The sequence below is a fragment of the Scleropages formosus genome, chromosome 21 (genome assembly GCF_900964775.1).
Source record: "Scleropages formosus chromosome 21, fSclFor1.1, whole genome shotgun sequence".
Taxonomy (NCBI): Eukaryota; Metazoa; Chordata; class Actinopteri; order Osteoglossiformes; family Osteoglossidae; genus Scleropages; species Scleropages formosus.
In genome coordinates, this window is record NC_041826.1 from 4299303 (window position 1) to 4443481 (window position 144179).

At 39.6% G+C, this 144179-nt stretch overlaps 1 protein-coding gene across 1 annotated transcript; it reads left to right on the forward strand.

Moving 5' to 3' along the window:
- Positions 1 to 11176: 11176 nt before the first annotated feature.
- Positions 11177 to 107593, forward strand: LOC108924280 (contactin-associated protein-like 5). Its single transcript, XM_018735549.2, has 24 exons — positions 11177 to 11443; positions 38936 to 39046; positions 42372 to 42565; positions 58674 to 58821; positions 61737 to 61940; positions 62678 to 62862; positions 66358 to 66501; positions 70217 to 70481; positions 71765 to 71908; positions 77057 to 77228; positions 85133 to 85239; positions 85724 to 85843; positions 86644 to 86844; positions 89819 to 89975; positions 91198 to 91325; positions 91601 to 91771; positions 92514 to 92732; positions 93566 to 93805; positions 95273 to 95500; positions 97924 to 98057; positions 99537 to 99624; positions 101462 to 101665; positions 102850 to 102924; positions 104213 to 107593. Exons 1-24 carry the CDS (start codon positions 11263 to 11265, stop codon positions 104407 to 104409), a joined length of 4017 nt encoding a protein of 1338 aa, XP_018591065.2. The 5' UTR covers positions 11177 to 11262; the 3' UTR covers positions 104410 to 107593.
- The last annotated feature ends 36586 nt before the right edge of the window (positions 107594 to 144179 follow it).

Here is a 144179-nt window from a genome sequence, read left to right on the forward strand (position 1 = left end):
AAACTCTGCCATGAGCAAAAGTCACTTGGCCTTTCAAAAGTTCATTCTTTTGTTCTTTTAGAAAAGAAAAATGCTGAATGGATAAATCAACTCTGGAAACTTTTCTATAAAGCTTTAGCTGTGATAGCCAGATTGAGACTCTGGAGTTCCACATAATCCCAAAATGAAATGATATTATCATATAAAATCATGCTACACAGATTACATTCTTTAAGAATAAAATAACTGCATGGTCATATTAAATAATACAGAGAAGGATATTGGAGAAAAAAAAAGGTTTTGATTTTGGAAAAAAAACTTTTCAACTATTGTTCAGTCAGTCATGATCCAAGATAATTATAATTTCCATGATGGTCATAGAAAAAAATACCAGTAATGCATGAAATACCTGTAATACCACTTTAAGGAAAAAAAAAAAAAAAAACCTTAAAGTGTTACAGGATAAGGTTGGAGAGTTGAAAATATAACTTTCAAAAATAAGAAAACACATTACACTTTTCCCATTTTAAGATTAAATGAAAATTGTCTTTTCTTACAATAAATTAACTAATACAAATGTATAAAGTGATACAATAAAATATGCAATTCAGTAATTTTTGAATACTATATTTAGTTAAATTCAATTTATTTTCCTAGAGCAGCAGTGCTCTTTTTCACCTGTGACAGAAGGTGAAAAGTTACGGTACTTAATAAGGTTATTGAAAATATTCCGCAATAAGTTATAACACACATAAATAAAATATTAATAGAGTAAACCAGCTGACAAGAGTAGAGAGGAAAATTTAAAAAATTCTAATCATAACAAAAGGGAGACAAATAAATCTCTTGTGGTTCCAACAGCTTCCCAACCTGCCTGAGCATTTTGTTGTGGTGAGAGTGACTCCAATGCTATTGTAGGGGAGCCCGGACAGACACACTGTCTGAAGCTGCTTTTCCCAAGCAGGGTCACAGCAAGCTGGAGCTTAACCCAGCAATGGCACACAGGGCGCAATGCTGGAGGGGGGGAGGGGACACACCCAGGATGGGCCGCCAGTCCGCCACAGGGAACCCCAAGCAGGACTCAAACCCCAGACCTGCCAGAGAGCAGGACCCAGTCAAGGCCGCTGCACCACCATGCCATCTTGACACCCGAACAAAAAAAAAGGGGTGGCACCTGACACGGATACAAGGTAATTTCACAGGTAAACATTCAACAACAGTCCTACTGAATATGACAAGTCTCCTGCAGATACGCAAAAGGAAAAAAGTCAGCATTAGCCCTAGACTTAAGGGCTGAAACGGGAGGGGCATTCTTGATACTCGTCAGCAGATTGTTTCATAGTTTAGCTCAATTATAGCTAAATTCATGCCCTTCTGCTGAAATCTTATTAATTGTAGTATGTGAAGAATCAGGCATGTAAGGACTGTAGACAAAGTTCCAAAATGTAGGAATTCATATCACTAAGGTAAGAATGAGCATGATTATTAACTTCTTTATTAAGGAGAATTTCACTGGAAGACAGTGAAAGGACTTAAGAACCAAAGTTAAATGGTTATATTTCCTGGTTTTTGTGACAATCCTGGTAACAGCGTTCTGAATCAACTGCAGGGTGGACATAGTCTGATATGGACAGAGACAGAGCAGAAATTATTTGCTTATGGGTGCACACCACATAATAGTAACAGGTGTACTGAAGAGAAAGTTTGATCTCTCTTCATTCAGAGCCTCAGGTAGGCAGTATAATTGAAGCTCTAAAGGTATCTAATTTATTACTGAAAAAGATCACAAAGTCATTATTTTTAATAAGAAGAGTAAAAAAATGCTTTTTTGAATTCCGTCTGCTAAAACTGTCAGCTTTGAGAAACAGTGCAAATATTGGTTGTATGGTGGTATGCTGGTGCAGGGAGAGAACATGGGTTCAATGCCTGCTCAGCCTGTGTGGTTTGTATTTTCTCATCATGTCTGCATAGGTTTCCTCCATGTACTCTAGTTTCCTGCAACAGTCCTAAAAATTCAGGTGAGTTGGTGACTACAAATTGCCCATAGTGTGCATGTGTGCATGTGACTACTCTGCGATGGACTGACGTCCCACCCAGGGTGCAGTCCCCTCAGGCTTGCACTTAATGCTTCTGGGATAGGCTCCAGTTCATGGCAACCCTAACCGGGACAAGCAGCTGTTGAAACTGGATGGATTGTTTTTCTTCTCATCAGTTAATCTAGAATAATTCAGATCAGGCTGCAAAAAATCCTTTCTTATGTTTTTTTAAATATATTCTGTTCATATTATATGCTAAACATGCAGCTTAGTTGATCTCTATTTATTAGACATTCTAACTTTAGAATTTACATTTATTTAGCAGATGCTTTTCTCCAAAGCAACTTCAAATCTACTCTATATAGTGTTACAGCCCACATGCCTTATTCACCAAGATGACTTACTCTGCTAGATACACTACTTACAATGGGTCACTCATCCATACATCAGTGGAACACACCCTCTCTGTGTCACTCGCACACTGTGGGTGAACCTGAACAACATGTCTTTGAACTGTGGGAGGAAACCAGAGCACCCAGAGGAAACCCACACAGACACGGGGTCAACATGCAGACTCCACACAGACTGAGCAGGGATCAAACCCATGTTGTCTTGCACTACCCAGGCACTGTGAGACAGCAGCGCTACCCGCTGTGCCACCACCCCAAGCATACACATAATTTCAGTGAACCATGGTAAGTTCATTATAGTTTTGATTACTGTGGTGTTAGGTGGAGTCACAGAATCCAAAGCATGTTTTACAATATATTTATAATAGTCAGCTGTTCCACGTCTGCTGTTCATCTCAAATGCAATAGATTTTTTTTTAGTACTATCATCATCTAGATGTTGCATTACACTGGTTGTATTGGAAACAAGTGACACCGGGAGGTTCAGATCAAGGGCTTGTAGATAATGGTCAGAAATAGTTTAATTTAATTTATTTATAGTTACATTATAAACATCAACGCCATAAGTAATGATAAGATTGAGCATATGATTATGAGTCTGACTTTTGGCAATTTACATAAATTCTTTAAGAGCGATATAAAACCTTTGCCAAGAGTGATCAACCTTTGCCAACTCCTCATCAACATGAATATTAAAATCACCCAACAAGACTTCTTTGTCATGGATGAGGACTAAATTACAAAGGAGATTACGAAGTTCAGCAAGGAAAGAGAAATAAGGCCCGGAAGGTTGACAGCTACATAACATAATTATGCTAGGTTTGGATTGAACATGTATTGTTTAGGCTTCAAAAGGAGAAAATTTTAAAGAGATTTCTAGAAGCAATGTGTAGTTCATTGTTAAAGAGAATGCCAGCTCCTCCTCCTCCTCAGCCAATGGTACCATAGTTGCAAAAATAATTACATACAGTATATGGTACAGCCTCAAATAACAGAATCATATCAGAATTAGAAAGATAGGTTCCAGTCAGAAAAAAAGAGATAAATTGCTAAATCGCCAGCACACATACTCCTCTTGCCAGGTCTGGTTGTAATCTGTTGTCTGTTTTTTGGTTGTAATTTTTTTATTTTTAGTATGAAGGCTAACATTAAATAATATGCTGCGTGGGAGGTCCTACAAACAGTCAACTTTGCAATTTAGCTGCCATATTTTTAAAAAGAACAAACAAACCCCTGCAGATAGGGTGGAAAACATCATCTATAGAAAACCTATCTTTTCCAAAAACGTCACCCCTGTTATCAACAAAAAGCATACAATTAGTCACACCACATTGCTAACCACTTGTTCAAAGACAGTAGCCATGTACACTACATCACCCATGAACAATCTTGGTTAGGGTGCAGACACAATAGTAAACACTTTCTTTTAACCTTTTTTACATAATGACATGGAACTTGTATTTACTACCTCTGATTGCTCATAATGAATATTTGTGCCAAGATGCAGTATGAAGGTGAAAACCTTATAAGCGAGTCCAACATGCACATACAAGGGACACACTGCACTTAAACATTTCACTTTACTATACACATTATGAAGTTTATTTGGTTTTACTTTAAATACCATCCTATTTAAATTGTCAAGTTTCCTAGTTAGGGTCCCACTCTGTGGCAGGTCTGGGGTTCGAGTCCCACTTAGGGTGCCTTGCTACAAACTGGCATTCCGTGCTGGGTGTATCCCTGCCTCAGGTTCTGGTTCACCGCGTGCGTGCGTGCGTGCGTGCATGTATGCCTCTCTCTCTCTCTCTCTCTCACACACACTCTCTCTCTCTCTCTCACACACACACACAGTCTGAACCATTTGTCCCATACAGGGTCACGGGGAGCTGGAGCCTAAACCAGCAACACAGGGCATAAGGCTGGAGAAGAAGGGGACACACCCAGGATGGGACACCAGTCCATTGCAAGGCACCCTAAGCAGGACCCCAGGACCCCTCAGAGAGTTGCTGGAGTGTGAGTGCTTCCTAGTTAAATTGCCATGAGCCCTACAAGCAGTACCTCCATTGACCACTGGGTCCCACTCAGGGTTACCTGGCTGAGACTAGCACACCTGGTCTCTATGAACTAATGAGCCACTCAGTCAATAATTAGCTCTATGAAAAGGAAGAAGGTGCAGTGAGGAATTGTGGATCCTTGGTCGGTGTCGGTGTCGGTGTCGGTGTCGGTGTCGGTGTCGGTGTCGGTGTCGGTGTCGGTGTCGGTGTCGGTGTCGGTCTTGGGATGAGACCAAATGCCAGGCTGGTATATTTTATTCTGTGTGCCTGCCTTTTGTTGCAAGTGCCTGTTCTTTTGTATTCCTAAAATAAAATAATTTCCATGACTCCAAATTGCTGCATTATCCAACTTTTGTGTTCATTGGATGTTAAATTCCCCAGTTTCCTTGTTTCCAAGTCCCCCTGGTCATATATCTTTAGGCTCCAGAGTGTTGCTATTCAGCAGTCATAGGATCAACACAGCACCTGTCCAAACTGTCACTACACCAGGCACTTGTAAATAAACTTTGCACCTGCATTCACCCAAATTCGAGTCTGTCTGTTGTGAGACTGAGACAGACTAACCCAAACCCAATAAAAAATGTTAATCTAAAATATGTTTAGTTAATAGTGATGTTTAGTTTAAAGTTATATAAATAAAAACTTAATACATTTTGTTCATTTCAGATTTAAAATATCAACGTCATGGCTGCAGAGCTGGATTATATTCCTTAGCTTTCTTTGTCTGTCTTTTCTTCTACTTTTTTCATTGACCCTCTGTGGTGGGTCTGGGGTTCGAGTCCTGTTTGGGGTGCCTTGCGATGGACTGGTGTCCCATCCTGGGTGTGTTCCCTCCTCCTCCAGCCTTACGCCCTGTGTTGCCAGGTTAGGCTTTTGGTTCTCCGTGACCTCGCTCGGGACAAGCGGTTTCAGGCAGTGTGTCAATATAAGGTGAGCCCCTCTGCCATTGTGATAGTTAAGCTTAGTGAATACTTCACACATTAAACTGAGGACCATGGGGTTTCATTCAGCATAAAATGGAAACGTAAAAGAAAGAATTAGTCCACTTTAATTTTGTGTGAGTGGGGTGCGGTGGCGCAGGGGGGCAGTTGGTTGGATCAGGTCCTGCTCTCCGGTGGGTCTGGGGTTCAACTCCCCCTTGGGGTGCCTTGCGATGGACTCTTATCCCATCCTGGTTGTGTCCCCTCCCCTCTCCAGACTTTCGCCCTGTGTTGCTGGGTTAGGCTCTGGCTCCCCGCAACCCTGTATGGGACAAGCGGTTCAGGCAATGTATATGTGTAATTTTCTGTGCCATCAGGCATTCATTCATTTCATTCTGTCAGCTTCTGCATAAACTCTTTTTTTTCTTTTCAAAAATTACAAGGAAAGGAATAATCATTTTAAAAAAATCACTGAAGAGATAACTTCATTATTGTCAGCTGGCTGCATTAAGGAGGAGGTTGTTCTTGTAGCCTGAGCTGCTGCCTGAACTGCTGCCTCTAAAAGACGAAAAACAAGCCATGAGCTGCTGGCAAAACTGCTCCAACTGCAGTTTACTACTTTGATTGATGGTAGCTCTTAAGTGGAGGCTGCTCTTGTTAGAACGATTACCATCAGGTGCTGGAATTCATCTTGCAAGAAAACAGCTCAGATTAACTCTGAGTAACTGCCCGTCACTACCCTCATCCATATCTCCATACCAACTGATCAAATGCAGAACAAAATAAGGTCTATATGCAAATTAAGTATTCTAACATGTTTATTGTAATTAAAAAGAAATTATGAAATATAAACCGTAATTCTGTAGTTCAATGAGTATTCATTTGTTGAAGATTTCTGTAATCCTCGGTTTCTTAACATTCCCAAGCTGCTGTAAACCATCATACTCAGTGTGAGGTCCTGAAAGTAGGGTTTATTTTTATTGTCTATTTATTTCATTTTTTTTTTTTCTAGTTCATCTGGAAATTTCCTTCTCAGAGTGAAGAGAATGGCAAACAGAAAGACACATTGAAATATTACAGTACAGAAATGGTTTGATTGCATTTGACAAGGACATCAGTAAACAATTTTATTTAGCCTTTGCTGTAAGGACCCAAAAAAATCACATCATATTTCATGTTTATGTACTGATTAGTAAGTGAAATACCTGAGGATTGAAAAAAAAAAAGATACTCCAAAATGTTTCAGTACATTTAGTGGTTTATATGGGCAATTGTCTGGAACTGTGTTCTTTCAAAATAGTCTCAATACCTGATATGTTTGAGAATGTTTGCTTTAATTGCATGGAATGGATATGAACTTTTGTACTGTACTCTTATTTAATTCAACACTGTCAAGGTCGATACCGATAATGACATTTGAGAAATAAATATATAATGATAAAAGCAGTGATGATAAATGATTGCACTCTAGGAGCTCCATTGAGCATCTAAAGACACCTTCTAATTATCGAAGCAAGCAGATGTGATTCACTGTGTGAAATAGCAAGGCTGTTATTGAAGCTTTTATATTTGACCCTTTTCGATACGCAAACACTGAGTCCTATTGTTCCACCTCCCTGTTAACTACATTTTTTGTGCATTGTGTCAAACCTCAGAATTAATATCATAAGTAATTCCATGAGTAATTCTTCTTTTTAGAGTTCTCTATATATTTCAGTATGATGCCCCCTTGTCACTCTACCGGAAAGAGACAGTGTGACATGGCCAACAGTTTTGTGATGTGTCCTATATATGAGTACTGGACCCCTCATGACATTGCTGTTGTTCAAGAAGCATGAGATTTTTTCAGCGTTTTAAAAAAATCTAATCAATAACAGTGCCAAGCCCACACCTCCGGGCCAACACGGAACACCTGGGACGCAACGCAGACTACAGCATAAAAGGCTGCGTCAGACCACCAGCTGATGCGGAACCTTGATCTGTCTCCTCTTTAGCGGCCTTCTCCAGCCATTTCCTGTTCCCGAACGCCTTCCCCGAACCCATCCCTTGTTCCCCCGATCTACTGCCTCTTTCTGATCATCGACCTCTTGCCTGTGTCCTGACCTCGCCTTTTGGATCCTCCCTGTTACGACGTTCACACCTCGAAGACCCTTTGTCCGTCCTCTGACCTCCTCTCTTGGATTTCCCCGAAGACACCACCACGATTACCGCTCTGCACTTGGGTCCGCCGCTTCCCTCAGACCCGACCATGACAAACAGTGTAAGAACCTGTCAGCTGCCATTAGTAAAGTCCTCTGTATAATAGCAATTTCTTTATCTCACATCTAGATATTATTTTCCATTAGTTATCTTTATTCTTTTGTAATAAACATATTTATGTTTTGTGTTATATCTGAAGTATTGAAAAAATGGAAATAAAATAAATGTTACAAAATTCTTAGTTATATGGTTCCTTATAGAAACATACAGTATCATATGTAATTCCTCCAAGTGCATCTGGTAAGAACAGCTGTTAGTGTAGTGGTTGGAGCTACTGCCTGTGGACCCAAAAATTGTAGGTTCCATTCCCACCTCTTGCTGTAGTACCCTTAAGCAAGGTATTTGCCCTAAGTTGCTCCAGGAAAAATTACCCAGCTGTACAAATAGATAAATAATTGTAGGTACCTTAACACTGTAAGTCGCTTTGGAGGAAAGTGTCAGATAAATGTAAATATCTCTCAAGTTCTTCACCGTTAGACCAGTGTCCTGATAAATATAACAATGTGGCAGAAGTTGAATGAGTTTGACAGGGCTGGAGATTAAGCCAATGTCACAGCAAACACAACCTGATCAACCTCCTAGCATGACAAAGGATTAGCTTACCAATTGAAAGAATGAAGTTGCCACCACAGGAAAGGTATCAAAATTTTTTTCAATGTTGCAGACCATGACATCCTGTCTCTGTGGACTTGTTCAGTTTCCACAGTTCACATTCTGTGGTACCAAAAACTATTTCTCTGTAGATTTTCCCCAGAAAATTCCAGGGGACATTTATTTATTTATTTAATATTATGCTTCTCGATGTGTGCAGAATGTGAAATATTAGTCTTGCTTAAAGGGTTTATCTAGGGGGTGCGGTGGTGCAGCGGGTTTCGCTGAGTCCTGCTCTCTGGCGGGCCTGGGGGTCGAGTCCCGCTTGGGGTGCCTTGTGACAGACTGGTGTCCCCCCCCCCCCCCAGCCTTACGCCCTGTGTTTCCAGGTTAGGCTCCTGCTCACCGCAACCCCGCTTGGGACAGGTAGTTTCAGACTGTGTGTGTGTGTGTGTATGTATGTATGTATATAGTATTGTAGTATTGTGTTTGATTCAAATGGGGAAAAAGAGACAGAGAAAAGGGAATGGACTATTGTTAGAGCCCGCCCTTGAGTTCTTCAAGGAAATTCTGAAACAAATTTACGGCTGTCAGGGTATCTTAAGCAGTGACATTTCTCACATCTACTAACGTGTTTGCAGGAAGAAATGTCAAAAGGAACAACATATTTATTATGTTCTTATTTCTAGTGATGTAAATTACAGACATGCATTTTCAGTTAGTGATGCTCTTTTTCATGATAGTCATCCTTTAGCATTCAGTCATCAGACATCTAATCCTCATGGAAGAGTTTTTTTTTTTTTTTATATAATCTTTATTCATTTTTTTCTGACACTTCTTGCCAAACCAGTTTACAATGTTAAACCACCCACAGCTGTTTATGTATCTGGATAATTTTACTGGAGCAGTTTTGAGTGCGTACCTTGCTTTAGGTACTACAGCAGGAGGTGGGATTTGAGTCTGCAACTTTCAGATCCAAAGGCAGCAGCTCTAACCACTGCTATCAGCTGCCCCAGGTGTTTCTGACTTGCATGTGAGTGGTTTTATCTGAGGGTAAAAATGACGTAGGTTTACTGGGCAGAAGTTAAATTTATCCTTTGTCAAATATAAAAGAGTTTTGCAGAAACTGTTCATGTAACCCAATATTTCACCCATGAAATATTTCATATGGCTAGTTGTGATGCCCTGATCTGATGTAATAACCTTTATTAAACTTACATCTTTGTCTAAGGCAACTTGCAATGTTAAATGACTCTATCCTGATTTACTCTTTTCGAATATCCTTACTGGAGAAATTCACATTAGTACCTTGATCAAGGGCTCTACAGCAGGAGTGGGTTTTGACCTCGCCTGGTATCTTCAAATTACAAGGTGCCAGTCCTTTACCATTGTGTTACCTGTTGCATTGTACGGTCATAATTATTTATTATCAGAAACAAAACATCTGTTGTGAGGTGAATGTCACTTTATTTTAATACAAAACATAAAACATTGAGTTTCATTTCCTTTTTAAAACCTAGCTGGAGAATTTGGCATTACTTAAAATAACAAGTTTCAATGACTCCCAGGAATATAGTTCAGTATGAAAAGAGTTAGCAATAGGCAGATGGAGCTGTGGGAGGAAACCAGAGTACTCAGAGGAAACACATAAAAAATAATAGATAAATGGTGGGAACAGGAGAATGGGGGGGGGGGGGGGGGGGGGGACTATGCAGATCTAATTCTGAGCATGTTGTTTTTAAGATGGATTTAAAAGTTTCCATAGCAGTTCTGATATACAGAGCATGGTTTTGAATTGGATTTCCTCCACATTTAAAAGACAATGCTGATAAAAAGAAACTTTTTGTGGCTCAGAACACATTTAAAAATTTTCCCATGTAAATTCATGATAATGAAGAGCTATATGTGTATGTATTTATTTATTTGTGAGAATTCATTTTGCAGGCAGATCTGCAGATTGTCACTTACAATTGTTATGCAAGGTAAGGATGTACTTCTGTGTGTACTGTGTACAGTATGTGCTTTTGGCTTCAAGCCCACCATAGGAATCAAACCTGCTGTAAAATAGAGGGTGAAACAGCAGCCACTACCTACACATAGTGATTTGAGGGTGAGAACAAGGTGGAAGCTATAATCCACTACAAGAAGAATAGGAAGTGAAAGTAGGGATGGATGGTAGTGTGGTGATTAAAACTTCTGCCTTTAGACCCAAAGGTTGCAGGTTTAAATCTTCCCTCTGGCTGTAGTACTCTTGAGCAAGGTTTTTGCTCTAATTTGCTGCAGTAAAGTTACCCAGCTGGGAGAATATTTGAAGGTAGATCAACACTGTAAGTTGCTCTGGAAAAAAAAGTGTCAGTTAAATATATTACTTATTATACTTAGGGTCAGACCACAAAGCTTAAATTACATTATTTCAGTCCATCAGCTAATAACATATGGCATCTACCAAAACAAATTAATAAAACGGCCATTCTGTTTAAATTGTGGTGGTAATAATAATAATAATAATACACATGCACTGGTCTTTATACTGAAGCACCAGTTTGATCATTTTTACTTATCTACTACTGTATTAGTTTATTTCAATGCATATATTTGATTATTGGTTATTTTTCATTGCAAACTATTCTTGTCCATAAAACTGTTCAGCCATAGCGCTGATGACATGTTTAAAATTTGTCATGCTAATAAAGCACAGTAAATTGAAAGTGAAAGGGTGAGGGAGCGAGCAGGAGGCACGGAGTGTGGAAAAAAAAAGGCGAGACAGAGGAGAAAGAGAACGACAGAGGGAGACAGACAGAGAGGCAGGATGGAAAAATAGGAGGGGCAGAAAGGGGAGGGGGGATAGAGTGATAGTGAGAGAGAGAGAGAGAGAGAGAGAGAAGGAGGGGGGGGCGCTGTGCGCCCTGGGAGCGCCGCTCGTCTTTAAGGCTCTGTGGAGGGGAGTCTCCACTATATCGTCGCTGCTGCGCGCGCGCCAGAGCGCGGACTCCTCTGGAACTAACGCCTTTGGATGCGGCGGCGTCTGGACGTATTTGCGCACAGAGTTGGGATACAAGGCGGTGTGGATAGCGGAGGGAACATGGAAGGGCCCAGCCCGTGTGGGTCGTGTGCCCTTAGTCTCACGCTGCTCGGTGCCATCAGTGTGTTCAGTGTGCTCGGTGTGTTCAGCTCCGCGCTGGCGGCCACTAACTGTAAGTAATCAGCAACCCGGCGGTGTGGAAGTGCGTCGCTCTGCGTGTGTGGAGCCGAGAGCCGCCAAGTGCGCGCCTGTGTCTGTGTGCGTGTGTGCCAAATTGCATATGTGTTCATACTGTCACTGTGTCACTGTCACTGCTCACGGTCACATTATTCTTCTCATAAGTTAGGGTTTCAACTTTAGTTTTCATTATTATTATTATTATTATTATTATTATTATTATATGATGTAACACCGTCTCCAGTTTTTTTTTTTTTTTTTAAGTTTCTGGCATTTTGTTTCCTCTGATGGATGATGCCAAAATAAGTTCTCAGGGTCAGTATATATATAATATATACACACACACACACACACACACACACACACACACACATATATATATGTATGTATTTATGCATGTATGTGTAGGAGAGTTTCTCCCGGTTCCCCTGACATCCGACAGATGCTGCTCACTTACAGAGTATTTAAAGGTCTTCCAAGGCTGTTACATTTACCGTTACAGTGCTTGGTTGTATGATCCATTAGTTGTGAGAACAGTAAACTTGCAGTGGAGTTCAAAGGCACTGCAGTGGTTACCATCGCGGGTCACGACTCAGTTGTACACCCCGGAGGTGACAGTGTGGCGCAGTGATCAGTCTTTAGCCCTGATCGGACCCCGGACCGGGAGCGTGGGAAAGGGGCTCCTATCCGTGGCACATGTTCGCAAAAGCGTCAAGGGAGTTCATTGGCACTGTGGCACAGACATCGTTCGGCTAGAAAAACAAATACAAATGAATGATTTTTAATCACCATGGCTCCTTATTATTATTATTATTATTATTATTATTATTATTATTTTTATTATTGGTAATGATGGCGATTATGATAACGATAATAATTTTTAATGTGCAATCTCTGTTGTACCGTCTGATGAGACGTCCTGAAGTTGTTGTAGGAACACACACGTGAGCGCAAGGCGAGGTCGGAGGTTCGGAGGTTCGGTTTGCCCGTCACTAGAGGTCAGTGCTCCTTCGTGTCTCCGCGCTCCTGTGAAATAGCGGAGGAACGGAACGCGTCCGCACACACAGAGAAGAGACGATCAGTGCCGCTGCATCCCTTCTCTTGACAGGCATGCATTGTTTGTACTGTCGAAGCAGCGCGTTTTGCGCACCGAACATGTTTAACACACACACACACACACACATATATATTATATGTATATATAATATATACATATATTACTTTACATGTACTGTTTTTTCATATTGAAATTTCAATACTTGAAAAGGATTTTTCCTTCTGATTTCATATGACAATCATCAGACAATTAGAAAAAAAAAAAAAAAAAAACAAAAAACTTGAAATAAATATAAATAGGTGCCAGATAATTTGTAGAAACGGATGTACACAAGTAAAACTATATGTATATGTATATACTGTATACATACATTTACTGTATATATGTATGTAACTCTTTTGTTCACTTAGTCACACTTTAGGTAACCACTTTACTTGGTCAGAGTCGAGGTGGTTTATGTCAGTAAAGCAGGGTTCACTTATGGGAGCATATGTACAGACCCAATGTAGCACAGGAAACGGTCTGTGCAATTTGGCCACTTTTCTGAGCTGCCATGTGTGTTGGGATCTCCACACAGGCACTCCACTGACACTGTGATAGACACAAGCCACACCATCAGGTGTTGGGAAGGCACCTTGTCATCTGCACCGGTTTGTTAAATGCACAGCATCTGTTCCGTCACTGCTTTGCGTGCCTTTATTTTGTAAGTGACAGGTGGTGATGGAGTGTCCTTGGAACAGTGATCATCTGGTCACTGCTTTGCCACAGGTCAGATAACTTCCAGAGACTGACTGTGTATGTATGTGTGTGTGTGTGTGTGTGTGTGTGTGTGTGTGTGTATGTATGTGTGTGTGTGTGTGTGTGTGTGTGTGTCTGTGTCTGTGTGTGTATCCCCTTGAGACAGTGAGAGTGACCAGCTGTTGAAGCATACATCCCTGCAGTGTTTGATTCTGCTGAAGGATATGGCCACTATGGATTTCTTCTATCATCTGCATTTATTTTCCTGGAACAGCTGGCAATAAGCTTCAGTACATTTGAAGAGCAGAAAGCACAGTCATGGTGTACCTGAATCCTGTATATATATATATATAATATTCTTTTTTCAATGCCACCGTCTGATGTTCATGCAGGGGAGTATTGGACAAGCACACTGCTCAGAGTGTCAGAAAAACAGGCTGCATGATATTTTCTTGAGAACAGTTCAAAAGCACATGTGATGTAATTCAAATGAAGACCATTTTCCTTGTCATTAGTATCCCGGAGTGGCAGCGGTTATCAAAGAATCAGGTGTGTTTTTGTCCTCTGGTGGTTTCTCACAATGCAAAAGATCAGAATGTTCAAAAAACATTACCTGCCTCCTAATTTTTTGTTGTTATGCATTTTAAACATAAACAAGGAAATACTCACTCATTAAATTTTATATTAATAACTTCAAATATATAATGCATAAGAGGCCGCTTTTGCATGTAAAAACCAAATTCAGCCATTACACAGCGATGACTTGAGCTATGTAACAAGACAATAGGAACAAAACTGATACTAACATAGAATAATCATTTTTTAAAACGCATAAGGACTGAATTGGTGCAATACTTGTGATTAACCTTAACAAACAAGACATATAAACAAAGAAATTCTCTTCTCACCACTGATTCCAAACAGTTTAGCATATTGGTGCTGAAAAGCACTTAAACACTATGTAGCTCTACCTATACAACTGGTCAACAAAGAAAACTCATTAAAATCTAAATGGGAAAAATTAAGGAAAACTGAATTATTTCTTTTTTTTTAAGGGGACAACTGGAAATAATAGGTGCTAAATAATTTCTGCTGTCCTCAGCACCAGTTTTAGAATATCCAGCTGGTTTTTCTTCTTCTGAATGAACTCATGCAACATTGCCCTTGAATGAAGACCTCAGCTGCAGAAGGTCCCACCACACATGCTCCTGTAACTGAACTACTGGATAAGGGATGTTATTAGAACTAGAAGGGAGCGCCCACAGTCAGTGATCAACACTGACCAGAGACAAAGAAGAGCATTGTAGTGGAGTTCATAGTTGAGATGCCAATTTGCTTGCCATTGCTTAGTTCTGGAGCTCTTTGTCACCATAGTCTTTTGCATCATAATCAGAGCCTCTCCAGTACAATTCCATAGTATTAGAAAAAGAGAAGGTGGCTGGGAGAAGTTCTGACGATGCTTGGTATCTCCACATATCTCTAAAACCAATCCTTATCATTTTCTTTTCTGATGTTTGCCTGAAATCTGACCGCAGTTCCAGCTGAAGGGTACCATGTGACTTGAGCTTTTCCTTAGTCCTTGGGCAGCATTGCAACAGAAGCCTCATTTTGTATTCATGATCTCCAGATTTGCTCCCAGTAATTGAGAATGACAAGTAAACAGTTATGAAAGCAGCAGATTCACCTGAAGGACGCACAAAATGGATGTTCTTTCGTTTACAGCGCAAAAATAAAGCCGAAAATCCATTTCAGCAACTGTGTGCTGTCAGTGCAGGTTGAGGAAGAAAATGCAGCATACAGCCGCACATCCTCTGTGGCTCAGAATCACATAATCAAGTGTATCCCTCTCACGTCGGTTTTCCAACAAAGTAACTCTGTTAGGCCTTTGTGGATTTCCATAATCTGAAAACCCCTTAAGGTTTTATTTCTAATTTTTGTGTGTGTATATAAATAGAGGGGCATGCGGTGGCACAGCGGGTTTAATGGGTCCTGCTGTCTGGTGGGTCTGGGGTTTGAGTCCCACTTGGGGTGCCCTGCGATGGACTGGCATCCCCCGTCAGCCTTGCACCCTGTGTTGCCGGGTTAGGCTCCGGTTTGCCGCAACCCTGATTGGGACAAACGGTTTCAGGCAGTGTGTGTGTGTGTGTGTGTGTGTGTATAAATATATTATATATTATCAACTATATATGTGGAGAGATAGCGAGAAACAGAGCAACACACAAAACAGAACTGAGATCTGCCTATGCAAAGTTCTTATTAGCATTGTGTATAGTATAATGACAAAATGTGTAAAATTAATATTGGCCATGTATTAATTACATTTCCTGGAGCTAATATTTCTGCTGAAATGTTTGCTTGGCCTAATAATTTGAGTATCCTGACCAGAATGGAACCAGTATCCAACAATCATAAATCTGTTTTTTTCCAGAGCATCAAGTGAAAAAGGTACCCTACTGAGAATGAACGTGAAATTACAATTTTATGCTTTCCTTAGGGAAGGAGAAAGGGAAAGTTTCATATGAGAAGCTCGTTTTGAAAGAGGAATTCATTCTGATGCATGTGGCTGGCAAAAAAGTGTGTGTGTATTTTGTACATATTTCCATGATTATGGTGTTAAAATAAATTTTAAGGTAAGGAAAACATCAGAGTACACTTCTTGCATAGAAGAACTCATTGTACAGAGAGTATAAAAAAGTTAAAAATATTAGAAGTAATTTCATTGTAATCGGTATCCACTGAGTTCCATTATAATCAATAATATTAGTTGTTTCAATGGCATAACTGTGATGTGTTAATGCAGTCATTGGAGATATGTATACAGTAACAGAATAGCACCTACATCATGCTTCCCTCGGCTGGGGGCTGTAAGGAACTGACATGATGCAGACAGTGCTGTACTTTTCCTGTTGGCAGTTTTGTTCTGGAGCCCTTGTGAGCAGAGTAATAGCCCTTACTGATTTCCAACACACATTTTACATCTGTATTTGTTAATTTATCAGACAGTGTTATATCAAAAGCTTTGTCAGTGGCATAATTTGCAGCTTGGCATGGAATAACACAGGTGAGCAATTTAGCGAAAGCAATTTAACAGCTTTTTCATACTGAAACTGAAATTCTTTACAGTGCTTCCATTAACAGCACACAATTCATTTATATTAGAACTCTTCATGCAAAGTTCAGAGGAGGTGTAATAATGTAAAATATGCAAAGAAAAATGAATGAAGTACAGCAGTGAAGCTATTAAGAGGTGAATATATTGAAAGAAGAAAAAGCTGACTGAAGCCCAAACTCCCTTTTCGGCGGTGAAGAGTTCATTACGGTCAGTTGACTGGGTTTTTATTGGTTATATGACTAGGTTTCCTGGGATCGGAATTGTGTAACCCAGCTCTGAAAAGTAATTACTGAAAATGCATTATTCACATGACCTGACAAAGAATTAACATAAGGACCAATTTTATGATGACCCTAGTATGTCGTGCAAAATAAAGGTGTTACTGTTACAACTTGTATATGAAAATCCTCATCTGACTACTGTACACATCTTTGAAATTACATAAAATTACTCAAACTTTATCTTCAACTTGATTCTTGATTTCATCTCTGATATCCAATGCTTCAAATAATAATAATAATAATAATAATAATAATAATAATAATAATAATTTCAAAATGCAACCCCCAGGCTTTTCATTGGTATGATCGTGTTTTTGTGAAATGTTTCCCATGGTTGTCTTTTACATAAAGCCAGTGGAAAGACTGAATCACTGAAATAAAATATGTCTCATAACCTGAAAATGAACACGTTGAGATAATCTTGTAGGCCACAACAGGGCTCTGTGTGTGTGTGTGTGTGTGTGTGTTGCTCGTGTGTGTTGCTCGTGTGCAGTACTTCTAGAGCTGTACCCACAAAGCTACTTGTGTAGGTTGAGAATTATTTAGTTCAGCAGTTCAGCCAATGTTATATAACACATATCGAATTTGCAGTAAATGGGGGAATGCTTAAAACCTGATCATCTTTTGCTCATCTTCTTGTCTGTTACAGAAGTACAGTAACACCATTATATATTATGGCTGAAATGTTAATCTATTTAGACTTTGAATAGTAAGTATGTATTAATAAAATAGTGATGATTAATAGATCCAAATAAATCTCCATCACTCTGAAAGATAAGCAATTAGAAAAATCAGTTTTGCTAAAAACTATGCAGAACATTGAAAACAGCTGAAGAAATACAATGAGTTGGATTAGAGAGCTTCCCTTTCCCTCAGCGGTTTTGTCGATGTAGTGAATAAACAAGAAGGCCTCACAGGGTGAACATGGCAAGTGTTTCCAGGCTCTCATGCATTGATGACACTCAACATATTTGTTTGAATGCTGTAAACAGACAGCGACCGCCTGTGAAAACTCATGGCTGAAGGTCGAGAAGCATCCTCACTGTTAAATATTGGACTCCTTAAGACAAGAACAGTCCTTTTTGCATTTACGGGGTGATGCAAAAGTATTCATATTCTCTCAGTTAACCAAATAACAAATGGTGTATTGAAATTTTATTCTTTGCGATATCATTTTTGGATACCAAACTATTCTATCCAGTTTCAATGACCACTTGCCCTTAGCAGGGTCGGAAACACTGTGGACAAGGCTGAGATGGGACACTAGTCCATTGCAAGGCACCCACTCACCCATTAACCCTATGAGTCATTTAGAGTCACTTATTCATCTGAACTGTGTCTTTGGACCGTGGGAAGAAAGCCAATCACACAGAGGACACCCACGGAAACACGAGGACATCATGTAAACTCTACATAGGTTCAGCAAGAATCATAACCACCTCCTCTTGCACCACCCAGGTGTTGAGAAGTGGCAATGCTACTTGGTGCGCCACCATGATGCCCGACCAAAATAATGAAAACAGCAATTTTGTGGGTGTTTTTTGAGGAAGGCAGGCTTTTATTAGTTTACTGTATATAACTGAGCAGTTAATAGCATGAGTTCTCTTGGGGCTCAAATTACCAACCTTCGTTGTCACAAGTCCATATCACCAGCTGTCTGCCCAGTAACAAACTTCCAAATAGACCATTTTTTTTTTGCTTTTGACTGCAATGGACTGGCATCCCGATCAGGGTGTACCCCCCTCTGCCTTGTGCCTAGTGATTCTGAGATAGGCTAAAGACCTCTGTGGTCCTGACCAGGGCAAGATGTTGCTGTAAATGGATGGATGGATGGATTTTTGCTTTTGAGTTCTAAGACAATGAGCACATAACAAAAACACCTTGATTATCTTTATCATATATACACACATCCATTTCCAGCGATTTCAGCAAGTCAGCATTTGCCTGCTTTCACCAGAGCAGTCTTGAAATTGTGCAAACTTTTCAGAACAGAGCTTTCACATGTGAACATCTGCAGCACTGGCAATAAAGAGAATATTTATTGTGAAGGCCATCTGTCCTTAATAGGGCTGGTGTATAAACTCAAGTAGGATAGTGGTGGTTACTGCTCATATCATAGTGATTGCGGGTCAGATTCCTTTGGGAACATAGCTTGGCACGAGTCTACATGATATGCAAACAGCAACACAAATGGGTCTGACTATTGGTAAGTCACTTTTGGTTATAACTCATGCTGGCTAATTACATAAATACTCTAGCATTCTGCAATATGGGTTTGGAATGGGGCAAAGAAGGGCAGATAGACACCCTTCATTGCAAATGTCTATTGGAACACTGGCACACAGAGAGAGGTACAGGCATGAACCCAAGGAAATGATGCTCCCAGTCCAAGGACCCCTTTTCCTCAAAGACCTGCACCTCAAGCCACACACACACACACACACACACACACACACACACACACTGTTTACAGCCACTTGTCCCAAGCGGGGTCACGGCAAACCAGAGCCTAACCCGGCAACACAGGGCACAAGGATGGAATGGGAGGGGACACACGCAGGACAGGATGCCAGGACTTGAACCCTAGACCCACCACAGAGCAGGCCCCAGCCAAACCCACTGCACCACCACACCCCCTCACACCTCAAGCCACCCTTTTTTTTTCCCCCACCTTCCCAGTCTGCTTAGCACCTCTCAGAATTTTTTTCCTCTTCAAACTGGCCAACAGACCCTCACCCCCTTATATTCCCTGTGAGCCCCCACAGCGGTTGAACAACTAATTCACATTTTACCCACAATTTTCAGCTATTAAGAATAAACCCATTTTTTCTTGCTCCAACATGACACTCCCAAGTAACACAGGTTGCTGCAATATAACTTTCTCTCTATAGCATTCATCGGAATCTATACAATTTTCAAGCTCAGTTGCTGATTGTATTAGACTGGGATTGTGTGTTTGAACAATATATATAATGTATTTTCCATCTTAGAGTCTGTTGGAGTGCCCGTAGTTGATGTCGAGTAAGGATGTTAAGCCCCTTCCCCACTTGTTTGGACACTTTTGGACTAAAGAGAGGAAGAGGTCAGGTGGTGGTGGGTTTTTAAAAAGCATGGGTGTGAAGGTTGCTGGGCCTGCATATACTGATTATATATAATATTGATTGGCAGTTGCTCATGGCCAGGGGTTTGCCCTAATATTTTCCTTCCAAATTTTACTTTTTACAAAACTCCAATACGTGTTTAGACAGAGCCAGCCATTTAAATAGGCCCTGCGTAGAGTGCTGTAAAACCATAATGCAAGCATTGTTGGTTATCCATTGAAAATCAGGCTGCAATGTTAGTCTTTAAGAGTATTATTCTATTTATTATTTTTTGCAGACATAACTCATTGAACATTACTGAGTACAACAGGTATACTGATTCATCCAGCATCCAGCATCCACCTGACATTGTGCTGATGCCTTTGAAGAGACGGCATGGCAAGTAGAGTTAGAGTTTCAGAGTTGCAACAGGACTTTTTCATTCACCTGTAGGTGTCATTAAAAAATAGATATATTTTGTTTTGCTTAAATAAATAGGCTTTGTCATTCATTCAGTGACACAAGAGCAGAGAACCAAGCATCAGCATCAGGGTTAGTTTGAAGTAAAATAAAATAAAATGAAATAAAATAAAAGGAAAGGAAAGGAAATAAAAACAGCACACCATGGTTTCCTGAGATTTCTGCAGACTACATAATGTCCTCAGTCAAAGCCAGGAGGAATACAGCTATCCACCAAATAATTTATCATCTTCTTATTGATTTAAAGGAAGTGTCATTGTAGGTGCACATCAATCTCTGAACAGGAAAGCAGCAGAAATAGGTTCATGTTTTAGCCATAAATCAGAGTTTGGACCTAGATAGAAATCTGTTAAGCAGGCAAATCACAATGAAGTGGACAGAAGCTGGCCTTTTACCTGTTTGTAAAGCATGCGTTCCTATGTCATTCCAGATCATACTGTGAAAGTGCCATGAGAAATTCTGAGGTATGGGAACCTGTTCTCTTCCTCTAAATGCTGTTCAGTATTTAAAACCCCGTCTTCCTCTGCTAGAACTGTTATAAGTCTTTTTGTGTAACAAACTCTTGTGTCAATATGAGAATTTTAGTTCTTTCAGTCTATCTCTATTTAAGATAAACTTCTTCATTCTTCATTTAATAAGCACTATTCATTTGGACTCATCTCGGTTTTAACCCAATAGTGCATGTTGCATAGAGTTAATTGTTAGTGTTCTTCAAAGCTGAACTTTTTTTTTTTTTTTTTAATAAACAGAGAGGTAAAGTGTGGCAGGGAGGCTCATAAAACGGAATACAAAGGACATAGGTGATAAAAATGTGTGAGGTGAAATGACATGACATATTTTGCTTGCAGAAAGTGCTTTAGAGAACAGGACTATGTGCCGTTTATAGAGTCCTTTGGAAAGTGACATGCATTTTTAATAAGCTAACGCTCCCATTTTTATTTATGTGTGCTTGTTCTGTGCCACATTTCATTTTTCTTGTCGGCATTTCCCTTTGCTTAGAACACATTGTGAATTCCTTATTGACCCTGACTCTTACATTGAGAAAAGCTTGTTTCCAGATTTGGAGCAACGACACGTGTTGACCACAGCTTTAAAGTGTTTTGGCTCCATTGGAAGAAAGAAGGCTCGATGATTTCAGTGTCCACACATAGCAACAGCATTCATAATTTCACAGCTAATCTGGTCTCGCTGAAATCTAATTGGGGCCTGTCAAATTAAAAAAAAAAAAGGGAATTTACAGCACCATATCAACACGGACGCACATTACTGTTCTGAGCTCTGCATCATTTCCTGTATTTGCTTTCAGGAGTTACACGGAGAAGCGCTCTGTCTCCTAATCATAACATCAATATGCACTTCCCAGAAATCAATCTGTGCTGGTTGCTAATTGGCTGCTGGCGCTGTGGCCAGGGGCCGAGATGAACAATCACGCGCCGCAGCTCCTTAATCTGCGTTGCGTATCTGTTTCGCCTCTATTGATTTTGCCAAGGACACTGGATGATCCCCATGTACACGGTTCCCTTGTTCTCCAAGGACATGCAGCTATCATCAGACACTGAAATCTCCCAACTCCCAGAAGGCTCTCAGAGTACACATTGTTCACAATATTACTCATCTCCATATAATTAAAACTTTTTTGTTAATTCCATCCATCCATACAATTTCAATAACTGTGTGACTGTCTTGAGGGTCACGGTGTGATAATTTTATTCTGATTTTAATTTGAAACTTTTTTTTCATTACATCATCACTTAACAGTGAAATCGTTATCATTAAAAAGAGGTAAATATGTAAAACAATTTTATATTCCTGTAGAAAAAAAACACTATATTTATGATGATCACTTTCAAATTGATTTTGCACAGAGTTCAGAAATGGAGCCCTGAAAAACACTGTACGTTGTGGCTATTTAACAGTATGGATTTTAAGCAGGCTTTCTGCCAATGGACTTCAGAAAACAGCTACTGGACCTGGGTTATATTGGAGCAGAACGCCAAGCCCTTTGAGGTTTAAAGAGTTGGATGCTGCCAGTTTTGCTGTTCATAGTATGTTGTTTCTTGAAGCACACTTCCCCAATTTTTTTGTTCAATCAGGTATCAAACTGTTCCTGCCATTTGCTCTGTGTAAGGCTCAGAGCAAGGCATGCAAAGGACCCGTAAAAGGCATCAAGCAGGAAGCTTTCACATCTCAGTTACAATAGAACATTAGACAAGTTTAAAAAACATCACTCTCTGTGGTACATATAGGACAAAATGGCTATACTTAGAATTGGTAAGAAGTATAATTGCCATGCAATAATTAATGTAGCTCTTGATTACAAAGAAGGCCGTTGACTCTCCAGGGCTTCAGATGACTTTAATTACTCATTCTCCTTCAGATAAGCAAGATTTTTTGCCATTAACAAAATAAAAGGTTTAAAAAAAGTGTAAAAAGTCAGTGGACTTGTCCAGACCCCATGGCTGTTGTAATACCACTTTTTAAACATCACTGCTTAGGGATGAATAAATGGGTGATCGTGTTAAAGATGAAAGTCCCCTTTTCTGTAACTATGACAGCATAGAAGAATATCCACCTTCAAAGGAGATCATTTCGTTTTTCTTAATAGACTTGAGCATGAAAAAAAATTAAATATTGTCAGTGTAACGCAACAGCTATAACTTGAGTACACCATAGGTAGGTAACTGCACCATACGTAAGTATGCTAAGAGCTGACTTTAGAAAAACTGTATTATAATTTTGACTTTAGGGTAAACTGTGTCTCTGTGCCCTGCCATTGTCTTTGGTCTACCGATTGATTCAAAGCCAGTGGACTCCTACTCAGCCACATTTTCCTGAATATGAAGAATGAAAACACCCACATACTGTGCACTTTGTTTCTTTCAGCAGGAAAAAAACGAGGTCTAGCAATACATTAAAAATAAGCATACACCCCTCCCACAGAATTGAAACCCATAGTACCAGTTAAAGGAGTGAAGTTTTCACCTGGGCAACCCAGGCAGCACTTGGATGGGATAAACTGGACCGAAGAGGAAAAGCAAAAGAGCCTTCATAACGTGCTGATGTAATTGCATTTTACTGAAGTGGGTGTGACATGTATATTCAAGTGGCGTGGAAGTTTACTGATCATTTTCACAAAAACATGAAAACGGCAGCCACAGAGTACTTTTTGGCAGTTTGTTTGTCAGTAAATTAATGATTGGTTTTGTACAGTAGACATAATTTAAAAAGAATATTAAATTTGTAAACAGAAATGCAACAGAGTAGGTTGTGGATATAGCTTATCAATATCTGCAGTTAGGACTTTGGCTTTAACATGTTAGAATATAAGGAGAAAGATGGGTTTTACAGCACTTTGAGTGGTAGATATAGTTACCATTATAACTCTTTCTCTCAGTATGCTTCAACACTTTCTGTAAAAAGCATAATGAAATCAAAACAAAAATGAAGAGAGTACAGAAATTAATGTCACTAAGGATGCAAACATGAGAAAACAATAAAAATGTTGTGTAAACACAAGCTGAGACAACGTCTGTTACGAGTATTCTCAGCCTGTATTCACAGCAGTTTGTGTGATCATCTGCTGGGCCAGGTTACCCATCTGAACAGAACTGAACAACCTAAATGTCCAGACAACTGGGGTCAGTCTCTCTACCACACTATGTGGCATAAAGTCCAGATAAGTGAATGTCCGCATAGCAGTTGTCTGTATAACAGGGAAAGGTGTTCTGCGTAACACCCTTTTGAGTTGAAAGTTAATCGTCTGTAAAACCTTTTTGCTGGTAAAAAAACAATAGCCTAGTGTATAAATTATGTGTAGTACTATAAAGCTATACAAGTCTATATTTTACTGGAATTCAGTCATTTTTTGCAGCTATAAACAGCAAGACAACTCCGTCAGGTTACCACACTATGTCTTCAAGCACTACTTGCTTCCCACTGGGTTTTTCTAGCAGGTTGAGATGGAAGTCAGCATGATATCCTGTAGACTGAAGCAGCCACTGGGGGTATAGAAGAATAAGAAGAAACAATTTGAGATGCGACAGAGGGGATGAGAGGGCATAAGAACAAGGTGTGGTGTGCATTGGCTTTAGATATTGTGGACCCTGCTCTTTGGGTGTCCAATGTCATATGCAGACACTCATACTTCCTGAGGATGGGAAGTTCTTTGGCTATCCCACATCTGTCTTTAAAAATGGGATGTGAGTAAATAAAAAAAAGCAGAGGTTTACCTACTTCATCTCTGTCTGTTCTGCTGTACTCTATTTTACATTCTTCTTCTTCTTCTTCTTCTTCTTCTTCTTCTTCTTCTTATTATTATTATTATTATTATTATTATTATTATTATTATTATGTATTTTCTGCATTGTACATAGCGTTGCATCGTACGGTGACTTGCATTTTTATATGTCTTTGTATTTGTGGCTTCATAGAACGCAAGAAGAGGGTAGCAGTTCATAAAGAAAATAATAACAATAAATCCGCCTGGTTGTTTAGTGAATGCAGAATTTTATATATATATATGAATAATGAACATAGATAGATATTACATTTCTGACCTGTATATATAGCTTTTGAAACATCATCTTGATGCACTTCAGTCCCAGCAATGCGCACATTTGTTGGCCTCAGATCTGAGTTGCAGTCTCTTTAGATCAGATTAAATCTATTGCGACCTCACAGGGACTTTGTTATGTGTAACATAAACTTATAGACATTTTTATTTTCATTTTTTAATTAGACAACACATGACTAATTTGTGGTCATCGTGAACCAGGATTTGGGTTCAGTTTGGATGAAATACACTGTGAATGAAGGTAACAAATAATGGTTACAGTTGTAAAAAGTGATATTCTGCTGTGTTTTTAATTATGGTGAGTTTAGAGTAAATATAATATTTTGAACATAGTATTGTAATATCTGAAACCAAACAAAGAAAAATTGACTCACTGACATTTTTCAATTTAAAATTCAGGAAAAAAAAGAAAATTATGGTATAATTGTATAACACACAAACAAAATTTGAGTAGCAGATTTTAATTAAAATCAATTAATTGTACTAAATTAATTACAGTTATTATATAGAAAGACAATGGCAATGCTAAAAAAAACATGAGACAACACTATTTTGTTTGGGGCAATATTGTACAATGGGTGACAACTAAGTTCTCTGTGTTGGCCTGGGCTCTTGTGGATGAGTGAGAGGAATGTTGATGAGCGAGACATGAAAGTGAGATAACCTGGCCAAATTGCCACAATCAGAGACTTTAGCTTTGTGAAATGCTGAAGGGAGCATAAAGGACGTTGCCTCCTATAAGCTCTAAAGCTCAGGCCATGTCTCGTTGTTTGCCTGGAGCCCAGAACACTTTAAGCGTGGGAGCTGCTGTAAGCCCTTGGTCCTCCCAGTCCAACTGTGCACATGGGTTGGCACTTCACCCAGGGTCTTTGGTGGTTTGTACTGGCCGTCATTAAGCAGGCACTACTTGCTGTGAAAGACATGTGCTTGATAGCTGTTTGTGCCACTGGAGAATGTTTATTGTACTCTATTTATTTAGCTTTCCTTCAGTGTGACTTATAATGTTAATCCGCTTACAGTGATTTAAACATTTGTATAGGTGGGGAGTTTTTTGCTGCAGCAACTCATTGTAAGTACCTTGCTCAAGGGTACTACAGCAGGAGGTTGGATTCAAACCCGTGTCCTTCAAATGGATGGTGGCAGTTCTAATTGCTATGCTATGTTCTGTCCACGTAACACATTAACTGTACTTCTTAGCCCTTAAAAAATTGAAACAAGCACTTTTTTTGTTTGTAACTTAAGCAGATTATGCATCCAGATGCAGATTTTAGGAACTGAATTAGCCATGCTTTAACATTTTTTTTCTGAACCAGAAACAGAGGATAGAATAAAATGAGTGATTTCTCATTTCCTTGTGGGAGGCAAATTTGAAGAAATGTGATATGGGTGCTTGTATTTAAATAACACTTTCAAGTCAATACTTGAAAGCCTCAGCTGGAATACATAAAAAAGAACATCTCTGGGATTGTGTGGGAAAAGATTATTACTGCACCAGTGTGCCTCGATATCACTTGAAAGTCTTGCCCCCCTTTGAGGCTCCTATTAGTTTGAACAAATAAAAATGATAAATAATATGTCTCCTTGGGCGGAATAGACATGCTTTTCCCTTTTCTGTAATGTATTATTTGTACACACTCAGCTAAATGTTGGGGATTATTTACCTTTACAATCAAGGCAGAGTTTGCACAGAGCTCCAGCTGAGGTAATTTGCTCAGCCAATTTGACAGAATTACTCTCAAGGCCATATTGATCTGGTTTAATTACCCAACTTTTTTTATTATGAGAAACTTTTCCGCCCTCTTTGACTCCACACCCACACGGAGCATAGAATACACATGTAAGGAGAAACGAAAAGAATTTGTCATTTGTATACATGTGGAGTGAATAATACTTTGCATTCACTTCAGTACAATTAAGTTAAGTGCTTTTTTCACAGAAATTTTAAATACCTCTTAGAACATATGTGCTGTGATGCACAACTTAACCGGGTCTATGCCTAGCAAGATTGAAACAGGTTTTGACTGAGAAAGCCCCAAACCATTAACTGTACCTTTCATGTTATTAGTATTGCACAAGACAGGCCAGTGAGAAAAAGGACATCTATTATTAAAGCTCAGGGGCAAGCAAAGTTTAAATAAATCAAGCCATTCTGTTAAATAATTGGCTCTGGTTATGCATAAATTATTTTGTTATATGCACGTATTTTTTTCTAGGGTAATGCTTTAAAAACAAATAATGAAATAATTTTAAAAATTACAAATGCAAATGTGCAACTGATAAAACGTCAGAAATGATTCCTAATGCAAAACTGGAAACAAAGCTAAGCTGTTATTTGGAATGTTGACGGTGGTGGGTGGCAAACATTCACTGCCGAAAATATAACTTGCAAAATATAGCAAAAAATTAGAATAATAATGGCTGGGACATTTAGATCCATTTCTGAACATGAAGAAAATGACACAGTGCCTAATAGTCAGTAATGATGTGCTGTATGGGCAGTTTATTTTGAGAAATTACTAGTTGCATTAGTGTCATGAATGATCATTTTACATTAGGCCTAGAGAAAGAGTAAAGGACAGTCTCTGCATTGTTAATTATGTTAGTTATAATGCTTCAAAAAAGGAATAAAATGTTGCTGATGAATGATGACAAGGTGCATTAACATAAATTTCTTAAGTCAAGGGTCTGCATTTTTCTTATCAGTCCAGCTGAATCCTTAATGAGGCACTAAACAGGCTTTTAGAGTTCAAGGAAATGGACATTGTAAAGTAACTGGATTATAAGTTGAATATAAATCAGAAATGCATTGTTTGTACGAGCACCTCTGCAAAACTGCACGGAGCCCAAATCCTTATGGTTGTGTGTTCAGCTTCTGCTGTTGGGTTGACACCCTCCTGGCACAAAACATTTTTATTCATGATGTCTCCTCAGAAGGAGCCGAGAGAGGCGGAAGCTAACCAAATGCAGCAACCATACAGAGAAGGCTGACAAGTCTGAAAATAGCCCTGATCGACCCAAAGTGGCACACCACTTCCTTCTGGCCCAGACAAGGTCCTCAGATTGTCTATGCAAGCCAGTGTTTGTCTCTGTCCTCCTATATCATGTCTGTCCCCCAGCTGCTAATCTGACCTCCTCACGTCACAGGTGGTGACAGCGCACTCAGAAGGGTCATTTGTAGACTCCTGAGCCCCCTGAGCTGGAAACTAAACAATTTCAGAGCAATTTTGTTTGAACCTAATAAAAAATGCCAAACCCATAAATTCTCTTGGGGATTTCAACTGGGCATTCATATGGAATTAAATTATTCATGTAGCAGATCCAGTAATGTTTAGTGCTCTGCCTTCTGTGGGTTAAATTGTGCCAACAAATAAGAAGCTGTGTGTCTACAGATAAAGCCATTTTTTGGGCTGTGGCTCTGCGAACTAGTGCATCAGGTCTTTTGTTGTTGTGCTATGAATTCCCTGTGCCTGACCAAGTGCTTAGCACATCATGATGCCTTCAAGTTGTTCAAGTTGTCCTACCATTGTAGATACTCAGCACTGTCATGGAAACATGAATGCGCTTCACTGGTATCCATCACTGCAGCTGTGTCACTTAAACGTTCCTTCATCTTTGGGTGCATTTGTTACACGCCAAGACATTTTATACAAATATTTGTACCAAAAATGTGGATACACTTTCACTGTGACATCCACAGGGGCTGAGAACAGTAGGAAAGTTTCAGATAAACCTTCAGTGATTTCTACGCTAGCTTTACCAGGTGTCCCATGATTTCACATCTGTCAGGCCTTTGATAAACACTTGCCATACATCTCAGCGTACTTTATCCTTTTAAACTTTTTTTTTTGTCTATTCTTTTATTTTTTTCTTTAAACCATTTGAATGTGTCTTTTGGGGAGTTTTTCTTGAACTTTTTGCATGCAGTGCTGGTAGAAAGTATTCACCCTGGGATATTTCAGCAGTCTTGTTGAAAATCTCAATGAGGAGATGTTTCTATACAGATTTTTGTAACTCTTTTAAAAAAAAAAAAAAAGAAAAAAATAAAAATCAGTCCATCATCAATAGCAAATGTTTTCTACTTTATTTTCCATTTTGTAATTACTTTGTCTTTTTCAGTAATTGTCTTTGTCTTGTTTTATTTCAGCTACTAGTGTTATATTCATAATCCTCACACTGTCTTGGTTTTCTACATATTATGGCTATCTGCATTTATCTACATTCAGTCATTGGCTTTAGCTGTTTGTTTGATAAATGTGAACTGTAACGTGTCTTATGGATTGTATAAAGGCCTATAATGCCCTTTACTTACTGTACATGCACACCTATGAAGGCATTTAGCTGAAACACATCAGGGTTTTGTGCAAATTGATCTGTTTCACAGTTTTGTCCCAACCATTTTTTTCTAATGGATTGAAGATGGGATTCTACCACCCAAGCTTGTTATTTCAAGCTTACTATTTCATTGTCAGGGGGCGTGGTGGCACAGTGGTGCAGTGGGTTGGACCGGGTCCTGCTCTCCGGTGGGTCTCGGGTTCGAGTCCTGCTTGGGGTGCCTTGCGACGGACTGGCATCCCGTCCTGGGTGTGTCCCCTCCCCCTCTGGCCTTATTCTCTGTGTTGCTGGGTAGGCTCCGGTTCCCTGCGACCCTGTATGGGGCAAGAGGTTCAGAAAGTGTGTATTTCACTTTTTTACCTTGTCGATATTCTTTCTGAAAGCTTTTTTAAAACCTGTCCTTTGAATTTGAATGATGCTATCTACACAGCCAAGTCAACAGAATGGGAAAAAGTTATTCTCCTAGTGCATGTTTGCATGCAATAAGACAAGATAAGAATAAAATAAATAAATACATACAGTAAATAAAAGACTGAAATTTAAGTTTTGGTTATACTAGAACAATTTGTAGGCTAAACCAGTGCAACGATTCAATGTACTTGAAACATTTCCTGCTTTGAAGGGCTAATAGGCCTTTAAGTGATATTATGGAGGTGGGCAGCTATAGGTAAAAATAACCCCCAGAAGCACATCTTTGCACATTGTAACTATACAGTGTGTTGACTAAAGGAGTTAACATGAGGGCATTCATAAAGGAAGTTACCGAGAAACCAGAGGCATTGCTTCACAGCAATGTGTTCTTCAAGTTTTCTCTTAGCTAAGTCTATAATGTATTTTTACTCTCTTTAATATTTTTTTTATATAATTATTTTAATTTTATGGGGGGGCGTGGTGGCGCAGTGGGTTGGACTGGGTCCTCCTCCCTGGAGGGTCTGGGGTTCGAGTCCCGCTTGGGGTGCCTTGTGCGGACTGGCGTCCCGTCCTGGGTGTGTCCCTCCCCCCTCCAGCCTTATGCCCTGAGTTGCCGGGTAGGCTCCGGTTCCCCGCGACCCTGTATGGGACGAGCGGTTCAGAAGATGTGTGTGTGTGTGTGTGTGTGTGTGTGTGTGTGTGTGTGTGTATTTTAATTTTCAATCGCCATCTTATTTAATTTTATGTCTTTTTTGAACACATTTAATACAGAGATGTTTCAACCAGTGAGCCAGGGCTAGAGCTGAATACTTCTGGTGTGTAGAGTTCTACAGATAAAAGAAAAGAAAATGTGTGTGTATAAATTGTAATTAAATAACTTCACAAATCTGGCTGGTTTGGAAGTATATACAGACCCCTCTAAAGAAATTAAATGGATGGTAATTAAAAAAGCGAGACTGTAAGAAATGTAGCAAAAGGTTGTGACAAAACAAAACTAGGCTAGAATATCTAAATTCTCCGTGCAATATGTACCAAAAACCAAATATTACACATCACTCGGGTAGTACTGTCATTAGTGTGAAAACTTTTCAGCATTAGTGTGAAAGAGGATTATTTGTGGCATGAGACAGGTCGACACTGGTGATAATTGTAGGGGCTACAGCCGTTGCCTTACAGTTGAAGGGCCTGGATTTCAATCTCTGTTCCTTTTGTAACACCCTTGAGCAAAGTACTTACCTGGAAACTGCAAAAATTACCCAGCTATAAAAATGAGAAAATAATTGTAAGTAGATTAGTATACAAGTTGTAAATTGCTGTGGACAAAGAGGATGGGGTTGCTCTTTAGGAAAGTAAATAAAGTGGTCCAAGAAAAATTCAGGCACATATTCAAGAAAAACCTTGGAAAAAAAAAAAAAAAAAACATCAGTCAAGGTCTTGAATAATGAATTTATGATATGACTTTAGCATTTTTTTTCCATCTGCCATTTTGATTATGCTTGACCGAGATTCAGTTTAGCTGGAAAATGGGTGTCCTTGGCATGATCAAAATGTACAAAGCTGATAGATTCACAGTTGCCAAGTTTTAAATATTTTATTTTTGAGGCCCTAGTTAATATAGTCTAGTTGTATCATAAATATCTTAAATTAGTGAGTATGGTGTGCAAAATTGAGAAGCTTAATATAATTTAAATGCATCTATACTGCAGGAATCAAACTGAAACAAAATGAAGGGGTTAAATATTTCTTATAGCTGCTGTATCGGTATCATATTAGCTATATGTGCTATGCATTATCACTTTAGGTTCCACTAGCACACAGAACATGTCAGCAGTATGAAAGGAGTTACCAGGACAACCTTTGTCATCATGAAGAAAAATGACAGTGGCAAAGCACCACACGTCTTGTTGCAGTATTGAAAGAAAATTCTGTTTCTCCTTTTTTTTTACCTACTACTAGTACCTCAACTTTAGCTTGGCTGTTAGGTTCACGAGCTTGCAGAACATGTCTGCATTATGAGAGAAGTTACTGGGACAACTTCTTTTTCCATCATGAAGACAGATGAGTGGCAAGCCACCACACCTCTTGTTCCAGTATCGAAAAATAAATTCACTGTCTCTACAAGCTAGTATCTATATTTACATTTACATATATTCATTTAGCAGACGCTTTTCTCCAAAGCGACGTGCATCTCAGAAAATACAATGTGTGCATTACATTAGGAGAAAGAGAGACATAGTTGCAGATGTGTGATTCTTAAGTACAATTAGTTTCTTTCCAGCATATGCACAAATGTTGATCACACGAGCAGCTGCATAAAACTTTCAGAACCTTAGAAGCTAAGTATCCTTAACGTACTTTCAATACCTTAGCTTTAGTTTGTCTTAGCTCAAAAACATACAGAACAAAGTCTTTTCCACTTAATCAACTGTCTTGATGTACAAAATCCGACCACCTTGAACATATACTTACAGCAACCTTCAAAGCAACAGTTTGTGGCCTCGTGGAGCTGGGAGCCCATGGCAGACAGAGGTAGCCAACGAGCCATGGACAATGTGAGCTGAGAGAGGAAACAGCCATTTCACCTATTCAGCCTTTGTAGTGAAATCCTTTCTTCCTCTTCCAGAGGGAAATTTCATTCAACTCAACTGTATCGGCCTTTGTTCGGCTTTCAGGCAGCCTGTCACCGCTTGAACATGAAAATGGTTTCAGAAAACCCATGTCTTCTTTTTCCACCCGTACGTTTTATTTGTTACGGACCATAGAGGCAGAATGTCTCCTTCTTAATTAACTTCCTTTCTGGCTCCTAGAAGACAGCAGGCAGTTCAGCAGACATTTTAATTCACCGTGTTGACTGAATGACTGAAATAAGTTATGAACTCTGTTGAGTTTTGGTATGGTTTAAGCAATGCTGAATAATTTTTTCCCAGGCAGATGGAAGGTTGGCAGATGAGTCAGTGTCTTCTGTTTGTGCCATGTTTGGATTCATATCCACCTGAGCACCTCTCTTTCATCCACTCTTTTTCTTTCTTCATCTTCCTTTCTCCCTTCTGATCCTCTATGATCAGGTTCAGGAAAATGACTGTAGAATCCGTTAACCGTTTTTGGTGTCAGGTTCATTCTGTGGGGTCTCTGAAAGAAGGGTTAGCTGTATAACTATCTAAGAGCAATTGAACTGGAATAGGAACCAAAGAGGCTGCAGACACGCTTGTTTTTACATTTCATTCCGTTAACGGAGGGCACAATATGAATACATGCAATCATACAGCACATAGACAAACAGAGCTGTAATACATCTGGGCCACGGACACTGTATAACACATTTTTTCCAGTCATTTAATGGTATGATGAGTTCCCAAGGCCCTATGATGGATTTGTACTTGCAAACTGAAGAACATTAACCACAGTTTTAATGGTTGTGAGGTTGTGGTGCCTGTATGGGCAGAAGAAGGTGAAGGACAGATGTGACTCAAACAAATTCAGGCCCATATTAATGAAATGTGAAAATAAAAAGCTGGGGAAACAGGTCCTATTTCGACATAACATTTAAAAGCGCAATCCAAGAACAGTCCATAAATAAACACTTAATAAGCAGAGCTTTCTTCTGACTAATGTTATTTACACAGTTTATAGACAACATGCCTGATATACCGGTTTTAGCTGCCATTTAACCAGGGGTAGCTGAGCTATATTATTTGGAAGAATTAGCACATAATGGGCACTGGGGAGCTGTCCATCAGGCTCATCCCTTTCTAATGCTATGGATTTACTCCTGATAGCTCATAGCTGTTACTTCCTTAATGTAACATAGATGCTGTAAGTCACCTTGATGGATGGTTTCAGTGAAATGAAATAAATAAGAAATAATAATAGTGAAAGGAAATTTCAGAACTGCCTCAATGTGTGGAAATTACACCAGAATATCTCAGAAGGTTCCACACTGAGAGAAAGGCAGAAGGGTAGAGTGCTGGGAGGTCATTAGCAGGTCCATGCTGCTGCAGTATGTGCATGAGGTCAAAGCTGATAGAGGGGATACGGCAGTTGAGCTGTCACCAGTGAGATGTGCACAGCAGGGCCTCCGGTTCAGCAGGGAGGCAAAGGGTATGAGCTAACAAGGGAGAGGCAGAGGGAAGCCAAGGCCTCGAGGAAGCTGAGGATTAGACAGACTGGGCTGTCCTTGGTTTCGCATAGACTCAAGATGAGGTACAGAAGTGACAGAGGTACAGCACACAGTGAGCCTGGAGAAGAGATAAGGCTTGACTAGTGCTGTTGTCTGCACCAGATGAAATGCAGTTACAGCAAAAGCCTGTTTGTGCTAGGAATGCCCAGGAGCCACTGGGACTTATCTTTTCTTATTTATGTGTGTGGTTCAAACACAGGAAGTGTCTGATGCCCGGCTTCCTCTGTTGTTTAATCTCAAACTCGTTTGCCATGGGCCGTTGTTTAAATGTACTCCAAATTTTATTTTGTGAATTTCACCCGTAGAAAAGACATGCCTTTAAAATTGGTTTATTGCATGGCTATATCTCCACCCCCACTGACATTTTGTCATTACAATAGTTGGAAAGTGAGAAAGATTGCAGTTTTATTATTTTTTTCTACTTCTTTTAAATTCATGTCAGTTCTCATAGAATAGAAAAAAAAAGAATCTGGGCGTTTACACTTATTCTGTTTTTATTAACTGATCTATTATGCCAACCATGTGTTGATCCATCTGACAAGACTCTAGACACCAATTGAGAATCCAAATTGGTTTTTGGTTGACTGCACAATCATTACCACTTATGAAAACGTTCTATAGCTGAGAGGTGCCCCACTGATGAATTGTAAATATTAAGTAAGTCATCCTGAAAGTATGAATCTTAGACTTCTCATAAAAGTGTTGAAATGGCCACAATGGGCGAAGAAACTTGATTGAGATACTACACCCATTTAATTGTCTGTTAATGCAAATCTCTGAATATGATGTCAACCATCAAGATGATATGAACATTTCAAAGACCACTGTAACGTGGTTGAATGCAAAGGTCGCAGACAAACTTATCAAATATGGTTTAAATTTTTTTGTTTGTGCTTTAGGGGGGTGTGGTGGCGCAGTGGGTTGGACCACGGTCCTGCTCTCCGGTAGGTCTGGGGTTCAAGTCCCGCTTGGGGTGCCTTGCGACGGACTGGCGTCCCGTCCTGGGTGTGTCCCCTCCCCCTCCGGCCTTACGCCCTGTGTTGCCGGGTTAGGCTCCGGTTCCCCGTGACCCCGTAAGGGACAAGCGGTTCTGAAAATGTGTTTGTGCTTTAATGTTTCTGTACAATGTTTTTTTTTGTAGTGTTTATGTATGTTTGTATATATGTATTTTATTTATTAACTTGACTTCTCAAGCATTTAGAAAAAGTCCCAAAAATGCACTGATGGCTTTAGACTAAAGAATGTATTTTCAACACATTGATCTGCGGTAATAATACAGTTTTTTTCACACCAGTGAGAACCACAAAGTCACTGTCTGGAGAAGGATAACTGCTTCACTCTGCCTTAAAAGAAAATGATGATTGCTGTATAGCTCTGCTCAGAAGTCTACAACATTTTGTATGAAATTAAAGATTAAAGGAAGTCCTTGTCTCCTTTGGACTGAAAAAATATTAAATCAGAGCTTTGATCTCTACAGTGACAAAAGATATCAAGATCCTGCTAAATAAGTGAGATGGTACAGAACAAACTAGGTATAGCCATGTAACACAGGCCTTTTCTAAGAAACTTTTCTCAGTTCTTCCTCCAGCAATTCGATAAAAAGACTGGTGTCTGGATACTTCAAATATTACGTTATTTAAAATAATTTTATTTATGTGTTCACATTAAATATTCATATGTATTGAAAGTAATATATTTGGTGTACAGCTTTTCAATAACAACATCCATTGCGCCAAAGACTATTGTAAGAAGAGAAGCACCAACAAATGGTTAGTTATGGCACCTGCACAGCTGTGATGAATCTATTTATACCCACTACCTCCATAATCAGTTGCCAAAGAGATGCTGTAATGTGAGATAATGTATTTTATTGTATGTGCTCTATTAATTACATGTTACAGTACATTTACTTGTATGGGATACATTTCTGTAAGTATAGTTCGTACACTTAGCACCTCACTTGTGTAAGTTTGCTTGCTTATTTATTTATCTTATTTTACATTTACAGGCTTGATGTATGTACGTATGTTTCTTTACGATATGTATGAATGTACATGTATGTATGTTGTACATCATATGCTGCTGGAGCTAAGTGTTTCTCTCAGGGGTGAATAAAATTTCATTCATTTGTTCAAGAAAACAAACAATTTCATGCATACTGTGCAGAAGTCTTAGGCACTTAAATGTTTCACAAAAATATTTCTTTTAGAAGGTCATTTAATGTCTTCTGAATTAGTATCAATGGGAAAAAGCATATTTAAGATTTCCAAGCATTCCTTTTGTAAAACGTTACAGCATTTCAGTAAGGGTTTTGTATGTCGTTAATGAAATAAAGCACACACACACAATGTCTGAGACCGCTTTTCCTGAGCAAGGTCGTGGCGAACCAGAGCCTAACCCAGCACCCTAATCCAGCGCAAAGCTGGAGGGGGAGGGAACACACCCAGGATGGGACGCCAGTCCATTGCAAGGCACCCCAAGCAAGACTCGACCCCCAGGTGCCCCCAGAGAGCGGAACTCAGCCAAGCCCACCACTAACCCGCTTGGAACAAGCGTTTGTTGATGATGGATGGTTACTAAGCTTTGTAGGAAGTTTATTAATTAAGAGCATTTCTTTTGGAACCATTCTGACTTTACAGCTTTTTTCCCCAACCATGTGCCTAAAACTTTTGCACAGTACTGTACATAAAGTATATAATCTGCTTGCCAGTTGTAAAGGAATCTATCATTCTTTAGAATGTATAAGTGTTAGTATAGTTGTTACTTAAAGCACGGGCACCATCAGTTTTGTGGTTCTTACGTACAGACAAAGCATTTTGGGTTGTTTTACAAACAGAATAAGAGTATTATATTGTGCTGAAAAAGTTCACAAACTGAAAATTCAATATACAGTACACTAAAGAAAACATCACACAAATTTGTTTTGGACATTTCCAACGAGGCTGATCACAATTTCTTTTGCCATGTGCATTTTAGTAGACAAATGGATCAGTTAGGAGTCCTAGCTTTGTAGGTCTTTGTCTCCATTTGTATTTCAGTGATTCATTATTAACAACAACATTAACTGCATCAAACATTATTTTCAATTTGAGTAGTATGACAATGTCATTAGGCAGTGGTAAGAGGTATGCATATCATCATAGACGGATTGAAGTGTTAAAGCACAACTTCTTCTTCAACCAGGGATGGAAAACATATGGACAAAGCTGCTTTATTGAAAATTATTGAAAACTTATAAATGGTTACAAATAATAATTTATATTCATGGCCTTTTTTGTTTTCAGTGTTTCACATGAAGCACTAAAGTTAGTAACAATATTAAAAGGGTTTTGAAGATGAGTTGCAGAGAGATACAATACCTCTGTGAAGTGTGTAAACAGTGAGAAATCAAAGTGATTTTATGGTCAGTTATCTGCTACGTGAAAACGGCTGAGACAAAGTCAGCCCTCCCACAAGTTGCACGAGGTGGCGGTGTGCTCACAGAGAGCTGGACGTGCAGCTTTCTGGCAGGTAATCCTGTACTGCTAGGTGGTAGGACTTGGTGTTAATGTGCCAGCACTCATCAAGTATCTCTGGGTCCCAGAACTTATTCAAGTCAAAATGTTCTCTCATTGAGAAGTTAGTAGCCCAGTGGTAGACTCCCCAAGCCACTGTGGTACAACGCAAACACATTGTCTAAAACCGCTTGTCCCAAGCAGGGACGCGGGAAGCCAGAGCCCAACCAGAGCCCAACACAGGTCACAAGGCTGGAGGGGGAGGGGACACACCCAGGATGGGACACCAGTCCATCACAAGGCACCCCAAGCAGGGACTTGAACCCCAGACCCAACCAGAGAGCAGGACCCAGTCAAACCCGCTGCACCACCGCACGCCCCTGGCAGAATACAGTAGAAGCATAAAAACTAGTTTGTTAGAGTTGCGTCATTTGTTTGACATCTGCTTGCATGAAGTTCAGTAAAATGTTCCATTATAATTTTTTTTTTTCTTTCAAAAATAAAAAACAAACATAAGAAAGCTGAAGCTGTCATGAGGACAGGAGCAGTTAAAATCTCATTCTACCTCATCCATCCTATCCATTGTTGCTAAGCATGTCTGCAGATGCATATCTATCTATCTATCTATCTATCTATCTATCTATCTATCGTGTGAAAGAATGCTGCCATACATTTCATGGTCTCAAATGTTTTCTAGACCTTTATCACACTCCATATAAATAATCAAGAAAAATAGCAATTTTGTACCAAAAACATACATTTAGTTTTAAATTTCAATGGTTAAAATATACCTGGCAAAGTTTTGAAGGGGCAGAATTGGAAACCTTCAGACTAAAGTGAAACTTAGATTGGTAAAACACAAATTAGATGAGTTATACTCCAGGCTGTTAACTACAGATTTTTACATGAAAGGATCTAAATGTTTCTCTTATGCTGGATCAGCAGTCGTCAGCCTCAAAACTTTTCCAGGGTAACCAGATACAAGGGTGCAAATTAATCCCTTTAAAAGGATTTATTTATTTGTTTTTTATTTTTTATTTATTTTTGCTTAAAAAAAATCTAGTTAGCCGAAAGACAGTTCCTACAGCTCATGTATGCAAACCAAGGCTGAGAATCTGATACCACATTGCTTCAGAATCACTGTAAAGTTAAGATTTTTTTATCAATTCAGTCCTGAAATAATGTATTATGGTGCAAAAGTCTGTATAATGAATGCATTTAATCCACAAAAAAATGAGACACCGCACAACAACAAATTAACCTTTTCAAATTTTCTTTAAAAAATAAAAAAAATTTTTTAAAAAAAGTAAATGTCCATAGTCCTAGGGCATCAAAATTATACCTTCTTGTACAATCATGGGGAAAAAGTCAGTTTTACTATTAATTGTCCAATATGACAAAAGTTGCTCTGCCTTTTTTATAATTTTTATCTGATTGCTGAGGAACACAAAATGTGTGTGTATAATATATTCTGTTTGCACTTAATTCCTCTGTCCAGGTGTGTGCAGTATTTGGGAACTGAATCTTTGGCGACTACCATGATGGTTCCAGGAAGCATGTGTTTTAGATTTGCATAAAGATTTTCCTTCAAGAATGTATACTTGGTTGAAAGAGGATGTAAATGTAATACTCACATTACCCTCAAAGCTGTTCTGATCTGCACGGCATCTATTGCTCAGTTCAGTAAAATGTTTCCATATTAAGCCTCAATGAACATGCTGAAGATGATTTCTTCCTTTCTTGTTCTTGTAGATAATTGTGAGAGCCCGTTGGCGTCCACGCTGCCTGCGACATCCTTTGAGAGCTCCTCACAGTCGTCCGACAGCCACTCCCCACGTTTTGCCAGGCTTAACAGAAGAGACGGTCAGTGCGGCATCAGACAGTCAATCAGTCTTTCAGTATCTTTGAGTTTCTTGTTTTGATGCCTAAAAAATGGTAGTGAAGTGAGAAGACATTGTATTCTGTGAGTGAACGCAAATGTTATCTTGAACTTGTCAGGACATTATTTATAAAGAACTTGTGCCATAAGGTTTTGTTTCCTTTCAGCTATAATATATCTTAGCTTTGTTAACACTGGGGTTAGGAATTGAAAAAGAGAAGTATTGATGTGAAGGGTTTGTGAGGGTGTTTCTCATGGGCTCCAGGATGATGAGAAGGCTCATGTGAAGTTGAATGACAATGATGTTCTCATCGCAGACCCAACACCCCAGTGATGGCACAGTCATGCTTATTTGAATGTGATGAAGATTTTATGGGAGAAAAAAAAAAAAAAATATATATATATATATATATATATATATATATATAATATATTTTGTTATTCAATAAGACAGTGACTTGGTCATCGTTTGTTTGGCTTACCTGTTTCTTGCTTGCCCCTGAAGCTTAATCAAATCTCCAAGGTCAGGGTTTGCATATTCATTGGAAATGCAAATGAATTTGACTTAATCTACATAATCCGACCTGTTGAGGGTGATAGCAGCCGGGGGCGGCATGTCTCTGCACAATGAACTAAACGGCGAGTTATTTTTAGCAGCGCTGAGCCCCCCACTGTTGGGGCCGGTAACAAGCAGAGCCTGCCCCATACCCCAGGGGAGCTTGTAAATGATGCTTCCGTTTACGGTGGAGCCCCGGCTTTGGTATTCAGCCCTCGTTCGCTTCCATTGCAGTGCCCTAGCCCTACGGCAGCCGAATAATGAAGCTCTCTGCCAGTGTTACCCAGGTCCTTCAGCTTGAAGGCTGGCTGGCATTTGTCAGGGAACCTGTTGATGTTATGGCAGAGCCTTGAGGTCGATTTTTTTCTTTACATTCTGTCTAATGCGGCAGGTTGTTCTCGCTCAAAAATAAGGTCGTGTCCACCATTGACAGATACACCAAAACACTAAGGCATTTTATTTTGGAAAAAAAATGCTGTTTCTCCTAGGACGAAGTTGGTTCTTTAGGCAGTTGGATTATAGGGTATAAGGATTACACATATCACATTATATAGGTGTTCCTTAGTATATAGCTGTTCCTTGCGCTCATTACAAAAAATAAAAAAAAAACAATGTAGCCATTGCTTAAATCTGACATGCTTTCCTGCTGTTTTCATGTGCATGATTGGCTTGGGCAGGAATGTGACTGAAACTTTGCTTTACTATACAGTTTTATGAATAAATGCACATAAGAGCTTAGTTATTAATCGTTTTAATCCTAATTCATTTTTCAATATATATTGTCCGAAAATATAGAACAAATAGCTATCAATGCTGCGTGTGAACTTGCCGAAGCAATACTTTCATTTCTGTCTTGTACATATGTCAATCCAAGCTCTATAATAGGCTTTATCATGACTTGTCTGCACTACGATAAGACTCAAAGAGTTTTTCTTGTTTGCTGGTCATTCGTCAGCTGTATTTTTGCAGATTACATGCACAGCTGCTGGCTTTTAAAATGGTTTGATAAAGAAATGTCTCATTCCAGTTACCACACATGCTTACAGAACAAACCAGTTGTTCGTGTATAAACTGTGATGTCCATTCTACCATCACAAGGCATGTAACTATCATTCTAGCACAAGCTATATACCAAAAAAGAAACAAAAAACATGTTGAACAAGCTAGTTTCGTTGCAAATTCTGAATTATCAAGTCATGTTCCAGCTTGCAAGCTGGTTGAGGAGATAAGCAGTATCCAAAGAGGATGCCAAAGAAAATCTTTCATCATGTTAAATCTCACCCTGTATTCATGCTAAAACCCATCATGTTCAAGAGAAACCTAGTTGCTCTGTGCTGTCTTTGCTGCACCGAGGACATAAAAATACAGAAAGAACTTGACAGAAAACTGCTCATTAATCCATCCAGTGATCCATTGGCAACAACCGCTTGTCCCAAGCAGGGTCACGGCGAGCCGGAGCCTTACCCAGCAACACAGGGTGCAAGGCTGAAGGGAGAGGGGACACACCCAGGATGAGACAAGGCACCCCAAGCAGGGCTCAAACCCCAGACCCGCTACACAGTGGACACCAGCTGTGGCTCATTAATGTAAACTGCAAATATGAAATATTTTGTACATTATATAAACACCCGGGGGGGGTGACACAGCGGGTTTGGCCAGGTCCTGCTCTCTGGGGGGTCTGGGGTTCAAGTCCTGCTTGGGGTGCCTTACGTTGAACTGGCCGGGGTGTGTCCCCTCCCCCTCCAGCCTTGCGCCCTGTGTTGCCGGGTTCGGCTCCGGTTCGCCGTGACTCTGCTTGGGACAAGTGGTTTCAGCAAGGGTGTGTATGTATAAATACCTCGGGAACCTAATAAAAATGGAGGAAAAGACACAAAATACACATTTTAATTAACCTGAAAACAGAGGTGGACCATAACTGTGATTAAACTTCAATAGGTTGCGACTCAAAATCCAAGATGCACACAGTAACTTTGAGAAACGTCCTCAGCTACATAAGCATATTCTCTAAATATCCAGATATGTGTGTGAGTGAAATACACACTGCATAAATTTGCACATAAATGTCTAAATAAAGATATGTGTCACTTTTGAAAGAAAAAGGTTTCTATAGTGCAAATGTGCATTTACATATTTAGCAAACACTTTTCACCAAAGTGACTTCCATTGAGCTCTATGTAGTGTTATCAGCCCACACACCTATTCACCAACATGACTTACACTGCTAGATACTCTACTTACACTGGGTCACTCATCCATACATCAGTGGAACACACTCTCTCTGTCACTCACACGCTACGGGGGAACCTGAATAGCATGTCTTTGGACTGTGGAAGGAAACCAGAGCACCCAGAGGAAACCCATGCAGATACAAGGAGAACATGCAAACTCCACACAGACTGAGCGGGGATCGAACCCATGTTGTCTTGCACTACCCAGGCGCTGTGAGATAGCAGCGCTACCCGCTGTGCCGCCATGCCACTAAATGTAAAATGGTAATACATGTACACTAAGTGAAGAGAATAAATTTTATTTAATATTTGGCAAAAGCAGATGTTTGCTCACAGCGGTACTCAACATGGATGTTTTGTAATGTCTGTTCTTCCGTGTTCCCCCTGTGATGTAGGTAGGAATCCATGCTGTACACAGTAATGTATTAGTGTTTATGGAGTCTGCTAAGACCTTTACACTCTGAAATTTATTCATCATGAGACCTCTGCTTGATTTGCTTCATGTTGTTTTCTTCCTGTCCACAGGCGGGGGAGGGTGGGCCCCCCGGTGGTCGGACAGGAGTCGGTGGCTGCAGGTGGACCTACGGGACAGAGTGGAGGTGACAGGAATCGCCACGCAGGGGCGCTATGGCAGCTCCGACTGGGTGACAAGCTACATGCTGCTGTTCAGCGACATGGGCCAGGCATGGAAGCAGTACAGGCAGGACGATGGAGTTGGGGTGAGGCCCTGTTTATCCAGCACCCCTCACTTACTAACCCTTTCTCCGCCAACCAGCATGTTCTGAGTCTGTGTGGAACCATAGCATGTTTTGTAGTTCATTACAGTTAGGAACTGATTTCCTCTAAAGGGACTTACAGGTTGACTGCATACAGAAACAACATAAATAAATGAGACATGCACGAATGAATAATGGATGATTTTTGGGGAACAAACATGCTGCGGCCTATAGCATTTCGAAGGATACATGAGGCAGTGTGTGTAAAAAAATGCATATGGGTCAGAAATATTGTGATAATTGAGGTTACGTCATGAATGTATTGCTTCTGACTAAAGTATGTTCTTAAACTGCGTATAAAGGGTTTAGTTATTCATTGAAAGACACAGCTGATTAAAAATGTTGGAAGCTAGGAAGGTTTGACTGTAAAAAAAAAGCAAAGAAGGATTTATTGATTTATTTATTTATATATTTATAGTTCATTTGAAGTCTCATAACCACATGTCATGTTTACAGGGCAAATATCTAGGACTTCTCACAGGTGCTGTATCATTCTGCTTTTGAGGTTGCTGGAAAAAAAAAAAAAAAAAAAAACACTGGTGGGACGCAGACACACAAATCCCTTAACAGCAATAATGTCATTATATTAAATGAACTGACTTAAATGATCACTGTTCGTTGTTCAGCAGAGTGGGGCTTTCTCTGTGTATCTGTCATTTTCTATTTGTGCACAAAGATCAAAACCAGTGGATTTTTAGAAAGTCTAGATGGACTGTTTGCACGCGCTGTTGTAAGATGGGTTGCTTAGTGCACACACACCATCTTTGGCTTGCTGCCTGCTGCAGAGATTGTGCCAGTCTGTTGGTGTGAGACTGTTGGTCCCCGCTAATTAGGACACCATTAGCTGAGAATAAAGGTGGTGATGGGTTGGATGTGGCAGGTTATGACCTGGTGCCTTGGAAATGGGCAGATTTTGAGACATTAATTCTTTCTGCATAAATCTGTGTGGATAGGTTGTGTAGGCATGGTCTGAGGACTTCCTTCTCCAGTGTGAAACCTAATAGAGTCTGTGCTTAAATTTTGATTTGCAAAAACATGTGTAGTAGCATATGATATGTATTTCTCAGAATGTTTAAAAATCCAAAAAAGTTCCCATCATCACTACACGTCTACATATGAACCGTTTTTAACCGTATATATTTAGAAACAGCAGAGCACATGTCGAAGGCACCTGAACAAGACCTTTGCCAGTGTCTGGTTTAAATTGTAGGAGATTGGTGTAAAACATCAAAGGCTGACAGGACTCAGAGGAAGACACCAATTAGTCACCCGCAACATGGTCAGACCGCTGGGTGGAGACAGAGCACACCCCCGCCCCCAAACTGGACAGCGATGGCTTTTCATCTTCCACTCTTTCCTCAGTGCAGCAGAAGAGACCCAGATTCCATCTCACTGTAAGCCCTTTCACTGAGCACATGCAGCCCACTGAAACATCCCTTCGGTGTTTGCTAATTATAAAGTGCTGGCACATACATTTTTAGGCTGCGCTTACTCACCGAGAACTCCATCAATGGTGGAGCTCTGCAGGAAGGGAGTTGTGTTTTCATGCCAGCTTATGCACTATGCTTTATGTAACTGCCTTAACAATAGTGGAGAACAGCCAATAGTGGAGGCAAATCAAAAGTAGTTCATCTGAATCACGGTTGCTCTGAAGCCCTTTCAGCGACACATTCATAAAGAATTCAAGTGGCATTACCCCAACCAGTAGCCGGAAAGGGTAGAAAGAGAAAGAATGCTTACATTATGAACTCCAGCAGGGCCCTCATATCAGAGGAAGGCACTTGCCGGTTCTGACTACCCGTTTAAGCTGTCTGACCCAGGGCACTTTGCTATTTAAAATAAAAAGAAGTCTGCCGTAGTAACTGAGATATCTTTCCTCTCAATTTATCACCTCTACGTGCTGTATCACATTAAATCATTCCCCCAGACAAATAATCCCTCCATTAAAGAATGGAGGATTCAGGTATTTCAGCTGTCAAGGGTTTTGTGCAAGACAGCAAATACCCCACAGCTGACTTTGGCACATTTTAATTCCCTTCCTGGAGTAAAAGTGCTCTGTCAGTTACTGCAGGCTGCTTCGTTAGCATGTGCTCATAATTGAATTACGGGCCAGAAAATAGCTTGTTTGTTCCTTTGGCTCCTGGCATGTCTATATAACGACTTCATAAACGTTTTGCTTTTTCCTGATGGAGTAATGGCAGGACTGCTGCCATAAATGAATTTCACAGTGTTTAGTTTTTTTTAGATTCCTTTTTACCCCCCCCCCCCCCACACACACACACACTCATAGTGTGTGTAGGAGATATTGACTTGTAGGCACAAATGAATCTCCCAGGTTCTGCCAAACTGCACACTCAAAGTGTAATTAGTGGTCTTTGGAGCTGAACGGCCAAACAGCATATCATGGCAACTGCCTTCAGTCAATTATTTATGCATTTCTATAGGCTGCTTTTAAAATGTTCTCCTGCACAGACTCATATATCCCAACCTTTGGGATTTTCTCTTAATACAAATAAATTACAAAATATTCCCAGGAAACAAATATTAAGGAAATACAGTACAACTTTTAAAAGATGGGTTTGTCGGCAAGCTTTTGCAGTTACTGAAGTCACATATACAGGTGGTCCCCAATTTACGATGGGGTTTTACGTTCCGCGAAATCCATCGGAAGTCGAAAATATCGTAAGCCGAAAATGCGTTTAATACACCTAATACACACCTCTGCGTGACGTACTGGGAGATGCGGATCGCTGCCGCTGTCCAGCGTTGCGAGAGAGTATCGCACCGCATATCACTTGCCTGGGAAAAAATCTAAATTCAAAATTCGAAGAACGGTTTCTACCATCGTAAAGTTGAAAAAACCGTAAGTCAAACGAACGTAAATCAGGGGATCACCAGTACAGCCATGGCAACAAAACATGTATATACTGTATGTGTGCTGAGACCTTGTTACAAGCAAAACTTAGTAGTTTCTGGGGAGCAACACAAGTGGTTGAGTAAATGCATGAGCAGGATGTCTGCAGCGTGCACCTTATCAATACAAAAGAGAAACAGAGTGCCCGAAAAATGTCAGAGTGCTACCAGATCACATTCAGGTCATCAATACTGCATGTGAGTCCCTGGGCAAAGTACAGTTCAGTGCTACCACTGTGTGTTTGCAAAGCCTCTAGGTTCTTACTGTTCTGCTTGCTTCGGTGGCATTCCACTGTATGCTTAGGCCAGGATGGAACAGATGGACAATATGGCTCTTGTCCTGTTTTATCTTCAAGCCACCAGGGGAAAGAGACATCGCCTTGGACCCAGTGTCAGTCTTGTTACAGTGTCCTTTGCATTTTGTTCTTTCGTTCTCCTCGGGTGCTGGTGCCTGCTCTTTCTGCCAAAGAAAGCATTAGGTGAGGCTTTCTGTTGCATGATCCCTGGGGTCTGACATGCTGCAGGCTCAGGTGCAAGCCCTGACGCAGTCCTAGGCATGTTTCCAACACCTGCTGCTCCAGGCCTGGGTGATCCGGAGCTGGAGGGCAGGGACATAGTCTCTCTGGCAACCTGGACCTGGAGACATCTCCCTTTTCTGAGGCTAATTTTCTCATTTTTGTACAAGAAGGGCAAAGAACCATTGTGTTGTTTAGAGGTACTGGAGGAGACATACTGTAGCCTAACAGAGACTTTAAAAAGACTCCAGGCAGTGCAGATGAAAGGCTCAGTTTGAAGTGATGTGAGCCTTTATTTTCTCTGGTTAAGAGATCTCTCTCGCCAGAAGCCACTGGGCTCCTCCACCATATGTTCCCTAAAGTTATCAGCTTCACGGGCATGAGAACACGGTGTATGAAAGAAGTGTATTTTCCACAGGTAATAGAGCAAAAGAGGTCCGATATGGATGATTGCTTTCAAGACCTTCTTAGCGAGTTCGAGATTGTTATATTAGGCTATGTTAGGATCCCCATATACCTCAGCAATCAGCATTGTTTGCTACCCTCTCTACCCTCAATCATGCTGACTCCTCAGTTGGTCCGCAGCTGCTCCGCAAAAAAAAAAAAGCACTCCTCTTCTGCAGTCGCTGGTGATATGATCTCTGCGGCTTTTGGAAGCAGACTGGCAGGAGGTTTTCTGGGCCATTGATATGACTGATATGTGTTAGAAGTGTGAGATTTGCCAGAATCTGCTGCACAGTACAAACATACACACACATGCGCACGCACCTGCCTCAGGCTTGTGTTCCTTTTGGAGGCCATACATTTTGGAAGCAAGATACTTCTGGGAACAATCTCTGATTTGCCAGCCAAAAATTCTGAATTCTGAGGGCTATTTCTTCTCCTGACCGGAAATCAGCCCCTTCGTGTATTGTCAGCAAAAGATTATACAGAAGCCAGATAGGTGGATTGTGAAGACAGGTAAAATCATCCTGAAACCACACCTCACCTTCATCCTTAAGGCTGAAGACCACTTTGTAAATTAGGCATCAGGCCCCATGACCCCTGTAATGGAACAGCTGGGCTGAGCAATAAGAAGAGTTTCAGAGAGACTTACACTTCCCTGCAGAAAGGTGCAGTAAATCCTGGTGTGTGTAGTGTACGATAAGTTTAAGCTGCCGGAGAGAAGGGAGACTTCTTCCCATCTTCACTCGGCTTTGTGGCAACAAGTTTCTCAGAGTGGCACCATTCTATGTGCTCATCAGTGTTCAGAGACCGCAGCTCATACTGAAAGGGAATGGGTTCAGCACAGTACATCTGAGCCTTTTTTTTCCCCTCTCTTTCTCTACCCAACCCCAGCACAGGAAGTTCTTAAGATCTGATAGATCAATTTCCTTCTGAATTCCTTCTTCTGCTTGCATTTGATATTTTCAACAGGGTCCTCTGTGCAAGTTTCAAGGGAGCTGATACTTTCCGCTCAGGTTTGATGGCATCAGACAATGGGAGCCTGTTTCAGTGAAGAACTGTTGCAGCCAGCTGCTGGATCCGGCTCATTGAAATGCAGATGCTGATTTATCCGTCAGCCTGGGATTCCAAAAGTGCAGTCTCCATGAAGCAGCTGTAATTCAACATAAGGCACCTCAGCGCAAAGAGAGTAGAGAAACAGAATTTATCTACTGACTCAGATAAGATGATTCACAGCATCTTTGTATGGGTCATATTTTTGCATTGTGTAAAATTCACATATCAAAGATGCTCTTTTTTTAAGCAAAGGCCTTTTGTGAACTGAGATGGATTCCCCAAAACTTCAGCTCGTTACTCTGGACATGCTATGTAGCTTTTTTGTTGGATGATGCCGCAAGCACTTCTCTGAAACTTACCAGCAACGTTGATGACAGATTGATCAGTCAGGTAACCTGCTTTCAACCAACTCTGACTTTGTCCCATGATTCCATCACATTAGAAGCAACGAATGTGGAGACTATTACTTATTTAATAGTAGAAGCTCAGAGAATGAGACCCATCTCCACTGGCTCCTCAGCAAACAAGCAGCCGTTTTTGTTCAAATTAAATTGCTGCATTTGGTGGGGCAGCCTTAAGTTTAGCGCTGCTCCTCTGCAATGTGACGGAGGCCTAGCATGTGCCTCTCTTTTTTAACCTGCTGTGAAATCAAAGTAGGCTGGGTTTTTGTTTGAATGCCTCCCAGCTGGACGAACAGCACTTAGCAGGCTCGTGGTTGGACAGCCATTAAAAGCACCGTCTCTGGCAAGGGAAGGTTACATGTGCAGACGTTGACATTCTAATGAGGGCTTTAAAAGCAGAGAGGAGAAGGCAAAAAGGTGGATCATAGTAGAAGAAGAGAGAGGAGTCTGACCTGCCTTTACACTTTTCTACTAATAAAATAAACACCTTTACACTATTTCTTTCAATAAAATAAACATGAACATGCAACCCTCTTTCATATATTTCCAAAGGATATAAATATTTTGTATGTGTTATTATTTCTCATTGAAAAGACCACCTTCATTGTTGTTCAACGGCAAGAAATTGTCAATAGGTATTGACTAATTTGCAGACTCGCTTTTTGCACTTCTGCTGAACAGACACTAGTTAATCTTATTGTCTTCCTCCATGCATGTTTCAAAAACAAGGAGTGGAGGAAGAAAGTGAGATTTATTTTCACTTTATCTTTATGAGAATACATTTTACATTTACCGTTATTCATTTAGCTGATGCTTTTCTCCAAAGTGACTTACAATGTTAAGATATTTACAATTACTTGCCCATTTAAACAGCTGGGTAATTTTACTGGAGCCGTTTAGGGTACGTACCTTGCTCGAGGGTATGATAGCTGAAGGTGGGAATCAAGCTTGCGACTGTAATAGTAGACTAAGTGCTATTTTATCATAATGAGACATAAATAAACCATGAGTTATGTTTTTTAATTATTTATTTTTTTTAGAGGATTCAGTGGTACACAAAAGGTGAAATAACTTTCTTACTGTGTTGTGAAGCTGTTACTTCAATTCAATTCAATTTTTATAGCACGCTCTTCTCACACAGTGACATGGAGCTCTTTAACACAGGCATAAGGCAAGAAAAACAAATACATCCGATAAAGAAACAAAGAAGACAGCTGACTACCGACTATCATAATATAATGCTTTTATAGAGCTATAAGTATGCCTACTGGCCATGAAGGAAAGCAACAAAAACTCACAACCGAAAATCAAGGGAGAAAAAAACCTCTGGGGGACTAAGGGCCAGTGGCTGCCCACCCCTCCTGGGCATTCTAGATTAAGTAACAGTTCTAATCCCGTTTACAAGTAAAAATGATATTATTGCTGTATGGTAGCTTGAATTCCCAGCTCAGCATGGTACGTCTCGTCCATCTTGGCAGTTGGTCATCATCTTCAGTTAGCCTGGGATGTGTCTGTGACCACCGGCACGCCTCCTCAAGTCTTTTGTAGGGAGACAATGCTCAGCAAGAAGAAATAGTAATTTCTAAATTAAACAAGTCAATTTAATATGTATTGGTATAAAGGTGGTAAAAACAAACAGGCAAGTGGAATTACATTTCAAGGTGGATTTCAAAGGTTAAATGTTTCTTCTGAGTGGCTACAATGCAAAGTACGGTAGGAAAACTTGAGGCATGTTTATATATGTCAAATTCCTTTTGAAATCCTTCTGTTCTAGAAGGGGGTGAACTCTAATCAGTCCATTTCTTTATTTACAAAGAATAGGAACAGTCTCTTGAGATTTGGCCTATAGTGATGTGTTACAGACAAGGAGAGACTGTGGCTGTTGTTGGCCAAAACTCAGTGAGAAGAGCTTCTTGGCAATAAATATTCACACTTTGGGATGCCATTCATCTCATGAAGTACTCCTTTCTGAGAGAAATACAAAGAATTACTTAAAATCTGGAATAGAGTTACCCCATCGCAACTAAATGCCGCCAACATCAGCCCTGATATTTATCATTTATCCACCCATCCATTATCAATAGCCACTTGGTCTAATGTAGTGTCTGTGACCCAGACCGTATTTGAGAAGAATAAGAGTTTAGGCAGGGAAAAAGCCAGTATAACCATTCTAAGCAATGATATGTTATGTTTCACTTATGTACTTCACTAATCAGCCCAAGAAATGTGTTACATATTCACACAGTGGCTGCCATTATCATCCTGCATATCCAGGCAATGCCCTAAACTTCAACAATTTGACCAATGTATTGTGGATTTTATAAACTTACATTACCAACCAACCAACCAACCAACCCTTGTCCCAAGTGGGGTCATGGCGAGCCTGAGCCTATCCAACAACACAGGGCACAAGGCCGAAGGGAAAGGGGACACACCCAGGACGGGACGCCAGTCCGTCGCAAGTCACCCAAAGCAAGGCTCAAATCCCAGACCCACCACACAGTGGACACTAGACAAACCCACTGCACCAACTTTCATTACAGTCACAATTATTTAGTTGGCACTTTTCTCCAAAGCAACTTCTAATGTTAAGGTTACAATTATTTACCCATTTATACAGCTGTGTAATTTTTACTGGAGCAATTTGGGGTAGGTACTCAAGTGCACTACAGCTGGAGGTTAGAATCAAACCCGCAACTTTTGGATTTTGATGCAGTAGCACTAACCACTATACTAAGTGGTAAACTGAGGTTCAAAGCAGTGTCTTTATGTGTGAGTGAGGGCCTACATGAGGCATCAGGAGTTCGTGAGGCTGCAAATCATTGTTCCCTCCATTAAACTGTCCTGAAGACTTTGAATTACTGAAACTAGGTGTATGCTTTTTTTCTGAAAGAATATGAAATGGACTGTTGTCATGTCTAAACACCACAATGACAGCAGAAATGCATATTTATTTATTTTCCCTTTTTTACTTGGCTGCACCACTGTGTATTAATAAAAGTTGTTTTCCAAGCTTGTTAGCGGTACTGCATGCCCCCGCTCCACTTTCACCGGGTTATACAACTAAACAAGACGAAGTCCCTCCTGGGACAGAGGACTTACACCAAAAGGCTGTGAATGTAATGAAGAGGGAGGAAGACTTAAAGCTCCTAATGATAGGGACTTGCCTGTCCCACGGCTGCGACAGGAATAGACACTAACAAGGCCTCTGTGGAGAGCAAGCTCCTTCGTATGAATGGGAGGCAAGTTGGAGCACTGCAGGGCTGGGCAAGACACACAGGGACATAAGCGACGTAATTTATGGGACGTGCTGCTATTGCGTATTCGGCCTGGTTGATGTGAGTCATTGTGAGAAGGGATGTTCCCATGGTGTGTTGCAAAGTGGAAAAGCCAGAGAGACAACAGTGGCCAACAAAGTGATGCAAGTTGATTCGATGCTTGCCTAATGTGGCTAGATCTTGTGTAGATCTCAGAAATCCTGGGGGAGCGGTTATTATTGGTATTATAACACATGGATACGCATACACACGTATACAAGGGGGACTAGAAAGGAAATTGCTGGTGCTCCAGGCGCCATTGAAGGTAGTGGTTAAGAAGGTAATGTTATACATGTGAATATAAATAAAAGCAGTCTTAAATGTTTATATTCTTTTCACTTTTTCGAGAGCTGCTCAAGACAGTATATGGCATGAATATCTCTAATGAAGCTCTTTAGTCTGAAATGTTTTGTGATTTTTATTCTGAGAATATCTCAATTGCATTTGCATATCTCAGATGGACTGTATTCAAGAATGGCATGTCTGCATTCAAATCTGTTGTTCTGTTGCTGTGATGTACTTATTTTCTCTCTGAGATGTTCACTGCTTTGGAGAAAAAACATCTGCTAAATGAAAAAGTGTAAATATCTGTAGCATAGAGCTACAGAGCATAGAGAGGAGGGACAATCAAAACACACCTTTACACAATATCCTCACCACTGACCCTTTATTTTAACCTTCCCTGGCAGATCTCTGAGAAGGACACCAGACATCATACCCCAGTTATAGAAAATCCACATCCCTGACCTTCTCAGTCTCAAGTCCCCACTGTTATCACCCATCAGCAGTCAATGTAAATGCCAGGAATAAAATAGAAAAGTACATGTACCGCAAGTACCTTCCATCCTACCTCCAAAACAACCTGGCTGTTTATGACACCAAAAACTTCTACTGTAGGCCATATCGCAGTCACAAAGATATACAGAAAATAAAATCTAATATAATTATATAATAAAAATAACAATTTCAGAGAAAATGCAAAACTAAAGCTATAGTATAATAAATCAGAACATGATAAACATAAGAATCTAAAGATATAATGTTAAAAAAGTGATAATAATTTATATTCATGCTTCATGCCCACTCCCGCATCACAACCACAAGCACCTGGTCACAATGAACGCAACTGGGTATAAAGAGCACCAGTCCACTGCTCTCTGGTTACAGAATCTCTTTGAGACAACTGTCCCTCCTGCAGTCATGACCTTGTCCCTGTTCCTGTCTCCTATGGCATGGACCCTCGCTTCGCTTCATCGACCACATCTTCGAATTCTCTTCTTGAACCACGTTTGCACCTCAAATTTAACCACGCTTGTCCCCAACTATGAGTATGTGGATCCCGCAATTGGGTCCACACCCGGGTCTCCAGTCCGCTTTTTACAACATCACGTGACAGACAACAGTGCTCATGATAAATTGTTGACTCTAGATGGGAGCCATGTGTATAGCACACGTAGCTTTATTCATCTCGCTGTGTTCCTTTTACAAGAACTTCGCTCTGTCTTCCAAACTTTCCTACCTTTGGGATGCAGTGTATTAAGCGTGTAGTTCTTTCTTTCTTTCTTTCTTTCTTCCTTTCTTTCTTTCTTTCTTTCTTTCTTTCTTTCTTTCTTTCTTTTTTTTTCTTTTCATTCCATATCTTAGATTAGATTCTACAGCACTGGATTCCCTGCCTGTCGCTGTACGCAGATAAGGGACCGTGAATGCTCGACCAAGTCACACAGCTGTCACACTCATCTGTGTGATTCTCTGAACCCGTTAAGCCACTCGCTCCACTTTCTCTGATCAGCATCCAAATTATGTGAACAGTGAGGCCTCCAATCCTGCAGGCTCAGAAATCCAGGATTTTGCCAAGCTTGGATTTCTCTTCTGCGCCCCTGTTTCACTTTGACAACTTTGGAATAGACTTGTGCTGCCATTCAGTTTCTGAGATGTTGACAGTATTGACTTATTGTCAGCATGGTAGAATTAATCACACATACACACACCATCACATACAAATTTGCTCACGCACAGGTGGGTATTGCATTTAACTGCAGCTGCTTTCTGTACTGTCACTGTCTTGACAAACAGATTTTTTGTGCTGAAAATTGATATACAAATCATTTAACTATTTTCTCAAAAGCAATTTGAGGAAAACGATCAGTAATTTCTGTGATTCTGCCTTGAAACCAAGGCCGCACAAGGGCCAATTGTATTAAACATTTCTTGTGATGAGCTTGATGCTGTAGAACTGAACAGACTACACCCTATTAAAGGACCTCTCAGACTATATTATTAACTTTTGGCCTTACTTTTGAGCGAATATGAACCAATAGGAGACACTTTCATAGTATCTGCTTCAACTATATCCGAATCATCAGTGTCTTGACAGTGTTTGACAAATGACCCCATCTTTTTATTCTAAAAAAAGGCTATGTGGGAAGTTGATGTGTTTGCTACAAACTGGATGTGTTTTGCTTTTAAACCATATGGTATAAATTGGTTTGGTATGGTATGGTAGATATTATTTTAATTTCTATCTCAGCCTTCTGCCACCTCAGAGTCGTCCGGACACCAGAGACCAGTGATCACTGGGAGGATTAGGACACAAGAACAAGCAGCGTGTTTCGTTCCAAATCCTCAAGTTCATTGTGTGTTCACATAGATTATATACTATTTTGCAGAACAAAGAAATAAGTTTTCATTGGTTTAAAAAGTGAGTCGGGGTCTAGGGACAAAACCACAAAAGGTAATGTTAAACAACAGAGCACTGTGATTGGTTATACATATAGAGAGGATATATAATACTTCAGTCGCATCCGTTGGCCCTTTTACCTTAAACAAAGAGAGAGAAGTTAAAACAAGAACTCCAACGTGCACTCACACTCTTGACAGGTCTGACACAAACCAGAAGAACAGGGAGGACAAAGAGATCAGAGAGGTCAAGGTAGAGAAGAGACACGAGAGCCAGTTATTTCTCACACATAGATAGATAGATAGATAGATAGATAAACTTAAAATTTTTGTAAAACTTAAAGAACTTAATAGAATGTCCAATTTAAGTTTTTGTCAAATAATGATAAACTGAGGTTCCTTTGAAAATAGTCTTCATAATAAAAAAGCTAAATATTTCAGATCTGATTGCTAATCAGGAATGCAGGTTTGGGTGTTACATTGCCATTTAAAGCTTTATACAATATGAGTATGATTTTTCACCTTTCAGTGCTGTTTTATTCATTTATGACCTCTTTTTCCATAGATTTTTGTTCCTGGCATTGTACTATTGCAGACAAAATACATTGCCACATTTATTTTTATCAATAACGTTGAATGTTCTGGAAAATTCCTCGGTGGTAAGACCTTTGTCTGTTCAGCTTTTCGTGTAGCATCCTTATCTTTATTGATGCCATTGCCAAGACACCCAGCATTAACTCCCACAGCTGGTACTGAGTAGTTGAGTAGCTCTTCATCTTTTACTGGGTCACCTTATCTTAGTGTTTCAGTGTTTCTTTCATGGAGTAGAAAATTTATGATTCTCTTAAGTACAGGCAAGCCATGCTCTTGATTTTACACCCTATTGAACTATTTGTCTTCTGGTCTAAATTTGATTGATGAATAAGCTGGAAGCATGCAGAGATTATGTCGTCTTTTTGGTATAAATGTGAAAGTGTGATAGCGCTTAGTGACCTTGTATTGCATAGTACTCCTTGTCACACTGTGGCTGAACTAATTCATTTTTAACCTAATAGGTTGCAAGAGTTTATTTTTCATCAACATAGCAAGTAAAGCACCAGTGTCACTCTCTTGCTTTGGATTTTTCTTACTTTATTACTCTGCATTCCTGATAAACCAACTATCATGGCCAGGTTGCATAGGTGACAAGACACTTCATATTTTACTCTGGATGTCCATAACCTAACCTGTACATAGATTAAAACATTGAACTACTTTCACGTTAGGTCAGGAGGCAAATACACATACATATATGAATATCCTTATGCTATATTATACTGTATGTGTGTGTGTGTGTGTGTGTGTGCATGTGTGCATGTGTGTGCATAGATAGATCGATAGATAGACAAATAGTATAAACCTGTATAAACCTTCACAGATTTTGGCCTTGAATCCCAGAAAGATCAGCATAACAGTATGGCAGCTTTGCCGTCATAAGTGCATTTGCCATGTTTTTTTTTTTTTTTTTTTGCTTTAAATTTGTTAGCAAGTTCTTTATTCTCAATGGAAGTTCATGGCTCAGGAATGATTCATTTGCAAAGAAAATGTATGTTCATAATATGTGACATTAGCAAACATCTTTATTTCCATCCATCCATCCATCTATTTGTCCATATTTCTATTTTCACAAGTTATTCAAACAGTATCAGTCCTAAGAAGCATGAAACACTGTGGATGGAGGGCAGTACATAGCAGGGCTTTAAAAATAGCCGCATTCGCCTAAATTCAAATTAACCGTTGTTCATTCTCTATGCAGATATAAATATGAATGAAAAAAAAGAAAAGGAAATGAATGTTAACAAACAAATCAGACTTGCTTCTCAGATCCTAATGAGAAATGCTGAGAAACAGATTATTATTAATTCATTAATTATTCATCCCAACTTCTCTAAGGTAGCACAGTATGTCAAATAACCCTGGAACAAAAATTGTGCAATTTTAATTCTAAGAGGGACAAAGGGAAGAGCTGAATCAGTCAGAGGGTAAATTTGTAATACGCAAATACAGCATCTCAACAAGAAATACGTAGTGCCTGGTATAACTGCTGCACATTGTTCCAGATGCATGCATTCTGTAGTCTGTTTTTTTTTTTTTTCCCTCTCTCTTTGTTTTATTAATGTGTACAATGAAACTTCCATAATATCCCTGTTTTTTTATGTGCTTGAGGTAAGAAAACATTGGCATACTGACCTGCATTTTACAAATTTATCAAATTCTTCTATTGAGGTATTCAGTGCACAGAGGCACTGCATCTGATAAAATTAAATAAATATTTCTAATTAATTAACTTATAATTAATTATATATAATACAGCACTGAATTAGAAGCATACAATTCTTTTATGCTTTTTAATTTAGTTCTTAGATCAAACTGTCAAAAGCATTTAACTGCCTCCACGATACAAAGGACAAAGGCTTTCTTTAGCATCCTTCATCATTCTTTGGTTTTTATATTTGATGTATATTTTGCTCATGGTTTAAGTTTGACATGAAACCGAATACAAGAGTTTCACATTTGTTTTTTTTTTTTCTTTTTTTTATCGTTTAAGCCTAAGATCAATACTTTATTTACATTTTTCACCTCTTTTGTTCTCCACTAAGATTCACAAATTGCCATGTACACAATTTCTGTTCTTTTATGGATAATTTTTAGCGGTATTGTATGGTGGCCAGTTAGCTATGTAGTACAATCCTATGAGGCCTGTGCATTTGAAAGGAAAAACAAGCACACACCAGCAAGCAATACACAAACACACTGATGAAAACCTTGCTGTACTTTCCACTACAGCATATGGTCTCACATCCTTCTGCTACATGGCAAATTTATATACCCTACATATAAAGTTGCCAAGGCTATAACCTCATAACCACAAGGTTTCCAAATCAGGCCCCATGAAGGATAATGCTGTATTAATATGGTACAGTTGAGGGTAGAACTGATCTTCGCCTTCCGCTGAAGAAATTCTAAGCTTTACAAAAAAAAATTATAATATTTGTTTCGAAATAAAATAATACGTAAAGATTAAATATTAAAATTTCAAGTTTGGGATCACTGTCAATTAATAAATAAAATTATATGGAAAATATATTTAATATATTTTTTGATTTTATACTATGCGATTTTCAAGAAATTACAGTTACATATAAATGATTTTGAGCAACCAAAGACCATTTGCAAAAAATGTGGGGTGATGTTAGTCATATCACATCATCACACATCATCTGAAACCGCTTGTCCCAAGCGGGGTTGTGGGGAGCTGGAGCCTAGCCCAGCAGCGCAGGGCGTAGGGGACATAAGTCTATCGCAAGGCACCCCACGTGGGACTCAAGCCCCAGACCCACTGGAAAGCGGGACCTGGTCAAACCCACTGCGCCACCACACCCCCCCACGTTAGTCATCTATTGTGTTTATTATATAACATAACCATAAGATATTGCAAGAAATTAGTCATGTTACTTTAACATAAAATGCATTTTTAGTTCATTGAGAACATTTGAAAAACTGTTTTGACAAATTATTTTCTCCGCAACGCATGGGATTTAGTGCACTTGTTGGGTTTCTTTAGTTAGTGTAACTGTACTTACAATTATCCATCAGTGTAGTCAAATAATTACATTTAGGCAAAAACATTTCGGTGGGTGATTTTTTTTTTTTTTATACGATATAAGGAGATCGAACAGCTTCTTTATTATTTTCATTTTTACTTTGTGTGTTGTTATTATTATTATTATTATTATTATTATTATTATTATTATTATTATTATTGCTAAAGCCATAGCTGGTAGCATAGTGGTTAGAGCTGCTGGCTTTGGACAACAAGGTTACAGGTTTTAGTCTGACTTCCAACTCTAGTACTCTTGCACAAGGTACTTATCCTGTATTGCTCCAGTAAAATTACCCAGCTATATAAATGAGCTTAATTGGTCACTTTGTATAAAAGCATCAGTTAAATATATTATTATTGTTTTTCTTGCTATATGCACATTTCCATAAAACAGATGATCAATCATCAATAATGATCATCAATAATAATAAATTTACTTATTAATTTTCCATTTATTTACCTTGAATTTAAATAAGCAAATACAATCAAATTATTAGGTTGCATATCTGTGCTCTGGGAACCTACAGACAGGTGTAGTTATTTAACACCACTATCAGTAACCCATGTTCCTTGAGAGTGAACACAATGCTTTTTTTCTGGAACTTGTCAGGTAGCTAACAAATTTAAATACTTTCTTTTTTCGCTTTTCTTTTTTAATGCATTCATACCCTGGTTAACATTCAGGTCAGCCTTCTCTAGGCCATCAGTATTATCATTTACATTCCCAGTTTCAGTACAATGCAGAGTACAGATTTTGTTTCATTTGTATGTTAATAAGTACCATTTTCCCATTATTAAATATGGCATATGATGAGATCGAGTCTTTTAAATCAAAGTTCTATTATGAAGAACTCATTTTGTAGCAAAGGAATACAATGGGGATAGCAATGAATGGATGTTACTGGAGAAGAAAACAAAAAAATGCTATTGATATGTATGTCCAGCATTAAATTAAATGGAATACCCACATAGCCAATTTAAGGAAAAAAGTTTTTGTTTGATTTCCCTCTGCACATTCAGAGTGCTGTTTATAACCCAGTGTTTTTCCTTTTCCCCTCTGCCCATGTGTCCCGTCTTTGTCTCTAGACATTTCCAGGGAATGCAAACGCAGATGGTGTCGTCCTCCACAAACTTCTTCATTCCATCAGAACTCGTTTCCTCCGCTTCGTCCCCTTGGACTGGAACCCCAGTGGCTGGGTGGGGCTAAGGGTGGAGGTATATGGATGCTCCTACAGTGAGTACCTGCAAAATTAATCACACCAAACCCAGATCTCCATCCTGGAACATACAGCTGAGGGAACACTAGGCTGCATATAGCCTGAGACATGGAAAATGTAACATTTTTTTCTAGGTTCTACAGAATCAAAGTATATATGATGATTTTGTACAGAACAGATTTGCTTACATTTACATTTATTCCTTTATTCATTTAGCAGACATTTTTCTCCAAAGCGACGTACATCCCACAATAAAACAATACTTAAAACCATGGCTTAAATTGTATCTTTACACACCCCTTTAACTGCTTCTAAATAAACTAGGAGACTTTGTTTTAACAATATACTCATAATAAAATATTTTTTTCTTTGACTTGAAGACTAGAAGTATCCCCTTGAGATTTGGAACTTTTCTCAAGAGAAGGCATATGTTGTAAAACAAGGTACAAAAAAAAGAAGGGCAAAATTTTGAAAATACTGATAAGTATTAAGCACATTGGAGCTGTAATGACATTGTGCTTTGCTCTGTGGATTTAAAGACATTTCTCAGTGCTGCATAAGACAAGGCTGATAGATTGGCAAGGCTTTATTACAACTTTGAAAATTCAGGGTTTCGTTGCAGCCTAACCGCAGGAGCTGAGCAATTCCATATTTCATTTGGGAAAAGGAGTCATTTGGCAGCAGGTTAAAAGATTTTGTCAAAGCAAAACTCTGTGGTGCAGCCTTACCTTGCTGCATTTAGGTACCGGTGAATGATGCGATTATGAGGAGAATGATTTTGTTTCCTTCTCTGATCAGACATGATAATTGAAGAACTGACCCTGCAAAATACCCTAACTGAACCAGTGAGAGACTCCGCTGGCCAAGGTGGCTTTTGTCAGACTAATGCTAAATAAATAAACAGGAGCTGTACTGATGCCACAGTTCCACATGATGTACGCATTGATGGTGCCGCACTAAACATGTCATCCCACATATCACTGCGTACCAGTGACATTCATAATTATCCCTTAGTGGGCAGATTCATTTTTCATTATGATCTCACAGCATGATTCCTATATTAATGCTTGCTGAATGTATGCTTTTGTAATAAATACAGGTGGTCCCCGACTTAACGATTTTTTCGACTTTACAATGGTAAGCTGGCAATGGGCATTCTGTAGAAACCGTACTTCGAATTTTGAATTTTGATTTTTTCCCATGCAAGCAATATGCGGTGCGACAGTCTCTTGAAATACTGGGCAGTGACAGTGATCCGCATCTCCCATCTGTCACGCAGAGGTGTGTATTAGATGTATTAAATGGATTTTCGACTTACGATATTTTTGACATACGATGGGTTTCGCGGGGCGTAACCCCATCATAAGTCGGGGACCATCTGTGCTGAATAAAAACTAGCTATTTCAGCTGTTGGTCAACACAAAATACCTATCTGAACACAAATCTTGGAAATACAAAAAATTGTCAATTTCCCCATTATCCCTACATATATACATTTACAATTATTTATTTGGCAGATGCTTTTTTCCAAAGTGACATACATCTCAGAGAAAATACAATACGTGCATCACATTAGGAGAAAGAGAGACATAGTTGGAGACGTGATTCTTAAGCAAACTTAGTTTGTTTCTTTCCACTCGAAGCTCCGATGTTCATCGCATGAGTAGGTGCATAAAACTCAGAATAGGCGAATCCCGATCACCTTCCTACAATTTTTTTTTTTTTTTTTAAAGATACACAAACATTTACATACAATACAGGAGTAGTGACTGTGTAAATGCTTATCTGGGCATGATCATAAAGTTACGGTGCATGAACATTTACACTATACATGAGCTGAAGAGATCATGGCCGAAGTGAGTCCAGAAAAGGTGAGTTTTCAGACCCTTTTTCAATGTAGACAGAGTTTCAGCAGTTCTGAGTGAGAGGGGGAGGTCATTCCGCCACAATAGAGCCATTTACCTCTCGAAACCTTTCTCTCTAAATCTGAAGTGTCTATTGATCCTAATTACAGAGTGAAATGCTAGTACTATTGACCATTTCCATGAAGTCATCACACTTAATTGCTCTGTTGCAAATCAAATGAGCTGACATACTGAATGCTGTCCAGTTTAAGTCTTGCTGGTGCAGGGTGGGCTTCTGAGGCTATATGCCTGTTTCTTCTATCGGGTTCTGAAAGATTTGCTGTGTATGGGTTATTAACATCCATCACAGGGGATGAATTAGAGTTAGGGCAGAGTAAGATTTTGCATCACTGCATCACTGCACTGTCCTGTTATAAATAATGAAAAAATATAATGAAGGGAGTAAGACAAAATATTGGCCCATGGCAAATCAGGGCTGTAGCAAGTGTGTGTTTCTAAAACATTTTTACCATGCCCCCTTAACTTTTAACTGAAATCAGATACATGAAGTTTTTATTCATTTAGATAATGCACTTATCGCACTTATCCCAGGAAGCTTACATTATGTATTTGGTTTGCAGGCATTTTTAGCTCAGAACATTTGAAATTTTACTCATTTATACAGTTCAATAGTTACTAAAGTAATGGTTTCCTATTTTAATATAATTTAGATACTTTCATAGATATTGTTATTTCCTACCTTTAACTGAAAAGCTTCCTGCTAGACATCTTTGTTTCCTATGGAAAATACTGGTTGTCTATAAGTGTGACATTGGTGCTTATTTTACCATTAATGCATTCCTATGTAGATATTTCAAAACTCAACTGTTTCATTTGTATCGCTTCTCTCTCCAGTTTTTTTTTTTTTTTCTCAAACTGCACTTCACAAAATTAGAGGTAGACAATTAAAAGTGTGTAACAAGACACCAAGGCTGGGAAAAGCTACCATCAGCAGTTACCAAAACCTCTTTAAAATGGCATTAGTCTCCAATCAAGCATTAATTCAGGTCTCTGCTGTTGGCACACAGAGTCAGATGTGGCAGATTTTGATGGCAGAAGCTCTCTACTCTACCGATTCAATCAGAAGTCCATGAGCACAGTGAAGGACGTGATCTCACTCAAGTTCAAGAGCCAGCAGGGCGAAGGAGTCCTGGTGCACGGGGAGGGTCAGAGAGGGGACTACATCACATTGGAGCTGCACCGGGGTCGGCTGGCCCTACACCTCAATCTGGGTGAGCTCTGGGAGGAAAGGTAAAGGTTCAGAAATCAGTGATGGAGAAAACTTGAAGATTTAGTGAGGCTGCAGGAAGGGGGCAGTGAGTTTATAGCAGTGAGGAAGGTGTGAGAGGAGCAGCCAGGTGTGTCAGACTAGCGGTAAATGTGCCTCTTGCCCAATTAGCACAACACCTCAGATGTGCCTCAGCTAAGTGGGCTGACAACAAGGAATGTAAATTGCTTTAAACAGCTTTTATTGCATTGCAGCACTTGGAATAAACACTCTATTGTTTAAGTCCAGAACATATTTTTGCTGTCCATTAACAAAAATACCATCTGATAATTTTCAGGTACACAGTGCAATGTCTTTGGCTAAATAAAAAACCTAAAGCACATCACTAGAATTTGAATTCATTTGCACGTTGTCCGAGATTACCCTTGGGATCAGTCATATTTTCTTATTTTGAGAACTTTTTGATTGCTTACCCACCATGAATCATTTATTAAAGATTTGTTAATAATTAATTATTCTTAATAATAATCTTGCTTGACTGAAATAAAGATCATGATCTTTGTAAATGTGATACATGAAAAAAATATTAAATTATATGAAAGGATTATAATCAGTTTTCCTGTCGCTGCTGAGCAATATGAAGCTAAGGTGATCCACAGTGGTGTGACTCCACATTTTCCTGCAGATATAACCCATCACCCAATTTTACTAGATTACTTATGTCCTTTCCCTCTCTCTCAGATGATGCGAAACTTCACCCCAGCAGTGGTCACATGCCAGTCACCCTGGGTAGCCTTTTGGATGACCAGCACTGGCATTCGGTACTCATTGAACGCTTCAATAAGCACGTCAACTTCACAGTAGACAGGCACACACAGCACTTTCGCACCCGGGGTGACGGAGACTCTCTGGAGGTGGACTATGAGGTGAGTCTGTTCTCTTCCGTCCTCCCTTATCTGATTCTCCTTTTTCCCGGCATCTCCAGCAATCCTAAGCAAGAATCAAACCAAATAAAGAAAATAGTGTACAAGGTTTATGTCATACCCTTTAATCCTGGTGCTGTGAAAAAGTACTGGTTGCATCCATTTTCCCAACTTTTTGGCATTGGTTTTGATCAGATCTTTTCAGCATTTTCAAGTGCCTGAGGAAAAAAAAAAATAAAAAACACCAGCATTTCTTTATGCCATATCGTTGGTGTGGAAGATAGTGGAATGTGCAATCATAGATGTAAAAAGTAATTCCCCCATTACTCATAACTTTAATTGACCAATTTTGGGGATAAATAGTGTCAGTTGTCTGAATATAACCAAGCGTGACTTGGGTCAGCCATATCAAATATAATTTTCAACTACTTTAACACTTACCAGCAAAAGTCAAGTTGCTGAAGGCATTATGCAGCCATTTCTGAGGGTCTGAAACTCAACTGACCCATAGTGAGAGTCATACTAGTCAAGTGGACAAAGTTTGGAACAGTGGTGAATCTACCTAGGAGTGACCATCCAGGCAATATTTCCCAATGAACAAGGTGTAAAATGACTTTAAAGTGACTTTAAAAAGATACTCCAGAAAAGATCAGCAAATTGCAGGGTTCTCTTGTCTCAGCTCACATCAGTCTTTATTACTGTACAATAAGATAGACGTGTACAAAATTGGGATACATGAGAGAGTTGTAAGATGGAAATCAATACTTGCTAAAAAGCACGTGAAATATTTTCTGCAGTTTGCAAAAAAATACTGGGGTGTCAATCAAAACTTCTACAACAATGTTCTGTGCAAAGATTAATGAAAAGTTGAACTTTTTGGAGAAGATGGCCCTGTTACCTCTGATAAAAACCATATACAGCATTTCAAAGTACATTTACATTTACATTTATTTATTTAGCAGACACTTTTCTCCAAAGCAACTTCCAATGAACTCTATGTAGTGTGATCAGCCCACGCACCTTATTCACCAAGGTGACTTACACTGCTAGATACACTACTTACAATGTCAGCCATACATCAGTGGAAGACACTCTTTCTGTCACACACACAAAGTAATTTTTTTTTTTTTTCCCCTGCCACAGAGACACAGGGAGATCATGGAAATTCCACACAAAATGAGATAAAGTTTAACAGATACCTGAACAGCCCAGAAACTGTGAAACTGTCAGGAAGCAGCAGTATAGATAGATAGATAGATAGATAGATAGATAGATAGATAGATAGAACTTTTTTTTAATTAAAATTGCATGCTAAAAATATATTTCTTTCCTCAACATATTTTTGTTTATTCGGAAGCTAATTTTGAAATTATATCTTACCGTGATCCTGGTCAGAACAAGCAGTTTTGTCGACAAAACTTATGTATAATAGTTAGCTATATAGTTAGTATAATATTAAAATATGTGTTTGACTTTTACCGCTACATTTTAGTAAAACCTCTAAGTCCACCCGGTGCCCTTTCTAAACCAGGACCACTTTGCGTAAAACTGAGGTATTCTTAAAAGAAAAGGTTTTGTAAGATTAATTTTTTTTTTTTTGTTTTCTGCTGAAATGAAACAGCACTGGGAAAACATTATTTAAAAAAAAAAAAACCTCACAGATCCCATATGCTGTAAACCCTTTCTGCTTTTTTTTTCTGATGTTGTCCTTGGCCTTGTGCCAGTTACTTTTGTATTTGTATTTATTTTCACTCCATGTACAAAGTAGCAATAGAAATGTGTAATTTCCTTTGCATAACTGTATAACAAAAAGACAAATTTAGAGAAATACATACATATGTTTATAAAATGGATTGGACCATGTTCCACAAACACGCTCAATAAACTTAGATTAAATGTGTTGTTTTATACACAGTTTCGCTTTGAGTTCTGCATTAACAGAACCGTATGCTGTCAGCAGTTTCCCTCAATCCTAAAAAAATAAACTGAGCACTGAGCTTGTGGCATCCATTATCTTGTCATAGTTTTGTGTCAAGTCTGCCTCTAACACCAAAAGTGTGTCAGGAACGAGGTACAGAAGGTGTCCTATCCACAGCATCCAGAGCACTACAGTCCAGGTGAAATGGCTCATTTCACTTAGTGGCCATAAATGTTCCTGGCCGTTATCATTTATCAGCAAAAAATAGCAAATAGTGGCAACAGCATGTATTAAAGTTAATAACAAAGTTGATCATGGAAAATCATGGTTTTTGTACATTTAGTAGAAATGTTCTTGTAAAATGTACAAAAATAACTTAAAAATGTGAAATAAAAAGAATGAATATCTTCAGCCTCTTCGGAACCAAAATTATGGTTACTTTTTAATAACACCCATTTTAATAACACTTTCACATTGGAAGTTAACTCAGCTGAGCAGTTATGTGTTTTCTGTTGCCTGGCAACTGTTCTTGTTTATCCTGCTTTGTGAACATTGGCACAGTTATGGGAAGTGGGGTGCCAGCCATCTTCAAGCCATGCCAGTGTTCCTGGTATATGATGAGTTCTTCAGCCAAAATGATTTAGATTGTGAAGTTGTGTATAGGCTATTTTCCAACAAAATTGCACCCGCTTAATTATCCTTGCCTGAACACAGTGGAACTGGTTCAATTAAAGAGAGGAAAAAATATTATACACACGGTCCAACAGGTGTAAAACAGCTGGAATCATCATTACAGTGATGTTCTCCATTCATACAACTGTTGAAGTAATGGCAAAGTCTTTTTTGTTTAAGCATCTTAGGCATTCCAATGTCTGGTTCATAGAACTGGCAGGTACAGAATAATCCATGAACTCCATGTGACTTATTGCATTGGTCTTACGTGTGTGTTTTTTTTTTTTTTTTTTTTTTTTTTTTATAAAATCTAATGGTTCTTTAATGCCTGGGAATATAGAATAAGGCTTACACAAATCATGGATTGCTTATATTTCTGATATTTGGTTTTAATCTTTCAAACCCTGAGGATCAGGGCACTTAAATTGGCCCAAGAATTAACTTGATATTGACTACAGACTGACTTTTTCACAGGCATCCATTACATAACATAATTTAGCTTGGAAAAAAGAACCCTATGTGGTAAAAATAGTGACAGTGTGTTATACAATACAGATTTATATAACACAGAAACATAATCAATGAAGGCAGATTTTTTCATTCTTTTAATAGCATAACCAAGTAATTTATATTTTGCAAGCCATTTTTTTTTTAAATGTTTTGACCACTGTCAGCTGTGTTGGCCCATCTGGGACATGCAATAATTATACTTTAAGTCCAGTTCAACAGCTGTATGTAAAAAAGTTAATGCTTAATGAGACATAGAATGCTTAATACATAAAAGGCAGGAGAGCTGAATTTTGGTCATGGTGAGTAAAGTAGGTGGATCTCTCGTAGGATGAAAGTAGGAGGAAGAATCGCTCAAGGCTCAAGGCTGCTTGTAAACTTTTTTCTCCTCCTTTTCAAAGCTTAGCTTCGGAGGAATTCCACTCCCAGGCAAACCAGGCACTTTCCTCAGGAAGAACTTTCATGGCTGCATGGAGAACCTGTACTACAATGGGGTGAACATCATCGACCTAGCCAAGCGGCGCAAGCCCCAGATCTACAGCGTGGTAGGACTTCTCAGTCACTAAAGCCATGGGAGAAAGTGAAAGAGGGACACCGGGGCATTAAATGAACAAGTTTGCTAGACCAAAACGTCACATCTGAGAATGAAATCTGATGTTATATCCTTGAGCAGAGTAAAAATCCAATGGATTAAATGGCTAAAACAGAAAAAAATAAGATCTGTGTATCTCTTTGTATGTTGCACATCCTGTGTGAATAAAAATAGATGATAGGAAGTGATGATAGACAGTTGTCACGGTCACAAGCCATCAGTTTTATTTCCCCAGAAACATGGGGCAAACATGGAATAAACAAACAAAAAACTCAATCTTTTCTTGTTTCCCCTCATGGATTCTCTGGCACAAAATAATTAACTGAAGAAGGGGGAGGAAAAAAAGGAAATAACAAACCTAGAGACTTAAACAATTTCCCCTGTGTTATTATTTTTTAGGCTGGTCTATCGTTCTTTCCACCGAAACTTTGTGCTATTGGGTGCTCCCTCCCATAGTTACTTTGCGGTTCTTGTACCTGCTGGGGAAATAAACTGCATGGCGTTAAGCAGGGGCACTGCAAGGTGCAGTTTGATTACCTGCTCTTAACCCAGGTGCTTGTTATGATGCGGGCTGGCATGGGTACACCTGTGCTCATACCCTCCGTCACCCTGGCCTCCTGGAATAGACAACTGCACTGCACAATATGTTTTACTAAGTGGCAGCTGCACCGCTGAGCAAGCTGTGGGAAAGGCCATTTAGGCCAGGGAAGCTAAAAAACATCAACTGGGTCTGTAGTGTTAAACAAGAGAAGTTGGCCTGCGTGCAAACAGCACAGCCTTCTGATGTCTGAATTTCCGAATTTCTCCTGGAAAAGACCCGAGTCCTAGAACCTAAATTTTAATGGACTGCTCTCACCAGAAACTGTGCACCGGGACCTCAGCGTCAGACACAGCTTCAGCTGGAGTCCTGACTCCGCCGGGAGCTTTCCTTCTTTTTAATTGCAATGGAAGATCCTTCCTTTTTGCCACCCGGTCCTGGAGGGGAGGAGGGCACCGACCATATTCTTGCACAATTACTGAATGCTTTCAGTTCGTTTTAAAGGATGGCTTCCCAAAAGTCAGTTTGTGCCTAATTAGCGGCAGGCAGTGAGGCATGTTGTCTCTCACATCTGGGCCTGTCTAGTCTTTCCTGAGAACCTGAGCATTTGATAGACAGGTCAGCTGAAGTGGAGGACAAAGGGGTTATGGGAGGAAAGGTTTTGGACTAAGATTGTTTTACTTCGTTTGCACCTCGATTATTCTTTAAAGCTAATTGGAAAATGAACAGTTCATCACTGTCAAATGGGGGGCTCTGATAAGGAATTAAATAATGAAGGGACTAATAAGGAATGTAATGGTGGTGGGGGGGGGCACAAGGAATTTAATAAATAAGAAACTAATGAGGAAATTGGCTCACTCCAAGATGAGCGCTCTGGAGTTGGCCTGTGTAAAAGTCTTGCATGATTTATACAGTCAACTAAAAGATTTCCTAGAGAGTTGCCTGATCTTAAAAGGTCATGCTTAGTTCTGTTTGTTACAGTTGCAGTGGTTTTTAAATAAAGTAAGTATAACAAGTATAATAATGGCAGATATTCTATAATATAACTACCCTTTAAAATGAGAATTTAATCTTTGGTGATCAGTTGAAAGATATTTGTCAGGCCTGCACTGTTAGGAGTTATAATTTGTACCGACTTTTTTACTTCTAAAGCTGAGAAAAATTGTTCCGTGGGTTGCTTGAAACAGCTTGCTTTCTACAATGTTTTTGATCATTCAGACAAAAACTATTTGATGATTTTGCATGAAACAAATTTGCTTCCATGACTGCTAACACTGAGCAGATGGCAAATAGCAGTTTTCTTAAAAAACCAATACAACAAAAGTAAAGACTAAGTGTGGTTTGTAAAAGGCAAATTATTTTCTTTCTAGCCACAACTTTTTTTCTTTTTTTTTGCTTGCAGCTTCACTATCAGCTTTGTTGTTATAGGACAGCTAGATTGAGTTAATAAGAAACTACCATTCCTAAAAATGAATTAAAATGTTATATTTAAGTATGATGTATTTGCAGAACTTAATGTAAACTCATTCTGAATAAAATGTTATAGAAGAATTAGATCATTTAATATGCTTGTGCACATTTAAGTCTATAAGTTCAAGATTTTTTTTCTCCTTTTTGTTAATGGTAAAGATGATTCAGTTCTTATGTTCATTTGCAGAATATATAAATATAACAGAATTGATAAAATGATTTGTTCTAAACATTTTAGTTAAAGCCATTGAAAAAAAGTCTTTAAATTTGGCACATCTTCATCTATATTTGACATTTTCTGCTAGTTCCACATATGTTTCTCTGGGTATGTCATTTGTGATACATTCGTGACTTGTGATTTGGATAGGTGCTAATTGCATTGTACCACCACAGGTGCTGTAAAAGCAGTGCTGTAAATTGCAGTTTTCCATGAATATCCTGCTTAAGAATGTCCACAAATGAAATAATCAATTAACAGTTGAAGAATGTATGAAGAGTGTGACCATACACTATAATTTCAAGGAGGAGTAAAGCATAAACCGTTATACTGCTAGTATATACAGATATCTGATGTGGAGCATATTCCCTTTCAAGAACACAGTTAAAATATAAACAAATAATGTATTTCAAGAACTTCTAAAATGTTAGAGAGGGGTTTTTTTTAGATTATTTTAAGGTATGAACAGAGCACATCCATCTGAATTCATATCTTACAAAACTACTTATAATTGTATCTGTGTGAGTACATATCTACTCATGAATATGTAACTATACAGGGAAAAGATCATGTTTTAGCTTGACCCTAGCTGTTTCTGTGGCAGTCCACTGAACTTCCAGAAGCTGGTTTTCATTGTCAAATATCTGACCAAACAGTTATATTGACAAGCAGGCACAAATCCAGGGGCCGTGTCCCAGGTTTTGTCTCTCCCAGGTACTGGTACTGATCTACACTGCTCAGATCTCGAAATGAATGCATTATGGCGATAGTTTGATGCGCATGAATGCATAGAAATTCAAAAAAGAAGAAATTCTTTGCTATCAACTGTGCCATTTTGACAGAGGCAATAATAATAAGCGGGTTGGGCTCAATCATGACTCAATGATCTCTTAAAACCCTTGCTCCACTACCACTTACACTCAGTGCCTGAAGAGATATAAGCAATCAGCAGACCCTACAGTGTAATAAAGGTCCCAGAAAACTTCCAATCCAACACAAATAAAAAGTCAAAACACTTCAAATTTGCTTCTAAAAAGCTTTGTTTTTTTATCTGGCTGTATCTAAATGCAGGAGAATGACAACCAATACATCTCCAAATATAAATAAATAAATGGCAACCATGAGAGTTTCAATATTAGATGCCCCCTGCAAAAGTAGCTGAATTTCCCCTGGTTGTTACAACACATGGAAACAGAATTTAGAACACATAAATACGCTGGTCTGTTGTTCTGATGGTCGCTATAAGAACAGGCTATATGGTTCAGTTGTTGGACATCCATATTACTGGGTTTAATACCTGCTTGTACTTTCCAGAAGTAACTGATCCCTTCCTTACCTTAGGCAGTGGGCCTTCATCAGTGTGTTGTTGTGCTTTTGCAAGGGAACAGAGTGTGAAACATGAAAGGGCCAAGGATGTGTTAAAACAGTCTCTCATATTTTTAGGGAAATGTGACCTTCTCCTGTTCAGAGCCCCGGCTGATGGTCACCACCTTTCTGAACTCTGGTAGCAGCTTTCTACAGCTTCCGACTCAGGCCTCCTTAGAGGGCCTGTCTATCCGCTTCCAGTTTCGCACCTGGAACCAGGATGGGCTGCTGATGTCCTTCCAGCTGAATCGGAACCCTGAGCGCCTGATCCTGCAGCTGGGCAGTGGCCAGCTCCGCGTCTCGTACTGCCATTCAGCCCTGCAGAAATCAGAGATCACCATTGGTGAGCAGCTGGCTTGGTTCTCTGGCCTGTGAGCTCAGCATAACTGCCATCCAGGAGTACCATTTGCATAAACACGGTAAACTCAGCAGTGTTATTTCAGCTCTAGGAGAGTTAAATCAACTCTGAAGGGGGACCTGAATGTGCAGAACATGCAGTGAACATACGCATAACTGTCCCAGAGTTGATGTAACACTGTTGATTATACTGTCAGGGGGTCCGGGAAATCCTTCTTACATTTTTATGTGATCTGGTTTTCAGGGACACTCACCCATCACACAAGGCCGAAAACATTTATCTTTTAGCCACAAAAAGACAAGGTCATTTTAGTTTTACTTCTGTGGATTTACTGTAGCTATTTGGTGAAGGGTTCTTCAAGAAAATCAATTTTGTGGTTTAGCCCCTTTGGCTGGGGTTAAAATCAGATTATATTGTTTGCCTGATGATATTTTTTATTTTTTTTGTTAAATTATTAATGTCATTCTGCAACATTTAAAGTAAAATTCAGACATAAAAAAGACAAGCCTTAGCATACAGGTTAAGGCCATCTATTTTTAACCTGAATGATGCTGTTTCAAATCCCAATCCTATTACTCCTGCTCTTCCCATTATCACTTGTGATTTGCTCCAGTATCGCACTTAACTTTACAAATGGTCAATTTCCGTTAGCTGCACTGGACAGAATCATTAGCCAAACAACACGATAAAGAATGATTTGCATTGTAGTCACATTTCAGAAACACATAAAAGATTATTGTGAATTTCAATATTGACACATGGCATGATTTTATTCACCATTTGCCAATTACCAGTGTCTATAACTATGTAAGAAATATCTTATTTGTGTTTCTGCAAGTGTGTATCTATTGATTTCATCTGTAATTATTTGAATCAGCAGTATGTTAGAACACATTTGTGTACACACCTCAGATTAGCAGATGGAAGCAAAAAGGACTTTATAGAAGTGCAGTTTTCTTGAAGAGCTTTGCTGTCCATCCCTTTTATTGTCAGGCCCAGTTAAATCTCATGCTTAGATTACAGTCTTCATGTTTGAAACTGATTTAATTATGCATGGGTCCATCTCTCCTGCTAGTACTGGTGTCAGGAACATGATTAAAGCCAAACCACAGTTGTGCACCTTCAAATTCCTTAGAAACCCAGGAACTATAAATCTGCGATGGTGTTCAGCACCATGCTTCCTACGGTGGTTGTCATATGTTTTATCAACTCCTTCACACAGCAATGCCCATATTTAACACTAATACCGTTCATGTCACGTTTTGTAGGAGACCAGCTCAATGACGGCCTGTGGCACTCTCTCAGTCTTGAGACCAGGGGTCTGAAGCTCCAGCTGACCCTGGACAGCGAGCCCACCTCAACCATGGAGCTCAGGGAACGAGGCCAAACAGTCAGTGACTTCTTCTTTGGAGGTATTTTACAGAAACGGTCAACCACTCTGGGCTTTCAGCACATGCTTCATCTTTCGATTATGGATCACACACACAATGTCTACAACCGCTTGTTCAGAGCTGGGTCATGGCAATCTAGAGCCTAACCAGGCAACACAGGGTGCAGAGCTGAAGGGGACACACCCCACGCCAGTCCACCGTAAGGCACCCCAAGCAGGACTTGAACCCCAGACCTACTACATAGCAGGCTCCAGCCAAACCTGCTGCACCACCATGCCCCCCCATTATGGATTGCAAGAGCCAAATGTAACAGCATGTAACAATTTACATTAATCCAAGGGAACTTCAGCTGAGCTTCTCCCAATTTTCAGTAACAATGTATTCTTATTATTTCAACATTAATTAAATGTGTTTTTTTAGGATGTAAGTTTGTCTGTAATGGGACCTTTTTCTTTACTTTCAGAAAATGTGTAGAAAGTACATCTTTGAAAACACAAAAAAATTTAATGTATATTGGACATGTTCTACTCATTGAAAGTTCTAACTATTGAAAGAGCTTAACATCAAATATGGCCCTTGTTCCTCTAATTGGTATATTGTGCTAAAAGAAAAATTAAAATTATTTTTTCTTTTAAAAAAAAAAATTGTAGGAAGGTGCCCAGGATTTGTCTGTTCTGAGTTTTATGCAGCTACTCATGTGATGAACATTGGTCCATATGGTGGAAAGAAACAAACTAACTTTACTTAAGAATAACATGTCTGCAACTATGTCTCTCTTTTTCCTAATGTAATGTACACATTGTATTTTCTATGGGATGTACATCACTTTGGAGAAAAACATCTGCTAAGTAAATGTAAAAGTTCTGGTTGCAGAAATAAGGCAACTGGCTGTGCAAAGATACTCAGCAGATCTCTTTGCACTTAGGGTCCTTTCTTGGACATTACCACTTCATTTGGTCCTGGTGGTGTTGTGACTTCTCTCAGTAGAAGAAACTGCTCATTTATGAGGTTGCTTTCATCTGAGCATGGCTGGGTTAACTGGTTCCTATTACAGTTAAGCTCAGTCAATTTGACACATTTCTTCAGACTCCGGTCAGTGCTCTCAAAACAATTAACAGTTATCTGAACACTTCATTCATTGTCCTAAATAGATTGTAAGTTCTTGTCTATCTCATACTTTCAAATGACATGCATACTTTTCCCAAAACACTGTGCACAAAATTCTGCGATGTTTACAGAACAGTTCATACAACTAGTTATAAATATAATATATCAGGAAAAAAGCAGTTGCATGTCTTTCTGTCATGGTGTCACACCAGAAGGAAGCCATCACACCCCAGCGCAGAGCATTGGGGTTCAAAAGGGAAATCCAAAAACCATGCTCACAAGACCAAACAAGGGTCACCAAGACACAAATGTAACCAAAGGGATGAACCAAAAGCCATAATCCATGAGTCAGTCAGACAAATATGAAAACCATGCAATCCCACAACAGGGCTGAGAAAGATTCCATATTTGAGTGTGCTCCGGACCGCCCTTTTATGCGGTCGCTCCCTGATCAGCCGCAGGTGATCCTCATTGCTCAGAAGAGGGTGTGACACTTTCGTTGGTATAACACAAATCACAAACATTTATGTACCATTTTGCTAAACACAACAAGCAAAACTCACACAACACAGGAAATGCAAATTTCCTAATTTATTACACAGTTATCACAATTCCTATAACTATAAAAGGGGAAAAGAAAAAAAAAAGACAAAGAACAAGAATGAGAAGGGGAAAAGGAAGACTTGTAAGAGTGAGAGATGGTGGAGAGGGTAGAGAAAGATGAAGAGGTAGATGGAGATGAGGGGAGAGGAGGTAAGAATGTAGGAAGAGGAGAAGAGGGAGGAGTAGAAGGAGAAGAGATGGGTAGAGAGGAGGGTAATGGTAGAATAGAAGGAGCAAGAGAAGAAAATGTAACAAGAGATAAGCAGAGAGGAAGGGGACAGCAGGGTGGAAGAGGAGGGAGGAGCGGCAGAAGGATTGGGTACAGACAGGTTTCAAATGAAATGAGGGCCACCCTAACTGACCATGTCATAAATCATGGTCTCTCCTTCAGAGAAGCTGGGCAGAGAGTTCATCCCAACATAAACAGATCCACAGTGACTTCAATTATTCTCACATTTCAGAGTGAAAACTAGTAAGTAACCATATCGTTGTACTGCTATGGTTAGGCTCTAGTACTCTACTATAAATGTTTGTACTCATCCACACATTTGTCAGAATGGAAGTTTGACAACTTTCAGCTGGACACACACACACATTTTCTGAACCACTTGTCCCATATGGGGTCACAGGGAGCCAGAGCCTAACCCAGCAACATAGGGTGTAAGGCTAGAGGGGACACACCCAGAACAGGATGCCAGTCTGTCACAAGGCACCCCAAGCGGGACTTGAACCCCAGACCCACCGGAAAGCAGGACCCGATCCAATCTACTGCACCACTGCACCCCCTCAACTGGACAAACAAGACTCTTTTCAATTGAACAAGAGCATGCCATTGTTGACATGGTGGTCCAGAACACCATCCACCTCAAAGCAAAGAATAATACAGGACAACCAAGTATTTCAGGATATTCAATGCAGTCTTGCCACAATTGATCATGTTGTAAGGAGAAATGCCATCCGGATGAAGCAGGTATACAAAGTGCCCTTTGAGAAGAACTCTATCAGAGTGAAGGAGTTGTGATTCCAGTTTGTTCAAGTATGTGTAAGCCACACTATTACTGCACTTTTACTGTAAATGCAACGATATTGTCTGTATACTATTCCACTGTAAGTGGAAAAATTCAGGTGTCTCTGGGCCTAGTGCTTTCTCAAAGGGGAACCCAGGTTGTTCTGCAACAGTTACAGTATAAACATTGCAATCAAAGGCATTACTTTAAAAAACTAACTTATTGTACCTTGTGTTCTTACTCTAGAGGATTTTGGTGCTGGATAGCAGTGCTACTTGTTTTGAGTACCAGTATATTGATGAAGCTGGCTTCAATCTTAACAAAAAAGAAGAGGGAGGAATGTGATTGACCGTGGCATGACGGCCAATGTCCTTGGACAGCAGGGCGGCAACATCACCATGTCTGCTGCAATTTCAACTACTGGTGTCTTGGGGCCATACAACATCAAAAGGATACAAATGTTTTTTTGTACTCCCTCAATGAAATCCTCTTCCCACAGGTTGACCAGAAGCAAATGGATCGAGATTTTGTAGTTGTTTAGTACAATGTGCCATTCCACCATTTGGCACTGCTGCGGAAGTCGTTTGAGCATCACCCACATTTCAGGATGGTGTTCCTTCCACCATATTCTCCTTTCCTGAATTCAATTGAGGAGTTCTTCTCCTGTTGGAGATGGAAAGAATATGATTGCAACCCTTACAGTCTTCTTCAAGCAATGGAAGAGGCCTGTGGAGATGTTGAAGCAGTAGCTTCTGTTATACAACAGAACTTCTCAGTAGAAAACTTCACAATAAACATCTGTGTGTGTGCACGCGCGTGCGCGCATCAGACTGTTATACAATCAACAGAGCACACACTTGTACTTTTGCTGTTAGTATTTTTAGTAAATGTATTTGTAGAATAAAAGGCAGTACTTCCTTATGCAGTGGAATTGAACTGTTTGGTCAAGGTAGGAGTGTGTTTAGTTGGGTGTGGTAATTGTTTTGAGAGCAATTACATTCACTTGGAGAAATGTGTCAAGACAACTGAGGAAAACAGTTAAAGGTCATTATCTTTGATTTCAATGTGGTTTTAGACTTTTTGAAACTCAATGCCCATGTTAAAGTGGTAGCATCAGTACATTTGTTAGAGGGTCCCTGTAGTTAAAATGAGGTGACTATCATAACTTTCCAGAGGAATGACATGACTGTCAATGTAAGTATCCACACAGCTTATGCGGAGGGAATGAAGTACATATAGAGGGTGCAAAATGTATGTGATATTGTAAGTAGTTTTTATGCATTGCTTTGCAAAAGTATTTTCTCAAGCATAAATGTTACATTGAAACTCAATTATTTTAAGCTAATATTTTAATGTTCTGAAATGCTTAAAAAAAAAAACTGAAAAGTGCTGTTATAATTATTTAATCCCCAGACATTAATATTTAGCCACAATAGCAGCTTTTGTGACAAATATGTATCAGCTTTACTCATTGTTCAGGAATGAGTTGGCTCAATTTTTTTAATGAAGATTTACTCCAGGCTGTTCAAGTTGGTTAGAGAACTGTTATGACTAGAAATTTTCATTACCAAAGTTTTGTGCCACATATTCTCAATGGAACTGAGATCAGGATAGACTGAACTACTGTAGGACAGTCACCTTTTGTTATTGAGCCATTCCAGTGTTACTTTTGCTTTGTGCTTAGGATCAGTAACATGCTAAAAGGTAAAATTTGTCTTTGTAATCTTAAGTTTGTTGGAAGACTGGAGAAGGTTCTTTTACAGTATTTCCATGTATTTTCCATCCATTCTCCCTTCTGTTTCAACAAGATTCAGTCACTTTTGTTGAAATGCAGCCCCACAGCATGATGCTGCCACCACCGAACTTCACTATACGGATGATGTTTGAGTTATGGCCAGTGTTGCACTACATGGAGAGCTTTGAATTTGGATACAAAAGCTCTATTTTTCTGTCAAAAAATATTTTCCACACATGAGCTGGCACACTGTCATGCTTTCTGGTATCTAGAAATGCCAATAATATGGCACCATTTAATATCATTCTTTCTGGGTAATGTTTTCTATTCCATACAAGCTTGTGTTATACACACTCAAAGTTATGGTTGAGTGGTGCACCTTTACTGCACTCTGTTACTGAATTTTGTAGTCAGATTCTGATGAACATTGCACACTATTTAAAAGGTGAAATATCAATAAACCGTTAGTGAATCAGACAGTCAGTTAGAAATTTAGGTGAGTCATCTACTTTCAAGGTCACTTACTGTACCATCTAGTCTTTATTTGCGGTTTCTGGAATTCAGTCTGGAGAGCTGTGCGGAGACTTCACAAAAAACTAAGCTCTTATAAGGTGCTTTATGTTAGCGAGGAATATGTTTTGAAAAAATGGCACATTTGTGCTTTTTTTCTAAGCTTTTATCTTATTTTTTTAAAGAACCTTTGTCTTGTTTACTTAGGTTGTCCTGGGACCTCAGAAGACCTTGGCTGCAGGAACCCCACTTTGGGTTTTCAGGGGTGCCTGCGACTCATGATCATTAACAACCACATTGTAGATCTGTTTCAAGTGCAGCAAGGTCTTCTGGGTAACTACAGTGAACTGCAGTTTGACACCTGTGGCATCCAGGATAGGTAAGAATGACAAATTGTTTGCTCGCATATGAAAATCTAGTAATTCACAACAGGTTTCCTACAGTACAATAGTTTCTGTGTTATAGGGCCTCTCCTATGGGACATATTTGGGGATTAAATCCTGTAAAAACAGTGCACACAGTGGATTGGTGTTACAATAAATGGCACTATTACATTCTATTTAATGTTAGATTAGCTAACACATTTCTCCAAAGCATTTTACAATGTTAAACCACTTACAATTATTTATCCATTTATGCAGTTGGGTAATTTTTATTGAAGCAATAGGTAAGTACTGTATTAGGATACTAGAGCATAAACTGGATTCAGATCTGGGTCATTTGAGTGCAAGGCAGCAGATTAATTTACCATGCTACCTGCCGCAATGTACTATATGGTTGCCCCTTAACTTAAATACCTCAAGAAGAGAAAGTACCAGATCACTACTGAATTAACTAATAGAAAATAAATTGCAAAGAGCTGACTTCAAACAATATCAATTTGCATTCTTGTGGAGATGTTTGTTGCAACTTCTGGAAACTTAGTCAACAGGTTTTTAGGTTTATTGTAGGCTTTTCCAGTTCAAAATGTTTTATTTGTGAGCTCTTTTATAGTATAAAACATTGCAGAGATGACAATTATGTTTACCAAAACACAACGAGCAACAATGTCAGTCTCCAAAAATAATTCATGCCAAGGATTGTTCCATGAAAAAAGTAATCTGCTATTCAGCTGTCCGTTTTGCTATTTTCCTTATTTAAACTGTATGACAGTTTAAATCTTTCACTCTTTTGTAAAAGTGGATGCGGGATTTTGGAATGAATGTTCCAAAATAAATGTTTCTGTCTGTTTTCATGAAACTTTATCCGGTTTGGATAGCATTGCAGAATATTTATTCTGCACCAGATTTGTTTGCCATTAATCCTTCCTAAGTCCTGGTGCAGAAATAGAAAATATATGTATGTTGTGCATGTGTGGCAGTGGGAGGAGGTGCCCATGATGCTTATGAATTGTTACTGTGACACAGAACTGGGAAATAAACATTGCTTTGACAAAAGGAAGGAGCAAGATCCTTCATTTTGCCACTGTGACATCTGAGCAATAGAATCCACCAGGGACTGTAAAACTCACATTTTGGTGAGGACCCGTGGACATCATGAAGAGCATCAGTCAGACACAACTAAGATCTAAGAGATGAAAGCTACAGGGTTGTTTATCTAATAGGTCCCTTGAGTTTGCTTTTTCCTTGCATTGGCTGACAAGCACAGCCTTGCAGAGAATACAATTGGGGCAAAAAAAAGCCTCAGCATGTTTTTCTGGCCTAGTTATAAGGGAGATCTTGGATCACGTTGTGCTGCAAGATGTTTGGATATGAGAGGCTGTTAAGTAGTTAATGGCTGAGGGGAAGTGGAGTTGTGACACATGGACATCAGGCAGCCACCAACTTAGCCTAAAGGAATCAAAAGTGGAGTGAAGTGTACCCTAGAGCAAGAGCATGGTGTAGCGATAAGACATTTTCCATCCTTGCCTAACAGGAAAAAGGCTTTGCATGCATTCATTAAGATTTTACATTGTTCAGCTGTTAACGTAAATAAAGTGATGTATAGACTCTATTGAAAGAAAGCTATTCAAGTCAACTGTACTTGTTTTCTTAAACAATGGTGAATGCACAATAAGTTTGACTAGCTTTTACTAGTAAGTAAATATTATATCAGCATAAGGCTAATCAGGCTAAAAACAAACAAGTTTTAGCAGTAAGATCTTAATATCATTCTGATGCTCAATTGAGAGTAAAAGGCGTTCCTGTCTCCATGACCGCTGTGTAACGGGTCTAGGGTTTGAGCCCTGCTTGGGGTGCTTTGCAGCAGACTGGCGTCCCATCCTAGGTGTGTCCCTTTGGCCTTGTTCTTTGTCGCTGGGTACGGCTCTGGTTCGCCCTGATCCCGCTCGGGACAAGCAGTTGTAGACGTTGGTTGGTAGGTGTTCATGTCAACAAGAGTAGAGCTCACTTTGAACTAGACCACTGTCATGAGGTCTGCAGAAACACAGTGCAAGAGCAGGAAAAAGGTGAAAATGAGTCCATGCCGGCAATGTTTTTGCCTGCTCTGCAAAGAGTCAGAAGAAATGGACCATGATAACTTCATTTTGCGCTAATCAGTGTCCCCCACAGCAGCCACCACAGTGGGGACTAATGCTCATTCCTGGCAAGAACAGGGATTAAAGCGGCCACCAAAGGCTGGCGAGGAATCCGTCTGCAGGGTGCGGATTGGCAGCTCAGCTTCTAGATAAATGCTTGTTTTATATCGCTGGAGTACACGATGGGCTCTTCCATTGTTGAGAACACACTTTGGCTTGAGCAGCAGGCATACCTCCATGGTAGTTGCAGGTCACTTTCCAAAGTGGGCATGGCCACTCTGGCCAGCTTGCCAAGCATATCTCAGCCTCCATTGCAGCTGAGCTTTTCAGATTGATGTGTTTTGCTTAGCTTTCTTTTGCTTCTGCTGTCAGTTTATTTTTTCTTTTTGGCAGGTTATTTTTCAGAGAACTGTGGGAGTTCCTGTAATCCACAAGCAAAAGCATGAGTCAGCATGAGAGGACATTGTCAGATGTGCTGAGATTCCCTAGGAGTGCAGTTATTATAGTTTACAGAGATCTGAAAAAATGGCAAGGCCAAAGAGCCCCTGCTGTCATCTTCAGAAGTACGATCTTACTGATGTACAGCTTCTGCAAATTTAACCAAGCTTTTAAATCATGTTTTCCTGGCACCTGTCATCCATTCATTCAGGAAGTAGATGCCATCCTCCAGTCTAGACATCCCATTGGGTTTACCAAATCTAGCAGCTGCTGTCCAGTGAATACCAGCTGAAGACATGGCCACAAGGCAGAATGCTCCAAGCCAGCACTGGACCTGTTACTCCTCCTTAAAGCTGGTGTTTGGGATTTGGCAAATATGTAGATCAAGCTCCTTTCCTCAAATGGCAGAGAAAAATAAGTGCTCTATATGTTTCTGAAAATCTCTGGCTAAATATAAACCTAAAAACTGAGTGCACAGGCTCTAAAACATAAATATCTAATATCAGAAATCTGTTTGCAACTCAGTGGGGGTGTGGTGGTGCAATGGGTTGGACCACAGTCCTGCTCTCCGGTGGGTCTGGGGTTTGAGTCCTGCTTGGGGTGCCTTGCGACGGACTGGCGTCCCGTTCTGGGTGTATCCCCTCTCCCTCTGGCCTTACGCCCTGTGTTACCGGGTAGGCTCCGGTTCCCCGCGACCCCGTATGGGACAAGCAGCTCTGAAAGTGTGTGTGTGTGTGTGTGTGTGTGTGTGTGTGTGTGTGTGTGTGTGTGTGTGTGTGTTTGCAACTCAGTTTGTTTGTAAAACCAATGCTACAATCAATAGAAGCTTTGTTGTGACCAGCAGCTGCAGTAACAATCAGAGGTCTAGTTTTGAGTCATGTGTCAGGAATCTATGCACCTGTTCCCAATTGCAGCACAAGCTATAAAAGGCAAACAGGAGGTAGGAAAAGTTGTGGATCCTTGATCAACAATTTTCTTGTGAATACCACCTGGCCTCACCTGGCCTCACCTGGCCTCACCTGGCCTCACCTGGCCTCACCTGGCCTCACCTGGCCTCACCTGGCCTCACCTGGCCTCCAAGTCAACATACTGGTTGTGTTCTTGTTCTGATCTTCTGTCTTGTCTGTTCTGGTCGATTGAGTTCTGTTCCTGGTCCTGTGCTTCAGTCTAGTTGTTGTCATGCTCCTTTGTCCAAGACCTGCTCTTGTTCCGTGTGTATTCTAACACTTTGTTTCCTGAGTAAAACAGTGTACTTCACTGTCACTCTGCTGTTGATCACCACCCCTTGTGTCTGAATTTGGGTGTTACAGTAAGCAGGGTCTGTGTCACTGTCTTACAAGCTTAAACAAAGTCCCTTCCATTTATTCTCATTAGGCTCTGTAAAAACCTATGACAACATAATGTATTCAAAATTCTTCATTTTTTCTTAATTGTATTTTTATCAGCTGCTCATTCTATGCAGGCTGAATTCTGTCTTGGAAACAGAGTTTGAGGCAGTGTATGCTGTTGATGGGGCACCAGTTCATTGTACAATTTTTATTAACTTGAATCAACATTTGGGACAATCTGAGATTCTGTTTTGCTTTATATCCTATAAGATCAATAAATTGTAGTAGTGGAAATGTACCAGAATGGAATTTTATGACATCTCTAGATCCGGGAGATTAACAGATCTGGGATTTGTCTAAATGGGACAGTGTTCTGTAATTCTTCAGCCAAGGTGAAAGAGCTTGCAAAGTATGAAGAGAAATTCCAAAGTATTTTTAATGATCTCAGATCCGTAAGCAAAGTAGCCAAGAGGCGGTGGTGGTTTATGTGGATTCAAGGCAGTAAGGAGTTGTGCCAGTTTGAGGATGCAGATAAGATAGTCAAAGCAATTATGAAGGGTAATGTGAATGAGAAGCTTTGCATGACGGAAATTGTAATTTTGCAGCAGAAAGATATATAACAGAAGAGAAAGTATGCAAGAGAGGATACAGCCAATCACATGAGATCCAGGGTATAAAAAGAGAACTACTGGCATTATCTCAGGGTTTAAGATCGTTAACAAGGCAGAGAGAATAGCACTGGCAGAGTTAATATGCATCCTTAAGAATCTGAAGTATGAGGAACTGGTGGTACGGGGGCTTTGCAGGAGTCTTTATGCAGGGGAAAAGTCTCTGTGCAGGATCTTCTGTGTGTTTGGTATCACTAAAACTTATGGAGCATCAAAGATGTTACTGAGGTGCCAGAGAGGGTATCTGGATAGCTGTACATTAAAAGAGGGTGACACCAGGTTACTTCCCACCCCCCCCCCCCCCCCCCCCCAACCTGTGTCGCAACATGTGTAAGGAAGTAAGTGGAATTAACACACATTGGAAGCTGTTTTCCTCCCTGCACACTAACAGTATAGTAGGTGTGATTTTTAGTCCTTAGACCTTTTTTGCCTCCAAGCTCCTTTAAGTGACAATTAGTAACATTTGCTAGTGTCTGCCAGTACAAATCAGGAAAAAGGAATAAGAAGTGTTGGTTTCCATTATCTGTAAAGTGTAGCAATTTCATTAATTATACAGTATTTTCTGGTACTGAAGATTAAACATTGTGCTATATCAGTCTTTCTGAGGTTCTCTGCATGCAGGAGACCAGGGACTTTAAGGACAGCTGTTACTACTCCTGACTTGTACACTGTACACATGTTTTTAAATCTGGAAAGCTGCTGCTGGCCACTATGGACCACTGTTAATAACTGCATCCATAAATAATAATTAAAAAAAAAAAAAAAAAACAGACCAGTCACAGAAGCACATATTGGTGCAAAATACTATTTCAGTGCTAAATTGCAGCGATGCATGTGTGGAGATTTCAGAATGCTTCTGCCCTCGTCTTACCAGCTTGGACAAAGACATAAGGCATTCAGAAGATTCAACTTCACGCTGCCTTGTTAACCATGCTTTAAGCAGCAGTTAACTTTGCTGGATAATCCATAATTGAAAGGAACAGTAGTGTTTACCATAATGGAGCAAGCAGCTACACAGAAAAACAAATGGTTTAGAGAGGTGTTTGAGGCCATATAAATCATATTCCTCTCTGCTTGATAACCTTTTTTATTTCACATACATTAAAAGTTGATGATCCACTCTATTACAGTGGTACAGTTGTGCAGGTGGATACTGAAATTTTATGGTCCACAGGAGATCTTTTATACACATGATTAACAATAGCACGGCAACAATTAAACCATTGTTTGAAACATTATCTACACTACGGCCAGCTCCACACCAATTAACAGCACTGCGGATGCCTGCGCCGTAAGTATCCTATAAAAAGGATACTGTGTCCTCTGGGATTTCCTTCACAGATGAAATACTGTGAAATAATATATGCTCATTTAAAAGGCTGGTAATTGTGAAATTTAAGGAAGCCTGAAGAAGGCGCATTTGCGAAGCCTGTTTTAGAAGCTGCCGTTAAATGCCTGGCTGATATGTATTTGCTCTGTGAGACGGAGATTATCAACTGATCACATTCCCAGGCATCACAATGACTGTTAGGCCAACGTTCATAATATTAGACTATCATGAGAAAGACTCAAGGTGACTGATTCCTACACTGCCTGAAATGATATTTGCAAGCCTCACCCTGCCACTCACCACCATACTGACAAGTGCATGTTCACAGGAGTATTGTGGAAGGTGTGCTGCCATTATGGCAAGTCATTATGCCCCAATTCTTTTGCTGTGTGGATGCTGGAGTCAAATGCAGAAGCAACTGTAGAGAAGCATTTAATCATCGTGTGGTCTAATATGTTTGACATTTAAGCGTTACACTCTTTTTCTGGAAAATTAGCAGATAAAGGCAAAAAATGTTGTTCTTGAGCCATATGCACAAAGGAAGGCACAGAGGATGAAAATGAAAGGCAAACTGATGCTCATGTTTGTTTTATTGCTGTTCTGGCAACTGTTGAAAAGCTCAGATGATGGAATTTTCATTTCTTGCCAGCCATTCATTTGGTTTAAGCTTGTTAAGAAGGTGCAAGAATGGACCTTCGCGTGTGCAAAAATGCTTAATCAGTAATATAGCAGCAAAGACCATGGTGATTGAATTGTTCTCTGAATACCTCTCAAGCGTCCTTTCTGCAGCATGAGGAATGTACTTTGGTACTGTAAATACACACATTGCCCCAGGCATCGGTTCACAAAAGAACATCGTTTCTGAAATTCCAGCGTGGCTTCAAAGAATACAGGCTCTTGTGTTTACCGTTTGGTACGGTGGAAGCTGTGGAATTAACACACTTTCCTTTGCTCTCGAAACAATCAGGATCAACATTTTTTTTTAAATGCGGTGACATGAGCTCAAAAATATATAGCTAAAACAGAGCTCTGTCATTTTATGAATAAAATTAATGGAAAACATATATGAATTTTGTTATTTTCATAACACTCTTATTCTGTCCTGCTGTCATAACTGTCATCACTTCTTTCAGTTGATATTCAAATGATTGTTATTTTGTACCAGATGAGTTCTCACAAGCATGTCACCTGGTACTAAAATCTTTCTTGCAGACAGCTAGAGTTGTGCAATTCATTATGAGTAAGACTGTTTGAGCCCTGGGCGCTCCGAGGTAAGTGCACAGACCAGCTTTAGTGACCACAAGAGACCCCTCTCACTGTCACATACTCCAGTGATCATCAAGTGGAGGCCTGTCTTCCCCTAAGCCTCCTAAGACACTCGGAAACAGATAAATATATGTACTACTTCCTCCCCCGTTGTGCTGTATTAGACAAGATGACACAAGATATAATAAAGTCAACTGCCTGTTGACATGCAGACAGTCTCTGAAATTTTCATTTACATAAATTACCCAAAGTATATTCTTTGCTTCCTAGGTGTTCTGTGTCTTTTAAATTGCAGTGTCATGGTGCTATGTTACGGATAAATCAATCATTCAATCAGCAGATAGAGGAAAAAAATACTTTGTCACAGCACAGTAGTTACACAGCACTGTTGTTACCACTACAGTAGTTGCACATTTAAAATGAATAATCTAGATAGGAAAGTATAATGAGGGAGTGGTATTTTTAAAGCAGGGTTCAAGTGTGGGATAGTTTGTAGTGTAGTGGTTAGAACTACTGCCTCTGGATCCAAAGGTTGCAGTTTTAATCCCCACCTCTGGCTGTAGTACCTTTTGAGCAAGGTACTTACCCTGCAATTACTCTATAAATTGGTAAATAATTGTAGTCTTGTAATAATTGTAACCTCTACATTCTAAGTGGCTTTGGAGAAAAGTGTCAGCTAGATGAATAAATGTAAATATAAAAGACAAAGCTATGAAAAAAATATGTTTAATGTTCTAGATGCCTGCCAAACATGTGTGAACATGGAGGTCGATGCTTCCAGTCCTGGACAAACTTCTATTGTGATTGTTCTGGTACTGGATACATGGGGGCAACCTGCCACAACTGTGAGTTTCTGCAAAAGCCCCCTTTGCTGTTACAGTTGCACCCAACCTATCCCACAGGCTCCCATGCTGTTACACACATTTCACTCACAATCTCAAAATATTTCCAAATTTGCTCTAAAACTCTTGCATTTCCATTGAACTGTGAACCTATACTCAACACTTGCAACATTATATCTTAATTATGATATATACAGAACTTTGTTGTAAGAAGGCTAAAGGAACATTATAACTGTCACTTGAAAAAACTGTAACATGTAAAATTAAAGTTTTTAAAAAGGCTGAATACCAAAAGGAGTTTTTTTGTGATATAAGAATCTGCATTGTATGCATTGATAGTCTACTGTAGAATATCTTAAATGAATGGGGGCTATATTTTATATTTACTGTCCTCATACTTGTTTCCCAAACTGAATTCTAACAATTTCGAGACAAACAAAAATAGTATACCTGAGACATACTTTTTATCAATCCCACACATGGCCAGCAATCTATGAACCATCCTGTGAAGCATACAGGCAAGCAGGAAGTGCTTCAGGCTACTTCACCATTGATCCAGATGGAAGTGGTCCACTGGGTTCAGCCCTGGTCTACTGCAACATGACAGGTGAGCTCCTGAGCTCCTCCAGGCTCAGAACCTCCTGATACCTGATGCTCCAAAGAGCTCCTTTGTTTCACAAGTAGCTGCTTCACTCTTTCATTGGCTCACCATTTCAAACCTGCTGCATACAATAAAGTTTTATTTGGACTAGCTGCTTTGGATTATTTACTTGCTTGTGAATTTCATTCTGTATACACTTGGTACAAACTCCGCAGGTCTAAAATAACATAACTATGCGATAATGGAGGCTATGTCTTCAGTTGCCTTTGCCACAGTGTCACCTGATGTCACAGAAATTTTGGTCCACTGTCTACCTGTGGCATCACATGGCTGCGTATTTTATTTCTCTTCTTTCCCCTTGCCTATTGGCTGTTATTTCAGCTCTCGGATGCAAAGCCATTAGGTCTGATTTTAGAGTGTTAGTCAGTGGAAGCATGCAGAGAAACTCATAAGTCAGAACATGTAGCCATCCAAATAAATATTAACGCAGATTGATAACCCCAGCTTTGCAAGGCCATTTCTCAGCCTCCAGCTTGAATGGGCAGGTTTCTTTCCACTTCAGTGAGAAGTCGAGCCTTGCTTTGCCTCGGTTCCTGTGTAGAATATCGAAGGCGCGTCACTGTGTTATATTATTTTGCCAGAATTTGAATTGTTTTATCAATGGGAGTAGAAGGGCCCAGTCTCATATAGACATTCAGGCTGAGCCACAGTTGGCTTACATTCTGATTCTGTTGAAGAGACCTCGTGTTCAACTGACAATCAAAATAACTTGAGATTAAAATGTCAAATATGTATTTTATCGGCAGAGGATAAAGTATGGACCGTAGTCACTCACAACAACACAGAGCTCATGAAAGTAAAAGGGTCCACCCTACAGCGACCCTACACAATGCGATTCAACTACAGTGCCTCAACTGAACAACTGAGCACCCTGGTCACCAAATCTGAGCACTGTCAGCAGGAAGTGGTCTACCGCTGCAGGAAATCCCGCCTCTTTAATACTTGGGGTGAGTCCAGTTAATCTTGTTTTACTCAAGCCTCCTTTTCTCTTTAGCATTTATTATTTGTTATTTTGGTCTTATAATTCTTGTCATATGGTCAAGAGTCAAATCATATTCAATATTTTCTAGGTTTTCTATACATTTACGTATATGACAATTAACTTGTCTGGTTTATCTTTACGTTTTACTTCTTGTCACATATATATAGATAGATATAGTGTGAACAGTCATCTCTGTCCAGATAAGAGTTTCATCTATTTTCTTCAAAGAGAGTATCAGTGCATGTAGCATGTCAGTAATCATTATATTACTAATAAAGCCTTCTGAGTAGCACCTATTTAAAGATAATTATGAAGGACAATGAGTGGAGTAAAGAGAGCAGAATAGTGACAGTTTTATTTTAAATTAAAAGAGTCTACAGATTACCCTCCATAATATTGAACATCTTCAGTTTATATCAATTCTCAACAGATGGAGGGGAGTTTTGATACAGTTCCTGAGATTTTAATTTAAAATGTTTTGGCTTTCGTCCAGCCAGTTTTAAGACGGCATTCATTATGCATAATCTCCCTGAAGCCTGAATTATGAGCATGCTATAAATATCCTATTAATTATTCTGTATTTATTGAGCTATTATTCCATCTGACATGAAATTGAAGAAGTTATTAAGTTGAAATATAGAAATTTCACCAATTCACCAGTTAAATCCATGTGTAATGGAAATGACTCTTTCTTGTTCCAATATGGGACTTGAAGCCCTTTAGGAGTACTTAGGAGAAGAACGTAAGCGTTACAAGTTGCAAGTTACAATTCTGAGTGAAACCACTATATCCACAGTAACATCACATACACACCTTGAAAATGTGCTTGTATGTGTCTTCTGCCATGCTAGCATGGATTTATTATTACAATTATTATTGTTGTTGCTATTACTTTTGTTATTTTCACTGTTCACCAAAAGAAAAATCCAGGGATGGGAAAGTACAGCACTGACAAAGTTATTTTAAGGCCTTGAGGGTTGAATATCTGAAGCAGCGGTTTGCAGAACTTAAACAGTGTGGTTTTTTTTTTTTTTCCTTTCTCTGAAGTTTACTGGTGTTGATAAAAACTGACCACATTCCAGCGTGGTAAAACCACTATGCACAGAGCTGCAGGGCCAAGGATTCAATAACACTCTCCTACAGAGCCATTGCAAACCTTCAGCTGGATGATAACGTGTGACCAATGGGTGCTGTGCAACCTCTTGGAGATGCGTATGTGCAGGAGAAGCGCTGGGTAATAGTCCTTGCCAGCAGTGCATTGATGTAATATTGTCAAATGCTAACACATGCCAAGGGCACTAATTCTTTTATGATGCCGCTGCTGCAGAAACGACCCTCAAATAAACAATTGCTGCTCTGTGGGGGGCAGAGCCAGCTGTCTCTGCCCATGCTTCTATTTGAGTGCCAGTGGATCCGTCACAAGCCTCTCACCTAAAATGCACTGCTATCTCTGAGTTCCAAGTGTTGTTTTTAAAGTCTGCAGACTGTCTGGGGGAGGGGACAGTTTGGTAAAATGAGGGCTGTAATTTACTTTAATTGCTCACAGTAGGTTGGAAATGTTCGTTAGTTGGTTCTACATTTTAAAAGTCTTTTTTTTCCGTTTTAAAATGTGTTTTAACAAGGCACCACTAACAAAAATTAATTCAGTATGCAAAATGGATTGTAGCTCTTCCTAATTGGTCTCCTAACACCAGGAGAAGGAATGTTATAACAATTACCGTAACTAAAATGGCTGCTTTATTTTATTTTAACACGCTCACGTATTAAGGGATTACGTTAATTTCCGTGTAAAACCGAAAGCTAAACAGCATTCAACGTGCCTCTAGCCAGGTGTAATAGTGAAATGGAATACGTCGCACATTTAAACTCTTCTACGCAAAGACTTTTCTAGAGCTGTGTTATTGTTTTTACTGGTATAGTGTTAGCATTTTTCATTTTGCTGAATGTGCCACCAGAGCGCAGAACAAACTGAACCCTTGACAAGTGGCAGTTTAATCATTGTGGACTCTGTTAATTGCTAATGCCACTTTTTAAATAAAAATGATCAAGGTTGCGAAATGATTTTCACAGAGGTAATAAATCTTGCAATGGAAGCTTTAATTAGAGCGATTAATTTTTGAAATTTATGTTGTAGCTGAATATAGGATCTTCCAGTTCATGATTTAACTTGAAAAGCAATGTTGTAATGCTGAAGTAGTTCAGAAGCAACAGTAAGTTGGAGCAACTTTTTGTGTTTTTAATGAGTAATAGGAAATGGGACCTAACAAGCAAAAATGTAATAGCATATAAGGAAAATCTGATTACTAATATTGACTTCAAGTTGCTTTAAAAAACATGACATTGTTGTTGAAAGGGAACAAAATAGATTAATGCAATTATAATACTTCTATCTAAAAATCCATATTCATAAAATCATTGGTAAAAGTCTAAAACGTATTACTTCAAATTATTTTTTGCAAAAACAGCTCAAGGACATAAGGGGAAGACTTAAAGGATAAAGCTGACCCCTCCTTGACCAGAGTATGTTAATTAAACCCATCTCACAATGTTATACTGTATTTCTTCTTATGTTGCCATCCATAATTGCTGTTCATATAAAAAAAGATTTACATATTCTTAGACCTAAAATCTGATATATGTGTTTTGGCATAAGTTGGAGAATGTTTTATTCAGTATGGATCGAATTTGCATACCTATTCAAATATTTAATTTGAATATGCTACACATATTTTGGAGCAAAATTCAAATATTTAAATATATTCTGAAAAGGACTATATTAAAGTCTGTTTCTCTTCAGTATGGAATACCCTTGATACAATCAGAGATACTCCAGCAGCAGTTAAGTCAGACTTCCATGGTGGCATCGCTCAGCACGGCTTTATTGAGCTGACATGATGCTTTGAACTGATCCTGATGCCTCTGTCTGTGCTGTGTTACAGATGGTACACCCCTGTCCTGGTGGGTGGATCGGAGTGGGGAGAGGCGCACATACTGGGGGGGCTTTCTTCCAGGGGTTCAGCAGTGCTCTTGCAGCCTGGATGAGAACTGCATCGACATGAACTACTTCTGCAACTGTGATGCCGACAGGGAGTCATGGTAACATCATTGATGTCTGACTGTTTTTGTGTGCCTCTTCTAACATTCTATGTGTGTCTGCTGCATCCACCAGTTTCTCTGTTGCTATCTCCACCCATTCATGCATATTATTCTTGCTGCAGAATATGGACATGTTTATCTCCCTGCAAATTTAATGAAAATCAATAGCTATTTTTTCCACTGTGGAACTTAAGCTAAATCCCGGGAAATCAGATGAAGAATTATGTTAAGACTTACAAGTCTGACTGCAAGCAGTAGATCTAGTAGTCCCACTTAAATGTAAACTGGGAAAATACATTCTTTTGTTTTCTTTCCCTCCTCCCATTTCTGATGACCCACATAGAAATATATATTTCATTCTCAGCCATCACCCAAACTTTTTTACTTTTCCTGTTGATCACCTCTCTATAGAAATATGTTTCTCTCAATGCTCTTATGTTTTTCATAATGCTAAGTGAAAACGTATCTGCAAAACTAAAAGGTTGGCCAAGTTATTGCAAATACTTTTTTCACTTACCCTCATAATTTTTATTTATGAGATTAAAATACTATCATAGTGCAGTGTAAAATAAGTTTGAAAAGAGCTCTTGACTTGCAGCACAAGTCCAATTCATTTAGTGAAACAGAAAAAATTATTTTCCCTTTCTGTGTTCATGTGCTCCCTCTGTAAGACTGATGGTGTGTAACTGGGCCAAGGATTTTACTTCTACTGGTTTATTAACAGATACTCCAATTTGTGCTCCTGACCGCAGGGTTTTGCTCCTGGGCTATCTGCAGGGTGTATGTCATCAATTTATCTATAATAAGCATGGAGGTATCCCTGCAGGGAAGTAGCTTTACAAGGCAAATTGTGAGTGAAATCCCAGCATCCCTGTCATCCATAGTGCCACAATGTGGAGAGGTGGTTACAAACTTGACTTGCAGGTTACAATTGCAACAGGGTAAATAACTGTCTCTAGAGGTCGTGGCCTCTAGTTAGAGGTGTCCACAGTGAATAGCCACAGTAAAATGTTATATATGCATAAACAGACAAATGCCAAACTGTAAGGTTTTTAAGTGTCCTAGCTAAAGGGTGGCTGCTAAAATAAATAAATGAATAAATAACCCGTCTTTCTCCCATACAGAGAAATGTAATAGGAAGTCCAGGAATTACTGAATGGGGTAATGGTGTCAGTGGGCCCCATTCTCGGAAGCCACCCGTAATCTGTCTGTTATTCTTAAGGGCAAATGATACGGGGATCCTGTCCTACAAAGACCACTTGCCAGTGAGTGAAATCACAATCGGAGACACTAACCGGACAGGATCAGAGGCTGCCTACAGAATTGGACCTTTGCATTGCTATGGAGATAGTAAGTTCATATGGTTAAGTGATTTAAACATTTGTCTTGTAACCATTAGTAATGGGGTCTGTGTTTCTTTACCTTTAAGGAAGATATGAGGGTAAGTCAAAAAGTATGCACAATATTGTTTTTTATGTAACTTGGATATATTGTGAATTCTTTTTCACTTGCCCTCGTACTTAATTCTCATTTATTTCTGAACAAGGAAATGAATTCATGCATATGCATACATTTACCTTAAGGGTTTAGCTTGTCTGATGTTTATATTATTCTGCTTCTTCCAGGGTTTTTTTGGAATGCTGCATCTTTTTACCAGGAATCTTCATACCTTCACTTCCCAACTCTTCAGGCAGAACTGAGCACTGACATCTCCTTCTACTTCAAGACCACTGCACCTACAGGCATTTTTTTGGAGAACCTGGGTATCAGGGACTTCATCCGGGTGGAGCTCAGTTGTAAGTTGACCAGAATGGCGTTGTTGAATAGGAGTAATGGGTTCTGCCAGTTATATCATCGTTGATTGTCAGTTTGCACATGGCATAACCACTAATGATCCCTTTCAGCAAATTTAACGTTTCAGAATGGCTACTGGGATTTCATTTATGGATTGTCCCTCAAAAATTCAAACACATGTCATATTCTTGTTTTCTCCATGACAGAATTGTACTATACTGTATCCAACATACGCTAAAAAAGTTATCCTTTCCGAGAGTAAGAATATAATGACAATCACTTGGAAGTCATGCTGTTATTTGAAAAGCATCTATACTCACCAAAAGACTCTTATAAACATACCTGTATAAATTATTCTGCTCCAAAACTTGTCTGTCTCTTTAACATGTCCTGAATCTAAACATGGCTGTTGTCTTTTACATGCTACTCACTTATCGTAGTCGATGCTTTTATCTAATAATGTTCACAGTAACTGCGGCGGAAACTGTAAGATGAAACTGAATTAAATTCATTTGGACTTTATCTGTTTCTTTCATGTGGTTCAATACACTTAGATGGAATTTCAGATTGTTTTTCACTGATAACTGCTGTCTGTTCATTTTCTTCCACTTAGAGGCAATATGCATACCTTGATAGTATTAACGTTCACAAGTAACCATCAATAGAGACATTTTCCAACTCAGTGAACGGTAAGTGAAGGGGAAACATTTCATGTGCGGGTCACATTCTCCCAACCTTAACCAGCTCCATCCACTGTGACCTTCTCCTTTGACGTGGGCAACGGGCCGGTGGTCCTGGCAGCTAAATCCCATGTGCCCCTGAATGACAAGCAGTGGCACTACGTGCGAGCAGAGCGCAACGTAAAAGAGGCGTCGCTGCAGGTGGACCAGCTGCCATTGCGCTATGCTGAAGCCCCCGCAGACGGCCACCGCCGCCTGCAGCTCAACAGCCAGCTGTTCGTAGGTAAGGGCCGTCATGCATGGGAAGGCAGCTCCCCACACCTCTTTCATCAGACCTTCCCCTTATCCTGAACTCTTTAACCAGAAATGGGTCTCTGTTTGCTTCTTTCTTTTTTTACAACCTTCCAGCCTACCTTCACAAGTGTATACTCTGTGGTTCGTGGTCTTCTCACTCTCAAAAGTGTATTTACTGCGTCAGGAAAGAGTATTTCCAGTCTCTGTACTTCTGTCTTGTAGGAACTTGCTTCTGTATTCTTGTGCCTCTGCTCTGTTACCTTTAGATCATTACAACTGTGTGGCCTCTAAAGACAGGTTTGATTTTCTAAACATGTTTATTAGTATCAAGATAATATTGTTTAGTTATTTACCTCTCTTAGACCCTTATGGGCTCTGTTCAACAAGAAACATTTTATCAGTTACCTCAAACTCTGATTCTGAGAAACTTGCATTGTACTCAAAACATCTTACGCTCCTGAAATGCAGTTTCTCAAAATTCCTGTGAATGAGTGTCTTTTTGGCTCTCTCGCTTTCTCGCAGAAATTAGAGACAGGAAAAAAACTCAAACAAGATGATTGCTGGAAATCCTCCTCCTATTTTATTTCCTTTAATGGCTCCTAAGGGGCCTTTGAGGGACATAACATCCAAGAACTCACTGTGGGTCAATAATGAGAACTCCTTCATATGAAGCTGAAGGCCCACTGCACTGAGCCTCCCATGTTTTCTCCGGATGGTTCTGTTAACCTGTGACTTCTGTGCCCTTGAACTGGTTTTGCTGTGATGAATATGGGAAGTCTCTCATGTCCCACCCTGAGGAGGACACTGGTTCTTCCACTGCAGGCGGAACAGCATCACGGCAGCATGGCTTTCTGGGCTGCATCCGTGCACTGTCCACCAACGGGTTGACCCTAGACCTGGAGGAGCGTGCTAAGATGACACCTGGGGTGAGCGCTGGCTGCCCAGGCCACTGCAGTGGACACAGCAGCCTGTGCTCCAACCGTGGACGCTGTATTGAGAGGAACAGCGGCTATGCCTGTGACTGCACACACTCTGCCTATGGAGGGCCACACTGCAAGAAGGGTATGTCCCTAAAATGGGAAAACACCCATCTTGGTAGACACCGCAGCCACATTTAGGATTTTCTGTATAGTCTATCCATCCATCGTCAAGAACTACTTGTCCCAAGCGGAGACTACCTAGCAGCACAGGGCACAAGGCCGAAGGGGACACACCCAGGATAGGATGCCAGTTCGTCGCAAGGCACCCCATGCAGAGCTCGAACCCAAGACCTACCACACAGCAGGCACCAGCCAAACCCGCCACATCCCCACGGCCCCTCTCACCAGCCTATTATTGTTTAATGTTTACATTCTTTATAGCCATGATCCACAGTCCTTGTTTATTAGGTCCTGTTCATATGCAGGTCAGGCTTTATCATAAGCACTTAAGCATATGCTTGAGTGTATCATTTTTGTTACAGAACTAATTTTTCTTTTATTGCCAAAATATTAGCTGTGAAAGTAGGTATATATCACTTTTGAACATTTGCTCTTTGTATCTAAGACCCTAAAACAAAATAATTTAGCCTTTTTTGCTAAAGTTGTTCAGTCTGCCAATATTGCACATGTGTGCTGGAGATAAGGCCCTTATATTCTGTGGTGCTGTCTAAATATTTCCCCAAATATATTCATGCATAGGTTTACATTTTCTGCTTACGTACATTTATGTCTCAGCTTAAAATAATTCTGTGTAGCTTTACTTCGACACTTTGCTTTGATTCATGAGTCCAACCCAAATTTGTATACGTTGGAAGGTCAAAATGCTTTAAAAATTCTGATATATAAAAATACTAAAAAAGCTAAAAAGTTTTTCCATAACCGTGCAAAATTTCCTAAACATCAAACATGAGACAGAGCAAAGTGTTTTTGTTTTCCAGCCTTCCATTGTCATTTGTAGAGGTTTTCAGATGAGTGGCATTAGTTACGCCAAATAGGATCGCTTTTGAAGATACCATCACAGCTGTGAGATGATAAGGCTTGTGAACTGGCCCATCTCTGAAGACATGGCTCTCCACACATGGGTGGATGATGGGATCCACTCAAAAAGCAGAAATCGTCCCTCTTCCCGTTCATTTTAATGAGTGAACTCCCCACTGCTATCAGCCCTGAGAGATGGCCGTTTCAAACCCTATTCACAGCCCGGCAATTGCAACATACTGAGGCGTCACTCTTTATTGGGCAAGGCTGCAACTAGAAGTTTCTATCCTCACAGTGTAGTGAGGGGGAGCTCAGCAATGGCTGACGACGACTCAATCACAGGCACTGCATATTTTTGCATTAATGCATTAGCATCAGGCACAATCTGCATTATTAAGATTATGATAGATTCTGATCTGCATTATCACTCTGTATTATGGGATGTATTTGCATAAGGATAAGAGGGGCTCTTTCCCAGAGTGCTGGGGTTGAAAATCTGCATTTCGGATCTTCCATGAAGCAGAATGAAATTAAACTTTTTTTTTTTTCTTGTTTTATTTTCTTGCTGCAGAAGTGTCTATGTCATTTGAAACTGGGTCATCGGTGGTATACACCTTCCAGGAGCCTTTCTCAGTCATGCGCAACGGCAGTGCCCAGTCATCGCCCACTTCACATGCCCAGAGCAGCAGGTTCCGGGAGAATGTCGCCCTGAGTTTCCGTACCACACAGATTCCTGCCATGCTGCTGGCTGTCACCACCTTCTACCAGGAGTACATGGCTATCATCTTAGCTCACAATGGTACTGAGGATCTTGCAACAGATGAATGGGTACCTCTCACAGGAATTGCAAGTGCAGCTAACAGCCTTGCTTCCTCAACTTCAGTTCAGGAATGTAGATTCCAGTCACAGTTGATTCTTTCAAGGGAAATCTCCAGTTTTTTGTGACACTTATGTGGATATTTAGATATCCAAAGTCAGTTGTGTTTCTCCTGAAGCAATTCCTTTAAGTACCCTGTTCTTTTTTGCCCTGAGGAGCACAAAAACATACTTGCGACTCTACAGAGTTTATTTAAATCAGCTCTGAAATATCTACAGCTGAAGAATTCTTGGTCTGATGGCCCTACACATCTAGGGGGAATGTGTGGGTGTAACATTGCTGGCTGGCTGCCACATCAGTTTATAGCTGTAATATTGCTCCCAGTTATAGCACAGACACAAACATTTTCCAGATGGATGAACCTGACTTTTAACATTCGCAAATGACAGAAAGGCAAGTGTTGGGTGTGCTGTCAGACTTTGATAGTGCAGTGGGTGTTTCTCCTCAAGGAGGGGATTCCAAGCATATGGCTATAGGCATGTTCAAAAAATTCAATTTTTATGCATTAAAAGTCCAAGCAAGCCAACATCAGTATGGTACTGTAAATCTGTGTGTTTTTGCAAACGCTAGAGCACTATTTCAAACCCATCAGTGGAGTGGTATTACCCTTTCTTTATGTTTTGCAAGTGATACCATGTTTACCTTAAAATGATGTAACGGAATTCTGCATCAAGGTCTTTAAGCCCACACATACCAGCACTTTCACTCTAGTGTTATAAAAAAGAGCAAATGTTGAAGTTCACCTTGCCAGCGCATGGATCCATCTTTGATGACTCACTGGTGTGTCTTTTCGTTCCTTTGACATCAGCAGTCCTTCAGCATCTTTGTCTGCTGGTACAGTCATTCTTAACCAGCTCCTTTAGAAGTGCTTCAACTGCAAATAACAACATAATACTGACTCTCTGTAGCTTATCTCAAGAATGCTAAAAAATTATGTGCAGGGTCTAAAAAACTCAAAATTGACCATTCAGATGTTGAAGAGTTCAGCTGTAGGTCATTAAATACACCTAGCTGGGAAGCAGTCTTTGAGAGTCACAAATGTGCTCACTTTTTTATTCGTTGATATTTACTCATTAAAATCACGTTTTATTTAGCTGAGAGTTCCACTTGGTATTTCAGTTGTAAATTCATGCCTATTTTTGTTCCAATACCTGCACAAGTCCATCTACAAAGGATTAGGATTGTGCAGTCCTTCTCTGCAGTGTCAGCTGGCATATGTTAGTAAGAGATGCATAATGATTAAACACACTGGGTGAAAGATTTCCTATGTAAGTAACAAAGGAAATGTATTTCTCCAAGATTTTTTCCACCTCTGTTGATGAGCCGTTATGACATTGCACCTTTTTACAATGCACAGTCATCCCAGAGGAAGGCTGGCAGAGAGGCTAAAGTCTGACTGTAAGACTTGAATTTAGCTTGCCGTCCACATCTGGAGCCTGTCGGCCCTTTGAAGCTGGATTGGGAACATGCATGCTGATATTATTGAGTGTCTGTAATTGCATCTGGTAAATCTATCCAGGGGGGCGTTTATCACACAAGCCGAGGGATGGACACACGAGAAAGAGAAACAAATGGTAGTGAGAGAGGAAATAAATTGAGCTGTAACTGTATTTCCATGCAGACCTTTTGTTCTGCATCAGTGCACTATTTTATGTATATTTTATGGCACTGGCATAGCTGGTCTTTTTAGCCAGGCTACTGGTGGATGTAGTATTTCTCCTGATAAACATATTTCTGTTCTGTCAGAAAAGCACTGCCACGAAGGGGGTCGGGTCATTCTGGTTTTGGTTGTTGTTTAAATAACAGTAGGATGGTAGTATTTGGCTCACTGAACTTCCTCTCCCTTTGTGCTGGTTTATTATTTAAGATACGTGTACCAAGATAAGTATCTCCTTTATGGCTGATGGCTGTGGTTAATGTGATAATCTCAATATGGGGCCATATGAAATGATCTGGACCCCAAGGGGCTGAGCTGAACCAGGTCATTCCACTGTTTAGCTTTGCCAGTAAAGGTCATGATGATAGAAATTACCATAATACATAATGACTAAAGCTCTATAAATTGCTGTAATAATTAATAGCGTGACAATTTTTTCACGGTTATATATTCTGTTACACTGTTCTAAATACTCTGGCTTGTGTTACTGCTACCATTTTTTTCAGTTCCTTCCTTGAAGACTGTTGATGCAGACACTTATTTTACTGGAATATTATAACCGGTTATGTTTTTAATTTATTTATTGATTTATCTATTTAGTTATCTATTCTATTTATTTAGGCATAAAGCCTGCAATTGTCCTTAAGAGATTTGAACCATTGCCCTGAAACCAGGTTGTGTTCCACAGGGAGTTTGCAGATCTGGTACCGGCTCAACAGGGAGTGGAGGCCAGATGTGTTCATTCCAACTCCTGAGAACTTGGCCGATGGTCAGCTCCACTGGGTCCGAGTGCACCGAGAAGGGAGGGATGTGTACGCCCAGGTAAGTGACCCAGCTCTGCAGGGGCCCTATAAACATTAAGTAATTGGAAGTACTGGGCAGGGTGTAGATGTGAGAAATGGCAATCAGAGTGTTATACGTCACAGAGGTCGGCTCTCAGTGTAGGTGATGAGGAAGGTTCTGGCAGCCAGTCTCAGGCAGGAATAATGGTGCGAGTGAAAACAGGCCTGGTATGAGCCCCAAGAAAAGAAAAAAAAAAAAAAACCTTTTTGAATTGACCACACTGTTTTTAGCGGCAGGAGCACCTCCCTTGTCCATACGATGTACAGCATTTCAGTCAGCCTGACATCATAAGGAAACATATTTACCTGTTTTTAAGAATTTCAAAAATTAAACACTATAAAATTAACAATTGTCAAGCCATACGTATTGGATATCACATAAGGTGTATATACTTTTATAACTGTTTTTTTTTTTTTCTCATTGGAATGTAGTGAGAGTCTATAAAAACTTTATTAGCTAAACATACTGTATGTAGGTTTTGTGTATTTTTAAGTGCTGAACATGGAGTACACAGTGTGGTCTTTATATAAATCATCTGTATATCACTGTCAAAGCACAATTTCAGTTTCTTTTTTTGTGACTCTGTTGCAAAACCCCAAATTACCCACCTTCCAAACTTCCAGGCTGCTGGACCCTCCCCCCAACCTTGCACATGTAACTCATGATTAATAAAGAATGAGACCCAAAGTGCAGATGAGGCAAGCTTATGAAGGAATTGAGTCACCTGGAAATCCACAAGCTGAACTTTAGGACGCATAGCATGCATTCAAATCCATATGTTGTTCTTTGATCATTTTTTATATTACAATACACAAAATTTAGCAGTACGGATATACTTACATTTATTCATTGATTCAATTTAACATATGTTTTTCTCAAAAGCAACTTACTGTGAAGACTATAAACTATGTATCTTACATTTTTTCCTCCACGGTGACTTACAATGGTAGATATATGACCGAATAAGTCATTGGTCTATACACCAGAGCAATGTAGAACACTCACACACATGCACGCACGTGTGAACACATACTATGGACAATTTAGACTCACCAATTCACTCTAAACACGTGTTTGTATTAGATACAAAACTGCGTGTGTGTTTGGATGTGTTTCTATGCTATAATGTTAATAATAATGAAAACCGATTACTATTTAGTGGGACCTGTCCAATATATTAACACATATCTGTCCTGTAGTCTAGTAGCAAATACATTATTTCTGTTTCCATACCAATCCGTTACATTATGATAGTCTGTTTGTTCTCAGTTTCTCAGCTGAAGAAACCCAGTATAAATGCTTGGTTTAGCATCAGGCTGCCAGTATAGGGAAAATTGTCCTTGATGTTACTTTCTTGTGGACTATACACACATCTCTGAGCAATAAAAACACAGCTGGAGTGTGGAATTCCTTTTACAGTGCTGTGTATTTTTTATTTCCTTTTATTTCCCCTGCCAGATTGATAAGGACATAAACCAAAAATACAGCCTGTCATCCGAGGTAGAGCTGAACACAATTAGATCCCTGACTTTGGGCAAAGTCACAGGTAAGTGGTCTTGTGAAATGAAAGCACTCTGGATGGCGTGAAATGAAAAGGTGTGATGTCTATCTACTGTAATAAAATCTTGTCCATTAATCTGGATTAGGGCATGTTGCTTGGGCTGTGGTTGTCCAATTTAAATCTCAAAGGGCAATTTTTTTTTTTCTCTTTGTTAGTAGGTGCAGTATGTACTGCAGTAGTTAAACTGGTTATTTAGCTGACACCTTTGTTCAAGGAATATCACAATGTTACCTTCAAGCTACTTTGACTATATAGCTGAGCAAGTTTTTTTTACTATAGCAATTCAAGGTGAGTGCCTTCATCTGTGGAACTACAGTACTTCCTTGGTCCTTGGATTGCGAGAAGACGGCTCTTACTACCTGCTGCCCCCAGAATTGCAGCCTGAAGGATAAAAGCACTGCCTAGTCAACAAAAACAACAATAACACAATTGACAGACAGGCAGAATATGGGTATACTGCATATGAGTGTATATATGAAACTTTGGAATACATAAGTTGTTGAAGCCAACACACGTTGAGGAGAAACATATGCAAAAATTGTGTCTTTAATTTCCTTTGACATATAAAACTCTGAATGGGTACTAGTTTAAATACAGTTTGTCAGAAAATGACTGTACAATGGAGGGAACATTTTTATTCATCAACTCACTGAGCCACAGTCATTTGGAGGCAATTTTTATCAAGTTTTTTCAGGGCATTTTACAAGAATAAAAAATGGTTTGTGTGAGGAGTAAATTAATATGTTTGGCTTGTGTGTACTCTTCACAGATGCCTTTATCTGTAATCAATAAAGGTAAATGGTCCTCCTCTAGCAGATGAAGTGAATGGAGCTTTTAGTATTAGCTGTAAAGTACGGATGAAAATAGTAACTGCACTCTAAAACCTCTTTTTATCAACCACTTTGCAAAAACAAAGAGAAGTGCTTTGAAAAGACCGAAGAGAATACAGGTACTTACATTTAATATTAAGTATAGAGTTTGTTCTTGTTCTATTTGCTTAAGTGGTCTGATTTGAAACTGTTTGAACCAATGCTCAGGTGTATTTTGGGAACTTTCTTCATCATTGCAAAGCGAATTCAGTTATGTTAATATTCTGTTGGAAGCTGGATAATAAAATGTTTTTTTTTCTGAATTTGAGTCCATTCTGCAGATAAATTTGTAATATGTGTATGGCATTTCGTAATACATTGTTAAAAGAAAATGGTGTTAAAATTGAACATTATAAATGAAAATGCAGATTTTTAACATAGCGTGAAAAAAAATTTGGTTTAGATGTATAATGTAATTAAAATCCCTAAATACATATTTATATATAAAGTTTATATTTCTTCTTAACAAATGTGTTACTTTCCCTTATCTACACTGATAATATGCACTACTTAGAATTTCTTAAATCACAATCAAGTAGAACACCTTCAGCAAATGAAGCAATGTACATCCTGTATAATGTCATTGAAACTGAAAGAGATTCATTAAATTTTCTGGGACAATAATTGCATTTGCATGAATTTTAATTGCAAATGAAGTTAGGATGGAGATATGAACATCATATATTTTAGCTATTTTTATTAAAATTACACTTGCTTTTGAATGAGCTCTCAATATAAATTGATCAATGGGACTTTAGTTCCTCGGTGCAGTTCAGTTTCAGCAGACACTGTGTTCTAGCATGTATTGTGTGTACGAGTACTGTAAAAAATAGCTTTATTTAATTGTTAATTCTGATTAAATGATCAAAGAGATCATAATATTTAATTACTTGCTTGTTTTGAATAAAACCATTGATGGGAAAGAATTAAATGTCTTTCCAAATCATTTGCAGGAAATTTTGGAATGGAGGAGGAGGTGATGCAGGCTGGATCCAAGGGTTTTGTTGGATGCCTGTCTTCGGTCCAGTTCAATAATGTGGTTCCGCTGAAAGCAGCTCTGTTGAATCGAGGAAGCTCACTGGTCAGCATACGAGGACGCATGTTTGAGTCCAACTGTGGAGCATCAGCTGATGTGACCACCTCTCACTCCCTTTCTGGTGAGTTGTATTTTTATATCCCAAACCTGAAAATGAAGAAGAAAATCAGAAAGTTAATAGGAAAGCTCAAATCTCCTCATTTAGGGTGCCAATAAAAGATATGTAGAAAAGTAAGTTTGCTTGTGAAATTTTTCAGTTTCATGACTGAGCAAATTATAGAGATTTATAATATATATAGATATTAATTTCATGTCTAACAAGTCACTCAGCGCTTCTTCTAGTATTAATACTATACTACAGCCTTTTCATTACTTCAAAAAATCTTAATGCTGACGTACTTATTTTTTCCAAGAATATGCAACTCCTTTAGTTTTAATGTTTACCAGAAAAATGTATGTCCAACATACCAGTATACCAGAGAATTCCTTTATACAGAAAAATTCTAAAAGGGAAAAAAAAAAAAAAAAACTGTGAAATGAGTTTAGCTTGTGGATTGCTGAATAATTCATCTTTATGAATGACAATTTAAAGTATCCTTAGTATATACAAGTGACATACTTGAGCAAAGATTAAAAAATAGTTGGAATACATTGAAATTTGACTCATAAAGGAATCCATGAAGGGGTGAGACTTTGAAAAACATTTGGATTTTTTTTTTTTTATTTGTATATCGTTCTCTTTCCATTCAGGATCATAACGAGTGTATTTATTAATTATTTTAATGCAGTGACTGACTTCCAGTTCCATAAAGTCAGCATTCACCATTATATTTTGCTTCAAAAGACCACAGGTATCTTTTATGCAGTAACTTTGATGAGGATGTGGCATTGTTCAGAAGAGAACGTATTCTACTTTTGCTAATGAAAATTAACAAACCAAATGTGAGGATTTAGTAGTAACTGTGGCTACTTCCATAGTCGCTTTTAAAATATTTAAAGGAAAAATGGCCTTGGCTCAAAACGCAAATTTAAAAAAAAAAAAAATTATTTCCAAAGCACTTTGCATTTATAATTTAAGTAAGCACACACGAGCTTATGCATTCTAATGCCTTATTCAGTACACTGCAAGAGATGATAATGAAAAAGCCTACATCACAGCATTATGACATTTTAGTTGTTCTCACTTCGGTTCCTTTTATTCCTCCCCCCCCCTCCCCATTATGGCTCCTCAGCTCATCTAAGTGAAAGCTCAAGGGGCCAATCTGTGCTTTATACATTAATTCCACTCTCCTCATTGCTCTGTAGATCACTTAGAGAAAGTCGACAGAGGCAAGGAGCCACTGAAGAACGCCACGCAAAGCGATCCTGCTGTAATTGGAGGTGAGCGTTACCGTTCCGTGTTGTTATATTGTTCAATTGTTAAAGTCGGTCTTCTGTGAAATGAGCTTCTCGCCATCTCCGTCGCTTCCGACACGTTTCCCCCCGCGTCAGCTGAGTCGGGAATAACACGCTGCAGCAAAGTCCAGCCATTAGACATGCTTCCAAACCAATTAGCCTAAGGTGATGTAACTTGGGCTGGAAAGAAGGAGAAACCTAGTGCATTGATGCAGTCGGCCGATTTGGGCTGCATTAGCACAGAACAAATTGAAGGGACTTTCACACTTTCTTATGAGCTGCTTTTAATTCACTCTCTGGACCTTTATTGTGCCTTTGCTGCTCTGCTTTTAAATATGCTTAAGGTGAGACAGACCCTTGGTATCAAAGACCAATAAGAATAAACTGGTACATTTTTCAAACACCGTTATTACTGTTTGTTAACAAAAAAATTTTTACATCAACAGGTGTTTAATGTTTTCCAGAGTTCTATGAAAGCAGTAATATAGTGATAATATCTTTATCTAATAAATGTGAAGCTGTTTTTTTCTTGATATTTCCCTTGATACAGATACATATTACCTCAAAGCATATGTAATTGTGGGTGTCTTAGAATACCAGCCAGGGTAATGTAAATTATGACCTAATCAAATGTGTGAAACCAGTGATGCCTGCCTGGGGAATCGTGAGATTATAAGACATTTGAAAACCAAATGGAGACTGCTGTCATCCACTGAATCAAACCACCCCCTGGGATCACAGACAGCAAGAACACTTGCTGCAGTTTCATAATTAAATTCATTGCTTTGGCAAAAAGCAAGACAAATGTAATCATACAAAAGTTTTTGAAATTTTTTGTAAATTCTAGTTTAAACATATTAATGAGTATTAGGAGAGGATGAACATGTAATATTATGGCTATATTAAATGAATTGACTTGCTCTTCAACGTTGATGTCTATTCTGTACGTTTCCTGCTACTGAGAAATATTGTGTACAGAGTCATCTGGCCATCAGTTCTATTTCGATATTTGCCCTTAACCTTTTCACAGATCACTTCATCCTTCTCTGCTATTAGTTCCACCTTGTTTAATGCAAAGTAAGTCAGATCATAGAGCATTTAGTATCCCCAGACTGAACCAGACTGGCAGTCTTTAGACATTAATAATAATAATAATAATAATAACAATAATAATAATAATAATAACAATAATAATAATAATAATGTATGGGGTACATAATATGGAAAAGAGAAGACCAATAAAATAAAATTTAAGCCCATATTCTGTTTACAGGTGTGATTGCTGCCGTGGTCTTTATCTCCCTCTGTGTGGGAGCAGTTGTGACCCGTATCCTGTTCCAGAACCGGCAGGCGGAGCAGTTAGCTGCAGTCAAGGAGAAGGAACACCGGCGTGGCCTTGAACAAGCCTACCGCACAGAATTGGACCTTCAGAACTCTATCCGAGGAAGCAGAAAGGAATACTTCATATGAGGCCTGGCTGAAAGGTGCTGCCCCAAGTCTTTCCCAACCTCACCTGCCCGTCTCCCATTATCCACCTGGGATAAGGCGCATGTCCCCCCACAGGAGGAGTGACTGTGGCTTTTCGTACATTTCCTGGCTTCTCGGTGTAAAACCCTCTTCCTGGCATTCTGGGAACTCTGAGACCCCCTCTGACTGTTTTAAACCTATAGGTAGCTGGTAGGACAAGAGGAGTAGCTGCTTCTTTGTGTAGGTTGTTGATCCAGAACAAAAGGGGTACACTTACGTATGCACTGTGGTTCTACTGTGTTGTAAGAGAATGATTAATGGGAGTATGGGCCAGGGTTAATACATACTTCTGTAACTATCCGGTGTGTGTTTAAAAAATATATCTTCTGTCAAAAAGTTAAAAAGCCAAGGGAAATGTGCAAGTCAGCCTTTGTACCCCCATCCTGTCCTCATGGAAGGAGATGATGGAAGGGAGGAACTCTTAACAAGAGGCAGCAGGATGGAGGACCTTTGTGCTCCACAAACTCCTCAGAACTTTGGATGGGAGCATCATCTCCTGTGGAACCATCACCATGTCAGGGTCCTGTGCTGCTTGTGTGCACTTGAAATGAGTGCTATATACAGTCTGCAGATGGATGACAACTCAACTTGTGCCCTGATAGGGAAAATAACAAGAACAGCCAAGGTGTATGAGATAGCTGGTGTTGAATCCTAGAAAAAAAAGCTTGAGATTTGTATTTTTTAGCGGTGTGTGTCGCTGCCTTATGGGTCATCCCATTGATATGGTCCATGCTGTTTCCTGCAACAGCATATAGCCTCTCATTCTGGTGTTAAAAGGCTCATCTCTCACATATTTTGAACTAAGAATATGGTATCCAGGGTCTCTTTATAACAAACATGCTCCTAAGGCAGGTGGGCACCACAATTCCTCATGTAGGCCTGCCTTTGTTCTGCATGAAACACTGACCACTAAGCTCTATGACTTCAATCCAGAGGGAAATGTAGCACACGTCTGTGTTCTTATCATGATACAGCCAGAGATCACAGGTGACCTGTTCTAGGGCAAGGAAACCCATTTTGTGAGCCCTCAGTGGTGCCGCTTTAGGGGAAAACTTTAATCCATCTTGGTTCGCAGTACTCGCCCGTGGGTTGCGGATGCGATAGCCCCAGCTCCACCAGACTGGAATCTGCCACCGCATCTTTCCTCCCCTGACAGTGCCAAACCATCCACAGCACATCTGCTCCCAATCTCTGACAGCACCACCCTTCAAATCCCACTGGAAGCTGCTGTCTGCCAAAGGCTTTACTGAGCCTTCAAACAGGGCTTCTCACAGTTGCTTTGCTTTCATTTCTCCTCTACTTTGACAGTTGGTACTGTACGGCTTCCACAGACTTTATTTGCATCAGTTGTCCTAATGGATTTAATTTACACTCAAAATCCATTTTTAATTTTTGTCTTCTTAAATATTTACTGAAAATATCTATGTGCTGCATATTTGCATCTTGCTCATGCATGTATGAACTAAACAATGCCAAACTGTATGAGATGCAACCCTTAAACTAAGAGTGAGAAAGTGAAATACTGTGGAAGGAATACTGTGTTTAACATGACAAGTGGGCTGAATCAAATAATAAACTTGCTGTTCCAAAGCATGCAGTTTAACCTCTACACCGTTCTAATTAAAGCACACTGATCCAGAACATTCCCTCAGATGTTCCCAACGCGGACACTGTCCTAGCACACACGCTCTGCGTCAGAAATCCTTCATTTGAACTAAAACAGAAAGGCAACGTTCTGTCACCAGGGAGATGTGTGCATGATCTTGCACTGGAACATAGAAATGTGTTCTTGAAATCCTGTTTTTTGATGCAGTTTCATTCCTTGTCGGGCACACTGGGTGTGCCATAGGGCTGCAGGGGTTAACACTTTTGGGTAAAAACTTTGGAATGAGTAGTGCTACATATTTTGTAAAACAGCAGAATACTCATCATACCCTGTATATTTCTTCACCAAGACCAAATCCTACAGGTACTATATTAATATAATTTTATTGTTGCGCCTTTAGTTGTGCGGTCAATATTAATTAATACACTCTCAAAAATGGCTTTTAGGTTCACAGATCCTCTCAAAAAAAGAAAGATATAATGGATGAAAAGATACAATGTAGTAATTTTGATGTATCTTGTAAATGATGCATAACCGTACTAGAAGTTACATCATTTGAGGTCCTATAACTCCACTGTGCTATATATTACAAAAATCTAAATGGTGTGATATTACATATACCATCTGTATGTTGTTTCATTGTTTGTTTATTTATTTATTATTTAAATTTCAGTAGGAGTCTGTGTAAAGAACTGTGCAGAATCTGGCGCTATCCTGTTGAACATTTTAAAAATTAACTCGGACAGGTCCATGGAGAGCTTACTAAAATACTGCTTGTTATTTCCTTAGAAAAAAAATCTCCTTCTCTGGAGACAAACCAACCGTTTGTAAAAAATCGATTTGATAATGATGCAGTGCAGCGATGATCTGGGCAGAGTTTGTGCGATACGTTTGATTTTACTGTAATTCATATCCCTACCATTGTAAAAATCATATCCTGACATTTCTTTCCTCACCACACTGGTGAAGCACTCTAAACAGCCCAGTTATTCCAATGTTCAGCATCTGCCATCACAATAAAAATGGACTGTGGCAGCATGTCAACGAAAGCTGTAAACAAACAGCACAACATTGTCGGCAGTGGGTTTCGGTTTTGCCCATCAAGTCCCACTTTTGGTTGAGTTAAACTCCCTGGCTCTTTCTCTCACAACACAGTGGCCTCTGCCTGGGCCAGGCCACGACCCAACACCCAACCCAGCACAGCCCGTAGAACTGCCGCGCTGTATTACCACCAGTGCCAGGTCTCGAATGGAGCTATATCACTGGTTTCCCAAGGCAGCTCTGATCATTACTTTAAAACCCATTAAGGCCTCAGACGGAAAGATTTACAGTAGCGACCCGTTGCCTGAATGCGTTCTTTTGAAGTGCATTATGTCCTTTAAAAAAGAAGTTTGTCTGACCTCTGATACTTTGCTGTTTGTTTATTTGTATAATTCATTTATATTGATATTAAAACTTTTTGGGTTTGTTTTATAAGGCTATAATTGTACAGTTGTATTGTAAATTAATGTATATTTAATAAAGAAGCCATTTTTACAGCTTTCTCTGCAGCGCTTTTGTGAAACATGTGTCCCTTTCCCCCTAGACTAGCAGTATATATTTTAGTTTTTTTACTGATGCAATGAAAAGGAGACTTTCTCAAGCAGTCAAGCAAAAAAAAAAAAAAAAAAAAAAACAAACAATGATTTACCAATTTGCACAGCTATGCAATTTTTCCTGGAGCAATTCAGGAAAAGTACATTTACATTTACATTAATTTATCAGACACTTGGCTCCAAAGCAACTTCCAATGAACTCTATGTAGTGTTATCAGCCCACACAACTTATTCACCAAGGTGACTTACACTGCTAGATACACTACTTACACTGGGTCACTCATCCATACATCAGTGGAACACACTCTCTCTGTCTCTCACACACTTTGGGTGACCCTGAACAGCATGTCTTTGGACTGTGGTGGGAAACCAGAGCACCCGGAGGAAACTCACGCAGACACAGGGCAGAACAGGCAAACTCCACTCACATTTCTCAAGACTTCACAAGTACTTCTCAAGTCAAGTATCCTACAACAGGAGCAGTATTGAACCTGGTTTCTTTGATTTTATGGCAAGAACACAAAGCAATACACTACCTGAAGTCCAACGAATGTTACAAAATTACAAGAACTTATGTATAGTTTGGTATATAAGTAAATTTAGGGGAAAAAAGCTTTGCTGGAGAGGCAAACCTGTGTGTAATTATGTTTAGGTAACTGTGTCCAAGATCTGTTGAAATACATTGAATTACCAACAAGAATCATGGAATGGTGATGCAAACCAAAATGTTTTACTGCAGTGTCACAGCAGTAGTCTTAAAGTAAACTGAGTCCATCTCATATGTTGAAATTGCTCACTTACTTCCAATTTAAAAAGTTTTAAAAATCATAAGAACTTTTAAATGCGGATACGCTGTTATTCATTGTGAATCCTGTTTACCGTATAGCTATGAACAGACTTGATCTTTGATTTAAAAAATCTCCGTGTTTATGAAACAGATTCAACACCTAAAGCATTATTAAATTATATCTTATTTGATAAGGAAAACAGTCCTTTATTACAAACTAGTGAAAAAAGAAGGCAGAAAAGACTGATACCTCAAACCCACCTAGGCTCACTGATTTGTTTTGTTTGTTTGTTTGTTTGTTTAATTTGTTGTGAATTTTAGAATTTCCAGCATATTTGTGTCAGTGATTTAGGAGCTAAGAGCTAAAGAGCATTGATCTTTTTTTAAACTTTTGTCAATAAAATGTATTTGTTGTGGGGTGGAAATATACTTTTAAAAACTGCAAGATAATTAAAATATTAGGTAGCGGTTTGATTTTTCTCCCTTCCGTGTGCTTTACACTAGCTGCAAAGAATGAATACCAGCTTGTACAGTTTTATCCTCTGTGCCCTGGATATAGTATCAGGTTCCAAGCCAGCATGTGGTCTAGTGTGAGGACAGCTCAAGGATGACGTGGGCACTTGCCGCATTTTGTTGTCATCATAAATTTTCCCACAACTTGTTAATCTGTACAAGCCACGAGACTACAGTTAGGACCTTATTGTTTTCCAGAACAGACTAGTGTGTTTCTCTGTGTGGGTAGGGAGGTGTTTGAAGGAAGGGGCTCTTAATGCTCACCACCAAGACACTCTTTGGTCTCTTATATATCCATATAGATATGCAGAACAGCTGTCATTTTGATTAAGAAAGAAAACGGAAAATAAAGTAAAATTTTACGAACACACCGAAAATTGAAACATTTTTTTTGTAAAGCTCTGTTCATCTCCTCTGCTGCTTTGGACCCCAAGATGATTTCGTGAGAAGGGCTCTAATTACCCCTGGGGGTAAGGAGAATCATAAAACGTGGTGGCACAGAGAGAAGAGAACTCATTAGAAGGTCTGCCCTTCTGAAAAGGAAGGTGACGTGGCCTGGGACAGGCTGGAGTTCCAGCAGGTCCATTGGACCCACTGAAGTTCAAGACTGGACAAGAGAGGGATGTTCTGCTATTAACAGAGTACAGGTTTGACCTCAGAGTGAGAACCACAAGGGGGAATTTTGGGGAGCTTCTTATTAATTCCTCCTGGTAGATTGCACACACACACACACACACACACACACATTGACTGAAACCGCTTGTCCCAAGCAGGGTCGCAGCGAGCCGGAGCCTAACCCAGCAACACAGGGTGTAAGGCTGGAGGGGGAGGGACACACCCAGGGTGGGATGCCAGTCCGTCACAAGGCACCCCAAGTGGGACTCGAGCCTCAGACCCGCCAGAGAGCAGGACCCAGTCAAACCCGCTGCGCCACCGCACCCCCCGCTACATTGCAATTACTTTTAAATGATCAGCGAACGCATTTCTGATTTCAGTCTTAAAAGGTCCTTTAACAAGGAGTCACCCATAATGAAAAATAAGTACAAAAATTAGAGCTGTTCACTGAGGATTTAACTGCAAAGCCATAGTTAATGAAGCCATTTCTTAGAATTCATATGATACATTCTAAAAGAAAGGAATTATAAAAGCCGGGACATTTTTGTCATGTTGACAGATCACTAAGACCTTTGCAACCATTGAGGTCCCAGTTTCAACTTCATCTTCGAACCTTTTTCCAGCCCCAGGAATGCACCAGGTCAGTCCAGAGGAAAACTATGGCAGTGGTCCAGCAACTCCACAGCTCTTCAATGGCATATCAGTGCTGGTCAGTTATTGGATATTGTCTTGGCTGCAGCTTGGCAAAATTACAGAGAGCGCGAGAGAGAAAGAGAGTGAAGAGCCTTTCTTCAGACCCGGTCAGGCTGTACTTTTGCACTTAGTGCATTAATCCATTTTAGCCTCTATTATGCTATGCTGTGCAGCTATGCAAGCAGATGGCCATTGAACAAGGGAGGCTCTACCTCTCAGAATGGCATGATGTCAACAGGTGTTACTATGGCTGAATAAACAGGCTTCGAACAGTATACAGTAGTTACTGGTTCAAGTGCCATTAAGGGTAAACTGCCATTGAGGGTGTTACTTAATTTGAATACCACCAGTAAAATATCCAGCTCAACAAAATACGCGTTTTTACAAGGTTACTTTCATAAACGGTGGCACAGTGAGTAGTGCAGCTGTCTCACAGCGCCTGGGTGGTGCGAGAGGACATGGGTTCAATCCCTGCTCAGTCTGTGTGGAGTTTGCATGTTGTGTCTGTGTGGGGTTCCTCTGGGTGCTCTGGTTTCCTCCCACACCCCAAACACATGCTGTTCAGTTCCCCCATAGTGTGTGAGTGACAGAGAGAGTGTGTTCCTCTGATGAGTGACCCATTGTAAGTAGTGTATCTAGCAGTGTAAGTCACCTTGGTGAATAAGGTGTGTAGGCTCATAACACTACACAGAGTTCATTGGAAGTTACTTTGGAGAAAAGTGTCTGCTAAATAAATAAGTGTAAATTGAACAACTATTTCCAAGATCAGCAGTTGTCAGAACTATTTGAGAAAATGAAATACTGTATGTTAGTTTTCAGGTATACAGTCTATCTTCATTATTTCACACCTGTTTATTTCTGACGACAGACCAGGTATATACAGTATGCAGTGCATTTGTGGCATATACAGCCTGTGATAACAAAGAGAGGGCAGAGAGCTCTCACCCCAAAATTGAGGTAGCACCATCAGCACTCTGAAGTTTGTGCCATTTCTATAGTTTATTTAATTCCTCTTCAGTGAGAGTGAAAGCAGGTTAAGACATGACAGTGAGTGAGTGAGTGAGTATTTCATTTGATGTGATTTTTCATTACAATGTTTTATTTACTATAAAATAAGGAAATAAGGTGAAACTGATAGCATTTCTGCTCAGTGTAAACCTTTTGATACTGTAAAAAATGACAATAGCTGTTAATAGTTGCAATGATTTTCGTAGAAAAAAATGGATGTCTACTGTTTTATAGTACAAGTGATATATATTTTAAATATTCTATGAATTTTGTATTGTGTAACAGATTTAATATATTTTCAGCACCTGAATATTAAAAAAATGTAGATACAGTTTATAAAGCTTCAATGGAATTCCATCCATCGTCAACAACCACTTGTCCGGAGTGAGTCATTGTAAACCGGAGCCTAACCCAGCAACAGAGGGCGCAAGGGATACACCCAGGATGGGACACCAGTCCACCGCAAGGCACCCCAAGCAGGGCTCACGGTGGGTACCGGCTAAACCTGCCACACCATCACCCACACACACACACACACACACACACACACACACACACACACACACACACACACACATTTTCAGAACCGCTTGTCCCATACGGGATTGCAGGGAACTGGAGCCTACCCAGCAACACAGGGCGTAAGGCCGGAGGGGGAGGGGACACACCCAGGATGGGACGCCAGTCCACCGCAAGGCACCCCAAGTGGGATGACCTACCGGAAAGCAGGACCCGGTCCAACCCACTGCGCTACCACGCCCCCCTCCACACCATCACGTCTCCCTTTAATGGAATCTGTATTTGTATTTTTGTTTCTTTTTTTTTTCTTGTCAGCCTTCGACAAATTAACAAGCTGCTATCTATTCTCTACTTACTCCCAGTTTGGATGTTCATAAATAAGGTCTTAACTATGAAAGATGAGTGTAGTGCACAAGACGTGATGATTGTCTGTTGATTGCCACCAGTGTGTGCAGGTGGTAAATCCAAGTCTGTCGTCTGAACTGAACATAAAGAACCATTCCATACCCAGTTACGGTCACAACAGCAGCAGTCAAAAAAACAAGAAGTTCTTCTTCCCACAGCCAAGCTAGTTTGTAAACAATGGCAGAGCAGAGTGAAACCTTTCACACCCTGGGGATCCTCTAAAAGTTGGAATTCTTTTTTTCCCACCATCAAAGCAGTTGTTGTATCATAGAGTGAGCTGCTTCAGGCTTGGAGAACTCTTCTCTTGTAGATTTACCAATCCATTCATCCCACAGTCAAATTATGTGTGGGAGTCTTAATTGGAGTTGTGTCATTGCAAGACTTCTGCTACTTAGCAGTGAGAGGCAACACAAAACTTCTGACTGTTGAAACTCTGACTGCTGGAGGAGGAATTCTGTCTTTTTGTCTGCTGCTCTGACTTGATTTTGACAAGGCACTCAATGTCAACACTGTCATGACAAATACCACCAGTCCCTCTCCAGAAAAAGAAGGACTGGAAAAGAAGGATTGGTCTTTTCTCAGCAAAGGAAACCTGAGACAAAAATCACTGTAAACCAGATGGGCTCATTTTTGACAGTCATAGTGATTAATCAATTCAATTCAATTCAATTCAGTTTATTTTTATAGAGTGCTCTTCTTGAACTTGAACTTCTCACGCAGTGACACAGAGTTCTTGAACACAGGCATAAGGGCAAAGAAACAAATAGATCAGACAAAGAAACAAAGACAGTTGACTACAGACTGGCATAATACATTATCAATGCTTTTATAATACTATTTTTATTTTTACTGTAAGTATACCTACTGACCATGGAGGAAAGGAGTGAAAAATTCCCACCTGAAAGCTGAGGGTGAAAGAAACCTCTTGGGGTCAAGTGCCAGTGGCTTTCTCTCCCCCCCCCCAGATATTCTAGATTAAATAATTCTCCTATGTTAGTTTACAGGTAGTAATGGCTTTGTTGCTGTATGATAACTTGATTTCCCAGTTCACCAAGGTATGCCTTGTCCACCATGGCGGTTGCTCATATTTGAGTGAATAGATACAGAAGTTGAATTTCTGAATCTTAATAGATGTTTTCACTGCAAAAATCTTTGTAAACACCTACAGTATATGCTCACAATGCAACCTCTTTGGGAACAAACCGCACTGTCACTTACTGTATGGTGCTATTAGTATAAATATGTAATTGATTAAAATGAACTAATATGTAACATTTATGTAGAGGAACACTGTAGTTTTATAATTGTGCTGCCTTGAAACTTGAAACTGGTAATGAGCATATTTATCAGAATCAACAGTAACAATCCCAGAGGGACAAATTATGAGACATATAACTGACTGCTGAAAACAATATTGTTTTTATTTCATCAGGGTCCATCAATACCTGTGTGCACAGTTATCACAGTAATGAGTGAAAATGCAACAAAAACAAACTGTATATTTTGCTATAGCTCTGTTGCTAGTATGAATTTTGTGAGCTGTTGCCACTTTTGTCAAGTCATTGGTGAGTCGACACAGCATAGTTACTGGGCCACATTTGCTGGGATATGGTAGTAACAGCACTTTCCATCTTCTCACTGGTAAAGCCCCATCCAATGTCAAAGTAAAAATCTTCTCTTCAGGATTTAATTGTTTATTGTGCCTGTATGTATGACAGGCAACATTTTACAAATGTAAACATTTTATATTGTACTGTAAGTCTGAGAAGCACACAAGCTGACGTTGGGCTTAATATGCTAATGAAATTATGTTTTTTTTAAGGTGATCAGAAATTGTTGGTATTCTGATAAAGTTTTATGCAACTGCTCGTGTGATGTACATTGGTTCATATAGTGGAAAGAAACAAACTGTACTTAAGAATCACACGTCTGCATCTAAGTCTCTCTTTCTGCTAATGTAATGTGCACGTATTTTCTATGAGATGTAAGTCGCTTTAGAGAAAAGCGTCTGCTTAAAAAATAAATGTAAATGTAATTTGAACCCAAATATTGGCATAACAAGCTGTCAACTCTTACATCACGAACAACACCTTAGAAGAACAAACAGTTCAAGTCAAAATATGTACCTTGGTGACACAGAACATCCTGCAAGGTGAACGGAATCCCATGAGGGATGTGGCTTATTGCGAACATGTCAGTTGTCATCTGTGTGCCGACTTAAAAACTGTCTCAGAAATCTCTTGACTCTTTATCTGAAACAATAATGAACCCCAAAGCCATAAGGTGGTAAACGATGAAAAAGTGCTAGAAAGCCTTATATAAGACTTATATGGCAATATACTTATACATTACTTTGTATAATCTGAGAAAATGCAAACTTCACACAGACTCTTCCTGGTCTGAACATATAACCCAGGAATTATGACACCAGTACCCCACACTGCATCAGCATAGCAGAGAAGAACACCAGAATAAGACAACTAAATAAAAAGAACAATCTAGTAATAATATGATTAATGTAACAGTTTAAGCTAAGAAAATGATGATGGGGGGAAAGGGGTATACATAACGAGTAAATGCATTATGTATAAGTGGTTCTGGACACATCAGTCTTAAGCCTATATTTAAAAGTGTTCATAGTATTTGTGATATTCTGCACTTAATTACATTTTCTCCATGTTAAAATACATGGTAGAGTTTTTCCATATCTGTCGTGTAACCATTGTTCTAGGCAAAGTGAGCTGGAACAGGTGAAAACAGTAAAAAGATGTGGAAACCATTCAGACATTAATATTTACTGCTCTTCCATAAACTGCATCCCACACTCTTCCTCTTCCTTTGATGGGGCATTTGTTTTACATGATAGTTAACACTATATAGTGGCCACACTGTCTGTTTTGAGTTATGGTCTTACGGGTGAACCTGTAGTTCTCAGGAATACATTACATCTGGTCCCCGACTTACGAAGGCGTTATGTTCCGCGGAACCCATTAGAAGTCGAAAAAATCCTAAGTCGAAAATGCATTTAATACACCTAATACACACCTCTGAGTGATAGACTGGGAGATGCGGATCACTGCCGCTGCCCAGCATAGCGAGAGAGTATCGCATCGCAAATCACTTGCATGGGAAAAAATCTAAATTCAAAACTCGAGGTACTCTTTGTACTGAATGTCCATCACCAGTCACCATCATAAAGTTGAAAAGATCGTAAGTTGAACCATCGTAAATCAGAGACCACCTCTATCTATTTTTCTCATTTACATAAATGGTAGTAAAGAATCCTTTTTTAAATATTTCACTTTACAAGCAGGTCGTCAGGAAAGAATTATGCTTGTTAGACAAGGGAAGCCTGTATTACTTGTGATACGTAGATACATTGTCAATTTCCTCTAAAATATTTTTTTTAAAAAATCATATTAACAGCACTTCATTGTAGTAATTTAACTAGCACTTTTGTTTGAAGAGTAAAGACAATTTTGTGGAAAAAAAAAAACTCTGTAGACCTGATTTAACATGGCTTAATATAATGCAGGGTCACTTAAAATGCAGCCAAAGGTTGGACTTGAACCCCCCCTTTTATTGTGCTTCAAACATAACTGTTTTGCAAATTGTTCTAGTGCATTTACTGATTTGATGAATTTTTTAATGTTATTAATTTTTCACATGTCTTATACAAGCATAAAACACTTGCAGTACAGGTTTTTTGAGCAAATATTTATTTTCTTAACTTGTTCCTTGTTCCTAGCTTTTATTTTATTTCCCATCCAAAAGGGAGTATTTGAGCAAACTACTCAGTCATGTCCAAAACACAAGCCCAGAGACACCTTACGTAGTATGTTCATCAAAAAGAAATGCAAACTGTTATAAATAAGAATAATGATCTTGAAGGTTTTTCCCACATTTTTGTCAATATTGAGGTTTTTAGAGAAACCACCCAAGGCTTCCAGTGATATGTGGTGATGACATGACTGAGGAAGTTCTTGACTCATTTATCAGAGAGCATGTGACAGATGGAAGGGAACATTGCGCTCTGCCCCAGGTCTGAGCAGCCCAGTCATTAAAACTTGATGTACTGTTGCACACGTTTTCCACTGCCAACAAACATATGTAATTTCTTTAAAAAAATTTTTCTTTTTCTCGTTGAGCAATGAAAGGCACACTGAGGAATTCTTCCACCCAAGAGGTATTGTTTGATACCTTTGTTGGATTAAAACCCATCACTGTTCTTAAAGTCACTGATGATTTGAGGGTTCCATAGTGGTAAAAGGGCTGCAGAAGTAGATGAGATTTAGCCAGAGATGGTAAAAGTACGAGACAATATGGGGATAGTGTGGGTCATTCACCTCTTCAGTGTCACATGGAAGGCGAGTAAGGCACCTCTAGACCGGCAAACTGTGGTACTTAAGAAAGGGAACTGAGCAGAGTCATCCAACTACAGAAGATCACACTCCTCAGTATCCCACACAAAGCAATTCCAAGGTTCTGGAAAGGAGTCTCTGCCTAATTGTTCAGCCTCAGATTCATAAGGATCAATAGAGATTTCATCCTTGTTGTGGAACAGCAGAGCAGCTATTTTCCTTGCCACAGTTCTTTGAGGAGACATGGGCATATGCCAATACAATCTGGATGTGCTTTGTGGACTCTGAACAGACATGCATCCCACAGCATCTGCTATGGGAGGTACTCAGAGAATTTAGGGTACCGGAATCTCTGATCTCTGCTGTTTCTGATCCTTGTTTGAGCACAGTATGAGTTGTGCTGTATTCTCAGTGCTGCTGTTGGTGAGAAACCAGATGTTCCGGTTGAGCCTTGGAGTAGAGTTTCTGTTCTGATCAAGAAAAGTCAGCTGAAGTGGTTTGGACATGCCACATGAATGCTCCCTGGTTTGTTCCTGGGGAAGATATACTGGGCATGTGTTGCTGAGATGAGACCCCAAGGTAGAGCCAGAAAACACTGAACAAATTATATCTTTTGGCTGGCCTGGGATACCCCAGGAGGAGCTGAAGACTGCTGCTGGGTACAGGAAGATGTGAGCTAGCTGACTGAGTGAGGAACCAATGAGTTTAAAGCACAGTTTTGAAAGGAGACTCTATGTGTCAACTGTGTGTGTTATCAGTTGACTTCGAAAATCACTTAGCACACAAGTAACATAACTTATGTTAAAAACTGGCTGTTCCTGTATGTCTCTTCTGCACAAGTTGAGCAAGTCTGATGGACTTGCAAGCCTTTATGTCACAAACTTGTCAGTATCTAGACATCACAATATCACAAACTCTCCACATTGAAAGGACAAAGACACTAACGTAACATCCCATAGTGAATACACACACATTTTCTGTGCCGCTTGTCCCATATGGGGTTATGGGGAACCGGAGCCTACCCGGCAACACAGCGTAAAGCCGGAGGGGACACACCCAGGACGGGACGCCAGTCCGTCGCAAGGCACCCCAAGCAGAACTCGAACCCCAGACCCACTGGAGAGCAGAACCCGGTCCAACCCACTGCGCCACTACACCCCTGTCCCATAGTGAATGTTGTATAGTATATGCATACAAATAAAGAATGTTCTAAAACAATATGTAGAAAAATTCAGTACATCACCGAGAGAAAAAAAAAAAAAAATTTTTTTTTTTTTTTTTTATCCTGTATTGTTCCTCTGCACTGAAATAGGCTGTCATCCCATCCAAGGCCCCTACTAGCATCCAGTGATTCCAGAATAGACTTTAGACCAGCTCAACCCTGACAAGTATAACCAGTTAACAAAAGCAAGTTTGGGAGTCAGTGTTTCTCAGCATCAGGTAGTAGAACAATTATCTGGGGTGATGGGAACCCGGAACGAGCAAAACGGAAAGAGATTTTTGAGGAAAACCTGCTATGCTCAGCAAGGAAGATGAAATTGGAAAGGAAATCTTCCTTTCAACTTAGCAGTACAATGACCCCAGGCACACACCCCAAGCAAGACAAAACTGGATAAAGAACAAAAAAGATAAACATACCACAGGACCCAGTCAAAGCCCTAACCTCAGTATAATGGAAAAGCAGTGGAATGGCTTCATGATTGCAGTCTATAAGCAGTCCTCTCACAGTCTGACTCAGCTTTCATGGTTCTTTAAGTACAACTGAGCAAACATTGTCACATCTAGGTCTACTATATGGGAACAAACCCCTCCAAACAGAATTACTGCTGCAGTTCAGACAAACATTTGCCCCCCCCCCACATACTAATTCAGGGACCATATGCACTCATCTAGTGCATTGCTGTAGATTCTTCTTTTTTTCCTGAATGTTTGAGAACTTGTGTTTCATTTCGAGGTCTTTAGTTACAAGATGTAAAGCTTGAAATGTCATTTAATATGGCTTGATTTTTCTCTGTCAGACCACAAAAGGTGATATATTGTAAAGGGCCATGCAAGCAAGAAATTATTATTATGTAATGAGAGTATATTGCATATGGTCCATATGTTTATGTGACATTAACTAATAATTGGTGTCAGATAAGCTGTTTAAAGACAAACTACACTAGAGAAGTGCTAGGATAGATGCCACAGAATTGGCTAGAGCCAAATCAAATCAAGAATTGTTTTGCAATATGTTGAACATCTAAATCTTGTATCATAATTTATGTTCTCTGACAAGATAACATCTTGGAGTTAATTGTTTCATTATGTTTCTATATTAACATACTTGTAGGGTAATGATTAAGTAAATAATGACATACATTCTTTTACATATAAATTGTCTAATAAATAGCAGTTGGTGTCTGTATAAATTTCTCGTAATTAACCGGTTTTGCATTTCGTTCATATCCTTATTACTGTCTGCTGTGAATAACAGATATTATGATATCCAAGATCTAACACCTGCACTGCTGAGAAGTAGGAATTAGGTGAAGAACCTGATATACTCCTTCGATACTGCTTTTTTCCTTCACACTGATCACAGACTAGCTGACCTTGCTGCTCATTCATCCACAGCGACATATTTACCCACAAATTGAGTGTTGCTCGTAAAGGCCTTTCACTTCTCCACAATGGCCTCCCATCACCCCTGCTGCGCTCTTACATGTGCCCCACAGCAAGGGGTCTACAAAGCAGCAGGCAGAAAGCTGAGATTTGCTGACCGGTCCTTTGGAATCATAAAATTCCCCGATCCATTCTCACCCCATCGGAGGAAGGTCGGATCTCTGACATCACAGAGCAGTGAGCACCAGTGATATTAATACGCAGGCTGTCCATTCTCAGTACTGTCGGTTTCAGTCAGGTCAGACTATCAAGCCACACATCCAACTGGGCTCTGTCTAACATCTGGAGAGAAATGAAAGCAGTTCAGTCACTCTAGCTGCACTTATTAGCAGCAAGTGAAAAGAACACTCCAGTGATTTATGTTTGTTCAACGAGAAACATGAACCTGTCAACCAACAATGTATGCAATGATTCCTCTTTTGCAAATGTTTGTTATGAATTTTGAAAAAAATATATATTATAAAAACTAAATTTATTAAAAATACTTATAAAAATGTAAAAATCAATTTCTAAAAAAATTAATATTTCCAGGTTTATTTATTTAATAGCATGTAATTTGTACAATTTTTACATCCGTTTCTATTTTGTACAACTCATCTGGCAAATTTCTAAGTAATTTTGAAGGATTCATATGGCTCGTCCAACAGTATTTGAATTATACAGTACTGTGCAAAAGTTTTAGGCACTTGGTTGGGGAAAAAAGCTGTAAAGTAAGAATGCTTCCAAATATAATGCTCTTAATTAATAAACTTTCTACAAGGCTTAGTAACCATCCATCGTCAACAAAGACTTGTCCTGAGTGGGGTTGCGATGGGCTTAGCTGGATCCCGCTGGGGCATGTGGGGGTCGAGTCCTGCTTGTGGTGCCTTGCGATGGACTGGCATCCCCTCCTGGGTGTGTCCCTTTCCCCTCCAGCCTTGCGCCTTGTGTTGCTGGGTTAGGCTCTGGTTCGCTGTGACCCCGCTTGGGATAAGTGGTTTCAGACAGTGTGTGTGTGTGTACTTTCTTTCTTTAACAATGTAGAAAACCCTTATTGTAATATTGTAACTTTTTCTAAAAGGAATGCTTGTAAATCTAAAATATGCTCTTTCCCACAGGGGGACGAATGCACAGTAGAAGTTTTTGGATTACACGTGTGCCATCATATTTGGCGAAAACCAAATACATTTCAAAATAAGAACCTTTTACAAATGGTCAATCATGGTGGTGGCAATGTCATAGTCTAGGGATGTTTTGCTGCCACAGGACCTGAGCACCTTGGTATCACTGAAGGAGTCATGAATTTTACTTTATATCACAAAATTCAAAAGGATTATGCCAGGCCATAAGTTAATGGGTCAAAGAGGCACTTAATTAGTTCACCATGACTAATGACTCCAAGCATACAGTATAAGTGAACATCAGACAAAAAAATGTATCAAATTTTCTGTTCAAATTCCATGCTGAATGTGAGTGAAATGTTTTGTCAAGACCAAAAAATGTTGCTGAGCTAAAGCGGTTCCGCATGTAAAAGTGGGCCGAAAATTCCTCCACAGAGATGCGATACCCCAGTCAACAGTTACAGAAGCGTTTACTTGCAATCACTGCTGCTAAAGGTGGCACAACTGACTGTGAAAAGGCAATTACTTTTATACACCTATGATTGCACATTTCATTATCGTTCACACCAAGGAAATAACATAAAACAATACTGGTGTCAGTTTTTCTCTCTCAGGCTCCAGTCAAGTGGTAGCAGAACTGACAAAAGCGCTTTGTTTGCCTTAACAATAGCCTGATGGCTGAGAGGTCAATATGCAGAAGTTTGAAAAACATTTTTCGGTGCCCTATTATTCCAGTCCAGCTGCATTTGCCTTGTCAAACTTCCTACAAGAAAACGAGTTTACATTTCTCACAGAAAGGTACAATTCATGACTGAGCCACATGACTCAAAACAGAAAGCTCAGAGTCAGCAGATATGTACAGATAAGTTATTAGTCTCCAGTGAAGTATCTGACTTACAGATAGCATTATGGTTAACAAAATTTTCTTGCATTTGAATCCATCCTTCTTCTATAATTTTTTTGAGAATGTAATTATGTACTTATTATTATTTTCATTTTTTCCCTTTGACAGTAAATATAAGTGTGTCACAACTACGCCTGCACCTCATCCAGCAGCACCTGACTCTGATTAGGCACCTGTCCACAACTGGAGCATTCAGCTATAAAAACCATCCCCACCTCCTCCCCAGTTGCGGAATCTCTTAGAGACAACCATCCCTCCTGCGTTCACTACTCTTCCACAGTGCCTTGGCTGTTCTCCTTTGTGTACCCACCTCCTTGTTCCCTCGCCGTCTCCTTGTCCCTCTACCTATTCCTGTCTCCTATGGTATCGAACCTTGCAATGCCTTCATCGACCACGTCCTCGGATTCTACCATCGTACCACGTTTGCACCTCAGATTCACCACATTTGTCCCTGATTTTGTGTATTAGCTTGCCCCAAGTATCTTTGCAATAAACGATCCCATGACTGGGTCCACACCTGGGTCTTTGTTCTGTTCTGCGAGACAAAGGGGAGTTTTCTAATAACAGCCCAAACAGATACTGATACTGTATATATTGTGGGTTCAGCTTCTTAAAGGGGTGCTTTAATTTAATTTCTCCTGGATAACCATACCTGTCGCACCACCCAGGCACTGTGAGAAAGCAGCTCTGCTTGCTGTGTCACTATGCCACCCGTAATACCAGAATACCCAATTGAAAATCAGGTCTGCCAGTTCTATTCTTGTTGCGAGTCCTTTGAGTGTTATCAACTGGCAACCTTTTGAAAATGACAAGGACAGTGGTGTAACCATGGGCAGACCTGTCAAAATATCTATGCCTATATAGGACCAACTCATGTAGGGAATGGACAGGAGTTCCAACTTCCCAGCAGGAAGGTTTCAGGGTAATTTTTCCTGGACACAATTTGGACAGGCCATTACATAATCTATGAGATGTAAAGTGGGCTGTCAAAATTTGAGGACAAGAGTTGCATAGTACATGTTATCCCTGAGTGACCTGTACTCTGTGAACACTGCACCCAGCACAGATGCTGTGAAAGGAATGCAGGTGGTATGTATACCTTATTTCTTAGTTTGATAGTTTGTCCTGCCACCTGTTGATGTGCTGACTTGATAGCCTCTCTCAAGTCCCAGTGGAAGGGGGCCACTATGCAGGATTGTGATATGAAGCAGTCTTGCTGTATCTGGTAGTGTGAGACTTTGTGGATTCTTCACAAAAGATCAATCTTTTCATTCTTGGAGCCTGTCTGAACCTGTAAATCTAAAACTTGTAAAAAATAAACCTATCTTGTCTGTCTAAACTTGTCTGTCTTGGGTTAAGTCTGTTGGCTATCCTGATGTATTCTAGGGATCAATAGACTGTGTACATGACAAATGGATGTCCTGCCGCCTCAAACCAGTGCCACCACTCTTCTAATGCTAATTTAATTGCTTACAGCTTCCTATTTCCCACGTCACAGTTATGTTCTTCTGGTGAGAACTTGTGAGAAAAGAATGCACAAGGGTGACGCCTAGTTGGTAGCGTTTGATGTTGGAAAAGAACAGCATTCACCTCTACTTCTGAAGTGTCAACTTCAACAAAGTTGTAGGGTGGGATCAGGTTGTCTAAGTATTGGTGCTGTAGTTGATTAATTCATAAAATGCCTTAAGGACTTCCTTGCTCTGCACTAGATGCTTACCCTTACTCTTTGTCATGGCCAACAAAGAAGAGACAACTGCACTAAAGTTCTGGATAAACCAGCAATAGAAATTAGCAAATCCTAAAAAAAAAATATTGCAAGTCTTTCAGAGTATGTGGTTGTGGCCATAACACTGCAGCCTGAACCTTGCAAATCTCCATCTTCACTCCCTTATTGAAGTATGGTATTTTTTGTGAAAGCACATCCCCAGGCCCCAAGTAGGTCCTCAGGTGACAAGTTCTCCCTTACTCCTTACATTATTGGAAATTTGGGAGAGTGAGTTCCATTAAAAGATATTTCCCCTGAGTGAAACACACAAACTGTCAGGCTTACCAAAACCATCAATAAGAATCAATAAGTCAATAAGAGCTTGTCCCAAATGCCTATTTATTCTCCATGTTATCTGAATTTAATATCTTAATAGGTAGTTGAAACTGAAAGTTGGAAAAAAACTGAATGCAGCATGCCACTCACCAGCAGCACTGCTCCTGCCTTGGCACCGACTGGCCTTCAGGGGCAGTCTAGGAGGAAGTGACCAGACTGCTCACAGTAAAAGCACAATCCCTCTCTTCAGTGGTGTCAGGAGCTGTCACCCTTAGCTGGATTGGTATGCTGGGGAGCCCAGTTGGTTTCTTCCTCTCTCTCTCTGTGGAGATCGTCCAGCCAAATGGAAACTCTCATCATCTGATCAAGGGTCCAATCCTTATCCTGACAGGCCAGTTCAGCTAATAGATCCTCCTATAATCCCCTCCTGTAGGTAGCTAAAAGAGCTCTCTCATCCCAGCTGCTCTCTGCTAAGGACTGGAAATCTAGAGTATATCTCATCAATGTGTGATTGCCTTGGGGGATGTCCAAGAGCCAATCACTCATTTCTCACACCTCTGCAGGTTGGTCAAAGACTTGTCAGAATGCAAAGTCCTCCCACGTTTCAGTGGTCTCATTGTATTAGTTCCAACGTGCTTTTGCCCATTCCAGAGCTGAAAGCAGAGGGATGATATATGATATACAGTTAATCTTGCAACAAAAGAAACCCTTGGAACCATCAGCTGCACCATTGTATTTCTCTAAGATAGTAATGCGGACCTCCTCCCGTTTCTCCAGTTTAGGAGGTTGTTGGGAGACTGTGGGACTGGTCACTGCTGGCTGTGAAACCTTGGAGCTGTCGCACCAGCTCGTCCACCTGCAGCAGCAAGCCTCTACAGTTGGGTTTCACAGCATCCCAAAAATGTTCCCTGGATAGCAATTCCAGTCTTCATGGAATCAACATCTGCTGGATCTACTAAAACTGTCTGAGTCTTCTGTAACAAATACTACTAGGATGCAATGTTATTACTTTGATTGAGTAAAAACTTTGGTGCAGAGCTATTCAAGGCAGTAAAACAAGTTAAATCAGCTACACAGCCTGAGTGACAAGGCAACACCAGAATACACATTGAAGAGTCTCTGTAGAGAGCTGCTTTTATTGCAGAAGGATGAATCTGAATGCAGACAAGGTGTGTGATTGCCGGGTCCTGCCTTCAGCTCCCCCTAGAGGGGCAAATATGAAGCGGTACCCACAGATATCACAGCTAAAAATACATTGTTATTTTGAGTAATGAATGAATAAATGAACTAATGAATGAATGACAACAAAATAACGACAGCATTTACTTACTTACATTTATTTATTTAGCAGACACTTTTCTCCAAAGCAACTTCCAATGAACTCTATGTAGTGTTATCAGCCCACACACCTTATTCACCATGGTGACTTACACTGCTAGATACACTACTTACACTGGGTCCTGGGTCACTCATCCATACATCAGCGGAACACACTCTCTTTGTGTCAGTCATTCTCTCTTACACACACACACACACACACACACACACACACACACACACACACACACTATGGGTAACTTTTTTTACGAGATTTATCTCATGATGACTTTTGTGAGAGCAGTCTCAAATTTTGGAAAAAAAAAAAAAGTTTTTTGTTGCAATTACTGAATAATTTCCACTGTGATTTTTTTTTTTTTTTTAATTGCTAAAGCAATAAAATCTAAACAAAACTGTACATTACTCAGTTTAAAAGTATATATCCAGTGGCATTGAAATCTACATCTGCTGACTTGTTGAACTTTTAAAAATTTGTTGAAAAAAGATTTGAATAATAATGCGAGGACAGCCAGGTCTCATTGCTGTGCTGGTGGAACATCTGTCTTCCTGTCTGGGTCTGTCTAGCTCTTGCTGATAATATATTGGCATCAATCCACTCTGAGCTACAGTGATGCCAGAAAATATAAAACATTTTCCAGCATTGTACGTAGAATTGTTTAAGTTTAAAACAATGCTGATGCCTTTATGGTGACTTTTGTGACAGCTATCTCAAATGTTGAAACAAAGTTTTTTTGGTGGAACTACTGACTTTACAACATTGTGCAACTTTGTTTTGCTAGTTTTTTTCACAAAAAAAGAATAATTATTTGCAAAATATTATACACATAGAAAAAATATCCAAGTCAAAAGCAAGGAGTACATATGGTTATAAGTTCCAAAAGAAAAAATGTTGTGCAGTATTAAAGATACAATTCAACAGGTAACGCTTTGACAATGGAACTATGCATTTAGTATAGCTTAACTACACCTTTATGATCCGTGTCATAAACATGCCATGAATGCATAATACATGCCCTGACAAATTATGCAATCTCTCACAACTCCTATATATGAGAGAGTAAAATGTCAAGGAAAACTGACAGAAAAATCCGTGCCATGAACAAAAATAATGTTTTATGTGACAGTGCCTCATGTCAACTCTCAAAAACATCAGAGGAGAAACTTACTGTTATGTTATGAAAAATCACTTATAACATTGCGGCTTTACTCACTGTCAATACTGTGATGTACTTTTTACTGAATTCATTTATTACAGTGGTCAAGATTCTGTTCCAGAAGCACAGAGTGTGAGGCAAGGTACACCCGGGACAGGACATCAATCTGTCACAAGGCCATCGTTTCCCATCACAAATACTAATTAGATTCAACAATTAGCCTAAAAATGTCTGTGTACTGTGAGAGGAAACCAGAGCACCCAGTGAAAACTGACACAAAGGGAGACTATGCAAACTCCATGCAGATGAGATTTCAACCCACAGCTTAGGAGCTCTGGGACACAATTATGACCCACTTTGCCACCCACAGTTCTTCTGGAACCACTAAATTGAGATTGTAATCATAAAAACTCATTTGAAATATTGACTACACATTTTTACCTTAAATTCACAGATAAATTAAGTTCAATATGTTTTTTGCTCGTTTTAAAGAATCTTGTTCTTACTGTAGGAGTGCATGGTGGCACAGTGAGTTTGGCCTGTCCCTGCTCTCTGGTGGGTATGGGATTTGAGTCCTGCTTGGGGTACCCTGCAACAGACTAGTGTCCTTCCCTGGGTGTGTCCCCTCCCCTCCAGCCTTGTTCCCTATGTTGCTGGGTTTAGGCTCTGGCTTGCCGTAACTCCCGTTCAAGAAAAGCAGTTTTGGTCAATGTATGTGTTCTCACTGTATACTGTACATTTCCCAGTTACAAAATTGTTGCTGCATAATGAAATCATAATCACTATCCTGCAATCCACATTATAGGTAACCACTCAGAAATGTTTATAAATATATGGCAGTATGAAGACATTTTTTGGACCTTGCTTATGCAGTACTTCAGCCATATTATCAGTATTTGATGCCTACTAGTGTCATGAAGCTTATGGTTTATGAAATTTTAAGATGTTGTGTGTAATAGGTTATGCCCAGAGGGGGGTAGTTTCATTTACTCAATTCTTCACTTTCTATCTAAATTACTGGAGACATTCAAACCTTTAGAATTTGTTTTGGCAACACTGGTTTTTTTACTTTTACTGGAGAACATTTGCAAAGAAAGAGGTATGCGGTGGCACAACGAGTAGTGTTGCTGTCACAACCCCTGGGTAAAGTGAGAAGATGTGGGTTTGATCCCCATTCAGCCTATGTGGAGTTTGCATGTTCTCCCCGTGTCTGCGTGGGTTTTCTCCCACAGTCCAAAGATATACTGTTCAGGTTCACCCATACTGTGTGAGTGACAAAGACAGTGCGTTGCACTGATGTATGGATGATTGACCCATTGTAAGTAGTGTATCTAGCAGTGTAAGTTACCTTGGTGAATAAGATGTGTGGGCTCATAACACTACCATCATGGATGAGGCTAGGAGACAGTGGGATAGGTGGACCCACTCGCGGGAACTTTTAATGAAGAACACCAAAGGGGCAAACCAGAATCGAAGTTGTGCAGCAGTCAAGGGTCAGTCGAGGGGTGAACATTGTTCCGAGGACAAAACAGGAGCCAAGGTCAATGTAGCGAAGCTGGAGTCTGGAGCCGAAGACATGGAGTCAGGAGATCAGGAGCGAAACAGGACGGGAAAGGTGTTCATGTGCTTTGTGGCTGCATAGTCAAAGCAGTGGTTCCAAAGAGGTTCCAGAACCCATTGAGTCAACGTGGTTTTATACCCTGCTGCTTTGATTCGGTGCAGGTGCCGTTGCTTGGGTTGATGGTGTGGGTGTGACAATTACATAGTGTTCATTGGAAGTCCCTTTGGAGAAAAACATCTGCTACGGAAGGTACTTTTACATTGCAATATTTCAATCAACCTGTTCTTTCTCATTTTGAACACCTCGTATTTATGTTTAAAATTTCCTTAAAATATTTTATTTGCTTTAAGTGTGAACCATCAAATCACCACAGAACTCTTCCTCGCTGTAAGATGATACATTCTGAAGATTTCATTGGCCTTCGTTGAATGACATTTACAGCTTTCTTTTAAAACTACCATAAAGAAATAACTTATCAATGTGCAATGAGTCCAGTCATATGGATAAACTATCTCAAATATTGGTAGGACAACTGATATCAGAATTCTGAGGAAACATAGGAGTTTAAATGTGTTGAATATTGTAACGCCCCCCCATGGAGTTACTAAAGACAGGCTCAGGAGACAGGACTCCAGGAAATTCTCTTCATCGAACATATACATATCTCTTCAATAGCAATCTTGAAAAAGATACCTGAGACAGTATGAAACAGTTTGCTTAATACTCAGGAATTCCCCCAGGCACTCTAAGCCCCCCTACTCCTCACAACGGTTAGGGGGTCACCCCCTGAACCTCCCACAATTCTTCTTTGGCAGACTAAGTGTCGGCAATGTAACAGCCGATCAGAAAGGAACACAGGACTATATATAGGAATAGACATGAACACCAACTATTTACATTAATCTACACCAGCCCCCCCTTCAGCACCCTTACAATATGAATAACATTTCAATTACACAAATTTGTTTTAATAGTTTGAGAAGTGAGTTATTTGGTGATTGTTCCTATTTTATTAATTTCTAGTAAACAATTGGACTATGAAACAATATTTCATAGTCCACTTGCTCTATGAATATGACAACACAGAAGCAAAGGTGAATCCAAGTGTGGAATTTATTTCATGATGATTACTTTTCCCAAAGTATTACCAGTGTTAGTTGTGTTAATTTGCTTATAATTGCTGGGTGGTGAATGAATGATTCCATACCTGAGTTCTTGAAAGTTCAAAAAGTATGTTAGGTAACATATTGATTAATGTGCCAGTTATGCAAGCCTCTTAAACCACCCACACACATACTCTGAAACTTGTCCCACGTGGGGAGCCGGAGCCTAACCCGGCAACATAGGGCATAAGGCTGGAGGGGGAGGGGACACACCCAAGCTGGGACGCCAGTCCATCGCAAGACACCCCAAGCAGGTCTTGAACCCCAGACCCAGCAGAGAGCAGGAACTGGTCAAACTCACTATGCCACTGTGCCACCATGCCCCCCTGTCTCTTAAACTAATAATAAGTAATTTGGATTATTGTAGTCTGAGCATTATGTCACACACACAAGTATATGTATAATTTTATATATTTCTTGTATATTGAATTAAATTTTTGCAAATGATTATGATGTCCTAAATTAACCATTCCCATGCTAGAAACATTGAAATGACTTGAACTGACTAAATCAAATTCATGTAGTGTGATTAACTAGCTGGTTAGTAGACTGTGGTCTTATCCTTCTTCTGCATGTGTTTGGTTACTCTGCTTGACAATGTCTAATTTTATTGCTGTAGCATACAGTATTTAATTAATGGAAAAGATATATAGATATATGTTATGTGTCCATGTCTTAAAATTGTACGTTTTAGTGTTAAACATTGCTAGTGCTTTAGAATGTTTTCAAAAAAAGATTACTTATTTTAGGTAATTAAAATAATTTCAGACTTGAGCAGACACTTTTTCACTTTTCATCAAGTAAATGTTTGAATGAATACTTGTACTTTTACTTGAGTGACTGATTTTTGGTAGTAACAGAAAATGACTAAAAAAATCACATGTATCATTTTTAACTACCCATCTGTAGTTATGACAGCTGTCAAATCAGTAACAGTAGTTGTTATGATATGCAATGGACTAGTGTCCTGTCCAGGGTGTATCCCCCCAACCTTTGCTCCCAGTGAAAATGGATGGATGGATGGATGGATGGATAGCTGTTAAGCATACATTCTGTTAATGCAAAGCTTGTACTTGCAGTCAAGAATTATATGTGATAGGCTTAAACCCTTCTTTTGTGACCTTAAAACCAAATATAAATTATTTCTGAGGCTACCTGTTTTGGGTCTTTTCTAAGATAACAGAATATTTTGTTGTAGTTGATAAGACTTTATTATATAATTTTCTAAAATTTATAGTACGTATTATATAAAACAAAGGGGAGATATTCCAGAAAGACCAAAAATAGAGCTCTATTTTGTATTCAGTTTAATTTATTTTCTTGCTTCAAACATATATTCTGTTGTGCCAAGATGGGTGCTGTAAAACAAAAAGAAAGAAGTTAAAACATAATTAATGTTTTACCAGAATTAATTATTTCCAGCTGCAAAATAAGCTAACCAACTGTGCAAGCTCTGGAACTTCAAATAAGCACAGCTGGTTACCATTTGAATGTTGCAGAATGTGTGTAAAGCAAAGAATGACACTTTAAAAATTGTTCCTTTCCAGGGAAACTTCATATATTATATCTATCAGCAAAAGTAAAAAACAAGTCATTATTGCAATAATTTGATTGCAAAGAAGCAAATTATTCCTTTTGTATTAATTACCGTATGATTCCCCCAGGTTTCAGGCAAATTCAAAGTTCTTGGGTTCCCAGCTTGTTCATAAAATGACAGCATTTTGTTTGATGTATTTTTGGCAGCATGGATTTAGCAGATGCTATGATTTGCACTTACAGAGGCATTATGTGAAAGTTTTTAAGTGCTCTAATTTCTAATTTTAAGTTTGGAAGACGAACATTAATAGCTGGAGAATCATTTGTTTCTTCCTAAAACAAAATTAAAATGCCGCTTACAATTTATTAAAGCTGCATAAGTTATGACAAACAACCCTTTGTTTGAACATTGTGCATACTATAACAAAATTAATAACATCCATTCCATATTCATTACTATTTCACGTTCTCATGGTTTTGAAATTAAGAAGGTTTAGTCGTTTTTCATCTCTTATTACACTGCAAAGTTTTTAACATATAATGAGAGGGACAAATCATGACACCCAAGGGTGCCCCACCAGCACAATCAATTTAATTTATACAACAATACAGAATTACTGTAACAGCCATGAATAGCATTAGTAATAGCACTGACACCCTGCTAAAATCAAGTTTTGCAATCAGTGGATGAAGAGAAACAGACATTCTAAGCTTGTTACAGGAAGCATGAATAGACTCCTCTTAAATGTGTCTGAAACTGCTAGGAATCAGTTTAGACATTTTTCTATCTCTTCCCTTTGGAGGATAATATGGGAGGGACTTCAGAGCCCACTGGCAGCTTTTCCAATATGGATTTTAAGCTTTTTTACTGAGCCATGTCCTTTCAGGTATCTGTCTCTGTTTTTTGCATTTATTGATGTTCCTTCATTTTTCGATATATTGTTACGTGACTGACATAACGGCACAATTCACACAAGGCTATGGCCTGAGTGGTACTGTAAGCATTTAGCTCATTTGGTTGTCATATTTTTTGGCAAAACCAATTAAGCCCTCCAGCAAGGATGGAGGATATCTTTCTTGTGGTAATCAAGCAGTCCCCATAAATCAGCTATTAATGAGAACAATACTTTTGGTTGCACATGAAATGTTACCAGTTGTTTGAAAAGGGAAACTAACCTTATTACATCCTTTCGACTCAACACTGTCAGACATTCTACCACTGCCTTTTACTCTTGTGGCAGAGTGAAAAGAAATTATTCATTTAAACATCAGATGGGTCAGACTTAATAATATTATAAAAGTAAAATTTAATTGCTTGTAGTGGGATCCAGTGAGGCCTCAGTGTGAGAACTTCTGGCCCTAAGGAGACATCTTCCTTTAACTACTGGAGCATGATAATTAGGATTTTAAATATTCCTAACTAGTTGCCAACTACAAGCACTCCATCCACAGCAACAGGCAAGCTGCTCAGTCACACCCTGATGGTCTGTGTGTTATGATCCCTAAGGATCATATTCAGGATGAACGTAGGGGACATTGCTCTCAGCTACACCAACACATCTGAACTGAATGAAGATCAGATTTCCAGCACTATAAAGGGAGTGATGCACAAACACACACACTTTTTGAACCATCCCATACGGGGTCGCGGGGACCCGGAGCCTAGCCGGCAACTCAGGGCATAAGGCTGGAGGGGGAGGGGACACACCCAGGACGGGACGCCAGTCCGTCGCAAGGCACCCCAAGCAGGACTCAAACCCCAGACCCACCGGAGAGCAGGACCCGGGCCAACCCACTGCACCACCGCGCCCCCAATGCACAAACATCCAGTGCGAATTCTTGATCAGCTCTTTATTGTTTTCTTGCAATTTCATAGCAAAGCTTGTTCCCTGTTTATTCACCTGTTTCCAACAGCCAGTTCACAGTGTGTTTGTGTTCCAGTCCAAAGCTCCAGTCCTGTCTGCATCTGCCTTTCGTACTCTTGTCCTGTTCCCATATCCCAGTATAGTCTAAGTAACTTTTTGTGTATTTATTCTGTTTTCCTCACAAGAACATTCAGGAGGCCTCTTTGCTCTGTGCTCCTTGTATGACATCAGGACTCCCTTGCTAACTTTGCACAGTGCACCTATAGATTAACTGTATTTGAGAATATCACCCTTTTTGTCCACATCTGGATATACAGCAACATCCGTTGATGTCCGTCCACATCAACGTAACAACAACCTTCTCATAAGTTGACCTCACCGTAAATCAAAAATCCAAATATACGATTTACAGTGTGTATATATATATATATATAATACAGTATACTATAAACAACAAACACGGCAACGTGGCCACCCAATGTTATTGTATAGCAGATGTAGTGGTCACCATTAGCAAATGTTAAGACTCAGAAATAATATAATATAATATAATGGAATTGTAACATGCCGAGGCAGGCAGGAAGGGGGGTGGAGTCTGTGGTAAGCCAGCCCCAGCTGGGACCTGCCAGTGAAGAGAAGAGGAGAAAGAGAGAGAAAGAGAAAAAGAGCGACCTGAGACAGCCACGACCCCTATCCAGACCACGACCCCGATCCAGACGATGACCCCGAAGCACCGCCCCACTCTACTGGGAACTGTTATCTTCCTCTGCACTGCCCTAAATAAACACGCCGAGAGGCGAGCACCTCACCTGTCCTGCCTCCTCTGTCACAATATAATATAATATAATATATACACATACACACACACACACACACACACACACACACACTTTCTGAACCGCCTGTCCCATACGGGGTCACGGGGAGCCAGAGCCTAGCCGGCAACACAGGGCGTAAGGCCGGAGGGGGAGAGGACACACCCAGAACGGGACGTCAGTCCGCCGCAAGGCACCCCAAGCGGGACCCGAACCCCAGACCCACCGGAGAGCAGGACCTGGTCCAACCCACTGCGCCACCGTGCCCCCCCTAATATAATATAATATAATATAATATAATTAATTGGATGGCTGTCGTAAGTCCATGTTGTTATAACTCACATAAGTTCTAACATGAAAACTAGATGTATCTAGAGATTTTGTTTCATTGTGATACATATTGCATGAAGTTCCACTGTCTTGTAAAAAAATGCATGGCTAAATGAAAAATAAATATGACCATATTGAGAGATCAAAAATGGCAAGTGGAAATAAATAAGCTAAGCATAAACATGTTTTGATAATACAGAACTACATCCAGAGGCGTGTTCTTCGCGGGCTAACGATGAGGTCAGAGGTCAGAATCTGGGGAAAAAAAATCACAGTTCATTAGCATGGTGCAGTTTCATTACTGGGGGAAATTAAATATTTGTTTTTGGAGTTTCTGGTAATCACAGGTCTAAATAAAAGCCTGAAAGAAGATGCTGCATCATCACTTAAACACAGACAAAGATACACTTGCATTCAGCTCTCTCAGAATCAGCGCTTTAGATAATGACTGCTGCAGGACACATTAGAACTCAGGGGAGTTTTGTACGCCTCGCTGTTTTACTGCAATATCAAGACAAGGCAGCACTAATGTCCATACATATTTTTGCAGATATTAAGCTTAATGAGCCCTGGTCGAAAGCCCCATGCCCCATGAGTAAATAGCCCTGAACTTTGTTTAAAATGGGGGTTATACAGAAGCAGCTGCAAGATATTTTATGTTAAACAGTCATTTTCTCTTGGATTTCTTCTCGTTTTATGAAGGTCCACAGTACTCTGGTAAAAAAAGAGGTTCACTACGACTATATTTTCAGAAAGACTAAACTGGTTGAATATATGTGTAGTGTTTCCTTGCCCCAGCAGTGTATCTTTTCAGTGCTGAGGGTGTTAAGTAATACAGCGGTAATGTTTGACATTTTGTTCATCTGAGCTGGGAGCATGGTTAAGATAAATTCTGAAGAGCATCATTCGCAAATAAGTGACAATGTAATCATCTCCATTCAGATGAAACCCCATGAGCTCCTTGAGGCTGTACTCCCATGGGAAGCTTGATTCTGGTTTGCCGAGCTTTCAGCCTGCTTCCCTCAGTGTGAATCCAGAAGTGCCTTGGCACCTGATCACACAGCTCACATATCTGCCTTTAAGGGAAACCATATCCCTCACCATCCACCATGCCCCACACCGCACTGCAAGCCTTGACTTGCTCCTCCTACCCCCTCATCATCCACCAGGTTTCCAAGGTGTGAAATGAACTGCAGGAAAACACTGGAATCTTATTTCATTCTCCAGGAAGCAGCAGCTGCTCCTCTGTCATATTGGGGCTTGGGAACTGGCGGCAAGCTTGTTTCCCACCAGCCACTGGGGTTTGGTGGTGCGAGGGTGCAGGCATGCTCACTTAAGGAGGGATATCTGAGTGCATGTTGACGTGACTAACGAAGCACCGTGGTGCTCCCCAGTCTCACCTATTCCACAGTCCTCTCTTATCGCTGCTGCAAATAAACAACATTAATGGCGCAGCAATGGAAAAAAGCTTTCAGTTATGATGAGAAATGGGCTCTGTGGGTGTGGTTTGCAGTCAGCAATGCATCACGCCAAGCTAAGCCCGAAGCTTCAACAACCCCACAGCACCACATTAGTGTTATCTACCCTGGCTCTCCACTGAAAATTGGTTTACCCTGTAGTGTGCAGTAAACAGAATAAATAGTCTGAATTCAACAACTCAATTCCACGCACTTTATAAGTTCCATGCATTGCATTAAGATGATAACTGTTCAAACAGAGTAGTTATTAAAATGATGTATTTTTGCACTCAGCTGTTTGTCTTTTAAGTCTAGGTTCAGATCATGTGTATTAACATGTTGAGTGCCATTACCTGATGTAACTATGCAACAGCACATCAAAACAGAGAATAGATAGAAGACCCGATTTTGTCATTGCTTATGGCTGACTTATTAATGGTACAACATTAAATAAAATGTTAATGCAGATATCACAGTTAATACTAAAACCTTTTCTTTTTGTAATCATCTGCAGTAAATGTCCATGTCAGTAAATGTATAAAATGACCATGTCTGAAATATAAACAATCAAGTCCTTGAAATGATGATAGTCTGATTAAAATAATGTCCTTGGAAAATGTCTCTGAGTTTAACAATGCCTGAATTGTTTAGCAAATCCCACTTTTTCCCTCAGCTAGACATTTTATCACAGTGTCACTTTCAACCTCAAATTTTCAGACAAAAAATGTTAACATTACAAATGTTATATTTTAGTTTCACACTTACTGGATGCTGTACTCGTAGTTGCTTGGCAACCTGACTCAAGGGGGCTCACCAGCAACAGTGGAGAAGAGGAGAGAAGTCCAGATTAAGGGAACAGCAGTAGACACCCCTGAAACAGTGCTTGACAAAATTCCTGCAATCCTGCCAAAGTCACACACTCATTCTTATTAGATTTTAGAATTCCCAGTCACCAAAGAATCATTTGCAAGGAAGTCTTATCCGAATTTTAAGTATCCACATGTCTTTTCTTTTACTTCTTTTCAAATGCAAACACAATTTTACGCTTTCTTTATAGAAAACTCTATTTAGGAATCCCTAAAGGCATGTCAATGTATGGTAAGCACAAAACAAGACAGATCAGTCTGGTAGACTCATATTCAAGCTGCAGTACCTCGACAAAAGTGCTCTGATTCTGTCTTCAGCACAAAGCACGATATAAGAATAAATTCTATTGCATTGTATTGTAAAAGAGAATGAGATTGTCAACTACTACATGATCTTTAATAGCTGATGTACTCATATCATCACACTTTGGGAATATGTATATCTTTAAAGCAAGGAAGCAGTTTCCTACTTTTAAAAGATAGTGGTATAAAATGGCCATCGGTGGTAGCCCGCTAACACCAATTAACTGGAGGTTTTGAGGATCAGGAAGATCCCCAAAGATTTTTGGTTTGAAATCGTAACAGCATATAGTGAGGCCATTCAGGATTATTAATGCATATTGATTTTTTTGTCAGTGAAAATGGTCATAGATAAATAGATAGATAGATAATGTTTCAATTAATAATCCAATTACATTCTGCTCACTCAACTTGAAAGCAGACACTTGGTGCATCCATTTTGAAAAGCATTGACAAAATGCATTCTGAAAACCTTCTAAATTAATATCACAGTTCCTGAAATATATTTTCAAATTACTGTTTAATTCTTCTGCATTATGGACTGTGCAGTTATGCTGTAGATACTTGACAAGCAGACTGGCTTAACATACCTGATAACTTGTATATCACTTCATGTAACTTTTGTCTGACCGCGGATGTGCTTTGCCGCTGGGAGCCCAGCCATCGTAGCTGCGGAGAAAATGCAAAGCTTTTTCTGTGTCCCTCACAGGTGCACTGTTAAAGTTAGGTTGCAGCTGAGTTATGAACAGTGTTTAGAAACACCAGGTGTCTGCTAAAGAAAAGAAAAATCTTGTAATTATGAAAAACAAAGCTGTTAAAAAGAAATTTTAAGTCTTTCAGAAATATCTTTGGAAACCATTTTCTCACACATGTGCACGTGCAGACACACACTGACATGCCATTTAGTAACACTGTGAAAGTAAGCTAATTACAAACATGCAGATACAACCTACTAATTCAATTAAAAACCTCAAAAACACTCCTTTTCTGTTAGTGTTACATTCTGCCAAAAATTTTATAGGTAACTGTGCATATGACTTTAAAATTTGCATCAGGTGGAGAACTGAATAGAACTGCAATCTTTGGACTTGGAGGTTCCAGGTTTGAATCCCACCTCCGATAGTACCCTTGATCAAGCTGCTTACCGACAATTGTTCCAGTGAAACTATCCAGCTGTATAAATGCGTTAATAAATATAAAAGTGTCAGCTAAATGTGAAGTATCTCTTGTATTGTTCTTCCTGCATGAATAAAGGCTACCAAAAAGTGTGTAAATATTATACATTGCTCAATATTCCCTACAGAGTGAAATGTCTGGTCCTATAAGAAACCTGTTGATTTAATAAAAGGGTTGTAAGGCCCCTGTGGTGAATTCATTTAATAGCTACACTTTGCAATACCAGGGTGCTTCCATCGCAAGAAATCCTTTTAACAACTATGAATTACATTTAGCGTTCCCCAGCAGCAAGACAAGGATAAATCTGATGTGTTTTTTTTGCTTTTTTTTAATTTAACATAATTTCCATGTAGTGTAGCTAATGTTATATGTGCTTTAATGTGATCAATTTGCATGAACACTGTTGTGTTGCATGTGGATTTTTTTTCAATATCTGTAAATGCTTTGAAAAGATATTTTAATTGCTACTGTTTAACCAACTACTGAGTAATTATTACATACAGTGACACACTGAATTGCTCCTAAGGTTGCTAGCTTGATCACTGGTCCTGTGATGAACAGCGCTAAATCCCCATCAACCAGTGAAACCTGATGGAATCCTGGAGCTCTGCTAATGTTTAGATGGACAACATCTTTAGAGCCATAACATCTGTGTGTTCTTGCATATGGTTGGATCTGTTCTTGGCCTCAGGATGGACAGGGAGTTGCTGGTGACCTTTGACAATGACTTGCTGGGAACAGCTAGAAAAATCTTCTGCTTCTCTGTGAGAGCAACAACTTCAGAGGCCTCCAAAGTATGTTGTAAAGGAAAACTCTAATGTCTGGAGCAAGGCCCATGCAAGGGAAATGTGCTTTTAGTCTGAAACAAAATTTAACAGCAGTGCAGTGCATATTCTCATGCATTTTTATCCCTGGAGAAAATATCTACTTGTGTTTATAGGCAGGAGGCCTGTGCAATTTTTCAAAACTCTTAATTTCTGTATTTATTCTGAGTGATTGTCTTTGAAGGGGGTGCGGTGGCGCAGTGGGTTGGACCGCAGTCCTGCTGTCCGGTGGGTCTGGGGTTCGAGTCCCGCTTGGGGTACCTTGCGACGGACTGGCGTCCCGTCCTGGGTGTGTCCCCTTCCCCCTCAGGCCTTACGCCCTGTGTTGCCGGGTAGGCTCCGGTTCCCCGTGACCCCGTACGGGACGAGCGGTTCTGAAAATGTGTGTGTGTGATTGTCTTTGACCATTGATCCAAAAGAGGCAATACCAGCGAGCAATTCAAAATTCAAGGAAACATCTTACTTTGTACATGCTATAATTCTATATGTAACTGTAACACAATGCAGACTTTTCATGTTTAATTCTGACAAGCCTGATATGGATAATTATATCATCAACCAAAAAACAGAAAAATGTTGGCAACAGAGACAGAAAAGCTAATTCATTTATATTTGTTATTATTAATTAATTAATTAAGCAATTAATAGATTAAAATGTTGATGAAAATGTATATTTATAAATATTTTCATAAACAGCTTGGTTGTTTTTAATCAGAAGAGTTTGAAGTTGGTTGATGAACCGCATATACAGAAGTGTTGTGCAACTTACACACACACACACACACACACTTTTCTAAACCGCTCATCCCACATGATACAGGGTCGCAGGGAACCGGAGCCTAGCCGGCAACTCAGGGCGTAAGGCCGGAGGGGGAGGGGACACACCCAGGACGGGACGCCAGTCCATCACAAGGCACCCCAAGCGGGACTTGAACCCCAGACCCACTGGAGAGCAGGACCCGGTCCAACCCACTGCGCCACTGCACCCTCTGTAACCGCTGTGCAATTCAAATTTACAATTATTAATTTAAATTTACATTTTCTATGTAGTACCACAGTAAATTTACTCAAATGAAAAAATTAAATGGGAAAAAAAATCCTTGTGAATTTATGTTGAGCATAATGAAATAATCCTCAAGAAAATTTTCTATAGATGTAGCTGCTTAACAGAAGTTTTTGACAAAGTGAAAATGGCAGACCATAGTGCCTCAGTGAAAAATTGGGAGTGTAACATAAAATGAGATCTTGAACCCTCAGGACATTTAGTTCAGAGGAGTTTCTAACAAAACTGAAAACAATAGCAGGGGTTTATGTTAATTCCTTCTTATAGCTGTCTATAATCGGTCTGTTTCTGTATATCCATAACAATTCCTTTTATTTCCAGATGCAAGAATAGGATAAACAATGGGACAATTCATAATAAAGCAAAATGCATTTGATCTGCCTCTGTGTGGAGGAAACCTTGGTAACCTTTTCTTGCAGAATGTTATCCATAGGCAAAGGAGGGCTAGGGGGTCACATATTGATCCCCTACTGTATGTCCACAGGAGAGTGGCCACTGATTGAGGATCTTCAAGGCAAGTTTGCTTTATATTACTTTCGATTTTTTCTGGGTGCAAGTTGATCTATTGTGCCCTGGCCTTTTAGCAGTAAAATCAATTAAAAGCACCTTAAAAGAGGTTCTGGAACTCAACTGCCGAACTACAGGGAACTCATTGAAACCGCATCGTAAAAGCAGACTCAGATTTGTAATAAGAAGGGATGGAGCATGTAATCAAACTGTAATAAACAACATAAAGGACATTTTTTACAATTGGAAGAAGTTGTTTGAATTATGTGAGCTTGACCCTACAGCATATAACAGATGTAAATACAAAAAAAAAAAAAAAAAATAATGAAATGTGTACAGATGGTCCCTGATTTACAATGGGGTTACACTCCGTCAAACCCATCATAAGTTGAAAATATCGTAAGTCGAAAATGAATTTATTAGACCTAATACACACCTCTTTGTTACAGACTGAGAGATGTAGGTCACTGCCGCTGCCCAGCATCGCAGGAGAGTATCGCTCCACATATCGCTTACCTGGGAAAAAATGAAAATTCAAAATTCGAAGTACGGTTTCTACTGAATGTCTATTGCCAACTCAGCATTATAAAGTCGAAAAAAATCGTAAGTCAAACCATCGTAAACTGGGGACCACCTGTATGTGTAAAATTTTCTTTTATATGAACATCTACAGGAAAGTTTATGGGGAAAGTCCACAAACGGAAAGCTAGGCATGTGTTTACGCTAGCAACGCCTGCTACAATTACTTTCCTTATTTGATAACAGTATGAAAAAAAGGGGTTGGCTGATTGACTGCTCCAGGGACACGGCGGTAATGAAACCATCTCTCGTTGGCCAGCTATTGTGTGACAGGCAAGGAGATAGAAGCATGGGAGACAACAGCAAATTGCAATAGAGGTTTATCTCTTGGCTCCCAGGTTGCACCTGGCTGGGTGTAATAACGCAGAAATGTTTCCCTCTGTGAGCAACTCTTTTGTATGCAAAAGTATCTCAGCGTCCAACATGGAGACTCATTTGTTACCCAGGCTAATACAATTCAAGTCATTTCGACAGAAGATCCTTTTCAGCCAAGAGGCAATCTGTTTCTTGTCGGACTTCCAAAAGACAATTGACGGCTAGAGTCAAAGACTGAAAATATTGTGCTATTTATCTTGTTTTGTTAATTTATATTCATAGCATTGACATTTTAACTTTGAAAAGCCACTATCTTGAAAGATAATGCTTTTTCAATTGCTTAATGACTACTATTTAGTTGCTTACCAGACACGTTTATCAAAACTGACCTATAGAATTTCCTCATTTATGCAGCTGCACCCTTTACAGGAACAATTCAAGTTAAGCACATTTTTCAAGGGCACTACAGCGGGGCCCTGGGGATAGGAACGAGCAAACTTCAGGGTGTATTCCTCATGGACAACCTGTTGCAGTTAACAGAGAAAAGCAGCCATCATCCATGAGTCATATTCTCTGCTGTAACTAACTCGAAACTCATAAAAATGCACTAAATGATTGGCTTCTTCGTAATTTGCAGAATTAATTGTTCTGGGACAAAATGAAAATGCTTCTTTTTGCATATATAATGGAGTTTAGGCTTAGTAACTTGTTTTCATTCTAAAAATTAAGAGAAAACAGAGACAGGGGCTTCAGTGTTCAAAATGGATTCATATCTATGTTACTGTAGCTTCAATCAACCAAAATGAAACTGCTTGCCTGCTAACCATGATAAATTAGTCTTATTAGGCTGAGGTTATTGAAAACAGTTTTAGCTCATATGAGGAGGTCAGAAAGTTCCATGGGTTTTGATTGCTGCTGTGTAAATATTAGGCCAGCCAAGCCTTGTACATCACTTACGATTTCCCATGTGTCCATGTCCACTCCTCACATGGTCTCACAGCCATGGACTTGTTGGGAGGAAAAAACAAGGTGTGGAAGAATTAACAAACAAGGACTGCCTTCTTGGAAAGGCTGACTGTTTTCTGATGTTTAAACTTCAGGATTATTCGAGTTTTATTCAGAGTGTGGGGGTGCGGTGGTGTAGTGGGTTGGCCCGGGTCCTGCTCTTCATTGGGTCTGGGGTTCGAGTCCCACGTGGGGTGCCTTGCGACGGACTGGCGTCCCGTCCTGGGTGTGTCCCCTCCCCCTCCGGCCTTACGCCCTGTGTTGCCGGGTAGGCTCCGGTTCCCCGCGACCCTGTATGGGACAAGCGGTTCAGAAAGTGTGTGTGTGTATTCAGAGTGTGATTGATATCCTTAGCTTCTTTCTGTTACATTGATTAATTTAGCTTACACTTTTCTCCAAAACAATGTTAAGCTACCTACAACTTTTAAACCATTTAAAAAGCTGATAAGTTTTACTGGAGCAATTTAGGGTACATACCTTGCTCAAGGATGCTAGAACAGCAGATGAGAGCTGAACTGGGAACATCATATGTAAAGACAGCAACTCTGTGCACTATACCACCAGCTGTCTCTGAGTAGTTGTTTCTTAATGAAATGCTATTTGCATTTTGTTTGTTTGTTTTGTTTAGTTTTTTTTTTTTTTTTTGGCAATATAAGTAAAGATTTGAGGAATTAAAATAACTGTGAACTGGACTGCACACCGCTTTCCCCATCTGGTCACTGCCCACATGTAGCATGCCCCATTACCACACAATCATGCTTTGCCACATTGAATTTTAAAGGATTATGCTGGAACAAAATGAGAATTATTTAAATATATTGGCCAAAGTACAAAATTTAAGGGAGTCTGTACTATATGATGTTAATAATGGACTATATGTTATGTAATGAAACAATGTATAATAGGAATATTTTTCCTGTAAGAAAAAAAATGGAAATCAATTAATCTTTAACAAATACTTCTCATTTGGTAGAAAACAAAATGTGCTGCATGCACAGTATTTACTGTGCAGTGTTTACTGCATGTAGCATCTTCTGTAGTCTAAAACACAAAAACAAGCAATACACTGCAAACACTGCAAAATACGCTTGAGAAAAATACGCAAATGAAATGAAAAGTCAATCACCAAAAACACATAAAAACAAACATCAGTGCTTTGTAGTCAGATCTGTCATCACCTTGGTGAATAAGATGTGTGGGCTGATAACATTACATAGAGTTCACTGGAAGTCGATTTGGAGAAAAGCGCCTGCTAAATAAATAAACGTAAATGTAAATTTAGTGAGATATGGTCACAAATTAGGAGTGAAAATCCTGAGAAAAATGTACCAGGACATCATTTAAAATGGACAGTCTGTATATTGTATGTTATAGGATCCCATGGGACTGAGTTGTATCCCAAAGAAAAAAAATGAAAAAGTAAATCCATTTCAACAGATTCTGTTTTTTAGGCTAGTCTGGGCATGTCAGGAGTGTATTTGCCCTACCAAGTGAAAATTGCATAAGAATTGCATGTACACATACTGTAAGTGCCTCGTAAACTCTAAAATTTTATTGCTCTAAATTTTGGATTTATTTCCAAGAATAAGAACAACATTTTATTGACAAGAAAGTGTCACAGTGGTATTCTCAATTTAAAAATGAATAATTGTGTGATTGCAGGTGTAAGAAGAACACCAGCTTATATTTTCTTTTGTGCTGATGCAACATGTGGTTTCCTTGCAATGCATTTTCAGGTCTAGTGGCAGTTCATCAGCACACACAATGCGTTATATTATATACTTCTGGGTAAACAGTTGGTGATATCATGTTAGGTCAAAAATGATATGTCATTATTTTAGTTGTTATAAGAGACCACAAGTCATGGCTTTAGGTGAGTTCTTGGTATACTTCAGTTTAAGCTTACACTTTGCTAGCAGGGTAACTTCTCTTGTTGAACCAGCTTGATGAACCCCTGGCAGACACTGCTGACATAAGAAAGGCAAATCGGCAATAGGATAGAGGTTCGGAAATAAACTTATGTAGGACCATAAGACTAGTGGGTATTTACACATATTTGAACAGGTTGAACAGATCTGGATGGACATTTTAGTATTTCTGTCCCAGATTTGCATGTAATATGTGATATGCACGTACATATATAGAAAATAAAATTGATAGAAAAATTTATACAGATATAGAAGTAACTAAGTATACAGGAAGCATATGTGTCATACTGCATATTCTATACTGATCCAAAGATTAAAATAATCAATTATAAGTTCCCCTTGTATAAGAAGCTAAATGTCTTTATGAAATTTTCTGATCATAAGTGTAAAACAAAACTTTTAATTACTTTTAATTCCCAAATCACAAGTGATTAACTTTTTTTGTAAGCACAAAAGAAGTAATTCAGAAACAAGTCCAGGATATCACAACATCACCGAAGGAGGAGATTCTCAGAATGTAATTTTTGTAATCAGTTGTGACATTGTGACCCCTTTCTGCTGAGCTATGCGTGAAGCATCATTTGGAATGAATAAATAGTAAACCAAATCAAAGCCATTTAAGATTTTTGCCACACCCATGCCATCACCATAATCAGATACACCTGGACCTGGCAAGATATAAGGCAAAAACAAACAGTGAAGGATGCGGAACCTTGTTTGCTGACCCAGCCAGTGCACTTGCTTGAGTCAGCCTGCTCCTCGCTTTCATCCTTGTTCCCAGTCCACCTGCCCTACTCATTCTCCCGTGACCCCTACCTTCCTGTGTTTTGATCCGTGTTTTTGTGTTTGACCTATCGCCTGTATTCACCGACAATGATTCTGGATTTCCCAATAAACGACGTTTGCAGTACGAAGACCCACGCCTGTCCCCGACCACGGTTCCCGTCCTGTCCCTCAAACTCCTGTGTGCTCCGCAATTGAGTCTGCCTTCTACTTCCGGACGAGAACATGGCAATATTGCCTTTAAAGGGAATGCTATGCATTTTAGTTCGAGTTAACTGATAAGTAAAGTTTGATTGTGTGTGTGTGTGTGTGTTCTGACTTAAGAGGGGTGCAGTGG

Coding starts and splice junctions, on each gene's coding strand:
- LOC108924280 (XM_018735549.2), top strand. CDS start 11,263: ATGCGGCGGCGTCTGGACGTATTTGCGCACAGAGTTGGGATACAAGGC. Junction 89,976..91,197: donor GATGCCGACAGGGAGTCATG/GTAACATCATTG, acceptor GTTATTCTTAAG/GGCAAATGATACGGGGATCC. Junction 99,625..101,461: donor GACTTTGGGCAAAGTCACAG/GTAAGTGGTCTT, acceptor AATCATTTGCAG/GAAATTTTGGAATGGAGGAG.